The 121,896-nt window shown below is 39.4% G+C and overlaps 3 protein-coding genes, 1 long non-coding RNA gene and 2 pseudogenes across 8 annotated transcripts; 4 read left to right on the forward strand and 2 right to left on the reverse strand.

Annotated features, from left to right (window-relative positions):
• Positions 1–13,211: 13,211 nt before the first annotated feature.
• LOC116876699 lies at positions 13,212–14,410 on the forward strand (annotated as a pseudogene).
• An 18,908-nt stretch (positions 14,411–33,318) lies between these two features.
• ADAT2 (adenosine deaminase tRNA specific 2) lies at positions 33,319–54,645 on the reverse strand. 2 transcript variants are annotated; one of them, XM_032873073.1, is made up of 7 exons: positions 54,521–54,645; positions 44,708–44,812; positions 41,363–41,513; positions 39,823–39,929; positions 34,475–34,547; positions 33,632–34,359; positions 33,319–33,431 (listed from the first exon to the last, which is right to left on the reverse strand). In XM_032873073.1, the coding sequence occupies exons 1-6, from the start codon at positions 54,617–54,619 to the stop codon at positions 34,316–34,318; spliced, it is 579 nt and encodes a 192-aa protein (XP_032728964.1). In that variant the 5' UTR covers positions 54,620–54,645; the 3' UTR covers positions 33,319–33,431; positions 33,632–34,315. The 2 variants fall into 2 exon arrangements, with proteins under 2 accessions (XP_032728964.1, XP_032728965.1); XM_032873074.1 differs by lacking the exon at positions 33,319–33,431 and having other exon boundaries at positions 34,309–34,359; positions 34,475–35,858.
• LOC116876736 lies at positions 45,593–53,365 on the forward strand (annotated as a pseudogene).
• A 95-nt stretch (positions 54,646–54,740) lies between the features above and the next one.
• PEX3 (peroxisomal biogenesis factor 3) lies at positions 54,741–88,305 on the forward strand. Of its 4 annotated transcripts, XM_032873076.1 has the most exons (12): positions 54,745–55,092; positions 63,753–63,884; positions 68,658–68,739; positions 73,101–73,144; positions 74,347–74,471; positions 74,791–74,857; positions 74,963–75,017; positions 75,569–75,737; positions 78,400–78,470; positions 80,930–81,052; positions 84,853–84,949; positions 87,473–88,305. In XM_032873076.1, exons 1-12 carry the CDS (start codon positions 55,020–55,022, stop codon positions 87,554–87,556), a joined length of 1,122 nt encoding a protein of 373 aa, XP_032728967.1. In that variant the 5' UTR covers positions 54,745–55,019; the 3' UTR covers positions 87,557–88,305. The 4 variants fall into 4 exon arrangements, with proteins under 4 accessions (XP_032728968.1, XP_032728969.1, XP_032728970.1 ...); XM_032873077.1 differs by lacking the exons at positions 80,930–81,052; positions 84,853–84,949; positions 87,473–88,305 and adding exons at positions 79,142–79,280; positions 79,554–80,058 and having other exon boundaries at positions 54,741–55,092; XM_032873078.1 differs by lacking the exons at positions 84,853–84,949; positions 87,473–88,305 and adding an exon at positions 79,142–79,280 and having other exon boundaries at positions 54,742–55,092; positions 80,930–81,046.
• A 3,898-nt stretch (positions 88,306–92,203) lies between these two features.
• FUCA2 (alpha-L-fucosidase 2) lies at positions 92,204–109,419 on the reverse strand. The gene is made up of 7 exons (XM_032873075.1): positions 109,178–109,419; positions 105,970–106,157; positions 102,468–102,807; positions 100,719–100,929; positions 100,324–100,514; positions 94,908–95,016; positions 92,204–92,982 (listed from the first exon to the last, which is right to left on the reverse strand). Exons 1-7 carry the CDS (start codon positions 109,417–109,419, stop codon positions 92,842–92,844), a joined length of 1,422 nt encoding a protein of 473 aa, XP_032728966.1. The 3' UTR covers positions 92,204–92,841.
• On the forward strand, positions 103,837–105,604 carry LOC116876762. The gene is made up of 3 exons (XR_004384455.1): positions 103,837–103,915; positions 105,195–105,335; positions 105,574–105,604. It is a non-coding gene; the product is annotated as an uncharacterized LOC116876762 (long non-coding RNA).
• Positions 109,420–121,896: the final 12,477 nt, after the last annotated feature.

Consider the following 121,896-nt stretch of genomic DNA (forward strand, 5'->3'; position numbering starts at 1 on the left):
AAGCTATTTATAAATGGGGCTGTTGTTCAAACCCTGGAGGCTGGGTCACAAAGTCTAAGTACATAACAGAAGCTTCCGTGCCCAAGAGGAGTCTGGTCTTCATCAAGAATACATCAGCAATTGTCCTAAGGCCTGTGGGGAAGAAAGGTGTTTAAGAGCTCTCCTCACTGTGACTGCCTACAAACAAAGCCAGTTGCCAAAGGTGGCAATCTGTAAGATATCAGAAAAAAATTAAGAAAAAATCTGGCACCGATTAATTTGGATTTCCACACTCAACTCTTTATGTATTTGGACAAATCTTCCTACTGGAATGAGCAGTCTATTAGGAGAAAATTTAAGGGGTGCCTGGGTGGCTTAGTGGGTTAAAGCCTTTGGCTCAGGGGAGGAGTCAAGATGACGAAGAAGTAGCAGGCTGAGATGACATCAGGTAGTAGGAGATCATCTAGGTAGCTTATCTGACCATTGCGAACACCTACAATTCCAATGGGAAATTGAAGAGAAGAAGAGCAACAATTCTAGAAACAGAAAATTGATCACTTTCTGAAAGGTAGGACCTGTGGAGAAGTGAATCCAAAGAGACGGGAAGATAGATCGCAGCAAGCGGCAGAGCAACGGAGCACAAAATCAGGACTTTTAAAAGTCTGTTCTGCTGAGGGACATCGCTCCAGAGGCTAAACCAGGGTGAAGCCCACACGGGGACAGCATATCTCCAGGTCCCGCGGGGTCACAGAAGGACCGGGGGTGTCTGAGTGTCGCAGAGCTCGCAGGTATTAGAGCGGGGAAGCCGGCTACAGCGACAAAGCCAAGGAGTGAGCTCTCAGCTCGGGGTTACCTTGAACTGGGCACAGGCTGGGTGAGCTCGGAGCGCAGCCAGAGGTCAGGGAGACAGAATGACTGAGCACTTTTCTCTAAGCACGCGGCTGGAGGCCAGGGAGACAGAAGCAACTGAACACTTTTCTCCAAGCGTGATTGAGCACTTTTCTCCAAGCACAACCAGAGGCCAGGGAGATGGGAGCGGTTGGGAGCTTTTTCTGAGGGCGCACTGAGGAGCGGGACCCTGAGCTCTCAGCTCCTCCGGGCCGGAGACTGGGAGGCCGCCATTAGTATTCCAATCCTCCAGAACTCTACAGAAAGTGTTCAGGGAACAAAAGCTCCCGAAAGCAAAACCCAGCGGATTACTTAGCCTGGCCCCTAATAAGGGCGGTGCAATTCTACCTCCGGCAAAGACACTTGAGAATCACTACAACAGGCCCCTCACCCAGAAGATCAACAAGAAACCCAGCCAAGACCAACTTCACCAAGGAGAACAGCGGAATTCCAGAGAAGAAGAAAGCAAATCTTATCTGGACAAAATGACAAGGCGGAAAAATTCACCACAAAAAAAAAGAACAAGAGGCAGTACCGAAGGCTGGGGACCTAATCAATACGGACATTGGTAATATGACAGATCTAGAGTTCAGAATGACGATTCTCAAGGTTCTAGCCGGGCTCGAAAAAGGTATGGAAGATATTAGAGAAACCCTCTCCAGAGAGATAAAAGCTCTTTCTGGAGAAATAAAAGAACTAAAATTTAACCAAGTTGAAATAAAAAAAGCTATTAATGAAGTGCAATCAAAAATGGAAGCTCTTACTGCTAGGAGTAATGAGACAGAAGAAAGAATCAGTGACATAGAAGACCAAATGACAGAGAATAAAGAAGCTGAGCAAAGGAGAGACAAATACTGAACCACGAGGAGAATTCGAGAGATAAGTGACACCATAAGACGACACAACATTAGAATAATTGGGATTCTAGAAGAAGAAGAAAGAGAGAGGGGAGCAGAAGGTATATTGGAGAGAATTATTGTAGATAATTTCCCTAATATGGCAAAGGAAACAAACATCAAAATCCAGGAGATGCAAAGAACGCCCCTCAAAATCAATAAAAATAGGTCCACAACCCGTCACCTGATAGTAAAATTTACAAGTCTTAGCGAAAAGAGAAAATCCTGAAAGCAGCCCAGGAAAAGAAGTCTGTAACATACAAGGGTAAAAACATTAGATTGGCAGTGGACCTATCCACAAAGACCTGGCAGGCCAGAAAGAACTAGCATGATATATTCAGAGCACTAAACAAGAAAAACCTGCAACCAAGAATACTATATCCAGCTAGGCTATCATTGAAAATAGAAGGAGAGATAAAAAGCTTCCAGGACAAACAAAAACTGAAAGAATTTGCAAACACTAAACCAGCTCTACAGGAAATATTGAAAGGGGTCCTCTAAGCAAAGAGAGAGCCTAAAAGTAGTAGATCAGAAAGGAACAGAGACAATATACAATAAGAGTCACCTTACAGGCAATACAATGGCACTAAATTCATATCTTTCAATAGTTACCCTGAATGTTAATGGGCTAAATGCCCCAATCAAAAGACACAGGGTATCAGAATGGATAAAAAAAAAAAAAATCAATATGCTGCCTACAAGAAACTCATTTTAGACCCAAAGACACCTCCAGATTTAAAGTGAGGGGATGGAAAACAATGTACCATGCTAATGGACATCAGAAGAAAGCTGGGGTGGCAATCCTTATATCAAATCAATTAGATTTTAAGCCAAAGACTATAATAAGAGATGAGGAAGGACACTATATCATACTCAAAAGTTCTGTCCAACAAGAAGACCTAACAATTTTAAATATCTATGCCCCTAACATGGGAGCAGCCAACTATATAAACCAATTAATAACAAAATCAAAGAACTACATAGACAATAAAACAATAATACTAGGGGACTTTAACACTCCCCTCACTGAAATGGACAGATCATCTAAGCAAAAGGTCAACAAGGAAATAAAGGCCTTAAATGACACACTGGACCAGATGGACATATATATTATGTCCATATATATTCAGAACATTCCATCCCAAAATAACAGAATACACATTCTTCTCTAGTGCACATGGAACATTCTCCAGAATAGACCATATCCTGGGACATAAATCAGGACTCAACTGGTATCAAAAGATTGGGATCATTCCCGGCATATTTTCAGACCACAGTGCTCTGAAGCTAGAACTCAATCACAAGAGGAAATTTGGAAAGAACCGAAATACATGGAGACTAAACAGCATCCTTCTAAAGAATGAATGGATCAACCAGGAAATTAAAGAAGAATTGAAAAAATTCATGGAAACAAATGATAATGAAAACACAATGGTTCAAAATCTGTGGGACACAGCAAAGGCAGTCCTGAAAGGAAAATATATAGCGGTACAAGCCTTTCTCAAGAAACAAGAAAGGTCTCAAATACACAACCTAACCCTACACCTAAAGGAGCTGGAGAAAGAACAACAAAGAAAGCCTAAACCCAGCATGAGAAGACAAATCATAAAGATCAGAGCAGAAATCAATAAAATAGAAAGCAAAAAAACAATAGAACAAATCAACGAAACTAGGAGCTGGTTCTTTGAAAGAATTAATAAGATTGACAAACCCCTGGCCAGACTTATCAAAAAGAAAAGAGAAAGGACCCAAATAAATAAAATCATGAATGAAAGAGGAGAGATCACAACCGACACCAAAGAAATACAAACAATTATAAGAACATACTATGAGCAACTCTACGCCAACAAACTCAACAATCTGGAAGAAATGGATACATTTCTAGAGACATATAAACTACCACAACTGAACCAGGAAGAAATAGAAAACCTGAACAGACCCATAACCAGTAAAGAGATTGAAACAGTCATCAAAAATCTCCAAACAAACAAAAGTCCAGGGCCAGATGGCTTCCCAGGGGAATTCTACCAAACATTTAAAGAAGAATTAATTCCTATTCTCCTGAAACTGTTCCAAAAAATAGAAATGGAAGGAAAACTTCCAAACTCATTTTATGAGGCCAGCATCACCTTGATCCCAAAACCAGACAAGGATCCCATCAAAAAAGAGAACTACAGACCAATATCCTTGATGAACACAGATGCAAAAATTCTCACCAAAATACTGGCCAATAGCATCCAACAGTACATTAAAAGGATTATTCACCATGACCAAGTGGGATTTATTCCAGGGCTGCAAGGGTGGTTCAACATCCACGAATCAATCAATGTGATACAATACATTAATAAAAGAAAGAACAAGAACCATATGATACTCTCAATAGATGCTGAAAAAGCATTTGACAAAGTGCAGCATCCCTTCCTGATTAAAACTCTTCAAAGTGTAGGGATAGAGGGCACATACCTCAATATTATCAAAGCCATCTATGAAAAACCCACCGCAAATATCATTCTCAATGGAGAAAAACTGAAAGCTTTTCCGCTAAGGTCAGGAACACGGCAGGGATGTCCGTTATCATCACTGCTATTCAACATCGTACTAGAAGTCCTAGCCTCAGCAATCAGACAACAAAAAGAAATTAAAGGCATCCAAATCAGCAAAGAAGAAGTCAAACTATCACTCCTCACAGATGATATGATACTATATGTGGAAAACCCAAAAGACTCCACTCCAAAACTGCTAGAACGTATACAGGAATTCAGTAAAGTGTCAGGATATAAAGTCAATGAACAGAAATCAGTTGCATTTCTTTACACTAACAACAAGACAGAAGAAAGAGAAATTAAGGAGTCAATCCCATTTACAACTGCACCCAAAACCATAAGATACCTAGGAATAAACCTAACCAAAGAGGCAAAGAATCTATACTCAGAAAACTATAAAGTACTCATGAAAGAAATTGAGGAAGACACAAAGAAATGGAAAAATGTTCCATGCTCCTGGATTGGAAGAATAAATATTGTGAAAATGTCTATTCTACCTAAAGCAATCTATACATTTAATGCAATCCCTATCAAAATCCCATCCATTTTTTTCAAAGAAATAGAACAAATAATCCTAAAATTTATATGGAACCAGAAAAGACCTCGAATAGCCTAAGGAATATTGAAAAAGAAAGCCAAAGTTAGTGGCATCACAACCCCAGACTTCAAACTCTATTACAAAGCTGTCATCATCAAGACAGTATGGTACTGGCACAAAAACAGACACATAGATCAATGGAACAGAATAGAGAGCCCAGAAATAGACACTCAACTCTATCGTCAACTAATCTTCAACAAAGCAGGAAGGAATGTCCAATGGAAAAAAGACAGCCTCTTCAACAAATGGTGTTGGGAATATTGGACAGCCACATGCAGATGTTGACCCCAGAAACCTACTTCACACGAAAATAGACTCAAAATGGATGAAGGACCTCAATGTGAGAAAGGAATCCATCAAAATCCTTGAGGAGAACACAGGCAGCAACCTCTTTGACCTCAGCCACAGCAACTTCTTCCTGGAAACATCACCAAAGGCAAGGGAAGCAAGGGCAAAAATGAACTATTGGGATTTCATCAAGATCAAAAGCTTTTGCACAGCAAAGGAAACAGTTAACAAAACCAAAAGACAACTGACAGAATGGGAGAAGATATTTGCAAACGACATATCAGATAAAGGGCTAGTATCCAAATTCTACAAAGAGCTTAGCAAACTCAACACCCAAAGAACAAATAATCCAATCAAGAAATGGGCAGAGGACATGAACAGACATTTCTTCAAAGAAGACATCCAGATGGCCAACAGACACATGAAAAAATGCTCCACATCACTCGGCATCAGGGAAATACAAATCAAAACCACAATGAGATACCACCTCACACCAGTCAGAATGGCTAAAATTAACACGTCAAGAAATGACAGATGCTGGCGGGGATGCAGAGAAAGGGGAACCCTCCTACACTGTTGGTGGGAATGCAAGCTGGTGCAACCACTCTGGAAAACAGTGTGGAGGTTCCTCAAAAAACTGAAAATAGAGCTACCCTATGACCCAGTGATTGCACTACTGGGTATATATCCTAAAGATACAAACGTGGTGGTCCGAAGGGGCACGTGCACCCGAATGTTTATAGCAACAATGTCCACAATAGCCAAACTATGGAAAGAACCTAGATGTCCATCAACAGATGAATGGATAAAGAAGATGGGGTATATACATACAATGGAATACTATGCAGCCATCAAAAGAAATGAAATCTTGCCATTTGTGACGGCATGGATGGAACTAGAGGGTATTATGCTTAGTGAAATAAGTCAACTGGAGAAAGACAACTATCATATGATCTCCCTGATATGAGGAAGTGGAGATGCAATGTGGGGGGTTTGGGGGGGTAGGAAAAGAAAAAATGAAAGAAGATGGGATCGGGACGGAGACAAACCATAAAAGACTCAATCTCAAAGAACAGACTGAAGGTTGCTGGGGGGAGGGGGGACAGGAGAGGGTGGTGGGGATATGGACATTGGGGAGGGTATGTGCTATGACAAGTGCTGTGAAATGTATAAACCTGGCGATTCACAGACTGTACCCCTAGGGATAAAAATACATTATATATTTATTTAAAAATTTAAAAATTAAATTTAAAACAATTGGAAAAAGAAAAAGAAGAAAAAAAAAAGCCTTTGGCTCAGGTCATGATCCCAGGGTCCTGGGATCAAGCCCTGCATTGGGCTTTCTGCTCAGCGGGGAGCCTGCTTCCTCCTCTCTCTCTGCCTGCCTCTCTGCCTACTTGTAATCTCCTTGTCAAATAAATAAATTAATTAAATTTTTAAAAAAGAAAAAGAAAAAAATTTAAAACAAGCAAAACAAAAAAAAATTTTTTTCAACAGAATTGACCATTCTTTATGGAGTAGTTGCTTCTCTTCCCCTGCCTATCTCCAAGATGGACATACAAACAGCCACAGCCTAACTGAAACCATTCCACCAACCCTGCTGCCTCCTGAGAGTTTAGCTAAAACACTCATCCTGGTCGACTGGAGCTCTGAATAAGCAATGCATGGTTTAGTGTTGTTTACTGGAAATGGGTGAATTATTCCATGATCTAAGTGTTGATCCCGTTAGAATGCTTTTCCAGTAGCTACATTCTTGAGAAAACTGAAAAGAAAAAAAAAAAAAAAACAAAGAGAAGAGCGTACATGACTTGAAGGAGTCTGGGAAATATGGTGCAGGCACAAGAGTCAAGGGAAAATTGTTTTTGAACAATACGGTGTCACTGTAGCAATCTAAGGATGGGTTCTCTCAGCGGAGAATGTGATGACTAACACAAGCCAACCAGGAGTGAGTAAGCAATGCGAAGAAGTGAAAAATGAAAGACAATTCAAATAAGTTATGATGTTATGTTTCTGAAATTAAACTTCCAGTTAAACATGATAAAGGAAGGAGGGATTTTATTTTACTCTCCTCTCTTAAAACTCACTGAAACAAACAAAAAAAATGAGCTGGCCCCATACAGAACTACAGCACAAAATGCCAAAAAACTCTAAAGCCCGGACTGAGGTGGGGAAGAAGGGTGAGGACCATACCCTAGGGCTCAGGCAAAATGCCAATTTCCCAAGTGTCAGATCTGATAGACAAACCAGCAGTGCCCTATGAAAGGATGCCTGGCCCAGGCAGTGAGTGGAAGGAGCTGGAATCAAGCTCACGCTCTGTTCTGCAAACAGAGATAAATCCTTTTTCCAAATCAGGCAAAGGCAACATCTGCTCACCAACCATGGGCCCACAGGGTTGTTCTCACCCAAAGTGATGCCTTCTTGCAAATCACACAGGGCTCCGTGTGGGCTCGTTGACAGCCCTGGGTCCTCAGTTAGAGACTAAAGGTCCGGGAGTAAGACAGGCCGTGGGTGAAGGGGAGAAGGTCTGAGTGGAACCTGGCTCCACAGGGAGTCAGCCCCTGGCGGGGGGCGGGGGGGGCTTGGGTGGGGCACATCTCTCCGTATCTGCTCATTCCTCTCCTTGGAAATACGTCTCATTTATTTTTAGCCTCCAAGAGTGAGGGTGGCTCTCAGTGAAGTTCCTGAAGTAAAAAATAACCTGCTCGTAGGTGCTCCTCCCTCTCTAGGCAGGCGAGCATAAGAAGAATACAGGGAAAGCAGGTGAAGAGCTTACAGCACAAGAAGACACGACTAAGGAAGCAAATTTCAACCAGCAAGATTTCTAAAGATAAAAACAAAAAAGGAAGAAAGTGTGATGATTAATTTTACGTGCCAGTGTGACTGGGCTAAGAGATGCCCAGATAGCTGGTAAAACATTATCTCTGGGTGTGTCTGTGAGGGTGTTTCTGGAAAAGATTAGCATTTGACTAGGGAGCCTGGGTAAAAGACATCCACCCTTACCAATGTGAGCCAGCATCATCCAATCTGCTGGGGACCTGAATAGAACGAAATGGAGGAGGAAGGGGAAATTCGCTGTTTTTGCTTGAGCTGGGTCAACCATCTTCTCCTGCCCTCCCACAGCAGTGCTCCTGCTCTCAGGCCTTCAGATTCTGACCAAGACTTAGTCTCTGACTCCCTGGTTATTGGGCCTTTGGTCTCAGACTGAATCACCCCACTGACTTTGCTTGTTCTCCAGAATGCACCTGGCAGATAGTGGGACTTCTTGGCCTCCATAATATTGTGTCAACCAGTTCCTATAGTAAATCTCTACATCTCTTATAGATAGAGATGTAGATCTAGATATACAGACATAGATAAAATCTCCAGTTGGTCTCTTTCTCTAGAGAAACCTGACTACTATAGAAAGAAAGAAAAGACACAAAAACTCAAAATAAATGATGAGAAGATAACCAAAAGTAAACTAGCAAATATGCATATTTCAAATTTTGATCAACACTGTTAACTAGGCATCTACAGAGGTCCATCTCTCATCAAAATATAGGTTTTCCCACATCCATGTTGACTTTGGATGTTTTCAATCTTTTAGATTGGAGTAATCTGTTGGATGAAAAATAATGGCTTCTCAATTTTAATTAGCACTTCTCTGCTGACTTGTGAAGTCAAGCATGTGTACATATATTTACTGATCATTTGTATTTGGCTGCCCCTAGAAGGAGCCTCCTGTGGTGGGTGGAATCATCAAAGAAATGTGAATGACATTCTCAATTAGGAGAAAACCGACTCGGTGCTTTTGAGGTCAGACTTTGCTGGAACTTCAGCTGTAGAGTCAGCTTAGTCATTAGGGACAGACTTACTTTGGAGAAAATCTAGAGGGCCAACTTATGTTATGAGGTTTTTTAAATTTTGGGTCAGCCAAAGGCACAGAAAAGAGAAGAAACAGAATTGAAGGAGTCAGAGGAATCTTACTCAGGGTCAGACAAAGCAGCCTGCTAACCCGAATGACTGGGATAAAGGGGTCAAACAGAAAAAAGCCTTCATCTACCAAAGTATCCTTGCTAAGAGCCCGAAACTTCGAAAGCTATGCTTTTGGGGTCAGGCTTTGAATCTTTAAAAGTCCGTGAGCAAACCCAAGTTTGTGCTATGTGCTGGACACTGTCCTAGGCACATTGAGGAAGTCAAAAAGCACCATGATTCAGCTTGGGCTCTGGGTTAAGCAGAGGTAACAGAAAATCCTGGCTCAACTAATGATAGTGAAAAATGAGGATAAAAACATCCAGTTCAAAAAAAGAAATTTTTTTTTTTAAAGAACCAAAAGGAAACACTGCCTCATCAACGACTTGGTTGGTTGGAGTCGTTCTTACAAAGAGAGCACGATAAATGATCCCTTCCCTTTATTTGCTAGCTTGTAAAAAAATAAAAACAAATCCCCAGTTCATAGAAAGCTAAAATAATTGGATAGAAGGTATGTAAACAGATTTTTGTCTTGGACAGAGTAGCTGCTCTGCAGATATTAATTCTCCCCCTCCCTTCCTCCAATTCCCGTTACCAGTTAACATGCCATTATCAATCCCTGAACTGGAACCCAGAACTGGGGACACTGGGCTCCTCCAGCCAGGGAAGCAGCATGAATGGTACCACAGGAGAAAAGCCATGACAAACTGTGCTTGCTTCCCAGTCTTTTCCCAAGTGTGACAAGCCATGGTGTACCGTATTCCTATCTATGAACATATGTGCTAAATTCCATGCAGCGAAACAGCGCACAATGCTCTATGGGAGGGAGTTCTAAGAGGTCTCATGTCTGACTTTTTTTGGCAAGAGGGAAGTGAAATGTGTGTGTGGAGGGTAGCACTGGTGGGGGTCCCATGAGACAGGGAGCAGGGTGGGACCAAGGGCAGAGCCACAGACGACAGCGGAGCCCCAAACTGACTCTCCACTTAGGGCTGCAATGTTTTCTTCCTGCAAATATCAAACCGGACATCATCAAAAGTGCTTCGTTTATCATTAGCATTTTATTTCATCAAAGATTTTCACTTTACAGTAACAATGCTTTAGAGAGCACGCATCTAAGGTACCATTCTCAAGGCTATTTAAGGAGAGGAACCCTTTGCCATCTCCACAGGCTCTGAAATAGCCCCAAATGTGAGAATTTGCATCAGCTCTTGCTGTGATGCAAATCAGAGAGCGGCTGGTAGGGTGGCCCTGTTTATTTTCGTCAATGTGTGGGTAGGGGAGGGAAAGTGGCTGCTTAAAATGCATTTAAAACTTTTAGTTTCAAATTAGTGAACTCTGTTAGAAAGGACTTAGATTTACCAGGAACAAAATAAAACAAAGTTTACTTCAGAAATATGTCGGGCATAAATACACTTGACCAAAACCCTTTAAAGCCACATTGTTGATGGCTGGAATTAGAGAGTTAAGGATTTTCCTACGGAGCAGATAATATAAACTCATCTCATCTGCAGACTCGGAACTGGTGGGCTCCCACATGGAACCCGAGGGCTCTTTGCCACCCCCTGTATACAGTCATGATTCCCCAGCCTCTTCCGGGCCTGATCACTGCTTCGGAACTTCCAATCTGATGCTGTAGCCAACTGTGACTTCCAGGATGCACTCTGACCCTGGGTTTGCCTCCTACCTCTATGACTTTCCTCACCCCAACTGGGGTACTAATACCTGGTCCTCAATCTTCTTCCAGGGCCCAGGTCTCTGCCGGAGATTCCCATTGGCTAAAGTATTAACTGTTAAAGCAAACGTACCTCTGAGCTCCTGAATTGCTTCCTCAGTTCCGCTAGCATCACATAACTGAATCATATTAACTATCAAGGACAAGTTAGTATGGAAAAATAAAATGTACACGAATAGCTGGGAAATCAATTAAAATGCATAGCTGTAGGGGAAACTAGCTCTACCAGGCACTGAAGGCTGCTCTGGTGCCTCTCTTTCTGAAACAGTCTGGAAATGGCACATGATCTGGCAAACAGACCAGAAGAAGAGAATAAAAAGTCCCAAAAGAGACCCAAGTATGTATGGAAATTTAGTGTGTGTGATAAAGGGGGCATTTCAAATTGTTGGGGCAAAGATGGAGAAAACTGGGTACTTACTGGCAAGAGATAAAATCTGTATCTCACACCATGCATAAGAATAAACTTGAAATGGGGGCACCTGGGTGGCTCAGTGGGTTAAGGCTCTGCCTTCGGCTCAGGTCATGATCTCAGGGTCCTGGGATCGAGCGAGTCCCGCATCAGGCTCTCTGCTCAGCGGAGAACCTGCTTCCTCCTCTATTTCTCTCTCTGCCTGCCTTTCTGCCTACTTGTGATCTCTCTCTGTGAAACAAATAAATAAAATCTTTAAAAAAAAAAAGAATAAACTTGAAATGGATCAGGAATCAAATGTAAACATTTAAATTATAGAAAAACTACAAAGAACAAGGGTAAATTCCTCCTTGATCTTGGTACAGGGAAAGTCTTTCTAAGCACAGCTCACAATCCAGACAAGATAAAAGAATCGATCAATAAACATGGCTATATAAAAATATAAAAACATTTGCACAGCAGGAGGACCATACACAAAGTCAAAAGACAACTGACACGCTGGGGAAAAGGTCTGTAACTTACACCACAGATGATGGGCTAATTCCCTCAATATTTAAAGAGTTCTTAAAAAGGGAGAAAGGACCAAAATCAAGAGAAGAATGGGAAAAAGACAGGATCAGAAAATTCACTTATAAACATAGACATGGCATTTAAACCTATGAAAAGATATTCAAATAGCTCACAATTAAAGACACGCAAGTTAGGACTACACCATTTCTAACCAATCAGATAAGCAACAATTTTAAAGTATGACAACACATCCTGTTGGCAAGGCTGGGGAAAGCAGGCACTTTCATGTATGGCTGGTGGGAATACAAATTGGCACAGCCCTTTGAAAGGGGAACTTGGCAATGACTAACAAAGCAATTCATGGAGTGACTTTCCAACTGAGCAATCCCACTTCTAGGAATCTACCCGGAAGATACATCTCCAAAAATACAAAATATATGTATGCACACATTATTCACTGCAGCCTTGTGCAGAAACAGCTTAAATATCGATCCTTGAGAGAGTAGCTGGGTAAAGTCTGGTACACTTAGGTTAGGCAGTGGAGTACTACACAGCTGTAAAAAGAATGACAAAGATTCCTGTGAACTGGCGTGGTACGCTCACCAGGAGAGACTGTGACGTGAAGAAAAAAGCAAAATGTAAAAGGATGTCAGTAGGATGCTACATTTTACGGAAAAGGAAATCAGAAATTATGCACTTATCTTCTCAATAGTGCAAAAGGAAATAAAGGATAAACTAGAAACTAGTGAGACAGAAACAAGGAGTAGGTGGAAGGAGTTGGAAAGCGTGGGAAATGAGAGCAGGACAGAAGGGAGGGTGAGGGGAGGGGAGTGACTTTTCCTAGGAAGTCTTTTTATACAATTTGGACTTTAAGCAACCGTCGTCGTGATTCACTTACTGAGGATAGAGAAATAAAATCAGCAAGTATGGGAAAGGGAATCCACTATGGGGTATGTATGACTCAGGGTCACATCAGGAAGCAGAAATCACACAGTCATTTGAACAGGGAAATTTAATATAAACTTGTCACAGGGGAATAACTGGAAAGGTGTGAAGAGAACTCTGAAGAATGCAGTCAGGCAGAGACGGAGAGCCCAAGGAATAAAGAAACTTGGAAAGGGCCTCTCCCCAAGGATGAGATTCAGATCTCACTGGAGAGGGTATGGTAGATGGAGACATTCAGTGAATGCTAAAAATTGGTGGGTTGCCTGCTCCAGAGCTGCCCCACAGTCACCAAACAAGCAGGAAATACCCTTCTGGGGTGCAGGCCGGCAGAAGCTGGCAGGAAGGAATTGCAGCCAGGGCCAGCAAGCCAAAAGCACTCCCCTGGGGTAGATGTGGCCAAGACAAAAGGGGTTGGGAGACTGGCACACAAAAGGGGTTGGGAGACTGGAAGCCCGCTCACCAGAAGAGCAGCATGAGGCCCGGAGTGTGTGATGTCCACAGTGGGAGCGCCACAGTGAGGTGGTCGCTGGACAGGGACCAAAGCTGTGAGCTCACCAAGTGACTATGTGGTCTGGACAAGTAGCTGGGGCCGAGCAGCCCTGGATTTTTCCACACACTGCTGGCAGCCATGTGGTAGGAGTGAGGGGACAAAACAGCAGCACACTGCAACGGGGAAGAGAAGCGCCTGTCACCTATAATGTCCCCTCAGTGTCCTTCCCTGGTAAATTGTGCTCTCTGGGGAGGAGAAATGCTTCATTTCCAGCCCCGTTATTATGAATAGGTCACAAAGGGTGAATTTGGATGAGGGGCAATACATGAATGACAGGGTGAGAAGACCAAACAAATGAACCTCACTACATATTAACAAATCAGGAACAGAATCGCACAGAAAGGAAAGGAGAAACCCAAAGCAATGAGTGCCCAGATCTGGGTTTCTGCACACCATTCTCCAACAAAAAGAACCGGGGCTTTTCAGAGAAATGGTCGTGCCATGGCCAGGCAGAGAAAGTCCAAGAGGAGCCTGGAACATCTTGTCATGCCAGAACATAAGTGTTTTAAAGCAAAAGGTTGGGAGGGCAGTGGTGCTGGGAGCCTGGTGGGCACTGCCCGGTCCTCACAGCAGCCTGGTGGGGCCGCAGGAAGGGAGGCTCCGTGCTGAGCACATTCCGGAGCCTGAGTGGCCACCGAGACACCATTTGCCCCCACCATTCCCGGGACACCCCTTGTGCCGGTGCAGCCGCCCTCGCTCCCTCTGATCTTCCTCCCTTCCTCAGCCCCTGGATGAACAGCTGACTGAAGGACAAATCCCTGAGTTCAGGGAGGCTTTCTCCCTATTTGACAAACTTGGAACTGTTGTGAGGTCACCGGATCAGAGCCCAAGAGGAGCCAGATTTCCGCAACTGATTGACAAGGGGGATGCTGACGGTCATGGCATTATTGACTTCCCGCAATTTTTGACTACGACGGCTAGAAAAATGAAAGAGACGGTGAAGAAGAAATTCACAAGGCATGCAGAGTCTCTGACGAGGATGGTGACATCAGTGTGGCAGAGCAATGTGAGGTCATGACCAACTTAGGAGAAAAGCTAACAGATGAAGAAGATGAAATGATCAGAGAAGCCATGGACAAGGCAGCTATGAAGAATTCCTACTGATGATGACTGCCAAATGAAAACCTACTTTCAACTCCTTTTCCCCCTCTAGAAGAATCGAACTGAATCTTGAGGAAAAAAAAAAAAAAGTCCATGTAGTCATTCTGTTTCTGTATAGCAAAACTGAATGTTAAAAGTGCCTTGTATGCACACCCACAAAAACTGCACGTATTGGTTGGTGGTTCCTGTGCCCTAAAGATCAAGCTACATGTGTTTTACAATATAAACCCTTGTCCTACCTTAATGATAAGGAAGCGCTTAGCAGACTCCTTGCAGTTCCATTTGCTTGTATTAATACACTGTTTGGACTGGCTAGTTTTTCATGCATGCATCTTGACAACGGCGCACAGTCAAGCATTTGTATTAAAAACAAAAAAAAAAAAGAAAGAAAAAACAAATTTAAAACTTATTTAAATGGGTTCTAATTCAGTTCGTTAGTAGGAACTGTCATAGCTGGTTTACTAGAAGCAAACACTTAAAATTGGTTTATTGCACGATGCTGTGCAGAAACATGGGTGAAGAATAAACTGTCTAGATGTCGCCCCACCTAGTAGGACGGCCCTTTCCCACTTCCAGGTGCCCCCACCCTGGGTGACGACAACACTCATCCTGGTGGCCTGCTGTGTGTGTGGGTTCAGCATTGTCTGTGTTGTGCTAGAGTGAAATGGGTGTCGGGCCATTCACACTAATTTTTTAAAAAGAAACTTTTAGCAAGAGGATATCCTCAGACTCTCTGTTTTTAAAACCTTCTGAATCATGACTTCGAGGCAGCAAAGTAGTCCGGGCTGAGGACTTCAGCACAAGCATCAACACTGCTGTACAAGAAATTACAGTTTACAACCATTTCAAGTTCTAAATGCAAGTCTTTTTTTTCCCCCCAAAAAAAAAATTTTTTTTCACTTAAAAAAATAAAAATAATAAAACAAAATGATGGGAAACATGTCAAAAGGCTAACAGCCAAACTTGAAGGGGCTCTTTCGGCCAAATAGGGCACAGCCAATAATATTAATATACCCCACAAAATGTAGTAAGAATCCATGAGTCGATACCGATATAAATAAATAATTGAATAAGAAGGGAAGAAGAGGAAGCTCTTCCTTATGATGGAATTCCAATTAATATATGTATGAATAATGATGGAAAAAGAATGCCACCATTTTTAAGGACTATAATAATCATTGTTTTAGGCAAGAATGATCAATGAATGATAAAATTAATGGCTAAGGTATTATGAGAAACCAGCTATTTACATAGTTGCAAAGTAGCTCCCCCAGAAAATACTAATTAATAAAAGAGGAAAAATATTTACTTCACAGTGGGGAAATCTAGCAGATACTACCTTAGCCAAATGATCACAGTTGAGATCACCAGTGACGTGACAAATCATGTATCTCTTGGTAGGATGCTGAGAAGGACACAACATAACTTCCATAGTATTTTTACCAAAAAAGCACAATGCAAATTTATTCATGAAGAAACATCAGACAAACCCAAATGAGGTACATTCTGCAAGAATAACTGGCTAGTACTTTTTTGAAGTGTTAAGGTTATGAAAGACAAAGAAAGACAAGGAAATGTTCTAGTTTAAAGGGATGAATCGGGCAAAGGGGCTAAGAGGGAAATGGGAGGTGCTCACCCCCGAGATCAGGTCAGCATAGGGTTGGCCCAGAAGGAGACCAAAGAGACATGACATCTAAATGCAGCATGTCATCCTGGTTTAGATCCTGGGCATGAATGCGGAAACTGGGAAAATTCAAATAAGTTCTGAAGATGATGTAATAGAATTGCATCCATGTTAATTTCCTGATTTTGGTCATTGTGCAGTGGTTACAGAAGATTAACATTTGAGGACTCTGAATACACAGGAATTTTTGTTTTGTACTATTTGTACAGCATCATTAAGTTTAAAATTAATTTAAAATAAAAAGTTTAAAAGTTTTTAATTAAGAAATATTAAAGACAAACAACAGTAAGGGAACAGGCTGCTGGTGGAGAGCCTCGCATAATGTCACAAGTGGGAGAACTTGAGAAGTTAGGAAATGATACTGCACAGTGAGAGCACGGGCTCTGGAACTATCCACATGTGGCCTCAGTTCTGACCTTGTTACTTATTGTGTGATGCCCTAATCTTCCTAAGCCTCAGTTTACCAATATGTAAAGTAGATTGTCATAATAATACCTACTTTTTATGATTGATTATGATTATTTATATTCCTATCCCTATTGTGATGATCTATATTCAATAAACAGTATTTGTAGAGAACTCAGTACAAACTCAACTTAATAGAATTCTCCGTGGTTGTTATTGAGACTATTATGATTAGCCCCATCAACAACTAGGCTATTCCTTGTGAATGGTTATATCCTGTGCACTAATGAGCCCCCTCAAGAACAGAGAGGTACCTCTAGACTATGTTTCTAAAGCGTTGATGCATCTCACTGTAAGTAAATCTAACTCATGACATTTTAAACAGATACATAATAAGTGACTGTTTTTTATTAAAACATGATTCATGGGCTTTTGGGGGGGAGAATAGCATTTGGCTTATTTTAATTTTTGCAGAAACAGGTCTATGGCATAAAGCAAATATTTGTGCGTTGCCTTAAGTAGACTGAGTAGGGGCCACTGCTGGGTGGCTTAGGAGTGGGGAGATTCTGGCTCACCAATAAGCCTTAGAGCTTGATGCTTTCTAAGGTGTGAAGAGAAGCCAAACTCCCTGGTTTGTCTTTTCTAAGCAGATTCTGAACTACTTAAATGTGATGACATAGATCAAATATTTGAGGTTAAGGATTGCTTGTAGGTTCATGCTTTCTCCTTGAGTCCATTTTTGAGATAACTCCAGCATAAATACTGGAGAAGCACGGAAGAAGGTTGAAAATGGCTAAGCATATTCTATTCAGTGCTATTTCAGTGCTAAGTCAAACACTGAAACGTCTGGTGTTTCTAGTAATACATTTATTTTATGAAATAATATAAGACCAAGAGACTTCTGTGGCAACTGCTCCATGTGTAAATAAAGGGTGCAAATCATCACAAAATATGCCAATCTGTCGTCTTCCAAATATTTCCAATAATCCTTTAAGTCTAGGAACAAAAGTTAAATTCCTGAATAATCTCTCTTATCTTTAAAATCTGCTCCAAAGGTTTGGAAACCCTAGCTTTTGAATACTAACCAAAAAGAGTTTCCACCCAGTCATTGGAAACTTTGCTCAAATTCATGCTAACTTTAACCAAGCAGAGGTGTTCTTTTGTAATTGTTCACTGACTCCTTGTTGATTCCTAAGCACTGTGGCCTGAGCACACTGGATATTCTAAAGCATCTTCCTTCTGAGTCTCACCCAACATTACTCCCCTTCACTCAGCAGTGATTTCTACCTCATGTTGCTAAGACTTAGTATATTTAGAACAAGTGTCATCTAAAGCTGCTGGTGTCTCCATCCCCACCTAGTCCCCATCCTGTCCTTCAGCCTTTGGACAAGCAGCGACTCTCTCCTTCTTCTTTTTTTTTTTTTTTTTTTAAGATTTTATTTATTTATTTGATAGAGAGAGAGACACAGAGAGAGAGGGAACACAAGCAGGGGGAATGGTAGAGGGAGAAGCAGGCTCCCCGCAGAGCATGGAGCCCAATGCGGGACTCAGTCCCAGGACCCTGGGATCATGACCTGAGCCAAAGGCAGACACTTAACAACTGAGCCACCCAGGCACTCCAATCACTTTCTCCTTTTTCAAGACACTTCCCTTCACCTGTGTTCTCAATTTCATACCCAAAGCTTCTTCCAATGTACCATTTAGTTTTCTGGTTTTCTTTTAAAAATACATAGGCTTCTCCTATGCTTTCCAGGGAATGTTTTCTGTACAATTAGCTCTACACTTATTTTTTTTAAAGATTTTATTTATTTATTGGACAGATAGATCACAAGTAGGCAGGGGGAGGGGGAAGCAGGCTCCCTGCTGAGCAGAGAGCCTGATGCAGGGCTCGATCTCAGGACCCTGGGATCATGACCTGAGTGGAAGGCAGAGGCTTTAACCCACTGAGTCACCCAGGCGCCCCATAGCTCTACACCTACTGTTTCTCTGCCTGAACTGTTGGTTTATTGTTTAAACCTGCTATCCATCCTTACTTCACTACAGAAAAAAATCCAAGGATCTTTTATTGACATCTGTCTTCTCTGTCTCCACCAGTTCTGCCTTTGGTGAACATATCAGGCCCAGTCCTAACCCTAAATCTTTGTTCCTCTTGTGGCCCCAGCTGAAATCTCTCCTCTTCTTGATTTGTGTCACGCCTACCCATCCTTAAAGGTCCAGCTGAGTCCCTTTGCATCTGTGAAGTCTCACCAGAATCTCCCTTCTCCGAACTCTTGTAATACCGGGTATAGGATTCACTGCATCTCAGAGGGGCCCCTGAATTGTGCTCGCGGACCTACATGGTCCATTCCTCACGAAGTCTTGCCTAGCTGCTCTTTCTTGGCCAAACTGTGTGAGCATGTATGCTTCATCTTGCCAACTGGACTCTGTCTCCAAGGAATGTGACCCCTGTATGGAGTGATGGAAGGAGAAAATGGATGGAGCTCAACCGGCCAGGCTGCAGAGACCTGGTAACTGTTCATCAAGCCCCTAGATTCTCAGAGATACATGATTGGGCTGGACTTGGCTCTTCACATGTCCTTCATTTCTGTGAGCCACACATTCCCCCCGCCCCTTAAGTTGGCCAGAGTAAATATTCCTCCCTACAACCAAATAAACTTAACTAGGACCCTCCTATTGCCTTTTGTTACTGTTTAATTTGAGGAGAAAGAAGCTAATGAAGTCTTACGAACCAATGAGATAGAAAATTTCTTAAGGGCAGAAACTCTGTCTTATGACTCTATATTCCTTACATAAATTTTTAACAATTCAACTGCATGACAATAACATATGAAAATCCTCATCTAAACACAAACAGACAAGAACAGCCACCTAAGATCATCTTTAGATTCTCTGCTGCAGTTGGGGATCATTCATTCATTCCATAAACACATTCCAAGTACCAACTATTGAACATGTACTAAATTGGGCACAGGAGTTGTGTGCAAAATGAAAAAAATGGGGACAACTCGGTGGCCAGCCATTAAGCATCTGCCTTTGGCTCCGGACATGATCCCAGAGTCCCAGGCTCAGGATCGAGCCCCGCATCGGGCTCCCTGCTCAGTAGGAGGCCTGCTTCTCCCTCTCCCACTCCCCCTGTTTGTGTTCCCTCTCTTGCTGTCTCTCTCTCTGTCAAATACATAAATAAAATCTTTAAAAAAGAAAAAACAAAAGACAAGTCCCCTTCCCTGGCTCCTGTATCTGGAGTTCCACTTTCCAGTTTAACTTGTGTCTTATACAATGATAATACCTAGTATTAATCTGTACTTTTACTTCTGAAGCATTTTCAAATATAACACATTATTTGTTATTCCAGTTGGATACACAGGAAAGCTGCTGTTGGGTCATGTGGCCAAGATCAAAACCAGAGCTACAATGAGAAGACAGGTCCCTTGACTTATAGTGATGTTCCTTCCCTCTCTACTGGAATGAGAAACACATCCTTCAGGACACAATTAAATACTGGTATTATATTTTATTTAATTCCCACATTACATCCAACTCATAGGTTATTCTTTTGTTGTACCAGATAAAGGCAGTTTCTGAGTTTTTGCTAGAGGAAAACAATAGAAGTACTAGCTGGTTCCGGGACATGTGTTTAGCAAATATTTATGTAGTGGACACTAGTGCAATGCATTGAGCTACCTTGTGTTAATAAAGTCAGTCAAGGGGCACCTGGGCGGCTCAGTCGGTTAAACTCCTGCCTTCAGCTCAGGTGATGATTCCAGGTCCCACACCGGACTCCCTGCTCAGCAGAGTCTGCTTCTCCCTCTCCCTCTGCCCCTCCCAGCCCCACTTGTGCTCTCTCTCTCGTGGCTTTCTGAAATAATAATAACAATAACACCAGTCAAGACACACACAGTCCCTGCCCTCATTATTTATGGTCTTGTGGGAGAAAAGGTAAGGGCCATATGTGAAGCGGGTGCTAGGATGCGAAGACACAGCATGTACCCAAGTTCCCCAAATTTTTATGTTCACAAAGAATCTGAATTGCATTTCTGTCTTTCTCCATCATTTGTATCTTGATTGAAACTGATCAGCCTTGGTTTTTCCCTCATTTCAGAGCCAATGTCCCTTCATCTTTACAGTATCACCTCTCTAAATTTCCCCTTCTTCGTTATAGTCCCCTTCCAAATTCTGAATTTCTAAGGAGATCCCCAACACCTTTCTGACCCATGGGGCATTCACAAAGACCCTGAAGGACCCTCAGCGGTCCTCAGAGGTCCATAAAAAAGTTCCTTTCAACTTCTTGAAAGCAGAAAGTTGTGTCTGTTTTATAGTCAGTGCTCCAGGACAGGACCATGGAATTTCTTTAGGAATGCATTTTCGGCAAGCACCAAGTATGAATGTGTCCTTCTGATGTTTTGCTCCCAGGGTCAACAGAAATATAAAAAAACTTTTCAACTTTCTTCAAAACCCAGTGCTATGAAATTGGCTTAAGAAAAGGAATAACAGGGGTGCCTGGGTGGCTCAGTCATTAAGTGTCTGCCTTCAACTCAGGTCATGATCCCAGTGTCCTGGGATAAAGCACCACATCAGGCTCCCTGATCAGTGGGAAGCCTGCTTCTCCCTCGACCACCGCCCGCTACCCCCCGCTTGTGTTCCATCTCTTGCTGTCTGTCTGTCAGATAAATAAATAAAATCTCTTTTTAAAAAGTCTTCAAAATTAAAATAAAATAAAATAAAATAAAAAATAAAGGGAATAACAATAGTAGCAGCAAGTTACAAGGCAAAACCAGGCCAGGAAGCATTTGTTGAAAGGGCACTTGATACAAAGACTAGATTTTTCTATCAGCTCAGAGTCCAAATTTGTCATTTGTCAACTGCCAAAATGTACAACTTTCTGATCAGTCTTAAAGACGCTACTGTCACCTGGAATTTTTGAAAAAGGAATCTGTATAGAGCATCATCGTCTAGTTACTGCTAATATAGGCAGATTGGGGGTACCATAGGATGGTTTGCCGAGGAGGAGTAAGAGCATTAAGAGATTTTATACCCAGTACAATTCTAAACTCTGGCAGGTGAGAGAGATCTGAAAGACTACAAAATGTAAAATGAGGTCAAGCACTGATTTAAAAGTCTGTATATTTCTTTGATCATAATACCTAGCACTTGTTCAGAGAATTTGCTAACATCAACGACTCCTCACAGCATTCTTGTTCTATAATATCAACAGCTGCATTTTGTCTTCATTGGTGAAGATGCATAAAAAGGGAGCAAAAAGATTGTTCATATCTGGAAAGGAATTGGAGGCAGAACTGGTTTCTAAATCTTGCATTTATAGTACATTATTAAGAGTTCCAGCTCTGCGAAAAGATAAACCCGGGGTCAAACTTAAGCTCTGCTATTTAATATCTAGGCAAGCCACTTACTTCCCTGTCTCAAATTCTTTGCCTGTTTAAAAAAAAAAAAAAAAAAAGGACTATGTGATCGATTACAAAAATCGGCCCAGTTGTTCTGCATTGCCTATACTCATGCCTTTTGCCATACTTTTTCCCAATGCTCTCCCAAGGGATGGAGTGCATAATTCCCCATCCTTATATTTAGCTACATGACTTGCTTTGACCAAGAGATATTAACAGACACTACAAGCAGAAAGTTGAAATGCACTTATGCAATCAGGCTTGTTCGGAGTTTGCAATCAGAGCTTGCAGCTCTTTAATCACCAACAGAACATGCCCAGCCCAGCCTGTTGGAGGATAAGAGACAAATAAATGGAGGAGCTGAGTTGCCCATTCATCTGAACCAGGGCCAGGCGAGATCAGTCCTCAGTGAGCCAAACCCCATGTGTTGTAAGCCAGCCCTGCCAAGATTGGCAGATCTGTTTAGCCAATCACTCTAGATGTAAAAACAATAAATAGTTATTTTTGTATGCCACTGAGGTTTTGTGGGTTCTTGTTATGCAGCATTGCTGTGATAGTAGGTAAGTGATACATGATGGTAAAACCTATCACATACGTATTAATGTGAGAATACATGTAAATCAGTTAGCACAATACCTAATGGTAATAATAACGATAATAGTGAAAACGTGTGCTGTTGTTTTGAGGAAACAATTACAGACTACGCAAAGGTATTTGTACTTCATCCGTGCTTCCTTAACAGGACCCGTCTTACTGGAATTTTTTTTACAGAATCATGCAATTTTATTTCCAGCTTTTGAAAAGAACCAAGCTGATGATCCAATTGTATTCTTTTAATTTTATAAATACCCTGGGATCTGTTCTCACAAGTAAAACAGTTCTTTTCCTTCTAGAAGACGTGTTTTATTAAATTTTTTTTAAAATACAAGACATACACACACAGTAGAAAAAGACATTCAAATTCATTACCTACTGAAAGAAGACAAAAACTACCCTCATGAATAAACCCAAGTTATGGTGTTTTGTTTCAGTGGAGGGCTGGGCAGGAAACAAGATTCAGCACCCTTTTTGTTCTTTTCCTATTTGGGTAATCTTCTCGAAATAGTTTACTATGATGGTTAAGAAATGTGAGCTTCCAGAGTTTAAATTCTGGTTCTGTTCTGACTAGGTCTATGATCTTGAGTAAATTAAACCCTATAAACCTCTGTTAACTCACTCCTTAAGTGGGAAAAAGAACAAGAACCTCCTAGGTTTGCTTCCAGGATCATGTAATAGGTGCAAAGCCTTAACAGCTGAGCCTGGCAGCAATAGGGAGGCTAGGAATATTAGCTACTACTCCTTCTTCTAAGGAAGGAGCAACCGTCAGCTTCATTTCTAACCAGGCTACATTGCGGAGAACACTATCTAAGTAAGGTGAGCTTATAGGCCTCGATTCAAAACAGACCTTTGGTGTGGAACTACCCATAGCCACCCTAAATGTAAACCAAAAACTGAATCTTAGACGTTACATTCCAATGCAAGGAAAAGCCACTCGTGACAGAGAAGACACAAGGTTTGGACAAATGCCAAGAGCAATATTTTCCAGCTGCTTCCAAGCCATCTTTCCCAGCCTCAAATGAGATTTCCAAGTGTCTTCTAACTTTGCAGTATAGTTAACATGGACACAAATCAATGCTCTTCCCCTAACTAACCAAGAGCATGAACAGAGAAGTGTCTTACCTTCCCTTAGACACCGATTTTCTCCCCTTGTTGTCTATCTGTCTTATTAAGCCAGTGAAATTAATCAAAGCCACTCCATGCCAAGTGATGCTTTCCCCCTCAGAAAGGGAGGACAGGAGAGAACATTCTTCTTCATGGAGCCACTTTCTCCATATCTTCTCTTCCCTTCTCTTTTTCCACATTTTCTTGGTGTCAAAGAGACAGCCACTTCATCCCCTTGGCGCTTTTATGAGTGCCTCTCTGTTGTGGCCTCCAGAAGCCACTGAAATAGGTCATGACATTCATTACATTAAGCCCCAATGCCACAGGCAGCCCCACTTCTCTTTCTCATCTTGGATCCTGCTCAGCTCCACTAGCCAACCAGGCAGGGTGAACAATGAGCACCAGATGAAAATATGGCCCAAATAATATGCCAGTCCTATAAAACTCATGAAATTTACTGGGCCACCTTATAAAAGTTAACAATACAAACTTTCTCCCATTATCAATTCAATCTGTTGCTCCCACAGAGAAATTTCAGTCCAAAATGCTGCCCTACCCTATTTCCTTTTACTGACTCAGTTCCAGACAGAAGAGGTGGTATTTGGGCCTTCGGATGGAATCTGGGATCCTTCGTCAGCAGCTGCGCCCTGGGCCGTCTGCCAATATAATCGGAGTGGAGCCTTAGCACCTCCAAAGTCTGATTATTTCAACCCTCAGACTCTCATTTCCCTCTTTTCTAAAATACCTACAGGTCAACGGAACACATGAGAATATCACAGCACCAGCCTTAATCCCATAGAATTCAGAAGCACAAACAAATTCCCAGTAATAATCTAAACATCAGTTTCCATCTGAGGGCAGTTCCCAAGCAGAGGATTGCATTTCCCAGAGTCTAACACGTTACACTCCAGATACTTGTTGCTAGTGCCAACTACAGACCATTATAAAGATCTGGTGTTATCCAGGTCTGCAAAGGAAAAAAAAAAAGTTCCAGAAAAAGACCTCTGTCTTCCTTTTGATTTCAGGATGCCAGTGAATTCGTACCAAAGGTTCGAATTCAGGTCTTGGGAAGTCAAGTTCCCAGGGAGAGAGCAATCCTGTAGTGAGACGTGAACCGTGCCACTGTGCGCTCATTGCCATCATTTGCCGGCACAACTGAGCTTATATACACAAACAGCAACTTAAAAAGATGAGGATGTTCAATTGCACTCCTTGCCCTCCGCTGTTGCCAAGAGTAATCAGCAATGAAAAGATAAAGCCATCAGTATTTGAATTTAAATGTTAAAATAATAATAAATCTTATGGTCTCCCTAAGGTTAGTTTATAATAAAAATAACTTCTTGATCCTGGAAAACTTATCTGGTTTCTTTCTTCCTTTCATTCTCCACTTAATGGCTGAAGTTACTATTTCCATGGTGGTCTCCAAACCACACTTGGTTTCTATGTAGATTGGCATGTCACCTCCAACAATTTCACCAGCTGCCTTTTCCTCTCCAGGGGATATGATTAAAATATTAATCTAGTTTCTGGACTAATCTAGCAAGAAAGTTATATAAATCAATTTCCACACAGCATCTGAGTTGCTCTGAAATAGGCAACGTGTCCTCTCTTTTATTTGTTACCCCTCCACAAGAAAGGTAGTTTCTAGGAAGGCAGATAGATATATTTTTTTAACCTCCCTGACCTTCTACGGCTTCCTGATTTCTCAAACCTGAAAATGGGAAATCGCAAGCCTGAGTCCAAAATGTAGGTTTCCAAATGAGAAGAGATGAGCTAGAGCAAGACATCGGAATCATCTCAGTCGTGCTCCCTTGGCTGCCCCACTGTCTGGCAGTGACGGTCTTAGCAAAAATGCTTATAGACCGGGTCTGTTCAGTCCAGAAGGCTGGACAGTGTCCTCTTGGGAGTGCTAATTCACCCATTCGCCCTGACTCCTGGAAACCATCCAGAGCTGCAAATCCATCACTCAGCAAGCATTTACTGAAACCGCCTCTGGGCCTAGCATTGGGCTAAATCCTTGCTTTGGAGGAGCTTACGATCTAATTACTGTAATTAGAGACCAAATGAGATTAAACTATGTGACACTAAGTAGGAATTTTGAAGAAAACGATCATTGTGGGCTAGAGTCGTTGGAAAAGATTTCATGGAGAACGCAGGACTTTGAAGGGAAGAGCAAAATCATGCTAGAGGCTTATGAAGTTGATAATAAAAGAACACTGTGTGGTGTTGTGGGCTTACCTGAGGAGGACGTCTACGGGAGCAGGCAGCCCAAGGCGCTCCCCTTGGCGTCCTGCCAGCACAGCCTCTGCCTGAGAAGATGGGATTTCTCTCAGGTCCAGAAGAAATTTAATCTTTCCTGAAATTGTTTAGCATTTGAATCAGGATGGTGACATTGCCCCTATGAGAATCAAGCTGACATCCTTAATTTATTTAGCCCTCCAATACAGAAATATCACTAAAAGAAATGACTTTCGATCAATGCTGGCACAGGCGAGATTAAAAGCTGGAAGCACTTTCCTGTGAAGTTAGGATCACTGGTTGAGCGACAGGGCTTCTTCCGAGGGACACTGACACCCTAGGAGGATCACTGGTAAGACCTCCTAGGATTAGGACGACAACAGGCAAGCAGTAGAATTCTGGGCCATTGATTTGGAAAAGGCCTATTGTAGGTTTCAGTCTGAGTAGTGAATAAAAATGGTCACTACTTTGTTTTATTATTTTCCCTTAATTATTAACTTGGCATGCATCTGTGTATTTTAATTAAACTCTGGGCATTACAGGACCAACGTGTGTCTGGAGGAACCGTCCGGTTTATCCAGCTCTCGAGATCGATGCCAGAACAGACGGGCCAGGGGGCAAACATTTTTCAACATAGCAAACCTGACTTTCCAAAGAAAACACTGTCAAGGCCCATTTTCTCCCTCATGTTTAGCTAAATTGTTGATTGAATCAACTAGGGTAGTCGGATAACTGTGAAATCTCAACTGTAATTATTATGTAAAACAGAGACATACCTTTATTTCAGTTTCTCCTTTTCGGGAAGTTTTATTTTTTGTGTTTTGGGTTTTTTGTTTTGTTTTGTTTTGTCTTTTAATGGAGGCGGAACAATCTCCTATGGTTCCAAGGGCCATTTGCAGATCCGGGTTTCCACAAAGCAGACAGACCGGTGAAACCTGTGTTTCTGAATTATTTGTCAACACGTCGGCCTAGGAACCGACAGCCGAGTGGGCTGTGGTAGAAGGGAGAGCTGGGCTTTCTGTGGGCCCTGGAAGGACAGTCAAAAGCAGTGCCATGTTCCCTGGGCTGTGACGAACCCAGTCCACCACACTCCCTGTAGAGACTCTCTTCGAAGTCTGGACTCCACCACTCACTCCCTCAGTTCTCAGGTGCCCATGATCCTATCAGAAGATCACAGTCATACCGGTGGGCTGCAGGCTCAGAGCCACTTCTCAGCCACCACCATCCGGGGAGGGACCACAAGCCTAGGATGCTTCGAGAGAAGCAACTCCGGTGCTTTGCAGCCCACATACGTGATGCGTGGTGTGCCTATGTGGACTCACACCCAGGGGCGTTCCCAGGATCCTGCACAATTCCCTGAATGCTGGCTCTAACTGCACCCCTTGTCCAGAAGAGGAAAGCATGTCCATGAGAGGGAGTCATGGGGAAAGGCTCGAATCTGCTCTAAGGTATGCTTTGAATACGAATAAATAATTCATAGATGTCAGCCTGTTATTAAGAAAAAAATGAACTGAAACGTTTTCACAGGGTTGCGACATCATGTTGACAACTGCTGCCTTTGACACTAAACTGCCTGGGACACCCAGTATCGGTGTCACATGAGACAACTGCAACTGGTCAGTCTCGAGGGAGGGCTACCCTGACTGGTGGCCACCAAGTAGGGCAGCTGCCATGATGCTGTCCTTTCTCGACAGGGAAGGGACCAACACCCATGACTGTATGGGGTGATAAAGACCTCCCACTCTGGGCCAGCCTGTCTGAATTTGAGTCCTGACTTCACATTTTCTCCTCTTCATTGGGTGGTTCACAAATACTGCAATTCTCCTCCTTCTGACACAGATGGTAGATTATGTCTCCTGCCAGCTTGACGTTAGACATGGCTACGTGACTTACGTGAGCAGAAATGACCTGTCACTTCCGGGCTAAAGCCAGTAAGCAGTCCTTACTCGAAAGGGGGCCCTGCTCCCTATAGGAATGCCCCGGAGGCTCGCTAGAGATGCAGAAGGGCAGGCCCATCCCTGGCCTCCAGAACTAACATGCATTGAATGAGCCCCTTGGGCAATTCAGAAGCACATTCAAGTTGGTGAAGCCCACCCTGTTCTGAGACACAGAGCTGTATTCCCCATCTTCTCTTATCCCTGCCACGGTGACTGATGGCGATCCAGACAGTGGAGTTTAACCTGAACCCCTGGCCTGACCTGAGATGGACAAGAAGTGAAGCATGAAGAAATTAAAACTTTGTTCGAAGACACAAAAACCTGAAGGCTACTACCTTGGCATAACCCAGTCGGTTCGGCTGACACCGTCTCTTAGTACTCTGCGACCTGCAAGGTACTTCATCTCTCTGGGCCTCAGTTTCCCTGAAGTAAAGGAGAGATGGGAACAGTATAAGTATTAACAAGGTAACATATGAATAGAACCTGGCAAGTTTCACGTGAATACTAGCGTCTAATATCAACACACTCCATCCCCCCAACAACTCAAATCTTGCCGGGTGATGTGTGGTTCCAGTCTTCTTACCACAGTGACTGTGATGTCAGAACCTTCGTCCCTGGCAAGGTCCCACCCCAAAACACACATACTCCAGGAATGAGTGGGAAATCACACATCAGAAAGAAGGGGAAAATTACACTTTAAAAAAAAAAAAAAGATTTTATTTATTTATTTGACAGAGAGAGAGATCACAAGTAGGCAGAGAGGCAGGCAGATGGGGCGGCGGGGGGGAGCAGGATCCCCACTGAGCAGAGAGCCCGATGCAGGGCTCTATCCCAGGACCCCAGGCATGATCTGAGCCGAAGGCAGGCTTAACCCACTGAGCCACCCAGGCACCCAAAAAATTACCCTTTCTCAGAAAAAAAGGAAATCTTATGATAACACAGCCCAAGCATCCCATCCCTATGTCTTCACATGACAGTCCTCTACTCTAGCCCCCACTACCATGCTGTCTCACCTACCTTCCAAACCCCACCCGCCTTTCCAAGCACAGCAGGTATCCTTCTCCATAAGTCTCCTTCCAATCCTGCTTTACTATACAACTTAGAGTTTGGATTTTTTGTTTTTTGCTTTGTTTTCGTAACTTAAAAATTTAGACATAGTATTTGTCTGTTTGACGTAAAGTTTTGTCCTAAACTCAATGCTGGGTAAAATAAACAAATTTCCTAATAAATTTTTTTTTGTCTTTTCTCCAAACTCAGCGTATGTAATTCTGGTACCAAAGAGTTACCAAACCTGTTACAGAGAGAACTGGGGGAGGCACAGTGATGGGGATGGTATAGAAACAGTTTCTATTTGAGTCCTGGTTTTTAAAAGGATCCAACAGATTTCTGCCATTAGAGTAACTTTTTACAGATGATGAATACTTGATAATATGTTTAATGTGAAAATCATAAATAAAATATTGTTTATTCTTACCAGAAGAAATTGATAAATGATCTTTTCTCCTTGCCTCTTAAAGTGGATATAAGGAAACCAAATATTCTAAGCCAGAATAAATATTTTAGGAGCTTGGGTTTCTCTTTCATATTTATAAACCAACTTAAAGAAAAAAATCATGGTACTAAAGCAATTTACCATGCTGCCCAGTGAGCCACACTCTTCAGTTCCAACATCTTAGAACTTCAACAAGCACCTTAGAGATCGAACCTCCACATTTTCTATTCTTCAGACCAGGGGGCACAAACAGTGTCCTAAAGAGCCAGACTGGAAATATTTCGGGCTTTGAGAGGCACTGGCCTGTCACCCCTACTTCACCCCCTGTAGTAGCGAAGGGGCAACTCCAGACCACACGAAAATGGGCGCGCTACCCTTTAATAAAGCATTCTGCGGACAATGAAATTTGAATTCCATACAATGTTCACAGGTCACTCAAGTCTTTTGATTTTTTTTTTTTTCAACCATTTCAAAATATAAAACCGTCTTTAACTTGTTAGCAGTACCAAAAGAGGCAGCAGGCTGGGTTTGGCCCACGGGCCATATTTTGCTGACTTCTGTTCTAGACTCACAAGATTCATGCTTCTTCAATCACACGACACAACAAGTCTCCCTAATAGTCACAGACACATGGTGTTTAGCTCAATATTCACTTAAAAACTGGGTGTGAAATAATCCCATGAGCCTCTTTTTTATTAGCTCAACTTGAAAAAACATAAGATCCTAAAGATGTCAAACTTTCACCAGAACTTATGCCAGGCTTACCCATAAAAATAACGTCACCCATCACCCTTTTCTTCACCACACACAATTAACAATTTACGGAGTAAGAAAATAGTTGGCAGTTGTCTTCATAGATGAAGTCAGTGTAGTCTCATTCCTTTGCCAAAAGGCAGAGAAACCAGTTCTTGATGCCTCTTCTCCCCAAGGCTATTCAAGGCCAGTTGATGAAGAATGACTAGGAAAGACAAGCTTTGGCTTCAACGTGGATTTTTAACCAGGAACTTTACTACTTTAAAAATTTTTAACGATTTTTTTAAAGAGCCTTGGTTTTTGCTATTTTTACTGACACTCATTTTAAAAGCAGCAGTGTTTAAAACATTTTAAGTCTAGATGTCTCTATGGAAACCCAAGAGAACTCCGCTTTTATGGCCAATGACTACCTACCTAGATTATACATCCTACTGGATCACCGTGGGCCATCTGTGATACCAGAAACATCTCAGACCTATGTTTCCAAAACTCTCTCATCAGATGTAATTAAATTGATGTAAGTATTAGTTTTGCTGAGGAGAAGAACTTATTTGAGACTTCCTTTTCATTTTTATTAAGACAGCCCTATTTGAAATATTCTTATTACAAAAAGAATTTGTAAATTTCAGCAGACATAATAAAAGAGGAAGAATAACTTGACAGTTGCTCTGAAATTCATATCTTTGATTTTTCCTCCTCCTTTCCACTAATGTCAAATACATTTTCCTTTAAAAATCTAAGTTTCTCTCCCCAGATTGCTTATTCATTGCAAAGGGGGGAAAAAAAAAAATAATTATATCGCATAGAAGTAAGGTGATCAAAATTAACCGGGTGACCAAAATTAACATCACCAGTTAGGAACTGATGCCCTTTGGATGCCTTCAGCTGTGATATTCTGAGAACATAACATCTCCTAAAATGTATAACCTGAATCTAATCACGAGAACACACCATTATTGAAAAAAGAGAAAAGTTGGGCGCCTAGAAGGCTCAGACGGTTAAGCGTGGGACTCATGATTTCAGTTCAGATCATGACCCCAGGGTCCTGGGATCGAGCCCTGCACCAGGCTCCCTGCTCAGTGGAAAGTCTGCTTCTCCTTCTGCCCCTTTCCCTGCTTGTGCTCTCTGAGAGCAAATCTCAAATAAATAAATAAATTTTTTAAAAAAAAAATAAAAGAAAAATTAAGAGTTCTTTTCTACATTGGCATTCTTGGCTATCTATTTTGCCTCTGTAATATTCCAAATACAACACAGGAAGAGATGCTTGTACCATGTAACAAGAAAATGCAGTTATTTTAACATAATCTTTTATCAGTGATCTAAGCCTGCCAAAGCATTACACACCACCCTTCTCAACAGAGTCCACTGCAAAGACCAGCAGACACTGGATACTCTAGCAACTTAGATGCAATCATTTCCTACAAACTCCTCCAAACAGGGCCGTGATTCTAAGACCCTTTCACATCCCACAACTTCCAGATTCATCCCATGCACAAAACAAGTCTCTCCGCGAATCTCTTAGACAGGCACTATCCATGTCAATCAGTTGGATTCTATCTGAACTGGAGTTTCCTAACATTTTAAGCCACGTCTAAGTAGCTAGAGAATGTGGAGCTCAGGGAGCAGGATTACCTCATCATACATCCACAACTCACCACAGCTTTGAAACTGCCTTCAGAATCCCATAGACTTGACTGACGTCTATGCCCTCACAAAGCTCCCATCTCAGCACTAGAGGCGCTGACCGGCAATCTGCTATATGCTGTCTAACCTGATTTTTTCCCCAAAAGCAGAAGAGGAAACTCTGCCTAAGACTGAAAATATAGGAGAGACTTTTCTATAAGTCAATCAATCACTGGAGAGAGAATCAAAAAAGGTCGTAACCAAAATTAAAATTTTCGGCCATGCTTAGAATTGAGGAAGCACCCATTCCCCAAAACAAAGCGGAGACAGAATATATGTATATCAGTAAGTCTTCTTTTTCGATCCTTTCTGGTTTCATTTTATTACTTTCTTCACACTTTCAATATTGACAATTTTAAAGCTAAAATGCCCATATACTATTTTGGGCTTTGACTATTTATCCTAGATATTCCCCTTATTATTTTCTCCAAACTTCAATCAATAATGTTACTTAACAAATGTTTACCAAGAACCTACTTGCCATAGATGCACTGGACAAACTTACTGGTTCTTACTGGCACTGGAGGAAAGGTCCCAGGTTTTCGGTCTACGAATAATCCCTGAAAACGCGATGATATGAAGACAGTAAGTGCACTAACATCAGCTTGCAGAAAAGCATAAGGAGCCAGAAATGAATTATGACCAACTGCAGAAAGGAATAAACTAGTCAAAGCACTAAAATTTAATGAAGAGATAATTTTTTAAAGTAGGTGAAATTGAGAAGAAGTTACATGTAACATTACTATAGATTTAAAATTATGCATATTCTTCCCCATAAAATTTCTCAAATGCAGTTAAAAACACACACGTACAAAACCAAGCAATTATAAATCCTCTGAAGCATGTAACTGTGATTAGCTGCTACTCTCAGCAATATAAAAATACTTTTACCACAATTACATTCCAGCCTGTAATGTAATTCAAAACAAACAAGTCAGACATCGCTCAAATGGCAGAACCAACAAATACAGATGCTTTGCATCAAGGAAATGAATCCACTGAAGAAATGCAACAGGGGCCAGGAGCTGGGCTTCTGGTGGAACAGCGAGGCCCCCTTCTGGGCAGACGCAGCGAAACCCAGCACGGCTGTGCAAGCTTGCTCGCTCACCAGCGTGGGTCCCTTACTTGCTGCAGTCAGAAGGCTGAGTATCTGGGACTTCCTGCTGCAGAGACCCTTTCCAGGGTTGTGTGCACATTTTTGCATTTTAGCTTTTAATTCTAAATATGGACTTTTATAAAAAGAAGTAATTTGATTTTAGATTAAACAAACCATTCTATTTACTTGCACAACCAGCAGTCCCAACCCCAAATGCCATGTCTATCCTCTTTACCCTGTTTACCCTGTTTTTTTTCTTGTTGTCCTAATTCTTTTTTTTTTTAATTTTTTATTTCTTTTCAGCGTAACAGTATTCATTGTTTTTGCACCACACCCAGTGCTCCATGCAATTCGTGCCCTCTCTAATACCCACCTCCTGGTTCCCCCAACCTCCCACCCACCCCCCGCCCCTTCAAAACCCTCAGATTGTTTTTCAGAGTCCATAGTCTCTCATGGTTCACCTCCCCTTCCAATTTCCCTCAACTCCCTTCTCCTCCCATCTCCCCTTCTAAAATACTATATAATCTAGGTGGCGTCTCCCCCTGCTACAACAGCAGCTCCATGTTTTGTTTGAGGATTCACTTAATGAATAGAGCCTGGCATAGGAAAGCTGCTTGATAATAAAGAAAGAACTGTCTCATTTCCGCTTTTACCTTTTATTTTTTTTTAAAGATTTTATTTATTTATTTGACAGACGGAGATCACAGAGAAGGAAACAGGCAAGCAGAGAGACGGAAGCAGGCTCCCCGCTGAGCAGAGAGCTCAATGTGGGGCTCGATCCCAGCACCCTGGGATCATGACCTGAGCCTAAGACAGAGGCTTTAACCCACTGAGCCACCCAGGCGCCCCTTACCTTTTATTTTTAAGAAAATATTCATCTTCATTTTTAAAGAAGGCATAAGGATGGTTTTATGATAGCAATATGCTATGAGTTAAAAATGACGCTCAAGCATTTGTCTTAAAAATATGCATTTTTTTCTGCTTTATAAAAGCAAAAAAACAACAACAAAAAACCTGTTCTGAGGAGCAAACATTCATAGTCTAGATGTATATAACTCTTCTACAGATTCCATGGAAGTAATGGCCCTCAACCCCTGGGAGAACAGAGTGATGACAAACAATGAAGCATCCAATTCTGAAAAGCCAGGCATAAAGCAGGTGTCCCCCGCGTGGCACACTCCAGTCCAGACACATGCCAGCCACCTGGGTATGGAGGCACATACGCTGAAACTCAGTACTTTCCTGACCTGGGCACAGTGATTTTTGGCAAGAAGGTTATGCACTGCTTACTAATTTCTAAAACCTCAATCTTTGTTTTTTTCCCCCTTCTTAAAATGTTCTTTAAGCTTACAGAAAAGTTAATCATTGTTCACAACTGGGAGACTTTTTAAAAGTGCTGATTTGTTCCATCAACAGAGCAAATGGGGAGAGATGATTTTCCCAGGAGTTAAGGACATATGTAAACATGATTCAACGATGTCAACAGCTTTCAGTCCAAGAATGTCATCGAGGGGCATCAGCCTTCCATTAGAGCAAGTCAAGGTTTCTGACATTCCTTTTTCCGAACTTTTGACTTGGGTGCTGTGAAAAGAATAGAAAAGGAAAAGAGAAAATGAAGAGGTGGGCCCTTGTCGAGTCTCTTCACACTGATTTGTCTTCAGTGAGGTTACGTTATGTACAACAGGGAAAAACTGACCATTTGGATTTTCCTGTTTGTAGAAGGTCTTTAACATTTCCACCGCTTCCTCAGCCCGATATCCGGGAATGCACTGATGAAATGAGAAAACTGAGAATGAATTTTGGCATATGAAAATGTGGCCTATATCCCATAAACACAGCAATGTATACATAATTACATAAACTTATTTCAGATAACATTAATATACTTTGGGGATAGCAGCAATGTGGGTAAGTAAGAACATTACCAAAAGAACAGATGTATGGACTCAACATCACTCCAATCAACTATTCTTTCTCAACACGTACTAAATTATTAGCTGTGTGATCTTCCATATGACAGTTAAACTCTCTGTGCCTCAGCTTTCTTGTGTGTAAAAGGTAGGTAATTATAGCACTTACCTCAGAAGGATTTCAGGAAGATTAAATAAGATTACAAAAATAACACCTGTTACATACCTCGCATATCTTCAGTGTTTGTTAAGCATGAACTATTTTTCTCTACTCCTATTTACCAGTGGCCCATCTTGGGGTGGTGAGCTTGGGCCCCGGGAGGGGCTCTGTGTTTAGTGCAGAGCTGGCCTTCCTCTGCCCCCACTCCTTGTGCTCCCTCTCTCTCAGATAAATAATCTTTTTTAAAGTGTTCAGTTTGATCTGTCTTTGGTATCTAACTAGACAGGAGATCGATATGTGAAAGAATAAGAAACTGTGATAATGGTAAGGAGTGAAATTACATGAACTATTGTAAGAAGATGAAATCTGAACTTGTCTTAAAGATAGCAAATATTTGAGATGTCTAGTGGCTCAGTCAGTTAAGCATCCGACTCTCGATTTAGGCACAGGTCATGATCTCAGGATCATGAGATCGAGCCTCAAGATGGGCTCCCCCCGAGGCACTGAGCATGCTTAAGATTCTCTCTCTCTCTCTCTCTCTCTCTCTATCCTTCTGCCATATCCCCCAACTCGCATGCAAGTGCACGTGTGCTCTCTAGAATAAATAAAAATTAAAAATTAAGAGAAAAACAAATATTTTAAGACACTGAGCAGAGCAGTTCAGGGAAAGAGTAAGAATAAGCTTGGGCTGTGTGAGGAAACCAACTAATGGGGGGTGGGGGCCTATAGATAAAGAATTAGATAAAATGAGGTGAAAATATGCAGGGCTTTGAAGCTGTGTCACAGGAATTTGGACTTGATACATGGCATCCTTCTAAGGTGCATGAAATGATAAAATGGACAGAGATTCTGGGGAGGCACATCTGGAAGCAGCCACAGGAGAGGAGGCTGGTAATGAGCACCGACACAAGGGCCTGGCTGGTGTGGTCTATTGGTCAGAACGAACCTCCCTTTCTCTTGTGCCTTCAGTCAGCTCTTACCTGAGCCTCTATGGCCTACATAAACCTTCCCCGTTAAAAAAAATACCCTTTCAGAGTTCGATGTTTTTAGACTGCATATGTAAGTGAGATGATACCGTATTTGTCTTTCTCTGACTTACTTCACTCGGCATAGTACCCTCAAGGTCCATCCACATTGTCTCAAATGGCAGAATTTCCTTCTTTTTTACGGCTGAATACTCTATTGCATATATATAATGATATATATAGCTATAAAACACTTTCTTTACAGAAGCAGAGAGTAGAATGGTAGTTGCCAGGAGTGGAGGGGTCGGGGGTTGGAGGGAATGAAGAACAGCTGATCCCAGGATACAAATTTTCAGTTCTAAGGTAAATTCTGAGGATCTAAGGTATAGCAGGGCGACTCTAGTTAACAATACTATATTGTGTTCTTGAAAACTGTTATGTTAAGAGAGTAGAGTTTAAATGTTCTCACCATAACAACAAAATGGTAATTATGTGAGGTGGATGTGTGTTAACTAGCTTTATTGTGGTAAATATTTCATAATCTATACATCTATCAAATCCTCACATTGTATACCTTAAACGTACACAGCGTTATATGTCAATTATAGCTCAGTAAAGCTTGGGGGGGGGTCCCAATAACCTCTCTTCCACCCTGCCCCTCAGGCAAACTGCTACCCTGCTGGTCCCTGAGAACATTCCAGACTCCTGGCTCTTGCTCGTGTGATTCTCACTTCCTCCTCAACCTCATCCTCACTGGCTTTGCTTCCAGATATCCCACGGGCCCCTACTGACCAAAACACTGGTTCCCTTTCCAACCTCCTCAATTCTCTGCAGCTGTGGAGACTACTGACCATTCTTCCTTCCTTTTAGAGCTCTCTCCTCCCTTGGCTTCTCAGTTCTCACAACCTTCTCAGATCATTCTAACCATGGTGGATCAGTCCTCTTCTCCTCACACCACATTAAGCGTTCATGCTGCTCAGAGTGCCACCTCTCATGCTCTCATGAACACCAACTAACACAAAGCACTCTCCTCTCCTATGAAGTCAGACCAGTGTTCCTCCACCTCGGCTGCTCAGTGGAATCACCTGGGAACTCTGTGGGATTATGGCTGAACGCCTCTCTGTCAGAATCCCCCCCAGGTGGAAGATAAGATAGTGACATGGAGCCTTGGTTGGTCCCCGATAGCTGGTCCCCCTGCCATCCTAGCCCAAGGCTGCCTGGGCAACCCCCCACCCCACCCCCACAGTCCCGTTCGGAAAGGGTCTGGTGTGGTGAGCCACTCTCCTGAGAAACAGGGAGAACACATAAAGGGGCCTGTCCCCTCACCCATCATCAATGAATGTTCATGGAAAACCTACTTCTGGGTGAAGGGTTTCCCACGTAGCAGAGCAGCTCCCTCCCTGCGATCTAGTGAAAGTTAGCCCTGGACACAGAGTTTGTGAAAAATAAATAAAAAGAAAAAAGAAAAAAAATTACTGTATTCTCTTCTACCCTCTCACCTTCTTATCCAATTGGTCTGGGGTGGGGACCTCCCACAGCCACACCTAAAAGCTCTGTAATATGCAGTCTGTGATGAGACCCCCTGAGTTATAGATGGAGAGGGAAACTGCATCACTCTGTGATACCAAGACAGTATTTTCAATTATTCATTATAACTACAAATTTGTGGCTTTAATAAAAAGCACACATTCTTATTAAAATAAACGTTTAAAAAATGGACCAGGTCTGTATTAGAAGGTAATCACCATCTTCTCGGAAAAGAATAATTCTATAGGTCTCCGCTATGAGCTTAATGCTGCTTAGAAGCATTAAATGACTCTATGACTCGGCAGTACGGAAACAGCGTCCCACCTCCCACAAACCCTCCTACCAACCCCGTCCAATAAAGGGAGAAAACACAGGATCCAGAGACCTAAGGTATGTTTTCTTTAGAATCTCAGACACCGGGGCACCTGGGTGGCTCAGTGGGTTAAGCCTCTGCCTTTGGCTCAGGTCATGATTTCAGGGTCCTGGGATCGAGTCCTGCATTGGGCTCTTTGCTTAGCAGGGAGCTTGCTTCCTCCTTTCCCTCTCTCTGCCTGCCTCTCTGCCTACTTGTGATCTCTCTCTCTCTGTGTCAAATAAATAAATAAAATCTTAATTAAAAAAGGAAAAAGAATCTCAGACACTTAAAAAAAAAAAAAAACTAATTTGGCATCAAGCCTGGAGATATGGCTTCAAATCATGGTCATTCATTTCCCTGGAGCCACTGTGGCCAGATACACACACTACAAACAAACTTATTCTTCAGTCCAGCCAGATCAGCCCTGTGCAGAGATGCCTAGGAGAGCACTGTTTATGCACCGACGTCACTGAGGTGTTGGAGAGAAATTTTCTACCCATGTCTGATATCTAAGGGCACATCCTCGTTCTGCCCAGAAACTTTTAGAAATTCTTTACCTCTTTCTCATAAATGAAGTACAAAGTCAGCAGCAATTCACTTGCAAAGAGTTAGGTAATCAAAATTCAAGCTACTGATATAAGGGATTGGAAAAATAAAATCACTTCGCAGATTTTTTTAAATGGTCAAGCTGATTATATTGTTTACTCTCCATCATTTTATTACAATTTCTTTCCTGATGTGATGTTAAATGTCATCTATTCTAAAATGTACAGAAGTTGTTAGGAAAGCTAATGTTCAGCTGGGAAGACTCAAAATAGAATGTTTTCCAAAACTTATTCTCAGTGGGATTTAGCCAAATTTAGCCCTTCATAGGTACTCAGTATTCTCCTAAGAATATCTGAGGGCTTTGAAGTTAACCACCCACCATGTCCAGCATTTATTAAATCCTTTTCTTTTTAAAACATTTTATTTCAGGATTAACCTTGGAAAAAACAATCAAACCAGTTTGCAAAAAATGCTATGTGTCTGTAAGCCAAACTCTGAACTACCAATTCTTAATGCACATAGCCTTAAACATAAAAACTTTGGGACAGGTGGCAAGATTAAAGGGAAAATATAATTTTTAAGAGAAGATGAAAGCAGGGGTGCCTGGGTGGCTCAGTTGGTTAAGCCTCTGCCTTTGGCTCAGGGCATGATCCCAGGGTCCTGGGATAGAGCCCCACATTGGGTTCTCTGCTCAGCGGAGAGCCTGATTCTCCCTCTCATACTCCCCTTGCTTGTGTTCCCTCTCTCATTGTCTCTCTCTGTCAAATAAATAAATAAAATCTTTAAAAAAGAGAGAGAGACAGAGAGAAAGAGAAGATGAAAGCAATGTGGATACTAGGGTCTGGGGAAAATTTCAATATTAAAAAGACAGGGGGAACATAATGAAAATACAAGTATTCATTGCTAGACACAAAAATAGTACATAGCAACGGGGATGCCTGGGTGGCCCAGCTGGTTAAGTATGTGGCCCTCGGTTTTGGCTCAGTTCATGATCTTAGGGTTTTGAGATTGAGCCCCATGTCAAGCTCTAGGCTCAGTGCAGAATCTGCTTGTCCCTCTCCCTCTGCTCCTCCCCCACCCACACTCTCTCTCTCACTGTCTCTCTCATAAGTAAAATCTTTTTTAAAAATGTAAAAAAAAAATAGTACATAGTGATAAAGCAAAAGGACTTTGAGCAAAAATATTTTGTGTGCATCGTAAATAGTATCTACTGTCACTGACAGAGGCCCAGCTTCACATAAGCGTGGGGCAGCAGGGAGCTAGAGACACTCACCGAGGGAAAATGTCAACAGTGACAGCGTCTCCAAAACATACCTGAAGGCGCTGGTGAAACCGTCAGGAGATACCTGAGAAGGCCATGGACTCTCCTTCTGGAGAGATTCTGCTAATTAAGAGAGGCAAGCACTCACCTGGAAATGATTACCTGTCTTCTACTGAGGCACAAATGAACTTGATGAGAAGTCCCAGAGTCTGTCCAGTCCCAGAATGGCTTTCTGGTGGACTGACCACACATGAACTATTCCCAAGCCCGTGAAGAGATTAAAGTCATTAGCAAGAAAGAGCATAAATGGGAGACATTACCTGAAATGGTCTCCCGGTATTTGGCAAATCAGCAGAGGCAATATTTAGGACAGAGCCACAACCACCAAACCGTTCGTTCTGACAGCCATACACGACCAGCGGGATTTATGAAAAAGAATTAAGGTCCTGAAAAGAGTATGCAGCTCAAGTGCATAGAATGACAAAACCAGGCCACCCTGGACAGACAAGCTCAGGCTACTTTTAAAAACAGTTAAGTTTAGGCTTAATTTTAAAAATCATACAATCCCATTACACAAAAGAAGTTTCAAGGATTTAGAGATTAACATCTCACAACTGCAAATAATGAAAACCAAATACATAGTTGCTGAATGTTCATTGTTTGGTGTTCTCTCTTGTCTTTCCTAATTCACTTTCCTTGAGTCATTAGAGAATTGGGAGTCAGAAAGGAAGCAGGAATTTAATCTGGGGATTTTCACCTTTTAAAAATAGGATTGTCCCCTAACCTTTTGCCAAATAAAATATAACCCATGCCCCAATATAAAACAGACCAAAGTTGAGCCACCCTGTGAGGGAGGATGGGGAGAAAGTTCTAAGTTTACCAGAACCCCCTTCTTCACAAAGTAGAGACTATACATGTAATACTCAAAACCCTCTATTATTTTTAAAGTGATAACAATTTTTCACATATACATAGCAAAAAAAGTACATAAAAAATGTGCAAGTATGAAATTGAGTTTTTGAACAAGTGAGTAATTTTTTAAAGATCTTAGAGACAAACTTGCTAACACTCGGTGTTTGTGTCACTTACTCTATGAAAGACACAATTCAAAGAGCTGTAACTTTCTTAGGGGCGCCTGGGCGGCTCAGTGGATTAAAGCTTCTGCCTTCTGCTCAGGTCATAACCCCAGGGTCCTGGGATCAAGCCCCACATTGGGCTCTCTGCTTGGCAGGGAGCCTGCTTCCTCTTCTCTCTCTGCCTGCCTCTCTGCCTACTTGTCATTTCTGTCTGTCAAATAAATAAAATCTTCAAAAAATAATAATAAATTTTAAAAAAAGAGCTGTAACTTTCTCAATTTCCCATTTATTTACAATTATAATATCATCAGTGACTTGTTTTTTACCTTATGTTTACTTTTGACTTAAAATTTTTCACACAATTTAACAGGTATTCTTGGCAAAAATATATAAACAAAACATATACAAACAAAAACATATAAACAGAGAAAGAAAAATTTTAAATCACTTATAATCTATTATTCAAAGGTATATATTCTTCAGACATTTTCTCTGCAGTTTTATAATCTACTTTAATTTTGTGACTTATCCTTACATAAGTTTGTTAGCTCTTAGTTTTTCTTCCTCTAGTTTATTTGGTTAATAGTTTTACAACTATTGATAAAAAATGAAGAAATCTTATGATTTAAAAATTCTTCCTAAAAATTTTTGGCCAAGGGGTACAATCTATTTTAACTTGCTTCATAAATCTGTTTTTGCATATGAGAAAAGCAGGTTATGTGTCTGGCCATTTTCAAGGTTACAGGAAGGGCACACGACATTAACACACGAAGTGAAAGGATACTCATCAAGCGGAGAGCAGCCGCGCACATAATACAGGGCTCCACGGTGACATACAGCACGGTGTGTTCAAATACTTCAGAAGGACTCTTGCCACTTCGATGACACCAGTCTAGGGCCTGGTCAATGGCCACCATTTCTGCATGTCGGGTAGCCTGGAGAAAGAGAGGCTTATTACATCAACATGTAACTGTATTGTGCAAACATATGAAAACCATTATCAAAAAAATGGGCCTAATGCTTCTGCCAATGTTTTAATGAATAAACATTTGGGGATGCTCTTAATGCTTGGCAATGTGTCTCCCAGTTCAAGTGCCATAACCTCATCAATAAAAGACACCAAATAGGAGATAACATGAGAATTATGCTGCATTTTTAGTTAACTACCTCTTAACTAAATGCTCTTTCAATTAAAATGACATAGAGAATATTAGTCTCAGGGAGGAAAAAAGGAATCTAGAGGTTGTGAATATTCGAGGGGAAGCCTGAAGTCTTCACAAGCATGTGGGCCATTCCAGACGTTTCCAAGGCCGTCCCTCACTTGACTCTAGGCAAATCTGTAGGTAGTTAGTGGGATGTCATCACTTACATTTTCTTTGGGATGAGATTTTTCACTCTGGCAGACTCTAGAGAAAAGCAGATTTGGTATCAGTCTCAGATACCTCCTGAGTGGCACAGATTATAGGAGAAATCACAGTGTGTGGAAATAACCATAGTTGAGTCTGAATCCTGACTGTGACATCGCTTATTATGTGGCCTTGGGCAGGTTACACAACTTCTTGAAGCCTTGGTTCCCCTGTATGTAAAACAGGGTTCACTGGCATCTATACCTCATAAAACAATGAATTACAAGAAGCATATACTCCTTGTGGTCCACGTGCTCTGCCATGCAAGAATTATTAATGATATTCAGGATAATCACATTTATCAATAGGCTTATGCTGACTGTTAATTATGTACAAGCCATCGTGCTAAATCCTGCATGAGGTTACAAAGTCTGTCCTCAGCAAGTACAGTATCTGGTTGGGGCAAATAGGAAGTGCTCATGAACCTGTGGTGTGGAGTAGGGTGTGAGAGATGCTGGCACAGTGGCATGAGTGTCACAGAAGCTACAGGCAGGTGGAAGCAAGGCTGGTCCTGAGTTACAATCTCAGAGCTGGAAGGGACTTTAGAGAATAGATTTCCAAAGCTGCCTGCATAGCAGAAGTAACTGGGGAGCTTAAAAAAAAAAAGTTTCCCCAATTCAGGGGCTTTTTAACAATCAGCCCCAGAATTACAGAGTCAAATCTGCCCAGAATTCTCAATAAGTAACTGTTTATCTGAATCCCTGCAACCAACCTCTCTTTTTTAGAAAATCCAGAGTGATGTAGTGTCCTGGAAACAAGTAAAGAAAGTGTTAGGTTTTTTGTTTGTTTGTTTTTGTTTTTGTTTTGTTTTAAGATTTTATTTATTTATTTGACAGACAGAGATCACAAGTAGGCAGAGAGGCAAGCAGAGAGAGAGGAGGAAGCAGGCTCCCTGCTGAGCAGAGAGCCCAATGCAGGGCTCGATCCCAGGACCCAGAGGTCATGACCTGAGCCGAAGGCAGAGGCTTTAACCCACTGAGCTACCCAGGCACCCCTGGGCTTTTTTTTTTTTTTTCCTTTTTTAAGATTTATTTATTTATCAGAGAGAAAGACAGAGAGAGAGAGAGGAGGGGGAGGGGCAAATAGGGAGTGGACTCCATGCTGAGCATGGAGCCCGCCTTGGGGCTCAATCCCCAGGACCCTGAGATCATGACCTGAGCCGAAATCAAGAGTTGGCTGCTTAACCGACTGAGCCACCCTGGCACCCCTCCACCCCTCTTTTGGTGCTGAAGAACCAGAAGCTAATTTAGGACATGTTAAAAACACACAGCAGGAGAGGTGATGGTAGTATCAGAGACAAAAGCAGGACTCAGGTTTCCTCATTTGGGGTCAAGAGTCTTTGTATAGTATTTTATAGGGCAATCTTCTATCAGGTACAGAAACCAAAATAAATGCAGGTTAATTTCAAGATACAGAAGAAACCCAGGTCACTGGGGGGTTAGACGGACATCAGGGCATTCAAAGTTCTGATATTAAAGATATTATCCCAAACCACAAAATACACAAAACAGGGAGAGAGGGCAATTACTTAAAATACAGAATTCTACTCCCTGACGAGTATCTGTGTATTTACTAATTGCTACATCATGCTTATTACTTACCTCGCAAATGTTTTGATATCCAAATAATAATTGCTCTGTGAATCTGGGTTCCTACTTTGCATGTGTTTTCTTTTTGATAGATGTGATGGATAAATATTAAATACCCCATAGCACCGGTACCAGCCCCAACCTGTTCTCTGGTTCCCACGACTGAACGATAAGATCAAAGTCTGTGTGAGCAGTGTTATGGTTATAAGCTGTGAGTCCACCTAGTATTTCTGATAATCCTAAAACTGGAATTCATTGATACTTACTGTGACACACTGTTGTGATACCAAGAAGCACTGCCTTAATTCACGAACTTCTCAACCTAACCACAATAACATAAAGGCACACAAACTATTAATGTGTAATATCAGGGTGCCTGGGTTAAGTGTCCAACTCTTGTTTTCAGCTCAGGTCATGATCTTGGGGTCATAAGATCGAGCATTGGGTGTGGAGCCTGCTTAAGATTCTCTCTCTCCCTCTCCCCACCACACTCATGCATGTGTGCCCTCTCTCTCTAAAAAAATAAATAAAAATTAAAAAAAATAATAAAGTGTATACCACACATAGGTATAGAGACAGCAGGTGGTAGAGACTTTATTCCATTGAATTATCTAGTAAACGAACAGTTTCCTCTACACAATCCTTTAATACCTCTAAAGGTTTAAACTGAAGGTGATTTTTTAATTTACTGGAAGGAAAACATTATTTAAAGGTACTACATAATGTGATATGAGTTAAATTGATGAGTTTTGCAAAGTGGAATTTTTCTGTATTAGATTTGCTTAAGATGGAGATTAGATTCATTTCTTCAGTACTGACACTCCCAAGTAATAAAATGCCTTCTTGAGTTTCACTCAATGCTAAAGTAAAACTCCATGAAATAGAAAATTAGCCCCAAAGATTGTATTGTTTCATTAAACGTTTTGTATTTTCCAAATTTTAAAAAACCAACATGGATCACTTTTCTAATCGGAGAGGAAGGCATTCAAAAAAAGAAAAGTTAAGGAAAACTACTCTTCCATTCATACCTACAGGTCTTGACACAGACCCACCTTCTTGCCAACTGTGATGAAGTGCAATGCATTCCTACCCTTACTGTTGTATGTTTGCAATTAAACTAGTCAACCGACATACATTTTTGGTTTGATTAACTTCGTTTCGTCCCTTCCCCACAACTTCATTGTTGTAGACCATAAGGCAGCCAACAGGAACTTCAATATTTTCTAGGGCTTCCTTGGCCTAAAAGACAAAGCGGAAAATTTAAGACGTAATGTTCAATACTTGAAAAGACTACACGTAGCATAAGCACACATGTATAAACACCAGAACAAAGAAATACAGCTGAGCTTTCCCTTCCCTCACATACAGTTCAGTATTTAGTGCCTCTGTTCTGTTCTATCTGTATTAACGGAGACTCGGGAACAAACCCCCCTCACTGGTTCCAAGCCCCTGGTTCTTTTTCTTCTCACTGGAAGCAGAAGTGAGCAAAAGGCTGCTGCTATTGCCTCTTCCTACAGTGGCAGGGCCTGTGCAGCTTTTCGGAGATCACATACATATTTGCAAAGGAAAAGAATATATAAATACTTTTATATATAAATATAAAAGAATGTCTAAGAGAAATGTATAAAACTCTTATATATATATAAAAGAATGTATAAATATTTTACTGAAGTCCTCTCCTTGTTGAAATTCTACTTGCTTCATTTTTTTGTTTCACTAAATATTATAGAAGATACCCTCTCGAGTTCCAACAGCATGAAGGTAACCAGCCTGGACATCTCTCTGTGCTATTTCTGCTTTGACACAAGAAAAGCTTTGGGGCGCTCTATGCTAAAATGGCACAACCACTTTGGAGAACACTTGGGAAGTTTTTCTAAAAAGTAAATATACATGTAGCCTATGAACAAATTCTAATCCTAAGTATTTACTTAAGAGAAGGGAATACATGGCCACAAAAAAAAAAAAATCTTGTAAAAGAATGTTCATAATAGCTTGATTCATAATAGCCCAAATCTATGAATGGCACAGGTGTGCGCCAACAAGAGAACGGGGAAACAAACTGCGGCACAGTGGCACGATGGACTGCTACTGAGCGATGGAAAGCAACAAGCTCGAGATACGCACAACAACACGGGTGAGTGTCAGACACGCTGAGTGCAAGAAGTCAGACACAAAAGCATACGAACTGTATGGCTCCCTTCAGGTTTAGTACTAGAACAGACAAAACTAAACACAATGATAGCAATTCCTTCCTGGAAAGGCATCTATAGACTGATTGGAAAGGGACACAAGGAACTTTTCCAGGGTGGTCAAAACTCTATCTTGTAAAGGGGGTGGGTTACACAGATGTTTGCATCAGTCTAAACTGAATGGACAACATATCTAAGACCCGTGTATTTCATTGGCTGTAAAGAACATCTCAGGCTGAAAAATATCCATTAGAAAAGTAAGCTTAAGGATATGTCCACCACCCGCATCCTGGAAAGGGCAAACCACTGGTTATATTTGCAAAGTCTCCTCCATCGGAGGCTGTCCATTTTTCTCCTGGCTTTGTTGCTGACTGAACCACAGCAGTTGAGGCCCAAGATAGCTAAAGAGTACTTCTTTGGGCAGAGGGCAAAAGCAAGCAGGTTATATCTGCATACTCCTTGATCCTGTTGCTGAGAGCGAACAAAGGAAGAACACCACCCTGGAACTAGTGTGTAATCATTTCCAACTCACTGTAGTCAAGAAACTCCAAGTATAGCTGTTTTTAGAAAGGCACAGCATTTCTTATTTTGACAGACCTGAAGACACTTTGGAAGACCAGATTACCAATTAAGTGTTGGTATTCACATACAGCCTAAGGCATATACAGTGTTAGGTTGAAGATATTGCTTAAGGCTGCATATTCTGCCTCTTGCACTAGCCCCAATTCCCAGCTATGCTTTATTTAGAGCAGCAATAATTTTCTATCACCATGCTAACATGGGTTACTTAGCCACTTCAACCAGGCTCTTAACTGACACTTAACTTGTCCTAGGGCCGATAAAGGTGAAAGGAGAGGCACACAGCACAAGGATAGCAAACTGTATCTCTCCTTCCTCCTCCAGAGTGGTAGGACAGAGCTAGGGCCTACAGAGATGTAGGGAGAGAGTAGCTGAAGCAGTAAGACTGCATTCTTCCGAACTGGGTCATGAACCACCCACAGGCTAGCTCTGTTCAGTTCTGTAACAATGGCTAAAGCATGCCAGGTTATGCAAAATTCGAAAGTCTGAAGAGTTCCAAGGTTTGGTGAATATATACAAATAATAAATAAATACACAAATGCACCATTGGCTACTAGAGAAAGGAAAGCCAGGAAGACGACTGACAGCTAGTGAGGATGGTGATGCTGAGTACCCACATAGTTAAGGCAATCAGCACACGAAAAATGTTATTTAAAATTAGATTGGGAGTACACAGAACCCCACGCACACACAAAAGAGAAATCATTTACTAATCCAACAAATATTTATTGAATATCTTGAGACAGGAAAATTATCCTGGGTTATTCGGGTGGCCCTAAATGCAATCACAAGTCTCCTAATAAGAGAGGCAGAGAAAGAGATTTGAAGACGTTATACCGTTGGCTTTGAAGATAGAGGAAGGAGCCATGAGTCAAGTAAAGAATGTTGCTCCAGAAGCTGGAAAAGTTGAGGAAACATATTCACCTCTAGAACCTTCAGAGGGCATACAGCTTTGCTGGCACACTGGGTTTGGCCCAATGAAATGAATTTCAAAAACTTGGCACCCAGAGCTGTAAGAGAATAAACTTGTGTAGTTTTAAGCCCCCTAGTTTGTAGTGATTTGTTACAGAAGCCACAGGAAACTAATACACTGTTACGAAAAAGAAAGCACAAGCTAAAACTGAAAGAAAATATTTGCAAACTGCATATCCCACAAAGGTCTACTATCAAGACTATACAAAGAACTCTCAAAGTTCAACAACAAAAAAATCCAAAAACAATCCGACTAGAAAATGGGCAAAGGACATTAAAAGGCACTTCACCATAGAGATGGCATAGAGATGGCAAATAAGCATATGTAAGGATATCCATAGCATTAGCTATTAGGGAAATGCAAATTATAACCACAATGAGTTACCACTACACACCATCAGTGGCTAAAATAAAAAGTAAAAACACCAAATAATGCTGGTGAGGCTGAAGAAAAATGGGGTCACTTACTTATACACTACTGGTAGGACTGTAAAATGGTACAGTCATTCTGGAAACCAGTTTGGTAGCTTCTTAAAAAGCAACACATGCAGTTAACATATGACCCAGCAATTGCACTCTCAGGCATTATCCCAAGGAACTGAAAGCTTATGCTCATACAGTACATAAATTCATATACAGACACAAATGTTTGTAGGTATTTTATTCATAATAGGCAAAAACTGGAAATGATCCAAATGTCCTTCAGAGGATGAATAGTTGAACCATGGTACCTCCATCCCATAGAATACTACACAGCAACAAAAGGAACAGACTACTGATTCACTCAACATTTGGATGGGCCTCAAGGAAATCATGCTGAATGACAGACCCAACCCCCCCAGAAGATTCTATATTCACATATATAACATTCCTGAGTGCAAAATTACAGCGACGAAGAATGGATTAGTGCCTGCCAGGGCTTAAAGGCTTGAGAGAGAATAGTGGCTATGAAGGGTAGCACGAAGAAGCCTTGTGGTAACCGAGCAGTTCCGGTGGTGGGTCAACAAAACCAACCATGACAAAATTGCACAGAACTCCACACACGTGTGCATACAAAGCCAGTTCAATCTGAATAAGCTCTACGGATTGCAGCAATGTCCTTCTCCTGGTTTGATCATTGCACGGCAGGTACCTAAGATGTTACCACAGAGGAAAGCTGGGTGAAGAGTACATGAGCTTTCCCTATATACTTTTTATTTTTTTTTGCAACTTCTGTGAATCTATAATTATTTCAAAAGGAAAAGTTTAAAAAATAATAGTAAAAGTAGAGTAAACGAGAAATATCTTGCAATGGAAGTTAAGAAGAAATGCCTAGGAAGGTAGGAGGAAAATCAAGAGTGTCAGAGCAACTGGGTGGCTCTGCTCAGGAGGGAGTCTGCTTCTCCCTCTCCCACTGCCCCTCCCCCTGCTTGTGCAATCTCTCTAAAATAAATAAAATATTTAAAAAGAGAGAGAGAAAGAAAGGAAGAGAAAGAAAGGAAGGAAGAGAAAGGAAGGAAGGAAGGAAGGAAGGAAGGAAGGAAGGAAGGAAGGAAGGAAGGAAGGAAAGGTGTCTGCTGTTAGGGAAGATTGCGGGGGGAGCCGCGGGGACGGGGGAGGGACACAGACCAAGAAAAAAGGGTCGGTGACACAGATGCAATTTTGGTGGAAGGTGAAAATGAAAACCAGTGGCTTGAAGAGTGACCTATCTACAGGTTAAATTTCTAACTTCTACCTATTACCATAGACTATTATGTCTACATAACAATTGTTCTAATTCTGAGCTTGCAAATTATAAGAGCTTACGACTATAGAAAAATTTACTTTGATGGGGCGCCTGGATGGCTCAGTGGGTTAAAGCCTCTGCCTGCCTTCAGCTCAAGTCATGATCCCAGGGTCCTGGGATGGAGACCCACATCGTGCTCTCTGCTCAGCGGGAAGCCTGTTTCCTCCTCTCTCTCTCTGCCTGCCTTTCTGCCTACTTGTGATCTCTGTCTGTCAAATAAATAAAATCTTTAAAAAAAAAAAAAAAAGAAAAGAAAAATTTACTTTGACCCAGGCCTATTTTAAGCATTTTATCATTATTACTGCATTTCACTTACAACCCGATGAGATCGATTCAGTGAGCTTCCCCAGCTTACAGATGAGTAAATGGAGACATGGGGGTGTTAGAGGATATGCTTCTGTGAGAGGCCAATGCCAAAATCCAGGCAATCTGTTTCAGGCATTCATTTCTTCAACAAATATTTATGGAACACCTACAAGGTGCAGGTTCCTGACCACCCAGCCTCAAATTTCTACTCTAGTCACCACTGACCAGCTACTTTGTCACTTTTGGGATTCAAAAGAGGCCTAGTTCAAGGGACAAAAGGAGAGTGAGACCTAGAAAGTTGAAGGCTAAAAAACTGCAAGAAACAAATGAGGGGGTCACGTGACACAGATTTTCTGTAAAACTATCTCCTGAAGAGGTAATTCTATGTGTGGCTGTGTAGCTATCTCAAGCACGTAGAAGGGAATTCAAGGCCCAATGGGGAAGGAGTGGCAGAGGACAGGGAGAACCTGTGGAGCCCACTGTCTTTCCAAGTCCTGACTTAGTCCTGACGTAGGTCACCTGGAAAAAAGCCCGGCAGCCTCCTGCTCCACCCAGGCCCCCAGGTGAGTGGACGTCTGCCTTTCATACTTTCTGATTCTCTCTTTTTCCTTCCAGCAAATGTAGCTCCTTTATTCCACGTCCCTTCTTCTCTTCCACTGTCCTCCTATTTGCTTAGAGTAACTCTTTTTTTGTGAAAAGCCTTCAACTGGTGTCCAAATGAGAGAGAAAACATGAGCGGTGGGGCAAATCAGGTTATTAATGAGGACTAACCCAGCCCACCAGGCTGAGGGTGAGTGGTTGAGCAGCTGGGTATGGTGGGTTAGAGAGAAGGTGGTAAGAACAACCCTAAAACCCCACGAAAATGGGTTTAGGTGAAATGCTGTTCAATAAAATACATATTTGTTTTGCTGTCAAGTTCAAAATAGAATTAAACTGATTAAATAATTTACATAGTTTTCAATCCATCTCCTCTTGTACTTTCCAACTCTCCCACCAACTTTCAGTCAAGTCTGATCATTTCTTTGTGAATTTGCGTTGTTACTTTGTACCTTGTCCTTTTAATATGCATAAGTTTTTAATATTTATGTAATTAAAACCTATCCATCTTTCTCTTCTGTTTTCTGCCTTTGATGGTATAAAGAACCCATCTCTATTCCACTAACATCTACTTACCACGGGCTCCTTTCTGGTTTTCTTCTTATGCTATCTTTTTTATTAGATTTTTACTAAAAAAGCATAGTGAAAAATTTCTTTAAAATTACCCAAAAAAAAGACCCATATCTTTACCATGTTAACTAATTATTTGTGTGTGTGTTCTCCTCTAGTCTTTGTTTATTTGATAAAGAAAAAAAAACAGCTTTTATTTATTGAGCATAATGTGTCAGGGACTTTACAAACATTATCTCTTTTAATCTAGACAACCCTGTGACATAGATACTATATACCCATTTTACAGAAGGGGCCTCTGTGGCTGAAAGGTTAAGAACCCATCAAGGTTAGCTAGCTGTCAGTAGCCATTCTAGGGTTTGAACATAGGCCTAACCTCTAAATGTATATGTATAGTATAAAATAATTTGTATTCTGCTTGCTTAAAGTTGAAAATCATATGTAGCTGTGATAGTTAATGTCATGTTTGTACCTAATAGCCATAACCGTTTTGATAAAAGCACGTTATTCAACACAGTAATATACCATAATTTAACCATTTGCCTTCATCGGAAGTTTGAAATGCTTCCTAGGTTTCCCTGTTACATGAAACACTGAAATGACAATGATTAGTTTTATCTTTCTAAACTATTTCCTTAAGCTAAATGCCACATATTTATCTTACTATGTCAAATGATATGAACATTTTTTTTTGAGGCTGTTAATTATATTATGCCAGTTTGCCTTCCAAAAATGTTATACCTGTTGAACTATTAGGGTTGTATGGCTTTTTGCTCAGACTCACTTACTTTAGACAACATTTAAAAAAAATAGATTTTAAGCTTTCTCAAAAACTGTTTTCCTTTCTTTTATAATTCAGGCTTATGTCTGTAGATTAAAATCATAGACTAGGATAGAAGTTTTCTAGCACAACCCCTTTATTTTAAACAGTAAGACCCAGAAATTATATGACTTGGCTGGTCCAATCAGAGCCAGACATTCCACTTATCCGTATCGGCCATTTACATATGTCTACTCTGCACAAATGCTATGAAGATGCTAGTATCCTCCCTACTACATGTACCCTGCATATTTCCCTGTCAAATTCCTCAGACATGAGCACATTTGGCACTGGTTATGCTTCTTGTCGAATCTTAAACTCTTCTCAGAAGTACATAGTAAACCTTGAATTACTTCAACAGTCTTTGAAGTAGTTCAAGATTTGAAGTTTCTGTAGTGGGGAGGGAGAGACTAAACAAAGCACAAGATTTATGACAACCACTTTTCCCCTTCTTTAAGACCTAGAAGAACATGTATAGGCCAAAACCAAAATACAAGAGCTAAGTTAAGGTCCTTCTTGACCTTATGTAGGTATAGGTAAACTAGGTAATCACATCCCCTAGGTTTTTATAATCCAATTAAGAGGGGCTCCTGGGCGACTCAGTTGGTTAAGCATCTGCCTTCCACTCAGGTCCAGATCCTGGGAGTCCAGGGATCGAGCCCCACATAGGGCTCTCTGCTCAGCGGTTAGCCTGCTTCTCCCTCTCCTCCTCACCCTGCCTTTGCTCTCTCTCTCTGTCAAATAAATAAATAAAATCCTAAAAAATATATAATCCAATTAAGAGACAAAAATGTCAAAGCCAGAGAGATCTGAGAAACTATGTGGAGTTCAACCATCTCATATTACAGGGTAGGAAGGGAAGGGGGTAGGAGATGACTTGTGCAAGGTCACAGCAAAAAGTAGTAAAAGGACTTAAGTATTAAGTCCAGAAGTCTAGAGAACAGTGCAGAGATAGATAGAGGAAATATTCCAATATATTATGACCAAAAGACACTTCAAGGAAAATAAAGACCCAAAATGTGAAAGGATAGAAAAAAAAAAAAATCCCAGCTCTGCTACATGAGCAGGAAAGCCCAATGACTGATACAGTTATCTGTTTTCAAAAACACTATTAAGTTCTCCATGGTAGCATCTCTGAAAATTTCACCTAAGCAGGCTCCCCAAATAAATACTTTGAGGAGAGAGCTCCTGAAGCAAATGAAAATAAACAGAAGAGCCCATAAATTCTGACTTCTCAGCATTCAGGCATCATCTGCCCTCTGGAACTCTCATCCGTGGAAGGACACGAATGCAGCTTACTCTAGGGAATTTTAGCCTTTTTGTGTATACATTATCATCTTCATTATTTAGGAAGAAGCTGCCCGGCATACGCATTATTGAAATGATTTGGAGAAGGGAGAGTGAGATGTTGATATCACGTGCAAACTCCTTGTCTCCAATGTAGAGGATTTAATAACATAAAAGAGGTTCAGGACAAACAAATCCATATGACAAGTTACAAATTAATTTTTAAATGTATATGTGAACAGTAATTAAAGTTTTGGAACGCTACATATCTTGTAAGTTTATTGGAGGAAATAAATTATGAAGTGAGCTCAAAGAATGGGTCATAAAATCAAGTTAGTGGGTCAGGACCAGCATTTTTTTTTTTTTTTTTTTTAAAAAAGGGGAGAAAAGGGTTTTTCACTGGGGGGGGGGGGGGGGGGGGGGGGGGGGGGGGGGGGCGGCAGGCGCGCTCTGGACCTGCAGGGCGATGTTGGCCAATTCGTGGACCTGGCTGGACCTGCCGCGGAAACGCTCTGCCAGCAACTGCATCATCTGCACCACGGCTCACGGTCCACTCAGACGAACGTGGTTGAGTGACCAGACAACAGGCAGATTCAACTACCAGTTTACACTACGCTATCTGAGGGGCCACTACCAGGATGGGTGAGTCAGACGACTCCATCCTCCGACTAGCCAAGGCCAACATCATCGTTCCAAAAAACTTCTGACTGAAGAGGATCACGGATGTGGAGTATTTGTCAGAAATACAAGCACACCCCTCCCCCATTCAAAAAATACCAGGAAACCTGTACAAAGGAAGGTTAAGTACTGTTCTGTGAAACTTTTGTTTCGGTGAGAGCTACGTGTGTTATTCACTGGGTTGTAATATAAAATGGTCTTTTTTTACTCTGGGTCGTTTTCAAAAAAGTATGAGAAACACGTTTAAAGGGACATTCTGTAAGTAGCAGAAACAAAAGGATAGACGCTGTCATGCATCCGGGCTTAGAGAAAAACATTTGGCTGTAATAGCGAATGAATGCCGGGGAAACAGTATGAACAGAGAACAGAGAGGAATATACCAAAATCAGTCTCAGGGCTGAATTCCCAATGCCAAGCATGGTGTACTCCATAAACATCTGCAGAGTGAATGAATACATAATTATGCAATCAATTAACTACTGGAGACCAGAGGCCACTGGGAAAACACAATCAGAACCATGTATGAAAAAAAGATTTCCTTTACAGCAGCTTTAGAAAAATGTGAAACGGAAGGACATTTTACATACGTATGCCAAACACACTCTTCTCCCCATGAAAGGGCTCACTGGCACACAGAAGTATGGGGAAGGCTTGGATTGTACACAAATCAGATCAGAGCCCTAATTAACCAGCCGTCCTGGAGGGAACGAAGGAAGAAGTGAAAAGGCCAGAGGGCAGGAGGACAGATGAATGACTGGCAGGATCTGGCTGTGCAGGGATTTGTTTTTATCCTGATCTATCAGCGTCCTTTCTCCTACTGGATAGGTTCAAGAGGCCATAAATACGGAAGAATGTGACTTTCCGGATTTGCGAGTGTGTCTGGGGGAGAGAAGGGGACTCAGCACGTTCCGTGCCAGCAGCAGCTGAATGAGGATGTTTGGCTCAGACATGCCAGTGAAAAAAAAAGAAATGATTTCTCTATTTCCTCTCTTCCTTCCCCTACAGCACTGCGAGACTAAAGACAATTTCAGGGCAGCAAAGCCAGCTGTCCACTCAGAAAACGTGACCGCCATCGAGATTCCGGTGGCGAGAAAGCACACCCCGGGCGTCTGCTCAAATGCTCGGGTCACGAAGGGGGCTAATGAAACTTCCCCCCCACGGCGTCTACCTCCTGCACCCCTCACCATCTGCATCGCATCCTCCATCCACTTTTCGGTCTCCTCCGCGGTCACCGAGCACACGCCGCCGCCAGGAGCCGGCGTGGCAGCCGCTTTCGCCTCCATGCTGCACCGGGGCCGCGGTGCTCGGCGCCAGAGGCTTGGGCCGCGGAGGAGCGCGGGTAACGGAACGCGGCGACGGCGAGCCACGGTTTCCAGGGAAGTCGAACCGCGACGCACTCGGGAGCGAATTCTGGACGGACCTGGGTGCCCGGGACCAGTGAGCGGGGACCGCGGCGCGGCGGCAGCAACCGAAAGCGCAGCTGCTCAGCTGTAGTCCACGCCCCCTTCCCGCCCCGGGGACAGTCTCTGCGGAAAGTCGCGTTTGTGATTTCTGGAGAGCACCCAGCGGGACGACGGCGGTCTTGCCTGGTCGTTCGGGCCAAGCGACGAGGAAACGGTTTCCCGGCGAACTGCCCACCCCACCCCCGCGCCCCTAGGTAGCCCGTACCTGTAGGGCCTGAAGATGCTGAGATCTATGTGGAATTTTCTAAAACGTCATAAAAAGAAATGCATCTTCCTGGGCACAGTGCTCGGAGGTGGGTGACAGCGTTCTCGGAAGGGACTTTGGGAGCCAGGGGCGGAAGAGAGGTGACTGTCCTCTAAAACAGAGGCCGGGCGACCGTAGTCCCGGATATGCAGAGGAGGAGAGTCGCTCACCCGTCGGACGCGGCGCGGGGTGACCAGCCTCTCAGGTTCTTCCCACCTCTGCGGTCGTGGAATTTGTGTCTTTGGTCCTGACACTGCCGCTCTACTCTGCTTCTCTCCTATCCTTTTCTCTCACGGACCTTGGGGGAAGCCGCCACACTTAAGTTTCTGTTTCAAGATACCATTCTCTTACAGACACGTATTTTTAAGTTGTGGTTTTTCCTGTGAGATTCTTCATGGGTATTGCGTTCTCGGTAGTTTGGCTTTTCACCCTTCTCAGAAGTTTCGTCATAGTCTAGGAGAACCTAAAGCCTGCACTCTCCAGTGTTGTTTTAAGTTAATTTGTTTTTTTTTTAAACCGCACACAGGTAAAGGACTGGAAGATGTGTACTAGACAGAGAAACGCAGATCGGTATTTTAGTTCTGTGTCTGCTTCTTGAGAATACAAGTTATGCAGTGAGAAGGTGTTTGGAAGATGTTGTGCAATCTTCCTCTGGATCTTCAAGGTTAGGATCAATGCCCGTCTGTCTGGCTGACATAACTGAGTCAGCTTAGGCTGAGAAGACATTAAGATACAGGTGGGATAATGGTGAGAGCCTTTGCCTTATATGGTGGTCATGTCACAACACGCAGGGATTTGAAGGAGAGAATAAAAAGCTTTGTGAGATAGAAGGAAATGTAGGAATGTTAAGAAGAATCCTTAGCGTTTGATTTTTTTTGAGAAATATCACTAACTACATGCTTTGGTTACAGAAGTACTTAAAAAACAAGAACAAGTTTTCTAAGGAATTTGGTTGCTTTTATCTGTTAGGTAATATTCTATTGCCTCCAAACAGTTTGAGATTAACAATATTTTTGGCATCAGTAACTCAGATCTGTTGATTCTGGAAAGTTTGAAATCAGCTTATTGATGAGGTAAGGAGAGTCTTCCTCATCTCTGAGGTCTTTCACAAATCAGTACATTTTTATGTGAATTTTTACAGCCTTCTCTGAGAAATCCTTTACAAATAAACTCTCCAGTATCTTCAGCCACTGACATCTAATGTACAGATCTCCCTCAACTTGCAATGGGGTTATGACCCAGTAAACATAGGAAGTTGAAAATATCATAAGTCAAAAGTACATTTAATATTAGCTCACCTACCAAACATCATAGCTTAGCCCAGCCTACATAAAATGTGCTAGGAACACTTAGTTTAGCCTATAGTTGGACAAAATCATCCAACACAAAGCCCGTCTTATAATAGTGTTAATATCTCCTGTAATTTATTGAATACTGTACTGAAAGTGAAAAATAGACTGGTTGAATGATTACAGAATGATTGTAAGAGTTGTTTACTCTCAAAGATTGCATGGCTAACCGGGAGCTGGGGCTCACTGCCACTGCCCAGCATCACAAAAGTATGTGACCGCATATTTGCTAGCTCAGCAAAAGATCAAAATTTAAAGTATGGATTCTACTGAATGTGTAATACTTCTGCATCATCATAAAGTCAAAAATATGTATAATTCAGGGACTATCTATATAATTCAGTTATGCTAAAACCACTAAGTCCATTTTATTTGCAAAGTTAAAGATATACATATGATGGAAGAAGTACAAATAAAATATTTTTTGCCTCAACTGAGGTAAGGAAAATAATCTCTCTAGCAATCTCAAAATAGCATACCCCTTCCGATTTATGGAACAACTTAATGGTAGATGAGAGATAATCATAGGGGAAGCTAAAGAGTATACTTAAGACATAGTTACAGATTTTTTTCAAAAAAATTTTTTGAGAGCTTATAATTACAGATTAAGGGAAATGAGAGAGGAAAAAAAGTTCAGAGGGACAGAAAGAGAAAATAATCCAAGTGTTTTATATCTTCCTACAACATTTGAAATGTTACATTTCAGTTAATCTAAGACATATTTATCCAGTGCCTGTAGTGTTTACGGTAGTATGATTGGAAATGCAAGAGTTACAGATTTTTCATAGTAATAGCTACCATTTACTGGATGTCCAGTGGGCACTGTGCTAAGCTCTTGTGTTCAGTGGGCAGGACAACAAGAGTAGTTATTGTCATTTCCATTCAAAAATGTGGGAATTAGAGTCCTAAGAATTGAGGAAACTTGCCCAGGATCTCAGAGTTAATAATAAGGAAACTAGAATTCAAACCAGGTGTGTTAGATTCTGAAGCACTTTCTCTTTGCATACTTTACCATTCTGCCTTCATGGACTTCATGGTCTGACGGGAATGGAAAACAAGTGTCTTAGTCTGCTAGGGCTACTATAACAAAATACCATGGACTGTGTGACTTTAGACCACAGAAATTTATTTCCCCCAATTCTAGAGGCTGGATCAGGCTGCTAGCAAAGTTAGGTGAGGGCCTGCTTCCAGGTTGCAGACTTTTTGTGTCATCACATGGCCACAAGGGTAGAGGTCTCTGTGAAGTCCCTTTTATAAGAACACTAATCCCATTCATGAAGGCTCCACCCTCATGACCAAGCACCTCCCAAAGACCTCACCTCCTAATATCATCACATCAGGCATTAGGATTTCAACATGTGAATTCTGAGGGGACACAAACATTCTGAATATAACAAGTATATAAATAATTAAAATACAAAACAATAAGAGACCTCGGGGAAAATATGGCATACAGATCAAACCAGCAGATAGCGTGTGCAATTGGAAAAAAATAGAAAAGGTCTTCATGGAAGAAGTGGCATATTTTGTCAGGCTTGAAAACCAGGTACAATATCAACATAGATGCTCAAAGAAGTTTGGCTATCAGTGGTGGAAAAAAAAAAAAAAACTAAAACTTTGAGGTACAGGCCTTTCATAGGAATTTCCTACATTTTGGATGAGTAACTGCTTTAGACCAATTTGTACAATTTACCAGTTTATGAAATGTAAACTTTTTGGTCTGAGGTCTCCTTTATACTTGTAAAAATTAAAGACTCTAAACAGCCTTTAAAAATTATATCTATTAATGGTGGCCATATTAGAAATTAAAATAAAGAATTATTTAAATATTAAATAACAATAGTAAACCATTACATAGTAACACAAATATTATTTTTTAATAATTTTTTTTTAAAAGAGAGGCATCATTTTACATTTTTGCTAATCTCTTCACCGTCTGGCTTAATTAAAGAAAGCTGGATTCCCGTCTTTCTTTCTGCATCTAGTCAGTTTTGTTACCACGTCATGTAGCCTCTGGAATACTCTGCTGTGTGAAAGGATGAGAATGAAAAAGATAAAAACTACAAAAATGGTTTTGACTCACAGATTCCATGAAAAGGTATTGAACACCCCCAAGCGTACCCAAGCCACATTTCGAGAACCAATACTCAAGAGAAAATGTTGCAGAACAGAGAATAACCAGATTATATTTATTAGCTTGCTGATTTCTAAAAATCTCAGAGCGTTGACTTATAATTTATATCTTAATCCTTGTAATTTTTGGTCTCTTTAGTTTTCCATTTTTTTCATTCAACAAATATCTGAGTAAGAGTGAGTGCCTCTTCCAACTTTATCAGGCTCTGGGAATACAAAGGAATAAGACAGTTCTTGACTCTGAGGAACTCTTGGTACTGACTGGAAAGCAGTACAGTGATGATACCATAATAGAGTACCATAGTAGAGCTAGTGCTGTGGGGACTTAGAGGAGAGAGAAATAAATGTGAAGGTGTCTGGCAGGCTTCACTCAGGAATTCACTTGAGTCAAGTTGTACAGCTAGCAGAAGAATGGGACACAGCTGGAAAAAGGGATATTCAACAGATTCAAATATATTGCTTGTGATGAATCAGTGTATTTCACTATGGCTAGGAACAGGGAATAAATAGGGAGCAGCAAAAGATGTATTTGGGGGACGCCTGGGTGGCTCAGTTGGTTAAGCGGCTGCCTTCGGCTCAGGTCATGATCCCAGCGTCCTGGGATCGAGTCCCACATCGGGCTCCTTGCTCAGCGGGGAGCCTGCTTCTCCCTCTGCCTCTGTCTGCCTGTGCTCGCTCGCTCTCTCTCCCTCTGTCTCTGACAAATAAATAAATAAAATCTTTTAAAAAAAAAAAAAAAAAAAGATGTATTTGGGAAACTAGCCTGAGTGCAGTTTGTGAAGGGCCTTCTATATTGTGCCATTCTACAGAATCTGGACATTATCTTGGGCACCAGTGCTTCTCGATTTTCTATGATAAAAATCACTTAAGGGGCTTAATAAAAACATAGAATTTTCTCTCTTTTTTAAGATTTTATTTATTTATTTGTCAGACAGTGCACGCAAGCTGGGTAAGTCTCCGGCGGAAGGAGAGGCAGCCTCCCCGCTGAGCAGGGTCCTGGGATCATGACCTGAGCCAAGGGCAGCCGCTTAACCAACAGAGCCACCCAGGCATCCAAAAACATAGTTTTCTTTCTCAGATTCTGATTCTTCTGGTCCAGACCAGTTCATTTATTCATCAGTTATCCAGCAAATATTTATTGAGCTTCCTCTGTGTAACAATATATGTATTGGGAATGCAGTATTGTATAAGACAAAATATTTGGGGATGATTTCAGGGAACTCCCTTAAAAGCTATGTTTTTAACGGGTGCTTCAAGTAATTCTGATGTTAAGTGAAACAGGGAATCCATCTTAAGAAAAGGTGGCAGGGTGTTGAAGAATTCTAATCACAGGAATATGTAGTCAGATTTAAATTTTAGAAAATTACTTGGCATATGAAAGGTGGATTGGAAAGGTGTGAGACCAGAAGAAAAGAGGAGAAGAGGAAGCTGGAAACCAGTTCTTAAGAGCATTATTCAGAATCTGAATGAAGACAATGGTAAAGAAGTTGGAGTAAAGTGGCAAAATTTAGAGAATATTTCTGAAATAGAATCAGACTAGCAGGATTTGATATTTTGTTAGATTTTGAGCAGTGATAATAGATTATTTTCAAACTCTTACTGAAATTATTAACCTAGTAATAATCTGGTAAAATAGTTGTATTCCAGGGATTTTTGTCCAGAAAAAGAAAACAACTAAAAGACAGTTTGAAGAAAAAAAAAAAAACTGAATTTATAATGTAGAAAGACTAGAAGATGTTTTGCTTTACCAGCGATGTTCTGAAAGGAAATCTCAAAACATTTTACATTGATTTGGAGGGTGGAAGGAGGATTATTTTTGTTTTTGTTTTTAGATAACTCAGGGGTAAGGGCAGAGACCTGTGAGGGGGAAGGAGAGAGAATCTCAAGCAGAGTCCACACTGAGTGCAGAGACCAACGCAGGGCTTGATCTTACAACCCTGAGGTCATGACCTGGGCTAAAACCAAGAGTTGGACACTTAACAGACTTAGCTATCTTGCGCCCCCATTTTCTGAAGTATTTAGTGATTGTTTCCATTATTCATAAATAAAACCTTAGCTACAGAAGAAACTTTTAAAGCACCTTACAATCCCAGCCTGTCATTTTATGGATGAAAAAAATTAGATACAGAGAGAGGAAGAGACTTGCTTCAAGTTACCTACCTAAATGGTGCCATAACCATCAATATCTATTGTCTTCAGGTCAGATGATCCTGAATCCCATATTTTAGCTAATAAATTCTGTGCCCTCATACTTATTTTCCTAGGTAATAAAAAAAATCAGAATTTATTAATTTTAGGAATGAGAGTTTGGCTAAATTTGCCTTTGTATAGTAACTTACTTCAGTGCTAACTCAAAAATAATAATAATAATAATGGGTTGTGGGATTTTAGCCTAATTTCATGTATTTGTTTGCTATTGTTTCCATAACGAAGTACCACAGACTGAGTGCTGAAGCAACAGAAATGTATTATCTCATTGTTCTGGAGTCCAGAAATCTAAGATCAATGTGTTTCAGGATTTGTTTCTTCTCAGGGCTATAAGAGAAGGATCTTCTACAGGCCCCTCTCCTCAGTTTTTAGATGGTTATCTCCTCTGTGTCTTTACATCATCTTCCTTCTACACACGTCTGTGTCCAAATTTTCTCATACCAGAATACCTTCATGTTGGATTAGAGCCCACCCTAATGACCTCCTTTCAACTTGATTACCTCTGTAAAGACCCTGTCTCCAAATAAGGTAACATTCTGAAGTAGGGAGACTTCAACTTATGAATAGGGAATGGGTGTGTGTGACATAGTTCAACCCATAATAATTCATTTTTTTTAGCTTTAGTTAGAATATACAACACTTATAAAATACAGTAGCTCCTGAAAATTTTTTATCAGACACTGTTGAGAATGTAATGAAAGCAGTATACCTTTTCTTCCAGAAAACACATATATCAGTCATTTATTATTATTCCAGAAAATTCTTAGATACGCAAATGTCATCATTGCAGTGTTTCACCTTACATTATTATTATTTTTATTTGAGAAATAGTAATCATTTTACACATAACCTTAAGCAGCCTATTGTGCAAATAAAACACAAGCAATTCATTGAGAAGTAGTTGTTATCCAAAAATTGCCTATCAAAGAGTTACTTTGTGAAATATAAGTCAGTTTCTTCATTCTGTTGGTGTTATGGCACTGTCATCAGTTTATTGAGGGTGGATTACAAAAAGGTTGCTCTGAAGCCACCTATATAACTTTCATTTGCTCTTTAAGCATGATTATAATACATGTATTTGCATATAGCTGCAGTCATAGTTTATTTCTGTCTAATTATTTGCAGGACATACCTTTTACTGAACTATTATTTTTTTAAGATTTTATTTATTTATTTGACAGAGATCACAAGTGGGCAGAGAGGCAGACAGAGACAGAGAGAGGGGGAAGCAGGCTCCCTGCCGAGCAGAGAGCCCAATGTGGGGCTTCATCCCAGCACCGTGGGATCATGACCTGAGCTGAAGGCAGAGGCTTTAACCCACTGAGCCACCCACGCACCCCTGAACTATTATTTTTAAAAATATATAATATGTTATCAGTTCATCTATAATGCTTGTATTAGTGAAAATATTTCAGGATGTGTGTTTTCTTTGCAGTCCTTACAGGGCCATCTCCTCCCCACTTGTGACAAGCAGACTAACTCCAATTATTAGGTCCTGCACAGTTCTTAGGTTCTCTTTGATAGATATTGAGGGCCTCAAGCAGTTGGAGATAGGTGAGGATTTGGTACAAATTTGTTGCCAGGTTATAATGAAACACATGCTGGCACACATAAAAGCATCTGGCTAGCCAGTATAAATAAGACAGTATCATAACTTGTTTTATAAGCTTATTGAAGTCCCAGCATCCTCTTCCCGTGCTGCAACAGAACCTTGCATAAAAAGGTACGGAGGTCAAGCCCTTAGTATTTGATTTGCTTTCTCCCTCTGCCTCTCCCCCACCCACTTCTCTCTTTAAAAAAAAAAAAAAAAAAAAAAAAAAATTGCCTGAAGCAAATGCTTTGTAGGATTCTCTTGGCCACTTGGTTAACTCCTTTGACTAAGGATCCTCCTAAGTAGCAGCTGAGGATTCAAGGCTAAGTCATTCCTAAGGATAAAGGACTTTCTAGATTCATATATTCTTGCTCAAATGAGTATTACTAAAACGTTTTGGCTAATCCAGTATCTTAAACACCACTAATTTAATCTATGAAAATCCATTCCTAATATTCATTATGCTAGGTAAAAGTTAGTTGAAGTACTTAAACCTTAGAGTGGGCTTTGGTCAAATGCTAACCAGCCACTCAGGAGTATTCACATTCCCAGTTAGGACAACTGACTGCGCCTGGGGCATAGACCAAAATGTGCACATTTATATCATCTGTCCATCCTAAAATGTGTTCAACAAAATTATAGGCCTCGTGACCCCACCTATATTTTTATGCTGTGGTGTTATAATGTAGGAATTTCTTTACCTTCTTCCTTCTCCCTTTTCCACTGAAAGTGCTAGTTCTCAATGTCTGACTACCTACCTTTCTTGTATTCTTTTTATCTTTAAATAAATAAATAAATAAATATTTTACCTTACATTTTTAAAAAGTATTATATGTTGGCTGAAGAAAATATGGAAGATGGAAAGAAGCTAATAGAAGAAAAAGATCAGCTACTATCCTACTGCTCAACAATGATTATAGTTTATGTTTTTTTCCATGTATCTACTTACATTAAAAAGGGAGACATCAAGATCTTATTTTATAAACTAACAATATATATGGATATGTCCTTGAGTTGTTGGCTAATTTAGCAAGGCAGTTTTTAACAGCCACATAAGATTTCACAAGATTTTTGTATGGATAGACCATAATTTACTTAGTGGTCCCTTATTGCTGGACACTTAGAATATCTCCACTTCACTATTAAAGGCATTGCCAGACTTTGTACATTTAATTCCTTTTCTGTTTTCTTCAGACCTAACTTTATGTACCCATCATTGACTGTTAAAATGCCTATCTCCTTTTCCTTATATTTAGGTCACAATTCCTATGTAAGTCTTTAATTTAGATTTTTAAAAGTTGTGATTTTTAACTCTTCATTGATATAAACCTTATATTTGGATGAAGCATGTTAAAAATACTGTTTGGAATTTTTACCACCCTAATTAACTAGATTAACATACTTGTTTGTTTTAAAAAATAATTTTAGGAGTATATATCCTGGGAAAATATGGACAAAAGAAAATCAGAGAAATACAAGAAAGAGAAGCTGCAGAGTACATTGCTCAAGCAAGACGACAGTATCATTTTGAAAGTAACCAGAGGACTTGCAATATGACAGGTAAGGCAAAGAGAAATATTTATACATATATATAAAGTTACTTGATGATTTATATTAATTTGCATACCTCCAGGACCAAAGAGGAAAAAGCAAAAGGATTTATATGATTTAACTAAAATACATCATTAAATGTTGATTTTTAAAATCAGTATAAATCAATATGCAATATACAATAAATGCTTGTTCATTCAGCTTATTTATTCATTCAGCAAATACTTGGGGTACCTAGAGCTGGGGAAATAAGGAGAATGATTAAAAAAAAAAAATCCCTGACATTTAGAATTTATATGCTAATGAGAGTAACAAATGATAACATATAAATAACTTAAGGCAGTGATGGCTGCTATAAGGAGAATAAAGATGTGTAAGGGAGCGGTTCTTTAAGAAATGGCAATCAGGAGAGTCAGGCCTCTTTGAGGAGGTGACATTTGAAGAAAACCAAATGATTCAATGGAGGGAGCCATGCACAATGCCTTCAATGGGAATGGGCTTGACACTCAAGAATGCAAAAGGGGTATGTAGCTAGAGCAGAATGAGCAATGTAAGAGTAGTGGGAAGTAAGGCTGTAAGGATAGGCCTGATTTCATTAGGCCTAACAGCTGCAGTAAAAATTCCTGAGTGTGTTAAACTTACAGTAGGCAGCTACAAACCCATGAGTGCAGCACAGAAGAGTACACTACTCAACAAAAATTAATGGTAATGATTTAACCTCCAGAGTTGGAAATCTACTGGGAGAATGCCATAACAAAATCAACTGCTCACATTTGAAGGGAATAGGCTTTATAACTGGTATAACCCCTTAAAGAATTAGTTCTCAAATCCATGTCAAACCTGTTTTTCTTTGTTATTGTTTAAAGCTTAATCTTTTCTCTAACACTTCTTTTAAGAACAGTTAATTTAGAAAGAATTTGTAAAAGTAGGTTCTCTTTATTTACTTTTGAAAGCAGAATTTTTTTTCTGAGTTTAAGACTTTAAATTTAGTACAATAATAATACTTCATTCTATAAAGCAAATAGTGATCATCAATACTGCATGTAATGACAATTCAGATAAAACACATTAGGAGGGCACGTGATGTAATGAACACTAGGTGTTAATATGCAGTTGATGAATCACTGAACTCTACCTCTGAAACTAATAATACACTATATATTAATTAATTGAATTTAAATAAAATTTTTTAAAAAACAGTGAGTTCCTAGGTTTTCCTTATAATATCCCTGTATCTTTGGGCAAATCTATATCTCATTTCTCTCTTCTATAAAATGATCATCATAAAACCCACTTCATAAATGTTTTATAGAATGTGAAGAGATAATGCATGTAAAGTGCTTAGTGCGTAATAAATACTCAGTAAATGATAACTTTTTAAAAGTTACATAATTTTTGGGGTGCTTGAGTGGCTCAGTCAGTTAAGCATCTGACTTTTGATCTTGGATCAGGTCTTGATCTCAGGGTCATGAGTTCAAGCTCTGCGTTGGGCTCCATACTGGATGTGGAGCCTACTTAAAAGAAAAAAAAAAAGTTACATAATTCTTTAAATTGATATTCAGCATTCAATGAAGTGATACTATCAAGGACATGTTAATGACTTTTTAGAAAATAAGTACAGTGCATTTCTGGTTATTACTCAGATTTTCAGAAAATAGAAGTAGGTAGTCTAGAGTCTGCAAATCCATCTCCATTTGACATGGACTTTTGTGTCAGTTTGGGTTCCCTGGAAAACAGATGCTAAGCTGGGATTAGATGTGCAAGAGATATATTGGGGGGGTGGGGAACACCTGCAAAGAACAAAGGGGAGGGAGCAGAAGGAGGTGAGGGAAGCTTTCAGACCATAGTGCAGGTCTCACACGTGAATGGAAAGGGAGAAGGAAAGAAGATTAGATAAGAAGAGTTTCAGCCTATAGCATAGTTTCAAGAAAGTTTTGGCAGGCCAGTGGGGAGTCCTTAAGTCAAAACTCTCTGGAATGGATCTCTGTTAGTATCACCACACTACTCTTCCGGCTGGGAGTGGTGCAGACATGGTAATGGATCCAAAGGAGTCACAGCTGGGCTGCCAGCCAACCATGCTCCTCCTAGCAGATTTGGTGGAACATTTCCATGACCACCACAACCCTCAGATGAATAAATGGCTGCAGATAGATAATTAAAAATAAAATACAATAGGAGCCAAATAGAAGCTCACTGGAACACTTTCCAAATTAGCTTTCTGGTATGCATTGATAATGGGGTTATAAATCATATGATTAAATTTCTATCCTTTTGAATAAGGTACAATGGATATACTAGAAAAATGTCGTAGCTTTAGATATATATGACTAGTTTTTTTTACCCAAAAAGTTGGCCCCAACTTGAAAGATACCATCTAATAAAATGTTTCTGTATTCTGCCCTATGGCTTTATCTTCTTCATGATTTTTACTGAATATTCAGGAGAGATACTTATTAAATTTATATGTGACACAGTGCTAGGCTGGGATAAATGAATTGTTCTGCATTAAAAGTCAGTTGTACAGATACACAATTATCTAAGCCTGCTTGCAAGCAGGATATATGAGTAAGGTTTGGGAGTTCTAGTTGAGCACAAACTGGTTATAAAGACTTTAATATGATTTCTAGAAGTACTAATTTAATCTTAGACCACAAAAATAAAATCTGATTCAGATCACAGGTAGTTGCATCATGCTCTGGAATCATCAGAGTGCAGGTCCATTTCTGCCTCTCATATGTTAAGAAGATACAAACTGGAGGGGTGCCTGGGTGGCACAGTTGGTTAAATGCCCGACACTTGGTTTCAGCTCAGGTCATACCTCAGCCGCATGAGATCCAGCCCCAGGCAGGGCTCAATGCTAAGTGCAGAGTCTTCCTGAGATTCTCTCTCTCCCTCTGCCCCTCCTACTCATGCTTTCTCTTTCTCTCAAATAAATAAATTAAAAAAAAAAAAAAGAAGAAGAAGAAGATACAAACTGGAATGTATCAGAAAAGGCCAAACAAGGATAATAACAAGGGCTGACACTGAGCGTTCTCATGTGCAAATATTCTAAATGCTTTGTATGTCTCAGTTAAACCTTACAGCAATTCTATAAGATAGATCCAAAGTTATCCTCAGTTTACAGAGAAAACAGGGGCACTGGAGGGTTAAATAACTTGCTCAGGGTCACACAGATTCAGTAGCTGGTGAAGGGTTGTCTTGTGATTTATGGTTGGACTGGGGGGTGTTTATCATGGAGACCAGATGGCTAAAGGAAAACATGAATGCTGCATTCAACTAGGTACAGAAACATATTTGTTCCGTGTTTTTTAAAAAACTGCCTGGAAGAAAAGAATTGACTTGTCTTCTGTTGAATAGGCTGAAGGGGAAAGTGAAAAGCTCTTATCTTTCAGAATTGTTGAAGAGACTCCCCTCAAATCCTGTTGTTTTACCGCATAATCTTTAAAGTCATTCCTTACTACATTTTCTGTCTGTAGGACTCTAAACCTTAATTTTTCCTGGTTGGCTAACATATTGCATTTGGGCTAGGCATATGTACCAAATACGCTGAGATAAGCTACCTTTTCCATTGGCTCTGAGCTGTGACTTTAGTAAATAATAAATAACTTAGGTGATTTAATCATACGGCTTGAGGAAATACACTGAAGCTCCATAGTACAGCACTGAATTGGTGTCTAGAGTAGGTTAAAAGCTAAATGTTCTATAGAAAAAAATAATACGGGTTTTATAATTGGTATGTCTTACCTAGTCAAGAAATAAAAATCACACACTGAAGTTTTTCCCTTTTAGAATGTGGTATTTGTGATCTCTTGATATTTTTTCATTTTGTTATCATTACTTATTTAGTGTTAGAAACTCATTTTAAATTATTATATGTGCATTTCTCCAACTTTTCTTATACCATGCAGGAACCATAAATAAAGTAACTTCTATAAATTACATGCAGTCTTTTTTTTCCATAGAGCACTATGTCTTAGTGTTATTCTTGGGGAGTTACAGGCAATAACCTTTGGCAAAACCAAAGTACAACTCAGCGGTTCTTAATTCCCAGCCTGATCTTTTGTCTAGGTTTCAGTACGTGCTTACTGCTTTGTAATATTTAATAAACTTTTCTAAAAATAGAAATAAAATATGAAACAGAAGGTGTAAAGATAAAAATGTTGTTTTGATCATTTTATTATATCAGAAATAAATTTATTGTAAAAAAAAAAATTGGGGGGCGCCTGGGTGGCTTAGTGGGTTAAGCCTCTGCCTTCAGCTCAGGTCATGATCCCAGGGTCCTGGGATTGAGCCCCACATCGGGCTCTCTGCTCAGCAGGGAGCCTGCTTCCCCTGATCTCTCTGCCTGCCTCTCTGCCTACTTGTGATCTCTCTCTCTGTCAAATAAATTAAAAAAAAATAAAATCTTTAAAAAAAGAAGAGAAGAGAAAAGAGATGATTATTATTATTCCATCATCCAGAGACCACCACTTTTCACATCTCAGAATAATTCTTCCCATTCTTTCTTGTATGTTTACATTGCTATAGTCATAGTATATATATAATTCTATCACTTAATGTAAATGATATGTTAAATCATTTAACATAAAAAGTTAAATGATTTGTTAGCATAAACTCAGTTTTTCTTATTCTTAGTAATAACAACTTGAAACTCTACCCCCGACATTCCCTCCCAACCCTTGCTAGTTGTTAGTCCAATCATATAGCCTAAAACAACATGTGTTTCTCAGCGAAGGCAGTCATATCACTTGCAACCTTTTTTATTTTCTGTTTGCATCACAGTGTTGTCCATGCTTCCGACACTGAGAGAGGCCTTGATGCAACAACTCAATTCTGAGAGCCTAACCGCTCTGCTAAAAAACAGGTAAATGCAAGTTAACATCATTTTTTGTTTATACAGGTCACTTAAATTTATAGAATGAACTGAAATATTTTTCAAACATCTTTGTTTCTTTATTTTTCTAATTGATGCTTGTAATATACTCATTTAGAAAAAGTACTTAGTGACTCTGTCACTAAATTCATTCTATTTTGTCTATGTATTTTTGCTCTACCTTGGTGCACAAAGGAGGCCAACAATATATATATTTAGGTCAACAATATTTATGTGTATTCTGGTTTTCATATAAATAGATCTTTTATCACTTTGGCCTTATTCAGAAATGTAATTATTGAGTGCTTACAGAATGTGTTTCTGAACCAGATGTTGTGAAGCTAAGTTATGTTAAACATTGTGCTTCTTAAAGAGTTTACAGTATAATAGGTAAAACGTGAACATTTTGAGAAAGGCATATGAATTTACATTTTATATTATTAACAAAATGAAGTGCAAATATAACATGAGTGTACAATAATAATAATTTACCTTACCATCACAGTTCTCTGAGCACAAAGCACTTTTTACACATAGGACTTTATATATGGAGTACAGCATGTGTTGGGATTTTGTAATTTAGTGTGATGCTGTGTTCATTGAGGAAACTTCCAGAAGGAAATGGCAAGATGAAGGGAAATGAACAAGATGAAGGGAAATGTTTTATTTTATTTTATTTTAATGAACAAGATGAAGGGAAATGTTTTCAGTAAATAAATTTTAATCATTGTGACCTTACTGAAGTATTCACTTCCCTTGTAATTACCTTCCAATAGCCAGGGAGACGGAAATACTATTTCTAGAGGGTCTCTCTATGCTGAGCCCAGGACTAAACACCTTATGTACATGCTTCCATTTCATTTTCACAATATCCTTGTGAGGCAGATATTATCATCATCTGTATTTTACAGAGAGGAATTTACTACTCAGGTTAAATAACAAGCTAGAGAATTTCTTTAAAAGCATTTTTTCTATTCAGAGAATTCTTCCCAAAATAACAATGGCTTTGCTTGCTTGGGATTTTTTTAATCTGATTAAAGTATAATGTTAGTCATACAAATTTTATCATTTGTAGAGGATGATGCATTTTCACTACTCGATAGTTATAAAGTTTAGCTTATAAATTAGTTCATATAATTATATACATAAGAAACATGAAAGCAGATTTCTCTTGGTCAAATGAATGCTTAATTACCACCTATGGGCACATAAGTAGAAGGTAAAGAAATATGTACATGGGGCACCTGAGTGGCTCAGTTGGTTGAGTGTCCGACTCTTGATTTTTGGCTCAGGTCATGATCTGAAGGTGGTGAGATGGAACCCTGCATGGGGCTCCATGCTCAGCAGGGAGTTAGCTTCTCCCCTCTTCCTCTCTCTCTCTGCCCCTCCCCCCACTCAGTCTGTCTCAAATAAATAAATCTTCAAGGAAAAGGAAAAATATACGTAAGAAGTAGATAAAGAACAGAAATAGGCTTTAATTGCCTAAGTTTTAGTCTTACTAGGAAACTAAGACAAATGAAATAAGTGAATAGCACTTATAAAAGCAACATAATAACAGACATAATAAATATAGTAGCATTCTTCTCTCTTGGTGACTGTTTCCTGCAAGGCCCTGTGTTGCCTATGTTTTGGAGTATTTGAGATAATTAAGATCTCTTTCCCTTTAAGACTTTGTCACCCAAAGAAGGGAGTATATGACAAATTATGATAATTCAAGATATATTGTGTTTAGTCTATGATAAAAAGTGAAAGCAAAATGTGGGCCCAAAATGTGGGAGGCTAAAGAAGAAAGGGATTTATTTTGATGGATAACCCTGGACAGCTTTCAAGAAGAGGTGTCATTCCTCTTTTCTTAGTACACAAAATTTCTTAAATTCCTGAGTTTATTATTCCTTACTTACTGTTTCCTTTTTAAGTCTCTCAATGCTATTTTTTTCTTGCCTTTCTTTTGACATAAAATTACTGTTTGTAGTTTGGGATAAAAATGTCCATTTGAAAAATATTTGCATAAAGAGGGGCTTGAGCCCTTACAAACGTGTTTAAATAAGGAAATGATTTTCCTTATTTCATGATTTAAGGACCTTGCAGGATGTACACCATACGTCTTGAACCTGTGTCATCTAGGAATGGGATAACTGAACTCTAGAGTCAGTTCAATGGCAAAGAAAGATAAGCTAGTTATTTGCCACAATTGTAATGATAACTCAACTTTTTACTAAAATGTAAATTTATGTCTAAATATAATAATAAAGAATATGGGTTTGTAGTTTGTATATCTTTGTGGCTTTTTATTTCATTTTCCTTCTAATTTATTTGTATTGTATTTTACAAAAGTACTAGTTTGTGACAGATTGGAAATAAAAAAGAAAAATAAAATTGGTCCTTCCATGTAGATGGTTTGAAAAGCACTGAACTCCATCTATGTGGTATATCTACATATCTACACAGTAGAGCACTATGCCATGGTAAAAACAAACAAACAAACACAACTAAAGAAAATGCGTATAGTATGCTACCATTTATCTAAGAGGGCAAATTGCATATATAAGGCAAAACAATGATAAGTTAAAGTAAAAATTTTTAATAGTCACCTATGAAGAAGGGAGAGAGTAAAAGGGAATACAAACAGACTTACTTGAATATACTGTGCTGTGTAAATTTGACTTTAGAACCATGTAAATCTTTTACATATTTATAAAACTATATTTAGTGTTTACAAAACAATGTCTAGAAAGAGATAGTAAAATAAACCAACCTAAATGTGTAGTTGCTGTTATAACCACAAAGATAGAGACTATACCAGGTACAAAATCCTTAAAACTCTTCAATATTGCTATTGCTGTTCTGAGACTGTTGTTCACAGAGGGAAGGATGAAGCAAATTAGTAATTACATTGGTTTCATTGATTGCTAGTGTAGGCAAAAAGAAATAGATGTAAGATCAAGGAGATGAAGTTAAAAACCCCAGTAGTTTTAACAGAGTTACTACCTTAGTCTACCAAAAGGGCTTAGTAGCAATTAATATCCTTAATCAGAGATCATAGTTACAGACTATCATTTTCTGCTACAAAGAAGCAGGACTTTTTTTTTTTTTTTTTTTAAGATTTTATTTATTTGTTTGTCAGCGAGAGAGCAGGAGCACAAGCAGGGGGAGTGGCCGGCAGAAGGAGAAGCAGGCTGCCTGCTGCAGGACTCCATCCCAGGACCCTGGGATCTTGACCTGAACCAAAGACACTTAACTGATGAGCTACCCAGGTGTCCTGGAAGCAGGACTCTTGGAGAAAGGGTGATTTCAGGTCTGTAGCAAAAATTGAACAAGATGAACCCATGGAGTGCTGGGTGGCTCAGTTGGTTGAGTGTCCAACTCTTGATTTTGGCTCAGGTCATGATCTCAGGGTCCTGAGATCTAGCTCCACAAAGGACTCCATGCTCAGTGGGGTATCTGGTTGAGATTTCTTTTTCTCCCTGTCCCACTGTCCCTTCCCTCTCCCCACTTACGCACTCTCTCTCTAAAATAAATAAATAAATCTTTAAAAAAAAAAAAAAAAGGTGAACCCAGAACAACTTTTCTTGTCAGTAAGCAAGGAAGCTATCAAAAACTAGTAGGGTAATGTCAAAAGGATTCAGGAGCCAATCTGAAATAGCACCCACAATATTGGGTCAAAGACGGGCAATTTGAACACCAATAAGAATAATAAATACAGTGAGTCAAACATTAAATATATACTTATATATATTTAAATTCTTATGTTTATAATGATATTTTAAAACAAAAAATACTTTATTATTTACCTTTGAAGGATTACTGACATGCTTCATTATTTGTGAAATGGTAAATGAGGGAAAGAAATGAACAATTTTCTTGATTTTCCTATATGATTTTATGGTATATATGCATATGCTCAGAAGGAGGATAAAAACCAGAAGGATATATACCAATACACTAGTGAAAATGGTTGTGGGTTTTTTTTTTTTAAGATTTTATTTATTTATTTGAGAGAGAGATGCAGAGAGAGCAAGCATAAGCAGAGGAAAGAGGCAGAAGTAGAGGACAAGCAGACTCCTCTGAGCGGGGAGGCCAGTGCTGGGCTCAATCCCAGGACCCTGAGATCATGGCCTGGGCTGAAGGAAGACGCTTTGAGATACTTAGGTGCCATGTGAAAATGGTTGTTATCATTGGTTACTGAAATTACAGGGGTTTTTTTTTTACTATACTTACTATATTTTGTGGGCTTTGTTTCCTATAGTTCCTATAGTTATCCTGTAATAAAATAAAATTAATTATAAAGGTAATAAAGTTCTAAGTTTTCTATTAGATTACCTGATTACTATTCTTTATACTTTCTTCATTAGGCCTTCAAACAAGTTGGAAATATGGGAGGATTTGAAGATAATAAGTAAGTCTTCCTACTTTGTGTGACAGCACATCTTTAAAATACATATAAAGGGAAATTTTTATACTCACTCTTTTATGTGGATGACCCTTTTCTACCTCATAAAGTTGTCCACATTAAATAATTCTCATAAAGCAAGTTGATCAATATCTGGTCCTAGAAAGTATTCAGGAAATATTAGTGGTGGTGGTCGTATTACTGTTGTTATTATTATGATATGTAAACCTGTCCTAGACCACATATGCCTACATTAGGTACTGATACCTACAATATTATGTCTTTTTTTTTTTTTTTTTTTTTAGAGAGAGGGAGAGAAAGAGTGTGTGAGGAGACTGGGAGGGGCAGAATATATAGTGTATACAGAGTATACACACAGGTCTCAGTACTTTATACTACCAAGCATTCCTACATTTTCCCATCCATTCATATGATCCTTATCAACTAAATTATGCTTTAGCTTTGCCTATTTAAAAATAAATTAAACCTTTATAGTACTCTGTTTCAACCACCCCTTATATAATACCAAAGACTTCTACATTCTTCCCTCCCACTCATTCCTTGACACCCTAGAGCCTGACTCCTACTTCTGTGTCTCCGCCCAAACATATCTCACAAGCACCAATAGTAACTTCTGTGTTACCAAATCTACCCGACATTTTCCTCCTTCTAGACCTCTTGGCAGCATTTAACACCTTTGCTTTCTCCTCTGTTTTGAACACTCTGTCCCAGGCTGCTGTGAAGCTAGTCTCTGGGTGTCCCCCATCTGTCCCTTTCTCCAGCCCTTAGATGGTCTCAGTCTCCTTTACCTGCTATTGCAAACTGGAGTTCTTCCATGCTCAGCCCTCTACTCTCAGCTCTCAGCTAGCTCCCTGAACAGCTCAGAGTTCTGAGGCTGCAAATCTCAGTGTTTCCCAGGTTTTTTGTGTTCTCCTTTCTAACTAATAATATGTAACTCTTTACTCAATATATTGATTATTGCTTTTATTATTTTTTCAATTAAGAGATCATACCTAATTTACATTAAACACGTTGTAAGGAGATAGACAATGAATATTTTGAATTGATATATTTTTGTACTTGAAACAACTGCAAATGTATTTCTTAAAGTCATCTTGTAAAAAAGAATAACCATAGGGATAGTTTGTGATTTTACATATTTGTTTGTTTTAATAATAGTACCAAATGGTTATCTTTTCTCTGTGAAGGTTTCACAAGAAGTATCGTAGCAGTATACAGTACTTGTATGCTGGTGGTTCTTTTGCGAGTCCAGTTAAACATAATTGGTGGATATATTTACCTGGATAATGCAGCAGTTGGCAAAAATGGCACTGTAAGTTTCATAAACTTAACATACATAATGCCCTTTGTATTAAGATTTAATTGGATTTAACTGAATATTACTTACCCTGATAATTTCTATAAGTATCTTTATATTTCATGTGATTATAAACTTCTAGCATTATTTTTCATATTTTGAAACTAGACTTTTTGGTAGGTTAAAGAATATTATTTTTTCTATCATTTCAGGTCCTGAAAAGTCTCAGCTCAAGTTATACTTTATAGTAAACTTATATAGTATATATTTATAGTAAGTAAATATTATTTACTAGTAATATTAGATAACTTAACCTTGTTTCTATTTTGTACAGACAGTTCTTGCTCCCCCAGATGTCCAACAGCAATATTTGTCAAGTATTCAGCACCTCCTTGGAGATGGTGAGATTATTTGTGACCTGGAAACTAATTTTAATTTGTTCATTTTTATTATTGAGGAACTTAAAGTGAACAAGGCTTTTATGTTTGTTTTTCCTTTAATAATAGGCCTAACAGAATTGATCACAGTCATTAAACAAGCTGTGCAGAAGATTTTAGGAAGGTAAGGCATTTTGCTTTGGCTTCTCTGACTTCCTGATTCTAGTGAATAAAAGAAAAATTAGAATTGTTCTAGTGAAGCTGGTGATTTGACAAATGGTAGTTTGTAAAATTCTTTGTAACCTTATATAGACACAGCCCTGAGATACTGCATTGTGAATCCATTTTCTGCATTAGTGCCAACCTTTTGATACTAAGGGAACAGGTTTAATGTCTAATTGTTTATTGATTGACTTCCAAACAAACCAGAAATATTTGCGTCATAACATAAAATACCTACCTTAAAATCTGCCTCTGAGCCTTTTATCTTCCATTTATACTAGTACTTTCTGTAATTACAGTGGGAATTTTCTTGTGAAATCTACAGCAAGACTTGATGTGGCTCTGTAATAATGACACTTAACTGATGACTGATTTCTTAATCTACTCTAGTGATTTCAGTCAGCAGTTTCAGGTTTGACTGGATCTCAGAGAGTAATCTGTTAAAAAAAAGAGTGTGTATAGGATGTGTTGTATAGTTTCAATTTATCCCAATTCCCTTTTCTCTGTTTCTAGCATTTCTCTTAAACATTCTTTGTCTCTTTTGGACTTGGAACAAAAACTAAAAGAAATCAGAAATCTAGTTGAACAACATAAATCTTCTTCTTGGATTAATAAAGATGGATCCAAATCTTTATTATGCCATTATATGATGCCAGATGAAGAAACTCCATTAGCAGTTCAGGTGATTAATTCATAACCATTTAACCAAACCAGTTATTCTATATTTAAAAAATTTTTTTTACTATCTCTTGAAATTTAGATTTCTGAGGTTCTTGAAAGACTCATGATTAAAAGGCCTATATTCCGGGGCACCTGGGTGGCTCAGTCATTAAGCATCTGCCTTCAGCTCAGGTCGTGATCTCAGGGTCCTGGGATTGAGCCCTGCATTGTGCCCCACATCGGGCTCCCTGCTCAGCTAGAAGCCTGCTTCTCCCTCTCCCACTTCACCTGCTTGTGTTCCTTCTCTTGCTGTCTCTCTCTCTCTGTCAAATAAATAAATAAAATCTTTAAAGAAAAATTAAATAAAAGGCCTGTATTCCAATAACTTAAATAAAACTGCATTAATTTAGAAAACAAACAATTATGACTGATTTCTAATTAGAAACATAATTTTAGATTTCAGCAAATTTTTATTGAGTATTAGTTATGTGAAAGACACTGTGATATATGATTCATATAAAAAATGAATAAAACCTGTTCATTATATTTGGAGGAACTCATGAGGAAAGTTCAGTTTATGTGGCTAAACTATATTGTATGAGACCAAGTAGCAGAAGATAGAGCTGATAGCTGGGACAAGATCATGATCAAGATCATGAGCTTCAACTTATAGAAAAAGACAAATTTTAACCAGACCAATACCACAATTACACAATCTGCTTTTTAAATAAATCAAGGCAATATCAAAATGGACTAAAGGAAATTTTAGTCATTCACTTGAGAAACAAATAAGGCCTGATCTAACAGTTATCCACTGTGGTGTTGCTCCATACAGGTGTGTCCTGGGCAGTTGTGATTTATTCATTGATTAAGAATAAGAAAAATGTTGGAGCACCTGTCTGGCTCAGTCAGTGGGAACATGCAGCTCTTGATCTCAGGTCATGAGTTTGAGCCCCATGTTGGGTGTAGAGATAAATAAATAAACTTAAAATTAAAAAAAAAGAAAAATGTCAAAGATTGCAGGTTATATATCTCATTTTAAAATATTGGGGTTTTTTCATATGTAAGCAGGTTATACCATTCTTTACAGTTAAGAGAAGAGTATCTCACTTGACAACTGGAGAAACCTTAAACCCAAGAGGCTTCTAAGCTATACCCTGTCCTAGAGGCCCCATCAGAACAAAGACTACCATGGTTTTCAATGCCAGCTGTATTTCCATCCACAAACATAGTCCTGTTTGGGTGTCCAGAGACCTTGCCTTCATGACTAGGCCAAAGAAAGTGTTGCAGCCATTTAGGGGAACCCCATGACCTACAGGATGCAGGCTAAACTGAATAAGCAAATAGATGAAACAGAATTAATCAAAGAAAAAGGAGAAAACTTATAAATTCTTCTCAAGAAGATGCAGTATTAAAGAAACTTTCTGAAACGATAAAACCGTTTCCAAATTTTAAAATTCAACAGTGGAACTAAAAAAGAAAATGGTTCAAAGAACAGGTGAAGAAAGGAATGACAGACCCAATCTTACCTGAACTGAATTAAACCCTGAAACTTAAGACTGAAAGGACACACAGAGCCCCAGACAAAACTAGACTTGATGAAAAAAGACATGGAGATTTTGATAAAATGTCTTACCAATTAAAGAAAAAAAAAATTCCAGGCCTCTGGAACCTCAAAGGACTCTTTTTCTTTGTAAATATATTCTAGAAATGTGCTCAAGAGGGTCCAAATAAACAAGGATCTTACAAAGTATAATTTTACTTTGACTCATTTTTTTAGTATAGTTGACACACAATGTTATGTTAGTTTCATAGGTAGAAATAGTGATCCCAGCCCCACATTGGGCTCTCTGCTCAGCAGGGAGTCTGCTTCCTCCTCTCTCTCTCTGCCTGCCTCTTTGCATACTTGTGATCTCTATCTGTCAAATAAATAAATAAAAATCTTTAAAACAAAATAGTGATCCCATAAACCTATACATTATGCTATACCACAAGTATAATTTCTATCTGCCCCCATACATCCCTATTATAATATTATTGATTATATTCCTGATGCTGTGCTTTTTATTCTCATGACTTACTTATTCCATGACTGGAAGCCTTTATCTCCTACTCCCTTCACCCATTTTGCCCAACCCTTCACAGCCCTCCCTTCTGCAACCATCAGTTTGTTCTCTATAGTAATAGGTCATATTCTGCTTCTTGTTTCATTCATTTCTTTGTGTTCCACATATGAGTGATACCATATTGTATTTTTTTTCTTACTTCACTTAGCACAATACCCTCTACATCCATCTATGTTGTCTTAAACGGTATCTTCTCATCCTTTTTTATGGCTGTGTAATATTCCCACGCACATATATGTGTGTGTGTGTGTACTGTATGAGCCAGTAATTCTACTATTGAGTATTTACTCAAAGAAAACAAAACACTAATTTTATACATGCACTCCTATGTCTATTGCAACATTATTTGCAATAACTAAGATTCTGACTCATGCTTTAAATAGTACTCACCTATACATATGAACTTTTACAGTTTTCTTGAGTTTAAAAAACTCAAGAACTTTAATAAAACATAGACTTGTAGATTTCCTGAACTCTTGGGGTTTTTAATATGATTAGTTTCGTCATAACTTTGTGCTAATATTTGAAACCCTAAAGTATAGCATTTTAATTTCACAGGCCTGCGGGCTTTCTCCTAGAGATGTTACCACTATTAAACTACTCAATGAAACTAGAGACATGTTGGAAAGGTATGTATACTACATGTAACAGAAAACATGTGTTTCTATTTTGAATGTACTTATGACTGTTTTTTAGCTTTTCTTAAATGACATATGCAATGTAGTATCTTGTTAAAATTATATTTTGAATCTGTTCCCTGTCTTTAGGTAGGATTTCCTATCTAATGTTTCTTTTATTAAGGTGATAAGAGAAACAGATTTTTATCAAGATGTCCATGCCTTCCTCAAGCTACTTCCTTAGCCTAGAGATTCTGAAATACTAGTTGAGGGACTAGAAGATAGTAAGCATTTATATTTTGAGAAAAGCTCTCAGGGGTGATTCTGATATACCCAGTGTATTAGTAAATGTTTAACAACTAGCTCTGTAAAACAAACAAACCAGAAACTGAAATTGTAGCGGCAGCAGTTCTGACTACCAACTTGAAATCACTCGATACTGACTTGAGGAGTTGGGGAGAAGTGCACTTTCAAGCCAGAGGTAGCCAGCTCCAGGTAGTCCTCATATATACCACACGCACACATATGCAGTGTGTGTATACTCCCCCCCACACACACACACACTCAGTTTTGAGAATGCTCCCCCTAATCCTCTAATCCTCTCAGGATAGACTATAATGTCCCTAAAACTTTGAGGGATAAAAATGTCACATCTTCCCCAAATTGAGTATTACTGTTTTAAGTCACCCAGAAGACAACCAGAGTGTTAAAAATGGAGAAAGCATCAGACTATGCAGTAGAAGACTGGAAGACCTAGATTCAGTTTTGGCTTTCCTGTTCATTAGCTGTTCAGCATTGGCTGAGCCACTTAAACTCTTTGAGGTGATTTTATCATTGTAGAATCTGAGTAGTAGTACCAGTCTTATCTTAAGTGGTTAATATATCAAAGTTTCTTTTATCCTCCAGATAATTTAGAACCATTTTCTCTAGTTTTATTTTTGGAGGAAATTATCGTCTCTACTTATATTTTCTTGATCATGACAAAAATCAGCAAATTTGAAGTGTAACTCAGCTACTGAATCTACTGTATGATTCATCAAGTTCTAGTCTCTTGATTTTCTACAATAGCCATTTCCACATATTTTCTTATTCCAGTTTCCACCAAATCACTCAACGAAGTTCTTCTAGAAAAGGTCATCATTGATCTCTTGCCAAATCCAGTCAAAAATGTTCATCTTACTTGGCCGTTCTGATAATTAATGCTGTTGATCAAGCCTTTCTTAAAATTCTTTTCTCAAGTGGCTTCCATGACCGTAATCTCCCAATTTCTCTCCACATTCTCAGATTATTTCTTCTTAGTTTCCTCTTTATCCGTCTTTCTTACAAACATTAGTTTTCTAAGGTATTTGTTCTTATTTCATCCTCAGCTGTCCCAAGTAATTTCATATTCTCCCATTGCTTTAACAACTATCTGTATGCTAATAATTCCCAAATGTATAGCCCCTTGCCCAACACTCCCATGCACTTGAGATTTCTAGATGTCAAAGATCAAATTAATCTGTTCAACTAGGTATTTTCTAACTTTATAACACATATATATTATTCTTTATATCAAAGAGGTTTTGGGGCTCGTGGGTAGTTCAGTAAGTTAAGCATCCAACTCTTGATCTCCGCTCTTTAGCTATCCTTTTTGGATAGACAATCTCAAGATTATAAGTTCAGTCCCCAGACTGGGCTCCAAGCTGGGCATGGAACCTACTTAAAAAAAAAGAGAGGTTTTGTGAGATACTTACATAATATAACAAAAAGAGCTTGAACTTTAAGATCAAAAAGGCCTGGGTTCAAATTCTAGCTCTCCCATTTACTAATTACATACCTTTGGACAAATTTCCTCATCTCTTAAGTATCCATTTTCTCGTCTGTACATGATAATAAAATTTTCTGTCTCACTGGGATGTCATGACACAGTATGTAAAGCAAACCAATATCTGTGACTTTAAGATGATTCCTCTTCAAGAGTTTCCTAAAGAGGGGTGCCTGGGTGGCTCAGTCAGTTAAGCATCTACCTTCAGCTCTGGTCCTGCTCTCAGGGTCCTGGGATCAAGCCTCTTGACATTAGACTCTCTGCTCAGCGGGGAGCCTGCTTATCCCTCTCCCTCTGCCTACCCTCCCTCCCCGCTCGTGTTCTCTCTTTCCCTGTCAAATAAATAAATAAAATCTTAAAAAAAAAAATGTTCCCTGGAGAGAAGTAATACCATTACTGATATTTTTGAAAACGCACTGTACAAAATGCTGGATGATATTAAAAAAAAATCACAAAATCATTGTGTTGTGCTAAATAATAAGCTCACTTTTTATGCTTCGTTGTTAAAGATTAGCTCCTTGATATAATCTTACAGTGTTTTAGGCTATAAAAAGTAGTTTGTAACTAGAAATATTGGTGGCTGTCAAAGATAACAACATAGTTACTGAATTTATTTCCTTTTCCATTGAGAATCTAAAAAGCAATTTATCCTTCTTATTTTGTATAGTCCAGATTTTAGTACAGTTTTGAATACATGTTTAAACCGAGGTTTTAGCAGACTGCTAGACAATATGGCTGAGTTCTTTCGACCTACTGAACAGGACCTTCAACATAGCAACTCCATGAGTAGGTAAGATGACAAAAAATGTTATGTGTCTAATGAATACTCTAATAAAAGAGTGGTTTGGATGTGTTTATTTTTTGTTCCAGGTCATTAAAAAAATCTTAGAGGATAAATTTGATCATTTGTCAACAAATTAAACTCCCTTAAGCCAATGACTCCTTCTAAATTAATTAAATTAAATTAAAATTAATTAATCTAATTAATTTTAATTTAATTTAAAATTTTTAAAATTTTTTTAATTCAATATTAAAAATTTCATTTCTTCCCCAAATTTTGCCACTATATGGAAATAAATAGCGAAATTACCTTTCTGTAAGCCAAGTTCCAGTTCCAGTTCTTGGGTTTGGTTTTTTTTTTAACTCTTTAGAATATAAAACTGAAAATGTATTTAATTACTACAAGCCATAATTGGCCCACATAATTCAGTAGTTTGGACATTAAAATAACAAAGCAGTCTTGTTATAAATTCCCATTTGATGAATTATTTCTTACTTCTACAACTACATAATGTATTCATTTTTAGCTCTTATTGTAGGATTGGGAGTATTTAGTTAGTGCAATTGTTAGTAATTTTAATCACAATTATTTCTAAGTCATATAGTCATACTGCTAAAATATATCATATGGTTTTATTACATTCTTATTTTGGCATGAATATTTTGGGTGTCCTAGCAGAATTTATACTCTTTAACAATCTATTTTGTACATTTTTATATTAGACTCAGAAAACATTAAATACTAAACCAATGTTAACTGACTATAAACTAGTCCATTAAAATGAAAAGAAACAGTAAGTGATATGCAGTATGTATGTGTAATGTCCAATTTAATTCATAAATATATAGGGTAAGAAATTATTTACTCAGTTCTCTGGAACCCTTCTTCATTGTATAAAAAAGAATAATTTGCAATTAACATTGAGGATTTGGAATACTTAGAGCAATAACATTTATCTTCTAAATTTTTTTTAGATTTAAGTTATAGAAAAATAAATTTCAGCCCCTGTATACTCCCTAATTCAGGTTGTTCCAATTAATAAAACTTCACTGTAATCTCTGCCTAGCAAGGTGTTAGTTATTTCCTGAGTAGGGATAAAGAATTATAATAGTTGTTTTAATACAAATACTTGACCTTATACCCTAAAGAATTACAAAAATTTTGTTATAACCACATCAGCCAGTAGTTTAAACGCCTACAGTTTTCCATATTTTACTTTCCCATACAACCTACATTTTTCACCTCAAATCATGTTCCTCAGTTATATTTTAATGCTTCTCTCAAAGTCAGAGATTATCTAATGCCCTTGCATATTTCATTACACACACTAGGTATTCAGTAAATATCTCCTGTCTTAATTTTTTCTCTTCTGTATCAGTAATCAACTTAATACTCCATAATTCAATACTAGAAATATTTCCATTATGCTTTATGCTATTCCTTTTATTTAAAATGTAGTGAAAGTTCTAGCCATCACTGCAATTCAAGAAAATAGATTTTCAGTTATTGGCAAAGAGACAAAATGGTCTAGAACCTTTAAGAGAATCAACTGAAAAGTGATGCTAACTAATACAAGCTCAAATTATATATATATATGTGTGTGTGTGTGTGTGTGTGTATTAATTTGTATATATTCCCATAATACTGTATATATATAACATATGCACATAATATATAATATTCAAAAAAATTATTGAAAAAGTAAGCAACAAATATACTTTACTTATAAAACATATAAGGTGAAATTATTAGAATAATATGTTATTCATAATAGATAAACCAATAGAATAGTGTGTAAAATCCAGAAACAGGTTCTAAAATATATAGGAAATTAGTACATGATGAAGGTGAGGAAGAGATGTATTATTTAGTAAACAGATTAGTCATTTTACAGTGACTAATGTAAAATAATAATAAATTTAGACCCTTTTGTACCGTACACATAGCCAAAAAAGCCAGGAGGTTTAAACAATAAAAACAAATGAACAGGTGAATAGGAAAAGGGGAATTATGAGATCAAGTTGGAGAATTGAGCACATACAGATTATGGTTGTCATCTTGAGAGTCCTGGGGAACCACAAGGGAAGTGGCAGGAGAGTTACATGATGGAATTTACATTGTAGGATCACTTGGATTGCTCTGTGGAGAAGGAAGTGGGAAAGGAGAATCAGGGTGGGATATAGCAATGGATGAATGAAGACTTCTTTAATTGATTCAGCAAGTACATATTGAGCACATACTGTGCATCAGGCCCTTTACTAAGTACTGGGATAATACAGTAAAACAGACATGTTACCTAACCTCACAGACCTGTATGATAGTGGTGTCTTCAGTTTCTATTTTAGAAAAATTAATGTACAAAGAAAGACATTAAGCAGGTAAAAACATGATAGATTTTGGAAAATGCTATCCTAAAGGACAATAATGTGTAATTTTCTCAGGAACACATAAATCTCTACCCTGCTTTTTCTTTTTATGCATTGCCTCAAATCTCGGCATAGCATGCTGGTTAGACAACATAGCTTCAGCATTTTCATGATGTTTAAAAGGAAATTTCTAGTGTAGCCTCAGGTACAAATATATGAAGTGTTTCATTTAATGTAATAAACCTACGTCTATAACCCACACACAAAAATTATTTCATCATTGTTTACAAATTGTTTCATCATTTAACAGTCACTATATCATCCGTAATCACACATTCATTTATTCACCAAAAAAAATGATTGTTAAGCACTTACAAGTTAGAAGGTCACTGCTAAGCAGACAAGAGAAACTGCTTAGCCTGGACTAGGTTTGGCCATAGGGAGAGGTAGACCCACTTAGGTAATATTTAGGATTGTGGAGGGATTTGATATAGTCAGGATAGAGAAGTGCCCAAGTCTCCTCTTATATAGTCAGATAGATAATGGTGTAGTTCACTGGAGTAGGGAGGAGAAACATTCAACATTGCTAGTAATTGAGAGAAACACAGACTAAAACTGTAGGCTACTGTTTTGATCTATCAGACATATCAAGACTTTTTTATCAAGATTTTTTTAAAAACTAATGTTTGATGTAGAAAGAGGCATAATGGAGCAGGTTTTCTCACACACTGCTGCAGAAGCAGTGGGCATCTTTCAATATACATCATAAACCTTAAAAATATTCATACACTTGAGGCGTCTGGGTGGCTCAGTCAGTTAAACGTCCAACTCTTGATTTGGGCTCAGGTAGTGATCTCAGGATCCTGAGACCAAGCCCCACCTCATGCTCTGCCCTCAGAGGGAGGCTGCTTGGACTCTCTGTCTCCTTCTGTCTCTCCCCCAATTTTTGCTCTCTCTCAAACAAATAAATAATCATATCCTTTGACCCAGTAATTCTGTGTTAATACAAGAAACTGTTTAAGGAAAATGAGGCAAAAACTTAAACACCCAACTCCAAGGAGCTAGATCTAAATTGTCACAGCTAGAGGATGAATTAGCTTTATAATCATCAAAAATTAGATAAAAACTTCAGAAGAACTTTTAGTAAGATGGAAAAATGTTCATGACATAATAACAAAAATACAAAACAATATTGCTGGGGAGTTCATAGTCTTGTGTTTAAAAAACACACAAAAAAGCATAGATAGGTATAAAAATTACTGGAAGAAACTAACCATGATGTCAGTTACAGTTGTTATTTCTAGGGGGTAGAATTATGTGTGATTTTTATTTTTTAATACATTTTTGTGAGTATTCTTCAGTGACTGTATTGCACTATAATTAAAATGTTAAGTTTCCATAAGAAAATTTCAGAAAATAATTATTACTATGATAATTTTTCAGTCTTTCCAGTGTCAGCTTGCCACTAGCTAAGATAATTCCAATAGTAAATGGACAGATCCATTCAGTTTGCAGTGAAACACCTAGTCATTTTGTTCAGGTAAGAAGAAAGTTTGGGGGTATTATTAAAAAAAACATTGTATCTTTGGTTGTGGTTATATTTGTCTGAAATAAAATTACATTTCTCTCCTGTGATATTTATGTTCAAAGAAACCAAGAACTTAAAATCACACATAGAGTGTGGTAGCATGCCCCATGAGAGCAATAGTATATCATGGCAAATTTATGAGGTTGGGAATACCTTTCTCCATGTTAGGTCCAATAGCAATTAGCCTACATTTTTAGTCCACATACATTCTGGTGGTCGATTGAACTTACTGTGTTAATGTTTTGCATTAAACTATTGGTGATAAGATTGAGCTGTAAGATCAGTAATCCAATTCCACAAATTTTGAGGAAAACTAAAAAAATTTTGTGGAGAAGTAAAGCATTCTAGATTTAATAAATATGACTGTTAATAGTGTACCAATAATCTCATGAAAAGCGGCATAAGATAGTACTACATATAACTCCATCCTTTCTTAGAAAAGCATTTTGGAATGCATTAAGACTACTATTATTGAAATAGTAACTTTGAATCTATGTTTTTTGTTGTTGTTGTTGTTGTTGTTGTTGTTTTTTTCTGAGTCACCTGCAAACTTGGATTAGAAAACTTGGTTTAAAAGACTAAAACTTGTATTAGAAGTAAAAACTTGTTTGCGGGGTGCCTGGGTGGCTCAGTCAGTTAAGCCTCCAACTCGTGATCTCAGCTCAGGTCTTGACCGCAGGGTCATGAGTTCAAGCCCCATGGTGGGATCCACACGAGGTGTGGGAAAAAAAAAAAAAAGTAAAACTTGTTTGTAATACACCTCAATCCCAAACTACTGCAATAATGGACAATGAGGAGACACTAAGGCTGAAGTGTTTCTCAGTAACCTGTGTCTCAGACAAGTCAGACTATATTCATTGTACTATCCACTTGGGAATGTGAAAAGCACTGAGACCACAGATTGTGTTTCTTCCTTTCTGTGTATAGTTGTCCTTCGCATGTCCTTCGCATGCTTATTTTCCCTCACTGTTCTCTTCAGTCTTTTGTGTCATCTTTCTCACCCGTGACAGTTAGACGTTCAGACTGCAGAAGGATGAGTGAATGAGACTGATCTCCTTTCACTTAAAGTTTAATTTCAGCTCAGTTTTTTTAATCAAAAACTTCGTTTAAATTTTAAGTATCAGTGGGAGAAAAAGGTTGTGACTTCTGGCATTTAAACCTTCACTTTACCTTTCTCCACTTTCATAAAAGTCTCTAGTTTCGTCAGTAGGTTGTTCGTCTTGGTAACGAGTGAGAAATACAACCAGGCATACATAATATACCACCACCATCTTCAATCCTTAAATAATTCATACACTATATTAATTAAAATCTGAATAATTTATAATGAAAACAAAAGATTTCAATCTAATAAAAACACCATTGATATTGTTTAAAGTTTTTGAGTGTATCTGAATGTAGATTAAACTAATGTATTACACTATTGCTTGACAAGACTCTAATATATTACACTATTGCTTGACTTCTTTTAACCATAATTTCTATGAGTTAAAATGCCACATTGCCTTCAGAGAATTTAATCATGAATTTATTGAGATCAAGACTTGTCTACAGATCACTTGGGTTTTCTGATACTTAAGAGAGAACACAAAGGACAGTTTCACTTACCGTTTCTCTGATGTTCACCAAGGCACTCCAGTGCTTCTGTGTCATGGATCTTTTCACAATCTGGTGAAGCCTACAGGCCCCCTGCTATTACAAAATACATGAGTTTTAAAGAAAACCAATTATAAACAGTTTTCAAGATGCTTTTTAAAATCAAATTTATGAAGAAGCAGTATTGCTTTTTTGTTCACGCATTAAATAACAAGCTATAATAGCAGTTCATGCAACTTCCACAACTATCGTACATGAAAATGTCTGATTTCTATTGAAGACAAAGTCATGGGCTATGCTAATACTATCATAGTTGGTTGGCAATTTCATAACTGAAAGATACTAGGTTTTAGTTAAAGGTTAATGAAAATAAAAATGTAATTTTTTCTTATTCTTACATTTACAAATTTCTTAAGAATCCTTGTTCTAAAGTGTCTATGTGCAGTTTACGTATATGCAATAATATATGACATGCTACATGTATTCTATGTTAGATCTTCTAAAAAAGTAATATATCTCACAACCATGTTACATCAGCTTCTAGCAAAAGTACCTTTAAATTTGTATCTTTAGACTATAATCATTCATTCAACATATAACGTATCTAGCCTTTGGCACACATAAAAGTCCATTTGTAGACTGTTTTGGGTCATCTTCTCAAAGTCACACTTGAGTACTTATCATTCCATCATTCACATAAGAACCTAAATAATAAGTATCTCCTAAATTTTATTATAAGAAAAAGTATTCCCTTCTTTAAATGAGTTTCTTTTTGGCCTTAGTGCCATAAAACTTAGAGCTAAATTTATTGCTCAAATTGCAGATATGGATTCAAATGATCTATACTTCTTACAAATTGTTTTACTCTTATTTTGCTAGGATCTGTTGATGATGGAGCAAGTGAAAGACTTTGCTGCTAATGTGTATGAAGCTTTTAGTACTCCTCAGCAACTGGAGAAGTGATTTCTTTTGCTTCCAGAAAAACTACAATGGAATTCATTTACTTTTAAAAATACACTGAATAAATCAACTACATATAGGGTAATGATTTGTTACCAAAATGCCTAATAAAAATATATTCTTAATCAAAGTCTTCATTTCATAATAAGATAGTTTTATTTGGCATCTTAATATATTTTTTTAAAGTCAAGTCACCAACAGACTGGTTTTTGTGGGCATATCTGAGTGTACACAGTGCAAATATTTGTTACACCGTGGATATTAATTCCAAACTGATTAAAAACTAGTGTAGATACTTTTTTATTATTATATGAAATGTAATATGCATTGACATTAATACTGAGGAAAAAAATATGTTTGAGAATTAAGTGTGAAGTTTAGAAAAAAATGTACTTCTTAACTAATCATAAAGTTCAGTGGACTGAAGTATAGATGAGAGAATCAGACTTTTCTTCAGTTACTCTTCAAAGGTATAAATTATTTATTGTAAATAAACCTGATGAAGCACTTTTCTTTTTATGGAAATCAGTGAATTTAACAACCGTGATCAGTAATTTTTTTTTTTTTTACTATTGTTAACAATTCCTAGAAAATTAGATATTGATTTAGGGGCTAAAATTGTGCTGATGCTCTTTACTCAACAGCTATTATTAGCTACATAGTTTCATTCATTTTTATGTAAATAATTTTAATAACTTTGTATTGATTTTGAGACAGTAAATATCTTATTGCAATAAAATATTTTAGTAAAATGTGGCTTTGTTGAGTTAATACCTTAGAGCCATTAATTTTATTTGTCCCATAGCATTTTTTTGCTCTTATTTTGGGAGAATATGCTAGTTTTCAAGTTTTATTTTAACTGGTAATATAATTGATGCTTTCTTTTAACTTTTTTGTTTAGAAAAAATAAATAACATTTCCTTCCGAAAAATATTTCATTGTCTCTAGTTAAATCTATATTCTATATTTATAAGGGTAATTAGGGCAGAAATATATGAATCATCAGTATAGTAAATACATTTTCAGTAATATAAGAATATTTCCAGTGACATCGCTTTATTTTCCTCAAGCATAACATTACAGCTGAGTAGTAGAAGGTACAAATTAATTTTGAAGTCTCTTCCAAGGAGAGGCAGGCAAGGCCCAGAGCCAACCACTAGGTATTCTATGTCTACAGTGTTTTTAAAAAAAGCAAAGAAAAAACAGATGTAAAAGTGGTAAGAAGAGCAAATGCTTCTCTTCAAAATTTGACAGAATACAGTGATACTATTTTCTAATAGGGTAACTGAAAAACTACGTTTTAGAAAATTAGTGACTGTGTATGCAATAGGGCATGCATCTCTTCCAGCAATATTAACCCAGGATTTCATTCAAGGAATATTTGAGACTGAACAGGGTGTGGCCTTATAAAAGAATCAAAACCTGGTCAGCTGAAAATTTTTACCTGGAGTCCTACATCTGTGGAGTTGTGGCAGTTAGAAATGACAAGGTAAAAACCACATGTATTTGAAGCTATTTGGGCTTAGACATTCTAAATTTGTCTTCAGCTAGTACAGTAAGAGCCCTCTTATTGGAGACGCTTAATTGTTTGGTTGATCCAAAAGGTCACTTAAAGCAGGGTATCATGCACCAAAAACTCATTCTTAGGGGCACCTGGTTTGTTCAGTTGGTTAAACATGTGCCTTTGGCTCAGGTCGGACAGATCCCTACATCAGGCTCTCGGTTCAGTGGAGAGTCTTCCCCCTCTGCCCCTCTCCCTACTCATATGCACACATTCTCTCTCTCAGAAAAATAAAATCTTAAAAAAAAAACTTAATTTTTATATATTTTAACTAAAAATTAAATATTCTTTGTCAGTTATTTAATGTAGGACCCAGGTCTTTTCTTTTTAGTATAAGGTCTACTTAAAGGTGTCCTCCAATTATCTTTCTTGTACAAACTGCAAACATTGTATTACATGCTATAGTTGGGAACCCAGGATACAAAATTTTTGTAGATTTTTGCTATATTTTCCTCCAATCTTTTAGAACTGTTTTGCCCACAATTAATTTACGAATACCTTTAATTTTTTTTTTTAAAAAGCAAAACACTTTTTTTTTAAGATTTTATTTTTTAATCATCTCTACCCAGCATGGGGCTCGAACTCACAACCCCAAGATCAAGAGTCAAGTGTTCTTTTGACAGCCAGCCATAATACCCTAAAAAAAGCAACACATTTTTATCTAGTCTTTCCAAAGTTCAGCTTGGTTTTTGCAGAGACTACAACTCTTCAAACTCACATTATCACAGTTTGTATAATCATGATAAAAAGTTCAACTGTCATAATCTGTTTGATAACTTTTAATTTCCTAGAGCTACTATAACAAATTATAACTAATTGAGTGACTTAAAACAACACAAATCTATCCTCTCACCATTTCTGCTCCTTGGAAGTCCAAAATCAAGGTGTCAGCAGGACCATGCTCCCTCTGAAGGCTCTAGGGAAGACTTCAATCCTTTCTTGACTTTCCCAGCTTCTGGTGGCCCAAGTGTTCCTTGTCTTATAGCAGCAAACTTCAGTCTCTGTCTCAGTCTTCACATGGCCTTCTCTGTGTGTCTGTGTATCTCTTACAAGTATGCTCTCATTTAGGGCCCACTTACATACAGTATGATCTTATCTCAACAGTTACTTTAATTACATTTGCAAAGACATCATTTCCAGGTAAGATCACATTCTTGGCTTCCAGGTGAACATGAATTGTTGAGAAATACTATTCAACCCACTATAGAAACAAACTCAACTCAGCTTGGTAAACATACACTGATGCAAGTAGAAATCGAAAGGTGTGCCAGACAGAAGTGTATTAACAGGAAACATGTAGCTTGCCCTAGGAACCCTCAGTATGCTTTTCCAAGAAGATGGAGAGCATCAGTTAACCCAGTAAATTGGTTGAATGGAGATTACTTAAAACTGCTTCTACTTTTTCTCCTTCAAACTTGTATAAATGTGTTTGTTACTATGTATATATAAAAATTTGTTAAGACCATTATTTTATTTGCTTGGAAAGTAGGAAGATTTGATCTAACGAGTTTTTTCACTTACAAAACTGAAATGAACAGAAGGCAAAACATCTCTCTTGTCTTCTGTTGTCTTGATTCATATTTAGTTGAATAGCCTGACCTTTTAGAATAATTGTGTTGCTTGAATATGGTACTCATAAAAAAGAGAGAGAGAATCTTAATACAGTGGTATCCATATTTAAAATATCAATGACTAGATTATTCAGTCTAATAATCTAGTTTGTTTTGCCTTCAACATTTCTCTAGTCATTAAAGGAAAACCAGAAGTTACTGAAATTCAAATCAGGCCATTTTGTACCTATTTAATAACTCTGGGAAAATGATTATCTGATTGGAGGATAAAACTATTGGCTTAAAATAGGTAATGAGAGATCCGATTTTTAATTATCCTTACCATAATTATTGTCCTCATATCAGATATTTTTTTATATAGTTGGGTTCAGTGCTGAACTGTGTTTTGTCATTTAGGTCCCTCATAGCTACCAAATAACGAAACTTCCTTTTTTTGTTTTTTCTTAGTATAGTGTTTGGGATCATATAAATCTGTCCCAAGTTGGATCCCTAATAAAATATTAATTGGAATTTAGAACTGTTCATATATTTATGTATATAAATACCTTGGCATGGTTTCAAAAACTTGGTAATTTTAGGAACTTAAACAGTGAGTAATTTTTTTTAAAAAGTTTTCAATGATAGCATGATTTTAGGAAATAAATATGTGATTTGGTTTTATTCTCTATTTGAAGCATTTTTTGGAAACAGTGACATGTCTGCATTTGACTAATGTAACAAATGGAACCTGTAGTACTTCAAATAAAGATCTGGCCAATTAAACATCTTTTGTTGAGGACAGAGAGTTCTCTAATCATGTTTCTTTAAATTTACATCAAAATCAATATTATTTTTACTTCATTATTTTGTTTCATTCTTAGGCAAGATTTGAATAGAATTCCTAATTTTCAGCTAGGTTTTCGAATCCAATTTGCTTGAAGGCAAACATAGGAAACATATTTATTAATTTAAATTGGAGCTAAAATTAGCTCACCTACAAAAATTGGTCTATGCCTCCAATCCCATATACCCTCTACCCACCTCAAAAACCCGGAAAGAATATGTACTAAAGGGACGCCTGGGTGGCTCAGAGGGTTGGGCCTCTGCCTTCGGCTCGGGTTATGATCTCAGGGTCCTGGGATCAAGTCCCACGTTGGGCTCTCTGCTCAGCGGGGAGCCTGCTTCCTCCTCTCTCTCTGCCTGCTGCTCTGCCTACTTGTGATCTCTCTCTGTCCATGAATAAATAAAAATCTCTAAAAAAAAAAAAAGAATATGTACTAAAATATTAACAGTGCTGTTCTAAACAGTGGCTTTAGCATTTCTAACATGTTTTGAGCATTTTTGTATGTTTTAAAATACCTAGATACATATATATACATATATCAGTTTTATTACCAAGATGGAAAAAAAAGAATTTTTTTTTAAATAAAAAGACAATTACTATGTGCATTGGAAATATGTATTAGGTCACATTTATTATATACCTATCCACCTGTATTAGTCTGTTAAGGCTGCCATAACAAAATACCAGAGACTGTGTGGCTTAAACCCCAGTAATTTATTTTCTCACAATTCCAAAGGCTGAGAGCCCAATGTGTTGGCAGATTGGGTTTGTCTTAAGGCCTCTACTTGGCTTGCAGATGGTGCCTCCTCCCTGTGTCCTCACCTGGCCTTTCCTCTGTGTGTTTGCATCCACAGTGTCTCTTTCTTTGCTTATAAGGACACCAGTCATACTGGATTAGGTTCTCACTCTTATGACTTTATTTAACCTTAGCTACCCCTTCAAAGGCTCCGTCTTCGAATATAGGCACACTGCAGGTTAGGGCTTCAACAAATGAATTTGAGAGACAATTCAGGAGACACAATTCAGTCACTCATTACCACCACCAATTCCTAGCTACTGTAAAACAAAAATTCCCACCTCTTAATCACACATGGAGATAAACTCAATGTGAAGAGACTTTGATGGCTAAAGTACACTGTAGAGTTAAAACAGTTAACATGGGTAATTTAAGAAAAACATTAAGAAGTAAGAGGGGGAAAGTCTGAATTGCCTAAATAATTACTTGACTTTCCTTGACCAGTTTTACAGTTTCTTTCTCTAAGTGCTACAATTATAGAAACCTGATATCTTCTAGTCTCCAGTGTACCTGCAGCATGAACCTCTCTGCAGCAAATTAGATCACATTGGTTAATGCTAGAGCCCAGCCCCATTTACAGGGCATCTGATGCAAGGTTAGATGTGGCAGTTCTAGCAGTAAGCCATTTGGCTTCAAAGAAGTCCAGTTAAGTGGCTGTCCGTGTCCCAGCAGTTTAATCTGAAATTAAAAGCACACACAAATATCTCCGAATGTATCTCCTTGACTCACCCACTTTATTTGGAAAGAGTAGCTGGTATTTCTTTAAAATACTGTAGACAGGAGACTCATCTTTTAGTTTTATTTAGTGGTTCACACACTGTTTTAACCCTTGATCCAAATGAGTGCATACATGTATCTTACTCATGTATTCCTCTCATATATAAGTATTTGAGAGTTGGAAAAGAATTAGGTTGAATAGTGTCAGTAGGGAAAACACTGAACCGAGGATTGGGGAAAAGGACTCTGGAACCCATCTGCCCAACATAAGGCCTGTGTAGTACTTGCACAGAATGTTTGGAGAAAGTCCCCCCCAGCCCTACCCCTTATCTAGTAACCCTCCCTCCCTGGATTTTCCAGTAACAAATCAACAGTACATAAGTCTGATCAATTATTACTGTAATTGTTTTATATCCTTAGTTTTACACTAAGTGGATTTAGATATAAGTAATTTCCTACATATCTGTAGTTGTTTTGAATAAGAAAACTTTGCCTATCATGTAGAGCAACACAAAAACAAAGCCCATGAACTTTTAAATAACGGTATTAGTGGGAGTCAAACAGAATACAGATCAAATAAAAAGCTGATGTCATACCCAGGCCACTAAGCTGTAATTAAACATTAAATTTGAACTCTGTCTTTCTGCCTGATCTGCCTGTTAGAGATGAAATATGGAAAATGCAAGGAGAAGCATATGAACAATTTACATCCAAGGCAATTGTCAGTTTCTTAAAAATAAGCTATAAAATATATAAAAATGAACTCAGTGCCAGATCTGTTGGTTACAACTGTTAGATTAACTTTCTCCACATTTTTTAAATGACCTTAAAATAGTGACGCCACACATCTTACTTTTATTCAGATATGTTCTGGGATGCGATGTCTGGGGAAGAATCTGAATTCATTTTATGTATGTCTGCATGTGTATGTATTTGTGAATTCCAGAATTCATTTTGGATGCTTGCAGAACTTGAACAACCCAAAATAACTGTGAGAAAGAATATCTATTTTACATTGATATGCAGGGAGATAACATAGCCGTTCAAAGTTTAGTTTTCTGGGAAATTAAAACTTCCAAAGCTTTGGCCAAACATTACCATTGAGGAAGTTCATTTTCAAATTACAGTATCCCTCACTTCTTAACAGTTTGTGTTATGCCACATCACTTTTATGAAGGACCTACAGTAGTTAGTACCTGTTTCTGTAACAGAGAGAAATCTAGAGAGGATTTTCACTTTTACAAAAAAAAGGCAAAAAGAGGGGCGCCTGGGTGGCTCAGTGGGTTAAAGCCTCTGCTTTCGGCTCAGGTCATGATCCCAGGGTCCTGGGATCGAGCCCCACATCGGGCTCTCTGCTCAGCAGGGAGCCTGCTTCCTCCTCTCTCTCTGCCTGCCTCTCTGCCTACTTGTGATCTCTGTCTGTCAAATAAATAAATAAAATCTTAAAAAAAAAAAAAAGGCAAAAAGCAAAACCAGCAGTCAGAGTTTGTGTTGCAGGGAGCTGGGTTAGAGGCCATGCCCAGCCCAAGCAGCAGCCCGAGCAGCAGCAAGTTCCTTCCTACACTCAGCATCTCAGCATCCAGCTGCCACAGCTTTCAACTGTGTCTGTGAGCACCTGTGCTTTGTCGCAGTTCATTTTGTGCATCTATTAGCAAGATGCATTCTAAGGTTTCAGAAGAGCCTAAGGTTACCTTTGGGGTCTGGAACTATTCAAAAAAAACTTCCACGTAAATTAATGGTAACTGCATCTTTGCTTTACACCGTTTCAGTTTATGAAAGGCTTCATAGGAATGCTCTGCTTTCAGATAGTAGGGGAAACCTGTAGTCTTAGGAGATATAAAATAACATAAATAAAGATAATTTAAATAAAGATAAAATCCCCTTACCTTTGTTACTCCCAGAGTAGCTATCGGTTGGCTAAGAAACAGATGCCTTGATGTGGGCCATTCAAGAAATATGGCATAGACCAATTTTTGTTTACGTTTGGATGTGTACCTGATTAAAAGTGAAAAAAAGTATAGTAATATTTCTCATTATAGGTCAGGTTTGGAATTATTTTACAGAGATACTTCCATGTAGTAAATATTTACCAATGTCTTCATTAATGGAGGGAAAGAAAAATAACTCCATGGTAGAATAAAAAGCACCCAAAAGGGTTACCCAATTCCAGGGTGTGTATTAGGGGCTGGGGAGGGATCCCTACCCCACCAAGCAATTCTCAGACACAAGCTGGTTGTCCTACAATTCTTCAATTCTGACTCTACCTGGAGATAGTGTCAGATTTCCACAGGTCAAAGATTCCATCCTATAAGACTGCTTGCCCGCACCACTCTCAACTTCACACACCAATCACAAGTCCAGGTTATCACCTGGTCTTCTAACCCACAAGCTATAGATGGGAGGTTACAAGGACGTCCTCCCTGGGTTCAATTAATTTTGTATAGCAGCTCACAGAACTCACAGAAACATTTTACTTACTGGGTTATCAGTCTGTTACAACAGGATAAAACTCAGATACAGCCATAAAAAAAGGGATGCATGGGGCAAGGTATGGGGACAGGGCTTGGAGCTTCCAGGAACTCTCCAGGCACACACTCTCCCAACAACCCTCAACCTCTCCAAACCCCATCCTTTTGGGTTTTTAATGGAGGCTTTGTTACATGGGTATGATTGATTAAATCACTGGCCATTGGGGACTGATTCAACCTCCAGCCTCTCTCCTCAACCTGGAGGCAGAGAATGGAACTAAAAGTTCTAACCCTGTAGTCACAAGGTTGGATCTCCAGGCAACCAGCCTCACCCTTTGGTGACGTGGAAAAGTCACCTCAGTAATGTAACAAAAGACATCTTTATGATTCTCATCACTTAGGAAATTCCAAGAGCTTTAGGAGCTTTGTGCCAGAAATGGAGACAAGACCAAATATATACTTGTTATTGTCCATCATGATATCCTAGTATCTCTCTCCCCCCACTTCCCCTAACTAAAAGGAACAGGTATTTTTCTAATATTACTCTCCATCAGACAGTTCTCATGGAGCTAGAAATAGGCAAGGGAATATCAGCAAAGAAGGTAAGTTGTGAGAGTAAATGCCTTTCCACCTGCTGATTCCAATTGTCATATTCCCTCACCAACAGATACGCATGTGTCAATGCCGGGCCAAGTACTGAGGCTTGTGTTAGGGATACAAGAAAAAAACACAAAACATACTTCGTTCTTGTTCTTACGGAACTTAGACTAGACTGAGGAAGACTGATGTTCAATAATCACAAATAATGTCAAAAGTGTGGGTTTTGACAAGCACAATGAAAGAAAAGGAAATTGAAAGATTATAACAAAGCGATCTCTTTAAATGAGACCATCAACAAGAAGCCTCCCTAAGAAAACAACATTTAATCTGAGCTTAGAGGATGAATGAGAAGATAGAAGGGTAAGAAGAGGAAGCTTTAGACAAAGGAAACAGAACTCTCATTCTTTTACTTGATTTTTCAACAAACATTTATTGAAATCTTAAAATGCTAATCACTTTTTTAGGGCTGGAGACATAGTATTGAACACAGTCCCTGTCTTCATGGAACTCACACGGTAGTGGGAAAAATTAGAATGAGGTGATGATTAAGTGCTATGGGGAAAACAAGCCAGGTGAGGACAGAGCGTGCTAGGTTGGAAAGGAGGAGTGTAGATGTTATTTTGAATCTAATACTCAAGCAAGACCTCTTTGAGGAGGTGGCATTGAGGAGACCTGAAGAATGTGAGGGAGAGACGTTGAGTATCTGGAGGAAGAGAGAGCAGCAAGCACAGAAGTCCCCAGGCAAGAGGGTGCTTGGCCTGCTGACATGGCAGCAAGGAGGGCAGAAGGAGAAATGAGGGATGGCAGGATGGCAGACAAGATCAGAGACAGCAAGGAACCAGTTTTGTTTTGTTTTGCTTTTTAAGAATTTATGAGAGCGAGAGAGAGCGTGGATGCACATGAGTTGGGGTAAGGCAAAGGGAGGAGGAGAGGCAAACTCCCCACTGAGCAAGAAGACCTACTCAGGGCTCGATCCCTATACCCTGAGATCATGACCTGAGCCAAAGGCAGATATTTAACTGACTGAGCCACTCCGGCGCCCCAAGGAACCAGTTTTTATAGGACCTTGTAACTTCTATTAGACCTGGCTCGTTCTCTAAGCCTAGATGCCACTGGAGGAATTTGAGCATAGGAATTTGGCTTTATTATTTAAAAGGTTTTATAGCAGAAAAATTAAGTGGGTAAGGACAGAAACAGATCACTCAGAAAGCTACTGAAATAAGCAGGGGAGGGATAACAGAGACTAAAAAGAAGAGAGTTACCACAAGAGAGGAAGAGAAGCGGTCGGATTCGAGATACACCTCAAAGACAAAGATGATGACATTTGCTGATGGGCTGGCTGTGAGATGTAAAAGGAGAGTTAAGGACTCCAAGATTTTGGCCTCGCAACCACCTGAAAGGATGAAGCTGCCATTAACTGAGATTGGGAAGACTGCATGGAGCTGGTTTAGAGCAAAATTTAAAAATTAGGAGGACCTCAGTTTTGGACCGTACCAGGTTTAAGCTGCTTACGCTTCCAGGAGGAGCGGTTGACTAGGAAGTTGATTATGAGTCTGGAGTTCAAGAAAAGAGGTCAACACTGTAGAGGTCCTCAATGTGGCATCTGAATCTGTGAAAACGGATGTGATCACCTGGGGAATAAAAATAAACAGGAAGAATGGAAGTCCAAGGCCTAAGCCTCAGGGCACTTCAAGGTTTAGTGCTTGGCAACTGGAAGTGGAACCAGCAAAGGACACTTAAGAAGGAGCAGCCAACAAGAAGAAACGGCAATCAGGACGCCTGGGCGGCTCAGTCAGTTAAGTCTGCCTTCTGCTCAGGTCAAGATCTTAGCATCTCCCTTTCCCTCTGCTATTGCCCCCGCTTGTACTCTCTCTCTCTCTTAAATAAAATAAATAAAATATTTTTTTAAAAGGGGGGGAGGAGAAAAAGAAGAGAGGGCAATCAACAGAGTCAGATGCTGCCATAAACTCAGAAAACAGAGACCACGAAATGACACTGGATTTGGCGAAGGGCAGCGTATCAAGGGCCTTTATAACAATGATTTTATGAAGTCTGGGATTGGAAGTCTGACCAGAGTGGGTACATGAGATAACTGGTGCAAGAAACTGGAATTGACAAGTAATAATAACAAGAAATAATAATAAAATATTTTAACATGTTTTACTATACAAGAAAGGAGAGAAATGGGGAGGTGCCTGGAAATCTAAGAGTTAAAAGAGGTTTTTTGTTTGTTTGTTTTAAGAGGTAAGAAGTAATACATCTGCATGTGGACAGGAAAGGATCTAGTAAAGAGGGAAAATTGAAGATGAGGAGCAAAAGGAGAGAACTGCTAGAATGATATCTTTGAGTATAATTAGGGTTGGGATCTGGGACACCAAGAAATATGTGTGAGTGTGTGTGTCTGTCTATGTCTGTGTATTTCAGTCACATGTGGCTCCCCAAGGGCAGGTATGAAATAAGAGCTAAATTTAACCAAAGTTGAGGTTTTAATCAAAGTCAAGTGAGTATGACAGAGAGAAAAAGAGTGTATGCAATGGAGTGACAAGCCACAGAATCTGACCAGAATCAGGAAGAGAGCTGAGGGATAGAGAAAAAGTGAGCAAGTCACAGATGGTATCCTTGATGGATTATAGATCCCTCCAGAAGCCCAAGTGCTGTGTGGAGTGAGTTGAGATATAAAAGGTGGTAGGACACCGCAGAATGCTTCAAGCTGAGAGTGTGGAAGAGGTTTGGTTATTGGCAATGTAGGACCTAAGGCATGACCCGAAAGGGGGGGTAGCAAAGGGAGAGTGGAGAAGGTCCCTAGAGGAGAGTGTCCAGGAACTGAGGGGCCAGCAAATTAAAAGAAATGTGAATATAGGTATTCAAATCACTAAGACTGATGTTAAAGTAGTTCTGAGGACAGTGACAGGGCTGAAATCTTGAAGGATTGTAAGGGGATCTACAGATGACTACAGCAAGGAGAGGCAGCACACACGGTATAGGAAACACCTTCTACTGTGGGGGTGGCAGTGGTTGGCGGGGAAGGAGGGCCACGTGGGGCTGGTGAAGTTGGTAGGAGCCAAACAAGGGGTTTCACAAGCCTTGTTAAATATTTTGGCTTTTATTTTTATTTATTGAAATAAAACTTAATGGAATATTGGTTATTACTTGCAAAATCATGATCAGACCCCCTTGTAGTCAAATATATTCCCAGACACAAATTTCAATACCAGATTTAAACTAGTCTCTCTAAAATGAAGGACTGCTAGTGAGGTTCTCACTATGGCTTCTCCCAGACATTTTAAAGTTCTACAGTTAGTTGCTTCTGTCTAGATTGTTCTACTTTATTTTCTTCAGTGAGCTGACAATTAGTTTTAAGTCATAAGTCAAGTAAGATCAAAGAAGAACATTTAGTCTAATCTTTTGATTTATACTTGACCTGGCTATATTCACCTGATGACAACAAAAGGTAAAATTTTAGAGCTTCACTGATACGACTCTTATTTATATATTTTAAGACCCCACATCAGAAACCATCGTATTTGTAAAGTGTGGTTCAGATACTCATTGGCATACGAACCTTAGACATAAGCTCTGACATAAGCCTGAAGCAAGGCTTTTAAAGAAGATTCTAGTTAAAAGAAAAATTAGCAAGTTAAAATAATGTTAAGGAAACTTCAGGTTTAGAGTTATTAGAATAACATGAACATTCATAGCTTTAAGGTTTTTGTGGGTTTTTTTAATTAAAATAATTTTTAAAATATTTATTAAATATTTTATATATATATTAAATATTTATTAAATATTTAATAAATAATTTTAAAAATAATTAAAATAATAATGCTATTATTTGGGCTCATTTTAAATATATTTTCTACCCTTCGGCATCTCTTTCTTGCTAATTTCATAAGATGGAGCATCTGTGAAAATTAGAATTAAATGACTAAATATAAGTCTTCCTTTTGGATTAACCACTCAACATCTATCATTTTTCTGAATGGCTTATGATTTTTATAAGAACTATTTTTCACTAAAATTTGCCCACTATTATGAAGTTTCTAGAGATGATTTAAGCTCACTTTGATAGACAAGTATTCAAATACATGCTGACTGCTTCTAAAGTCTGGAAAGTGCTTTGAATGAATAGGCATGCATCCAATTTCCTTTTTTATCCTACTTTTCTCTTCGCATTGCTGAGAAATTTTAGATGCCTTCCTCCATCAAACAGTACTTGGTAACAAGAAGAACTTACCACACATTTGGGGTGACATCATCACTCTGGGACCTCCAAGGGTGGGTTTCATAAATGGCTTCTCCATTGACTTTTAGCCAGGTCCCCATCTGCCTCAATCGCTCCTCAAAAATTACAGAAATGGTGCCATCATGTGTGGGTCCAATATTCATCAAAAGATTTCCTCCACATGAAACTGTTTCTACAAGTTCCTAAAAAGTTAAGAACAAATAAAGTTCTTAGGTAGAAGAAACGATTCCATTGTGAATGTGTTAATGATAAGTTGTATTTGTGTGCTTCCACCTCATATGTAATCACCATCCAGAAGAACAAACACAGAAAATACAAACTATAAAAATGTAATTCCCACACAATTAAGAATATTACCTTAATGGTCACCAGACATTTTACTGTACCTTTACTAGTTCTTCGATTGTAAGATAGTCATTAATTCCAGCATCTCTCCTGTAGCCCCAGGAAAACTTGTCTATTGTCATGCAATTTTCCCATTTATGAGGCAAAAGATGTCCTGGGTTGTACCGATCACTGCAGGTATAATAGCCACCATGCTTACAGATGGTACCATATCCCCAACGGTCATTGGTCACAACTGTGTCCCGAACTGGGCTGAAATATAATTGTTTAAATAAAATATAAAATATTTTACATAAAAGGAAATGTCACTGGAAAGAGGTCTAACTGAAATCCACTTCTGAAAGATCATCATAGCATAATATAATGCAAAGCCCATGGTTTGGAAGTCAAATAGACGTGGGTTGGTTGCAATCCTGGCTCTGTCACTTTCTAAGCTCCCTACCCCAGTGTAAGGGACGTAACTCCTCTGAGGAATCAATTTTCTCAACTGCTATTAGAACAGAAATAATTTATATAAAACACCTAGCCCAGTAATCAACACATAGAGCACTTATAAGACTATCATACTATTATTTGAAGCTCCTTGTCCCACATATTATGAATGATAATCAGATTTGAATTTACACTCAAAATATTCTTCGCACCTATGACTGAATAATCTCATACATACATTCTAGTCTTCCTCCTACAGTTGTGTCTAAGGTTGAAAAATCTCCGGCAAGTGGACTGCTGCCATCATGGAATCTACAATGGCACGAAATAAACCCCACAACGTTATCATCAGAGCAGGTGTGAAGCTCCTGCCCCTCCCCACTTAGAAGAGACAGTTTGCTTTCCAAACTGAAGTGGATCATTCCCAGTCTTTCCCCCTGGAAGAAGTACCTGGAGAAACTGCTGCTTTAAGTAGAAAGAGCTCTCCAGAATGTTCTTATGCACACCCCAAGTGTGTCCAGGGAACACACACAGAACATTCCCGGACTTCAGAACACAATACCAAGGGATGCCTGGGTGGCTCAGTTGTTAAGGGTCTGCCTTCGACTCAGGTCATGATCCCAGGGTCTTGGGATCAGGTCCCACATCAGGCTCCTTGCTCATCGGGAAGCCTACTTCTCCTTATGCCTGCCACTCCCCCTGCTTGTGCTCTCTCTGACAAATAAATAAATAAAATCTTTAAAAAAAAAAAAAAAAAAGAACACAAGACTGAGTATTTTCTAGTTACAATATAAATTCGGTCCACATGGTTTAAGTCTCATAGAGGAGCTTGGTCAGAATTCTCTGTTCTAACGTGGCAGTCTGGAACGTGCTAGAAAGCAACATGTAAAGAACAGGAAGTGGCGTGAACGCTGATGAAGTAAAGGAGGAGGCAGACGAGGGTGGCAGCGACTGAGCAGCAAAGATTATCAAAGGGTCAAAAGATGAAAAGAAGGAATCAGAAGAATTCAAAAGCACATAATCACAAAGAGTGATGACCTGTTGTCTCAGAATAGGCGATGAGAAGGGAGACCCACAAAATTAATGTCTTCAAAGTTCTTGATTCTGTGGTGTTATCTTTTCTCAGTGATTCTAAATTATTCGGGATTTTAGTGATTTCAAAATCAGACTATTGAGTTAGAACTCTTGCTCATTGATTACTCTGAGTAAAAACTGATACATGTACTAGGCCTTATTGACAACGATTTCCACCTACACCACACCATAGATGGGCCTGACAGGGAAAACTTCACAAAGCAAACTCTATACACAAATGAGGAACACTGAGGGTCATGACCGCAATCGAAGCGCCCCCACACCTTCTGTTATACAGCCAGGCCAGGAAACCTGTGCTATTCCAGTAGTGGTCAGGAGCATCGCCATCACCATCCGACCACAGGATCTCCGGCTGGTACTTGTTCACTAACTCATAGAGTTCCGGCAGCGTCTTAGAAACTGGAAACTGCTGCTGTTGGAATGATCTGGACTTATCCTCAAGGAAGAGTGGATGAAACCATTCAAAAAGGGAATAGTACAGTCCAAAACGCAGGTCAGTCCTCTTCCTAATGGCCACCTCGAGTTCCTTGACGAGGTCCCTCTTCGGTCCCTCATCTACAGCGTTCCAGTTCCAGGAGTACTGGGAGCCCCACAAGGTAAAGCCTGCACGATGACATTGAGTCTTTGTAAGAACATGAATTTATTCTAGCAAATTTCTACCTATACAATGCCAAAACAAACTAGATAGTACGTGGGACATATAAAAATGTCTACAACAACAGTTTTATGGCATGTTTTTTTTCATAGCATGTATTCTACTTTTATATGAATAACAAATGAGAATTTCAACAAGGTGGGACCAAGAGGCTTTTTTAGTGACTTTCTGGGTGCCCCCTTAAGGTCTGTGGAATCTGACCTAACTCTAAGAAGAATAGAGTTAGAAGAACTCTAACTCTAGGAATATTTTTCTTCTTAGAATAGAAGCTCCTTGAGGGACAGCATCATGCCTACAGCCTTCTGTTAGCACAAGATCTAGCACAAAATCAATGACACAAACAGAGCACAGCTAAGAGGGGGGACCTACTCCACATCTACCATCCTTAACAATGATGCTACTACTTATAATGGAGATCCTGAAACGCACCCCTGCAAGATTCTTACTTGTCTCCTAAACCAAAGATTAAAGTATGTTCCCTGGTTGGGGATGACTTTAGGTAGTGTGAGTCTTAGAACACAAGCGATCCATATCTAATAGTACATCCTGAGCTTCATTGAGCTTCATCGTTCATCCTTTATCACCAGACCGGGAAAAGATATGCTTCCCCAGTAGCTCTGTACTTTGAAATATTCCCACCATTTGTAATCTCATCCTTCTCTAAAGTCATAAACTCAGATGGTGCTCTTTAAACTAACTGCAATTATCTACCAATTAAATGGTAAGAAAAACAATGTCTGCCATTAAATAAGCACTTTGAAATAACTCATATTTAAAAAAGGAATTTGCATTTAGATTGTTCTATATAAAAATAATAGAAATGCTATATAACATGAAATAATACAAAAGCCTCAAAAATTTTAGTGCCTAGGAATGTTGCTAGGAATGCATTGTTACTATCCCACTGAAATCTAAAGAATCTTTGAGAATAGACATATATAAGGCACTCTGTTATTTACTCTCATGAATTAGGATGAGTCTAAGATGGACACAGTCTTCGGACTCCTTTTCAGGAAGAGTTTAAAACATCTCGCTCTTGTTCCAAAGGAGTTTGCGGTAAGCTTCAAAGCAATGTCTTGATATTTAAAGTCCTATGCAAAATGTTTCAAGTTGGCAGTATCTGGCTGGCTCAGTCAGTAGATCGCACAACTTTTGATCTCGAGATTGTGGGTTTGAGCCCTGTGTTGGGTTGCAGAGATTACTTAAAAATAAGAAAAAATATTTTTTTAAAAAAATGTTTTGAGTTGACAGGCTCTGTTGCCAGATCGTACCAAAACCACATGGGTCTTCATCACTACCATAAAAGCTCACGGAGAGATCTTCCTGCCTACCAAGCTCAGTGGGTTTTTTTCCATAAAGCCATGAAAATATGAGTCCTAGAAAGTTTACAGATGTGGGCTTCATTATCTTTCCTCATGGTATGATTAAAAGTTATTTTGTTTTGCTTTTAAATAAGCTCACTATGGAATACTTTGTACCACACAGCTTAAAGAGTTCGTAGACATCAGGAAACCAACATGTTCAGGCAAATACATTTTCTAAATATCTACCTCAGTAGGAGAAACATCTACAGGAGAAAGTCATTAAGCCACTAGAATGTAGCCAAAGGGAAAAGTATTCTAAGATAATTATAGATTTTTGGTTTTGGTTCTTTCCTCCTATTCCCCTTCCTACCTCTGCAGAAAGCACTGAGGCAAAATTTCTTATACCAGGCAAAGATGGTCACGCAAAGGAGACTGTCAAATGAATTAAAATGTGGTTGGGATAGTAACAATTTGTTGACATTCCCTTGATCTTCTGGATACTAGAGCAGTAATGGGTAGAAACTATCCTATTAATGTAGGACCCCTGTGATGGATAATTTTATGTGTCAACTTGACTGGGCCACAGGCCACAGGCCACAGGCTCAGGTATTTGATTAAATATTTTCTGGGTGTATCCATAGGGGTGTTTCTGCATGAGATTAAGGTTTAAATAGGTAGACTGAGTAGAGCAGATAGCTCTTCCCAGTGTGGGTGTGCCTCAACCAATCTGTTAAAGACCTGAACAGAATAAAAGGCTGAATAAGAACTCTCTCTGCCTGTCTGAGCTCACACTTTCTGCCTTTGGACTCAGACTTGGACTAGAATCTAAATCATCATCCACACTACTGGTTCTCAGGCCACTGGCCTCAGACTGGAATTGTACTGCCAGCTTTCCTGGTCTGGACTTCTCAGCTCCATAACTGCATGGCCCAATGTTTTATAATAATAAATCTCTTTATATGAACATACTTCCACTTGGTTCTGCTTCTCTGAAGAAGCTTCACTGATACAACCACTGTATTTCCTTGTAGATATTCTTCCGCCACCTCTGACTTTTATGGGCACCATTGCAGTCCCATCATCTTTGTCCCTCTGGATGATCTGTGTCGCTTTCATCACTGGCAAACCATCCACCATTTGGCCACCTAAGAGTTGGCCAAAAGTGCAGCAAGGTAATGACACAAAACTACAGCAGTATAATCCCCATGGTGAGGGAGCCTTCCCAGAATGCATTAGAGAGGGGCAATAAAAGCAGAGAGGGCAGGGCACCTGGTGTCTCAGTCAGTTAAGCATCAGCCCTTGGTTTCAGCTCAGGTCATGATCTCAGGGCTAGGCACAGAGTCTGCTTCAGAGTCTCTGTCTCTGCCCTTCCCCCCACTTGAGCTTGCTTTCTCTCTCTCTCTCCAATAGGTGAATAAATAAAATCAAGAAAGAAAGAAAGGCAATTCTAATTATAAACTTGGAGCTCCAACCCACATCTCACTTCAAATAGCTTTAAATGAAATCTTGGAAATACTCTTAAATAGGCACATAACAAAATGTGATTATTTTTCTTTTTTGTTTGTTTGGGGGGTTTTTTGTTTGTTTTTATGTGGTGGTGGGGGGGGGTGTCTGATCGTTCTACACACCTAATACCTCTCAATTGGATGCAATACGTGGTCCCTTAAATTACAGGCAAAAGTCAGTAACCACTAACTGCTGCTCCTAAGAGAAAACTAATTTCATGTGCTTTAGTTTCTTCTTCCGAAAGAACTACTTTACATTTCATAACTACTGTCAGTGTTTGCAAATGTTGCATTTATTTACCTTCATGATGTTTGGAAGTTAAGACAATGTATTTGGCACCAGAAGCCTGAAAAATATCTGCCCAGTGGCTTGCATTAAAAAACTTTGCTGTAAATAGTGGTCCAAAATCTTCATATTTGAAATTAGGAGGGTAATTATTTTTCATAAATTCCACGTACATCGGTATCTTTTTCTCTTGCCAATACCACCTAAAGGAAGGAAGAGAAACAACACATAAATGATGTACACATAAACATCTGAAATAATTGCCCCAGCTCCCCTTACTAATTCCCCCTTACTCAAATATTACCCAGATTCTCTTTCTCACTTCCCCAATAGTTTGACTTTGCCTTAAAGAAAGCTTACTGTAAACTTTCCTTGCTTTCCACCTAACCCTCTGAACATTCTAGACAACCCAGCCACCTGTTTGCTCTTAATTCTTCATTTTCAAATCACAAAATGTAGTATGTATCTTTACATAGTCTTTTGCAACATAAGTGACAGTCTTCAAAAGGGAGATCACATGCCCGAAACAGCATGCATCTTTTATATTCACTAGCAAAGAACAAGCAGGGGAGTTGGCAACAGTAATATTAAAATGATACTGTTATTTTAACATACTGACTCAGCCTTTAAGGATTACTTGCTATGCATTCATTCTGAGCAATTCTTGCTGCCTTTGGTTGTGTGAAGCAATGCCTGGCTGGCTGCTATCATGTCACCATGAAAGGAAAAGTCAACAGGCTGAGGATGACAGAAATAGGTAAGTTCTTTGATTTCATCAATGAGACAACTACCTCTACATTTCTTGTGTTGAGTAACAAACCCTTATTATTATATCATTTACTTAGCTTTTCTGTACCTTGAAGTGAAAGTATCCTAACTGATCCATGATGCATTTCTGCCTTTTAAACTGAACTACAGGTACACCTGTGTGGCTCAGTCAAAGGATTTCTGCCTTCGGCACAGGTCATGACCCCAGGGTCCACAGATTGAGTCCTGCATCAGGCTTCCAGCTCAGCCAGGGAGTCTACTTCTCCCTCTGCCTGCCACTCCCCCTGCTTGTGCACAGGCTCTCTCGCGCTCTCTCTGGCAAATAAATAAAATAAAATATTTAAAAATAAACAAAAAAAAAAAAAAAAAAACCACTGAACTACAAAAGACAAACTGGGACAGTCAGAAGGTTGAACAAGGATGAGGGATTTCTTTTTCCCCAGTACAGTTTAATTTGAACCTTCATTCTCTACTATAGTTTAGAGTTACTTTTCAAATTCCATACTAATAGAGATGAAAAGAGGCACTTACTATAAAGAATCCATCGTTTATATCTGGGTTTGAATTGCTATTAAGGAGAGTCAGATATTACTCATCTCTACTGTTGACTGTTTGCCTGTCCTGAGTGAAACTGGCATGGGACCAGAGGTTTAGAGGAGACAGAGGGAGACCACAAATAATTAAAGAATCTTCTACAGGGCTGGGATGCCTGGGTGACTCAGTCCATTGTGTGTCTAGCTCTTGATTTTGGCTTGGGTCATGATCTCAGCCCAGTGTAGGGCTCCATACTCAGTGCAGAGTCCCCTTCCCTCTGCTCCTCGCCCAACTTGCACTCTCTCTCTCAAAAAAATACATAAATAAAATCTTTTTAGAAAAATCTTCTACAGGGTTAATGCACTTATTATTAGAAATATATTCTAGTTAGTTTCACATGAGCAGTATCTTTATTCTTCTAGGTTAAAACAAACAACCCTGTGTTTATTTGTAGAAAACGAAAAATTAACCATTGCAAAGAATAATAGGACTCAAAACTAGGTATTTTTGGCACAGCACTAGTCTCAATTAACATCAAATCCTCTTCTAGCACCAAATGTATATTTATCTAATATTCCTAGTTGAACAAAATGATAACATATAATTTATTACATCTTAACATGAGGATAAGAAAATCTGTTTATGTACCTGCTAATCTGAAACATTTTAAAAATAAACTCAAAATGCCTTACAGCACAAAACTTGCAAACAAAGATTTATAACATCCTGAAGTAACTATGTCTAGTAATAGACAGTATGGGAAAAAAAAGTCCCTTGTTTTACAAGTTGATTTCAAAAAGAATGTATGGATTGTGCCCCATACCCTACACATTCTTTTACATCAGTTGGACTAATTTAATTAAAAAAGGTCATTGCTTGCAGAAAGTCAATGTCTTTGTAGAAAGTGGTATAATGTAATAATGTAATGTTAATATAATATAGTTTATACTCTATTATATCTATTCTATATTGTATATAGTTTGATGCATATTATTGTATAGTATAAAATAGAGTTAAATACTCCTTTATTTTCTTATTTTAAACAGGAATACATTATATATGTATGCACATTATATATGCATACATTTGGTAACTTTTCTGTCTTGAAGAACTTAATATCTCGTGTATTTAATCAGGAAAGGTAGATAATACAGTTCAAAGTTGTAAGAGATTACATGGGCATGTTGGCATAGATTTCCGTAAAGTTTAAAGAGCAATTTTTTGTGCAGCTTTCCGTATAACATTAGGGAGTCTTTTTAGGATAACATTCTAGAAGCTTTTGTTGTTGTTGTTTTGTTTGTTTATTGTATTTTGTCGTTGTTGCTCCCTATGCAGCGCAGAGCTCAACAGGGGCTTGAACTCAGCACCCAAGATCAAGACCCCAGCTGAGATCAAGAGCCAGGCTTAACCAACTGGGCCACCCAGGCTCCCCTCTACAAACTTTTTAATTCCCAGAGCCACACATGGTAACATTTTAACACTAAAGAGCCAGTGCATGCCCAAATGAACAGAAGCGTCACAGGCTCATAACTTATGTCTTAACCATACTTTATGGCTGAACAGAGATGGACACCAGCTTAGGCCCAAGCCTCTCGGTTCCTGGTCCGACCCCCCACACAACTGGAGTCACTTCTGCGGTCTGTCCCTGGGCGGTTCCAGGGCGGGAGCTCCGGCGTGACACGTGCAACCAGCAGGACGCTGAGAAGCAAGCCCGGGCTGCCCGAAGCGCCCGACGACGCTGCAGCCCCGCGGAGGAGAAACGCACTGTCCTTCCCCGCACTTACGCAGGGACTTAGGCACCAAACACCCGGAAGTGCCGACCGCCTCCCAGACCGCGGGAGGCAAAGCCCTGGGGGCGCCACAAACCAGCCCCAAGCGGGGCTGGGCGGGGGCGCAGGCCGGGGGAGGGGGGTGCGCTCACCAGAACCATTCGCTCCCGAAACTGGGCACGGAGAACACCCCCCAGTGGATGAAGATGCCGAACTTGGCCCGGTCGAACCAGACCGGCAGCGGGCGGGCGTCCAGGGACTCCCAGGTGGGGTCGAAGCGCGGCGCGCGAAGGGCGGCGCCGGGCGCGAGCGACGGCGACAGCAGCAGCAGCAGCAGCAGCAGCAGCAGCAGCGGGAGCGCCCGCCGGAGCTCCGGGAGCTCCTGGGGCCGCATGTCGGCGCCGCCTCCCAGCGCGCGCCCTTCCGCGTCTCCCGCTAAGTAGGCTCCGCGCTGTCACCTGACCGCGCCGTCTGGACGAAGGAACCTTCCTGCTGGCGCGGGAGCGGCTGCTGTCCCAGGCCGAGGACCCCAGGGGCGCTGCAGCGTTGGAGGGCAGCGTCAGCGAGGCCCGAGGCTGCTGACTTAGCTAAAGCTCCCGGTCTGACCGCCTCGTGGGGAAGAAAGAGTCAAGTTCAGGGCCCCGAGGGAGTGCGTATTTGCTGGAGCAGAACGACCCTTAGAAACTGCCGGGGAGCGCGACGTGGCCGACCGGTCCGGTTGGAACCTGGGACCCGCAGGCCAAGGCAGGAACCTCGAGCGGGTCATCCAGTCCTTGCAGGTCCCACGCACGCAAACAGCCCAGGTCATTCTCGGCCTCTGTATCCACCCCCGCCGCCGCTCGCCCACCAAGCTTCTGGGTGTGTGAGAACCGTGGCGGTCAACAGGGAGTCTGGGTCAGGTGAAATCCCGGCAGTTCCCAGCTCAGGTTGGGGGCCCCAATGTGCATTTCTAACGGAGTCCTGGATGGTGCTGATGTTGCTGGGGTCGGTCACCAAACTTTGAGAATCACTGCATTAGAAAAAGTGGTGAACTAAGGTGAGACCAGTGGCGTGATTGTTTAAGAAATCTGCAGGCAGGGGGGAAGCAGCCAGAAACATGGAAGGATTCATCAAGGGACACCATCAGAAGCTCCGCTCTCCCCTTCCTAAAGGCTTTTAGAGTAAAACCAGAATCCCTTCTGCTCACATCACCTCCTCCCAACTTCCTGTCACTATCTTCCCTGCCAGATGTTTTACTACCCACTAATTGTTCCAATTAACATCTTGTTCCAACCACGAATATAGGATCCCACTGATCGTTTTGTAGTTAGGAGGACAACGAGCTTGTTTCCCATTAGGCCGTGAGCTTGCTGAGGACTGGGATGGCAACCATTTCTGTAGACCCTGAATTTAAAGCAGAATCCGGTACTGAGGAGCACTGAAAGCATATTTGTTGAAGTCCTTCAATGAACTGGGGTTCTCATGATTGAGCTGTATGAAGGAACGAAGAAAGAAAGGACCCTAACTGTCCCATCTCTGCAAGGACATGGGAGCAGCAGCCCAGGGAAAATGGCAGTTACCTCTTGATGCACTGTGAATGGCTCCCCAGGATCGCAGGTCCACCGTAAGGGACCTGGTCCTCCCTGGTGAGGGTCTCCTGGAAGAGAGAAATCGGCGAATCTGCTGAGTATACATGAATGGCAGTAGCTTCAGTTCGTGATAAAGTCGGGTGATCATTTCTATTATCCTCGGAGCAGAGGGTAGGCTTCCCCAAGATGGGCCACTTTGGCACGAAGATTATTCTGAGCTGAGGGCAATGGAGACCCCACGGGCTCAAGAGAAACTTTTGCCCCCTCCAAACTATATCACTGGAGGTCTTTCCCAGAGTAAGTGTTATTAGCTGAGATCAGTTTTATCGGAGTGACCCATCTGGACGGCAGGGCAAACATCTAATGACCAAACTTCTGCTCTTCTTCTTGCCCTGCGAACGGCATTCCTTTCCTCCAAAGTTCCATACCACTGCTCCTTCCTCCTTAGTTCAGAATGACACACGGGCCTCATTTGGCCTGACCGTCTTTGGAATTTCCACGTCTGTGTGGATTCTCCATCCGTAGGCTATCAAATTCCGTTTCCTCCTGTTAGTCTGTCTCATGGCAATTTGACTCTTCATCCAGCTAGACAGACCTCGAGGGGACAGGAATTCCTGCTTCCTGACAGTTGGCCTCGTCAGTGAGACACTAAGTCACAGGACGTAGCTCACCCCAGTACTGCTCTAGTTGAGAGGTCCTGGGATGTGGGACATACCACCAGTGGAAGGTAAGATTTCTTACCACGTCAGCCTCCCAGAATCTCTATCTGCGAGTCCAGTGGAGCAAGAGTGACATGAGTCCTTTTTCTCTTTGTAAATTTAAATCCACAGGAGAAAATATGTGTGGCATCAGTTCCTTGGGCCTGACAGCTCTTTGGCTGAATGTGTTAAGAGTACTCTTCAGTTACTGGTCCACCTCCTCCCAGAAATGGCCTTTGTCTTCCTTTGTCTGTGTCTTTCATGTTGCTTGTCATCCATTGCTAAGGGACATCTTGGAAGTTAAAGCTGCAAAATTCAAAATTCATGGGCAAAGGCTGAACACTTAAAAGCTATCAGAGTGGTGGCCTCCTCAAGAGGACTCCTGTGGTAGGATAAGTTTGTCACAGAATGGGTTAGAGTCACACTAGGTCACCTGCCAGCTTCAAAAAAACTTCCATGCAGTGAGGTACTGTTGTATAGCAACATGCCTTCCCCAACCATGGCAAATCACTCGTAGGTATTAGTTTGATTCCAAGAGACCCAAGGCTTAGATAAAACTGTTACATTTTTCTCTTAGTCTCTTTCTGTGTCCTGAGAGCTTGGCTTTGTGCAAGAAATTTCTCTTTGGTCTCCATGACCTGGGTGGAGATGCCCTTACTCGGGAGTACTTACTGGGGTGCTCCTTGGTGGCCAGTCAAATAGACATGGGGATTCAAGTATGGATCCGGCAGTGCCAGTTCTCAAGAATGTGTGTCATGAGAGGTTCTAGCCCACGGGAACTTTTGTTGTCTCAGCCTGTGTTGCTTGGTAGTGCTGGAACATCTCATTCCAGAAGCATTTGTACAGTGTCACAGATGAGTGGGCCTGTGACTGGAGGCATCTCATATTTTCATGGGAGACCAGAGACACCATTTTCACTACACCATCCTTACTGTCTGTGCAAAAAGACCTTTGCTTTCATTACTCTCAGGATTAAACTTTTGGATTATGAGGACTACATCATCTGTGCCTTTCTGGACACTCCTTGTGTCTTTGATTAAGCTATTAGAAGGCTTATTCATTTGAGTCACTATTAATAGATCCTATCTGTCAATGGCCAGATGATGGATCATTTAAATTGGCTGTATTTAAGTAGATAGATAGATGGATGGATGGATAGATAGATATAGATATAGATATAGATATAGATAGATATAGATATAGATACAGATATAGATTGGGGGGGGGCATGTGACCTGGGTGGGGGCAGGGGGGGTAGAGGGAGAGAGAGAATCTTAAGCAGTCTCCATTCCAAACGTGGAGATCAACACAGGCCCTGAGATCATGACCTGAGCCAAAATTAAGAGTCAGATACCTAACCCACTGAGCCATCCTGGTGCCCCTATATATATATATTTTTTATAAAGAACTCTCAATTGTCTTAGAACAGCTAGACTTAGGGACTCCCTTGACAAGATAAAAGTATAGAAATTAGACTTAAGACTCAAAAATGAATGTCCACATCCAATGTTAATTCCTCTTCTTAAAATCCAGCCTGGGGCATCTGGGTGGTTCAGCTGGTTAACATCTGACTTCGGCTCAGGTCATGATCTCAGGCCTGCATCAGGCTCCCTGCTCAGTGGGGAGGCTGCTTGTCCCTCTATTCCTGCTCCCCCACCACTTACGCTCTGTCTCTCTCAAATAAATAAATAACATAAATTTAAAAAAAAAGAAATCCAGACTCACATGCCTGTGTTAACTTCCCTTTCCTACAAGATTTACAGAGATTACTCTATCCTATCTCTAGGTTCTAAGTATATAGGTTGCTCATGTAAATGCTGAAAGCCAGAAAATAAATTTAACCAAAGCATCCAAGATCGGTAATAAGGTTTGGTTTGCCCCTATCTTTGAGCTCTGTAATTGGCTTCTACCTATTTTAGAAGTCCCTATACAATGTTCCTTGCAGGATTGTCCTAGACCTCCCCATCACCACTGCAACAAAATTTATGTCGCCTGGACAGCAGCAGATCTTTTAAATTATACAGCCATTTTACTCCTATTACCCTACCAAATTTAGAGAATAATTAGAAAGATTATTTGACTATATTTACAACTTTCCCTTTCCTGAGGAAATAGATGACCACAATTTCTCCTAGGCCCTCCTAGAAATGGTGTGCAAAAGGCCAATATTCAGGGGCTAATAGAAGCCAAGTTTAAATTGTGTACCCAGAAAAAAGGCTTTTGTTAAAAATGCTTTAAACAGATTTTACAAAAGCATAAATCCTTCGGTTCCCATTTTAGTTAAAATTCTCCCTGATATAAAGGAGCAAATTTAGTTAAAAAGATGAGCCATCCCTTGATATTTGAGCTGTAATCCAGGTCTTTGGGGAATTAGAAACAATGGCCTTTATCTTACAAATCTCTACAAAACCAGGAATACAACTCCAAAAACAACTTAAATCCTACCTATCCTTACCTTAACTATTCCTCTCAAAATGTTTGTCACTATTGTAAAAGATCAGGGTATTGGAACAAAATTGTTCTCTACTTAAGAAAAAAAAAAAAAAGTAAATTTTAAACAACAGTTACCCTGAAACTCTAGAAAAAAGTTTTTACATTCTTTCTCTGTCCCTTGAAATTATAAATCTTATCACATCTTTGAAATGTAAACACAGCCCACAGTCTCCTGAGACTGAAGAAAAAAAGAGAAAAGTATTTAAAAACTGGGCCTGCAATGTCCTCTCCAGAAATATTAGTAGAAACAAAATTAAGATTTCATTTACATCTTGTCTGTGTATATTGTATGTGTGTGTCCATGTATGTTATAAATGTGAGATATTTTCTCTACCTCTGGATGGTATTGCTAAAATTAATTTGTGAAAGAGCTTTATTTAGCTGATTTGAAGGCACACAGTTGTAAGGGGTGGGCATTCTAAAACTCAGAAAGATAGAAACTAACTGAAATGTTTTTCAAGTTCACGTGATCTGGGAACATATTTGGTGTTAAAGCTAATCTAAGGTTGTTGGTTTAATTAAAATAGACCTGTCCATAGAATTATCAGCATTGAATATAAAACTTTTATTCTGCTTGTGTTTTCTAAAAGTCACATAATTTCATGGTATCTCTGTTACAAAATTTATCAAAATCCCCCAGAATAATGGTTGACTTTGTCTAATGCCCCATGAAGTTTTGTGGGTGGTCTAAGCATAATTGTTAAGAACAAGTTAATTAAAATAGATGTACATAAGATAAAATAATGAATATATGCTTACCTACTTTTGTCTTATAAAGAAACTAAAGAGAAATTTGGGTTTGTTAGTAAACATATTTTATGCTTTATTGAAAGACTGTACCACTGGGATGCCTGGGTGTCTCAGTCAGTTGAGCCTCTGACTCTTAATCTCAGCTCAGGTCTTGATCTCAGGGTGGTGAGTTCGAGCCCCTCAGTGGGCTCCATGCTGGAAGTGGAGCCTACCTTAAAAAAAAAAAAAAAAAAAGAAGGAAGAAAGAAAGATTGTACTACAAAAAACAAAACATTTCTAAAAATTATGAAATATATTAATAAATTTGCTAATCTAAAGAATTCTAGTGTAACAAGGTTCACAATTATTAGTTTTCACTAGCAATTGAGTTGCTAAGCATTAAGAATTCTACTAAATATAATTAAGACTATTAGAAATAATAAAGGAAACAACTCTGTGAGAAAAATAAGATACATGTTTTTGGTAAGAGAAAGTATAATGAATAAAAATATATATATTTGTTGGGGGAAAAAATGGTTTTGTCCTAAACTAAGACTGGTTATTTAAAGATGGAAAATTTAGGACACAATCTAAATGTGTAAAAAAAAAAAAGTTATAGAAGATTTATGGAGGAAAAAAACTTTGGAAAGAAATTTTATGTGTGCTCAGTACTTGCTAAGATTGGGATAATTTAAATAAGTAAATGAATCTTGATATCAAAAGTACATTGATGTAAAGTTTTTGTTTTCTCTTTGTTAAAAGTACAATTTTCTCTATAACCATTGTCCTGCTCTTCATAAGAAATTGTAAACAAAAGTTTTTCTTTATCTTTTAAGTTGTCTGCCTAAAAATGATTTCATGTTTGCCAAAATAACTTCCTGTGTTTATCAGCTCTTTGATTTTTTTTTAAAGATTTTTATTTATTTATTTGACAGAGAGAGATCACAAGTAGGCAGAGAGGCAGGCAGAGAGAGAGAGGAGGAAGCAGGCTCCCTGCCAGCAGAGAGCCCAATGCAGGACTCGATCCCAGGACTTTGAGATCATGACCTGAGCCGAAGGCAGAGGCTTGACCCACTGAGCCACCCAGGCACCCAGCTCTTTGATGTCTTAAGAAAACTGAGTCTCATATTAAAGAAACTAAATTTTGTTCACAACTAAGTGATCTTCTGCATTTACCTTTGAAATGTTTCCTTTGTCACTTTGGTTAAATAGATAATGATTCTTTCATAATGATCTGTAATCCTATTTAATCAAATGTTCAAACCTTTTGATATTTCTTTTACATACTTCCCAAAATCAAATTCTAAAATGAAGTATATCGACCATAGCCTAGCTGAAACTTTCCAGTGAGCCCCTGGAACATTCAAAAAATAATTTTTTTATGAGAAATTCAGCTAATGAGCTTATTTAGTATATCAAATAAGTGATATTAAACTCTTACATAATATTTATATAGATGTTATTAAAATAAGTTTGTAAAAATTATATGAGACACCTAGAAATCTGATGTCCTGATATGTCATTATCTTGAAGGGTTGTATGTCACAAAAATAACCAAATTTCCATGTCAATTGCTTTGTAATAAACTCTAACCAGGTCTTTAACTGTGGCCATTTTTAAGTCTTTTGTCATTTATAGATGGCTATACTTTTATTCAAATGCCTTTATAAAAGTTTCCTGCAAATGTGCTTCATCTTCTATGAGACTCATGGGGAAAAAAAATACTGAATACAGGGTTCTGGGTAACCTTAGATCTTGGATTATAAAACTGAACTAGGTAAAAATTTGCAGAACTAGAAGAAAAACTGGATTCAATCAGAAAAAGAGTAACATGGAGGGGACTGAATACATCAAGGAAGATAATTATACTTTTTATGACTTCTTATTTGAAACATTGTTGACATTTTAAAAAAAAATTTTTTTGCAGATTTAAGAAACTCTTAAATTAACTGATTCACAGCAATTTGATAAAATATACCTTTGTGAACAAGTTGAAACATTTATCTTTTCTCCCTACCCTAGCCCTCTAAAATTCACAAACTCTCAGTGTATATTCTTATATTTTTGTGACAATAGATTTATTTGCATAAGGCCAGAAGGATCTGTTCTCTTCAGGACAGGACACAATCAGAAATATTGGTTATATTACCAAGGCTTTGACTAGAATGTCATATTTGAGAGAGACGTGCATAGACTCAGATGTGATCAGACAGCCTTAGGTGACTAACACTGACTTTATAAAGCCAATAAAGCTCTTGGAAATATCAGCCGGATACTTTGTTTACAGAGTTCCCAGTAGCCTTACCAGGTAAGTAAGGAAGATCACTTCCTGAAAGATGCAAGAATCTCATGATTTTAGGGATAACTTAAGAAAGGAATTCAACCAGGGGTGCCTGGGTGGCTCAGGGGGTTAAAGCCTCTGCCTTCAGCTCGGGTCATGATCCCAGGAGCCTGGGATCAAGCCCTGCATTGGGCTCTCTGCTCAGCAGGGAGCCTGCTTCCTCCTCTCTCTCTGCCTGCCTCTCTGCCCACTTGTGATCTCTGTCTGTCAAATAAATAAATAAAATCTTAAAAAAAAAAAAAAAAAAAAGAAAGAAAAAGGAATTCAACAAAATTCATATTATAGACAAAGTATGATGACAAGTGTTTGGCTTGGCTTCTGGTCTCAAGATTGTTAACAGTTCAATCTAGAGCTTTAATGAAAAGTTCCAGCAAAGCAGGTTTTAAGGAGTTTATATAGTAAACCATTATTCTTGCTGCTTTTATGTAAGTAATCAGGCCAAGTCTTTTTTTTTTTTTTAAGATTTTATTTATTCATTTGAAAGTGAGAGAGAGGCAGAGAGAGCACAGGCAGGGGGAGAGGCAAAGGGAGAGGGAGACACAGACTCCCTCCTGAGCAGGGAACCCAACATGGGGCTTGGTCCCAGAACCTGGAGATCAGGACCTAAGCCAAAGGCAGAAGCCGAACCATCTGAGCCACCCAGGCCCACCCCCCCCCCTTTTTAACTAAACTTATTTTGCAGACAAATTAGTGTTAATTTGGCTGTTTTTGGTAAAAATTAGATTGATTATAAGGAAAAAAATATGCTTCAATAAGATGTGCTTGTAGATATTAGATTTTAATACTATTTATTATAAAATGGACAAGATCCTGATTTCTTACAGTCTCCTCCAATGCTTGGCTACCATTCTCCAACCTAACATTTTTTTTTAAGATTTTATTTATATATTTGACAGAGGGAGAGATCACAAGTAGGCAGAGAGGCAGGTAGAGAGAGAGGGGTAAGCAGGCTCCCTGCTGAGCAGAGAGCCCAATGCAGGACTCAATCCCAGGATCCTGAGATCATGACCTGAGCCGAAGGCAGAGGCTTACCCCACTGAGCCACCCAGGTGCCCCCCAACCTAACATTTTGATTTTTCTCCCTCCTTTCTGACTTGGAATTATTTGAGAACTAAAATTGCCCTACAAACTAAATATAAACGACTTGATGTAAACTTCAGAGAAATTGCCACAGTAGCTCACGAATAGACCATCTTCATTCCTGTTGCTCAGCGGGCCACTCAAAGAACATCAGAGACATTTGAACTATAGACCGGGAGGGTCTGTCAGATTGCCACCACCTGCCCTCACTCTATCTGAAGATGTTTGAATCTGACATTTAAAAGTCTCGACTGCCTACCCTTAGAACTCAGAAACCAGTTTAACACTTGATCTGATCATTAGCCATTGTTTTACCTTTTCTTTCCATAAGAAATGCCTCTTATTTAATATCTGATTATTTGAACCATAGGTTTAACTTTGAGAATTCACCTGAAATGAGTTTGATTAAACTAACCTATTATCAGGACTAACAGACTGGTTAAATAAGGTGAAACAACCTCCCAGCTCAAATTTTAACATGTGAAACTTCAGGGAAGCAGAGGAGGGAACTATGAGGCCGGGCACTTTGAATCCCCAGCCACCTATCCCATTCCTGAGCTTAGGGTAGCATATACCTCATTTTACCTTTCTGTCTATGAATCTCTCATTTATGTAGGGTTCCTGTATACATACAAAATTAAACTAGATTTTCTCCAAGTAATGAGTCTCCTGTCAGTTTAATTCTTAAACCAGCCAGAAGGAGCTTCAAAGGCTAAAGAAAATATTTTCCTTGCCAACAGTTTTGAACTCTCAGAGGTGTCAGCAAACCCTCTTCCACAACTCTAGACTCCAACAGTTAAAAGCAGAAATAGACAAGACTACTTAGCTCTGGCTCTAATTAAAATCCATTGTGCTTATTTCTCATTGCACTTTCTTGAGGCATCAAAGAAGACATTTTCCAACCACCAAACCAGAAAAGCCCTGGTAGCAATGGAATGCCTAGAAGACTATACTCCACACATTCCCTTCCCTGCCCATGATCATGGACTGAACACATATGGAGCCCCACTTGGGATCCTGGAGCTCTCTGCCTGTTCTCTTGCATGTACCCCCCAACCTTTTCTTATAAAGCTCTAGGTGTCCCTCTTGTCAGTGGAGAGGTCAGTCATCAAGGCTTGCGCCTGCCATGGCTGTCAACACCTGAAATAAATCTCTCCCTTTCTCTTTTCCAAACCCTCATCTCTTGAGTGAGTGCTTCTCTCGTGTTCAGAGTAACTGAGTTTATTCGGGCAACAGTATTGACAATCCCAGCCGGGAGCTATGCTTTCGATTTGTCTAGCCCTCTCACGGTTCCCCAGTGGAGCCGCGGGCCCCCCAGGCGTGGGCCAGGGCTTCCCCACTTCTACCCTGAGTTAGGGGCTATGATAGATTGATCAGTAACAAAGGGACAGTAGTCATAGCTGTTGTGACAATGCAACAGTGGGGTTCTCTTGGTTTTCTTGTTAGACATCATCTGCCCGTTGAACCCCACATTTTGAAAGTTTCCATCTTCCAAACAAATTTCTTCTATCATGTAATAAATTATTTACATTTCCATTTATTTCAACTAAAGAATGCTAATGAGTTCTGGTCTGTATAAAATGTCACTTAGGTCATATATTATTTCATTTAAAGACAAATACATTTTTTTTAGTTAGCAAGTACAACCTTATCATAAAAGTACAATTTCTGTAGGAAATACTGAAAGTGGATGAAAGGCCTTTCTTACTGCCCTTGTGGACACATAAGAATCCTATGATACTAGATGGGGAACCATTGATCCAGGATTGGAATAATTAAGAAATAGATTTATTCCTACAAGGGAGAAGAGATTCTACTCAAACAATACTTGTCAAATAACTGAAGAGTGAAATCTATAAAATATTTTAGAACATGATCACTTAAGGAGAGACCTGCACATCACCTTTTATAAGATGATGCTTTACAAAGCCACAGTCTTTTGCACTGATAGTTACTGCTAACTGAGGAGGAGACTCTCCCTGCACCAAAGCTTGTTAGAAAGAAACAGACCCAAAATGGAGTCATTTATGTTGAGCTCCACCAAGACTTAATATCTACCTTAACTGCAGTTGCTACCTCTCCCAGAGTGAAATTTTAGACCAATTGGTCTGGAATCTTCTGATCAGTCCTAGCAAGGTCACCTGCATGATGAGACCCCCTGTCACTACCCCTAAGAGAAGGTGACCTTGCCTGAAACCATCCTTTATTTTCTTTTGCTAATAACATCCTTGTCCCACTATCCTTTCTATAGCCACTGTCCATTTGATACAACCCCTCAGAGCTTCTGGCTAGATGAAATGCTGCCCAATTCATGAATCATTGAATAAACCAATTAGACCTTCAGATTTACTCAGATGAATTTTTTTCTTTTTTGCTTGTTTGTTTCAAGTTTTTATTTAAATGCTAGTTAGTTAACACGTAGTGTCATGTCGGTTTCAGGAGTAGAGTTCAGTGATTCATCACATACATACAGCACCCAGTGTTCATCAGAAGCAGTGCCCTCCTAGAACTCATCACCCATTTAGCCCCTCCCCCACCCACCTCCCTCCATCAACCCTCAGTTTATTTTCTACAGTTGAGAGTCTCTTAAGGTTTACCACCTCTATTTTCTCCCCCCTCCCCAAATTTTTGTTTTTTAACAGACTTAAACTATGTATTTAAAGGTTTTGATAGAGAATCCCAATAACTGAGACAATAGGTTCTCCAGGTACACGTGGCTCACTTGTAGGGTATTTTGGGGGGCCTCAGGTCTCAGCAGGGAACATGGTCCAAGAGCCCTGATCACAGCCTGTCTGTCTGAGATCACCTTGGGGTCCCACGCCAAGTAGAAGGGCAAAGTCTTCGTCCCTGTAGCAGGAGATGCCAGCAACCACATGGTGGGCAACTATGGGTCCACGCGGTGCTTCCAGCGCTCACTGCTCCTGATCTCCCAGGCAGGAAAAGGCAGGAGGCCAGCCCTGGCCCACTTCTTTGTTGCTGCCAGAGGAAGGAATCGTTCAGCTGATCTCCTCAGAGCTAGCATTTGTCGTCAAGGGCGGAGCTGACGTCTGAGTGAGGCTCACAGAACACCATCTGGGTCTCCATGTGGGCGTTGGGGGACTGCCATCAACTGGTCTCACCAGTTCCCAGAAATCCTCCTGCCCTAAAATTGCAGTAGGTTACCAAGGTCAGCCTCCTGTGACCCTCTCATGTGACTTCAGGAGAAATCAAAAACAAGAACTGGAAAACCAGTTAAGTGGAGGCCCGCCAGGCTATATTTCTGAACAATTAGATATGATAGAAACCTAATTCATTAAGATGACCTAGGGGTCATTCATGTGTCCGTGTGGAAATTAGTAACCTTAATTTTTACAGCCCAACAAATTATACCTTGTGATGTGCAATTATACTGCTGGAGGACTGTTTGCAAGCATGTAGACCCTTTCCCTTTTGCATCTAAACCCCCGTAAGCAGACAGACGTGGAGCTGCTGTTCAGAGCAATCTGAAAGACTCTCCCCAGCTATAGTCCTCAGTAAGACAATGAATAAAAGCATTTACTAACCTATTTTGAGGTTGGCTTTTTTTTTTTACCCCCCCCCAGGCACTTCCAAAGCAGACAGTGGAAGAAGTGAAACTTTCGCCTCACAGCTAACATCAACACAGTCTTTCTCTAGAAACACAGAAGAAAAGCCTTCAGAACAAACTGAACCCACTCCATTCTTTATATGGTAAATAATCCAGCTTCATGATCAAGAGCACTAGACATGGGGAAATAAAATCTTGCCCTACTCTGGTGTGGGGGCAGGGAGTAGAGCAAGGAGGAGTGAAGGGAGGAGGCCAAGGGGTTCAGAAGAGGCAGGACAGCAGCACAGACCAGAGTAAAGAGCTTGGATTCTGCAGCCTGTGGCCCGGAGGACTCCCATCCTGGCTCCACCCTTTCTCATAGGGCTGTGTGATCCTGGGTGAGTCATTCGACCTCTCT

Source organism: Lontra canadensis, unplaced genomic scaffold, assembly GCF_010015895.1.
Source record: "Lontra canadensis isolate GAN:19392208 unplaced genomic scaffold, GSC_riverotter_1.0 scaffold47, whole genome shotgun sequence".
Taxonomy (NCBI): domain Eukaryota; kingdom Metazoa; phylum Chordata; class Mammalia; order Carnivora; family Mustelidae; genus Lontra; species Lontra canadensis.

Coding starts and splice junctions, on each gene's coding strand:
- ADAT2 (XM_032873073.1), bottom strand. CDS start 54,619: ATGGAGGCGAAAGCGGCTGCCACGCCGGCTCCTGGCGGCGGCGTGTGC. Junction 44,813..54,520: donor TGGAGGATGCGATGCAGATG/GTGAGGGGTGCA, acceptor TTTGTCTTTTAG/GCCAAGGAAGCCCTAGAAAA. Junction 34,360..34,474: donor CAAACAGGAAAATCCAAATG/GTCAGTTTTTCC, acceptor TTCTTTTCACAG/CACCCAAGTCAAAAGTTCGG.
- FUCA2 (XM_032873075.1), bottom strand. CDS start 109,419: ATGCGGCCCCAGGAGCTCCCGGAGCTCCGGCGGGCGCTCCCGCTGCTG. Junction 102,808..105,969: donor AACTTCCAAACATCATGAAG/GTAAATAAATGC, acceptor GTCATCGTGCAG/GCTTTACCTTGTGGGGCTCC. Junction 100,930..102,467: donor GCCTGGCTGTATAACAGAAG/GTGTGGGGGCGC, acceptor ATTATATTTCAG/CCCAGTTCGGGACACAGTTG.
- PEX3 (XM_032873076.1), top strand. CDS start 55,020: ATGCTGAGATCTATGTGGAATTTTCTAAAACGTCATAAAAAGAAATGC. Junction 73,145..74,346: donor GGAGGATTTGAAGATAATAA/GTAAGTCTTCCT, acceptor TTCTCTGTGAAG/GTTTCACAAGAAGTATCGTA. Junction 75,018..75,568: donor GTGCAGAAGATTTTAGGAAG/GTAAGGCATTTT, acceptor CTCTGTTTCTAG/CATTTCTCTTAAACATTCTT.